This window comes from Phasianus colchicus, chromosome 4, assembly GCF_987193195.1.
Source record: "Phasianus colchicus chromosome 4, bPhaCol1.hap1.1, whole genome shotgun sequence".
Lineage (NCBI taxonomy): Eukaryota > Metazoa > Chordata > Aves > Galliformes > Phasianidae > Phasianus > Phasianus colchicus.
In genome coordinates this window covers 12676950-12783164 of record NC_143439.1, presented here as the reverse complement: position 1 = coordinate 12783164, position 106215 = coordinate 12676950, and the positions used below count along the sequence as shown (strand labels likewise).

At 35.0% G+C, this 106215-nt stretch overlaps 2 long non-coding RNA genes across 5 annotated transcripts; both read right to left on the bottom strand.

Moving 5' to 3' along the window:
- Window positions 1-24351: 24351 nt before the first annotated feature.
- On the bottom strand, window positions 24352-62646 carry LOC149918061 (uncharacterized). 3 transcript variants are annotated; one of them, XR_016466338.1, is made up of 6 exons: window positions 62601-62646; window positions 44129-44179; window positions 42510-42644; window positions 39627-39703; window positions 28733-28878; window positions 24352-24791 (listed from the first exon to the last, which is right to left on the bottom strand). It is a non-coding gene; the product is annotated as an uncharacterized LOC149918061 (long non-coding RNA). The 3 variants fall into 3 exon arrangements; XR_016466339.1 differs by lacking the exons at window positions 24352-24791; window positions 28733-28878 and adding an exon at window positions 33275-33316; XR_016466337.1 differs by lacking the exons at window positions 24352-24791; window positions 28733-28878 and adding an exon at window positions 38989-39338.
- A 1970-nt stretch (window positions 62647-64616) lies between these two features.
- LOC116226163 (uncharacterized) lies at window positions 64617-83705 on the bottom strand. Of its 2 annotated transcripts, none has more exons than XR_016466336.1 (5): window positions 83633-83705; window positions 70408-70540; window positions 69779-69946; window positions 69587-69627; window positions 64617-65561 (listed from the first exon to the last, which is right to left on the bottom strand). It is a non-coding gene; the product is annotated as an uncharacterized LOC116226163 (long non-coding RNA). The 2 variants fall into 2 exon arrangements; XR_004166262.2 differs by having other exon boundaries at window positions 69779-69943.
- Between the last annotated feature and the right edge of the window lie 22510 nt (window positions 83706-106215).

Here is a 106215-nt window from a genome sequence, read left to right as displayed (position 1 = left end):
AGATGATGTAGTAATGGTAAAACAGCAATGTGAAAACATAAAAGCAGAATGGACTATGAAAAAAAAAAAAAAACTTTATCAAATATCCAGTAATGATAAGGTGAAACTCAAACCATGTTATCAAGAAACCCTGAGAGTGCACTTGGTATCAGAGGAAATGAAACTCTTTACTGCAGCTGGAGACTCTAGTTATTAGCATCTGCAGGATGCCTTACGTAAATTAAGTCCACTGGAAGCAGCAATCAATTCATTAAACACCTTCATCACAATCAGTCTTCTAAAATAACAGTAAAAATCCAAAATACAAGAGATTTCTCCACAAAAGGGCACTTACTCAAATTGTCCATTTGACTCTCTTTGAAGTCTTAACAAGCATGAAATATGCCCTCTGCATTTCAGAATGGAACATGAGAAAATATTCAGCACTGCAGAAATAAATGTAGAAAAAATCTCCTTTACATATTTAGTAGAAATAAAAGTTTGAAACTATGGACAATTGTTTCATTTTAGTGAAAACTTTATATCAAAGACATCAAGGTTACTTTATCCTATATGAAACTAACATGACTAAAATAAAAATAAAGACTTTTTTAATGTAGAAGATAAGGAGTAGCTCAGAGAAAAAGAAATTTTGAAAAAGCAAAAAGCTGTTATTTAAAGTAGTACATTTTTTCTTTAAAAAAAGAAAAACAACACAAAAAAGCATATTAATTCAATCGCAGGGAATTTCTGTGATGCAGCATGTAAGCTATGAATTTTACTTGATACAGCTCTGCATTTTATTTTGAAGCTTCTGGTTTCTTATTAAAGAAAATGTAAATTGGTCTAAGAACTCTCAGTGTACAGGAACAGACAAATCTCCCAGGGAACAACCTATACTTCCCACACTGTGACCAATCTTTCAGTTGTTGAAATTAAGTTAAAAAAGATACTACAAAGCCTCAAAGTTTTAGAAATTACAAGCTCAACTTTAGAAATATATATTTCCAAATACTTAGGTATTTTGTTTTCTTTTTGTTGTTGTTTTTGTTTTGCTTTTTTAAAAAATTATTTATTTACCATGGAGGAAAACAGATTCTTTCCTACTTTTTATTCACTTCATACCCAAATGATCTCTAGCTTTTCTAGATGTACTGTATGTGATTCCCTGAGGGTACTTCTATTTTTGTTATTATAGGTGGCTTCAAGAGCACAAGGGGAAGCTGAGCAGTTTTACCCTGTGAACTGTGAGTGAAGAGCTCTGTAATACAAACAGAGGCACCCTGGGGGTACCACTGAATTTGTGTATGGATGCATATCTCCACATGTGCACATTCTAAAACATAACCAGTGCAGAGCTCTTTCAGATGAACTCATCTCTAAAGACTGAAGCTTTAAAATTACTTTTTTTCCCTGTGATAACAAAACTACTTTTTTTTTTTTTTTAATGTATTCAAGGACTTATGTTTTGAGAAATCTTCCTTTAAAATAACTGTCAAACTTGTCAGAAAATACAACCTTAAGAAAAAGGATTACATTTAAATGAAATTAAAAATATAGATCTTCCATTTAAATTCAGAAATTTCTCTAAAATATTCATATTGCAAGTAAGCATCTGTATTTCATCTTAACTCTTTCCTTTCAAAAATAAGAACCAATATTTATATTGAGATTGTTGGATACATAGACAAATTTTTCCAGTTGAAAAATTTCTACATCTGTTGCAAGCATTATTTAAATAGTAAATAGCAAAATAGAAAACAAATGCTGCTATGTGAAGTTTTTTTGTTGTTTAGAATAAAAGAACAAGAGCATGATTAAAAAAGTGATGAGTATGATCTTGTACATGTCCACAGTTACTAAGGGCATAATTCTTGCAATTAGTTAAGTAGGAGTGGAACGAATCATTCCCTGTAGAATATACAGCATCAGATCCCAGGTCCCATAGGTCCTCTTTTGATATTTGATCTAGTCTACGAACACAGACTAGAATTTATTCCAAGATTAAAGACTGTTTTTTTTCCTATTACAGAAGACAAACAGTAAATCTGAAAGAATCACATGTTTTTCTTAGCTGTCATGACCTATGCTTCTTTTGGCTTCTAGAGCTCCCACATGATTTTGATAAACAGTTCATATAATCACATCATAGAATGGCTGAGTTGGAGAGGATCTTAAAGACCAATAAGTAAGTTTCACCTCCCTTGCCATGGGCAGGTCTGCCACCCACCAGTTCAGGTTGCCCAGGATCCCAACTTGCACTTTAATGTCTCCAGAGTTGGGGCTACTTTTGTCAGCCTGTGCCAGAGCCTCACCACTCTGAGTAGAAAATTTCTTCCTAGCATCTAACATAAACCTCCTTTTTTTTTTATTTTTTTTTATTTTTTTTTTAATTATTATTTTTTTATTTTTAGCTTAAAGCCATTCTCCCTCATCCTGACAATTCCGGACACTTGTTTGTTTTCTGTTAAAGAAAAATTTTCAAGCCTTAGGTAATGATAATCTGGTTTTCTTAATCAACAAATATGAGTTCATGTCAAACTAGCATTTTACATATGCCTAGAGCACCCAGTAATGCATCTTCTAACTTGAAGAAGCCCTTCATGGCCTGAGATAGGCAAAGGAAATGGAAAGCACAGCTATTGCTATTAAGAGTAGTTAATGGTGGCACACTATTCATAAAGGTGAAAAGACAAGATATGAATATCTCCAATATTAACATTATTCATTTAAAATGGTGCCATATGCATTCAGATATTACATACAAAGGCTCAGAAAAAAGGAAGATCTTACTCTCCCTTTCATTTTTCTGATCCTTTGTTGAACTGCTTCATTTTTTTGAGTTTCAAAGGGTATGAAATGTTGATTATACATCTATTAATATGGGTGGACTTCAGTAACATAAGAAAATCAGTATGCAGTACAGCTTAAGGAGAGTCAGATTTGACAGAGAGCATATGGGAACTGTTGAATCACGGCCTGAACCTCTGATTGACCACCTGAGGAAAGCAATGAGTCAGCCACAGGAGCACAGGTGAAGGTAATACACCTGTGCTACCAGAAGAGGTAGAGCCTTGCTCCACCTCTCCTAGATCCCATTTAAGTGCTGATTGCCGCTGCGGAAGGTTCTCTTCCTGGAGATCACTGCTTATGGAGAATATTGTGTGCCCACAACATCAGTATTTTCCATTTATTATCTTCCTGCTGTGATAATCTTACTCAACTTTCCTGTATGTTTCTTAATTATGGCATCTGTATATTCATTGATTATACAGACAAATATGCTTTTTTTATTTCTTGTAGGAAACTCTTTCTAAAAGGTTATAGAATTTATTAGTTACCCTTAATCCTGCAGTAGTATTGTTAGCACTTAATTTAACTGACACTCGGAACCAACGTTTAGAATATTTTCCTAAATACATAAAACTCCCAGCAACTTTCATTTGAAATATACCTTTTTTAAAATATAGACTAAGATTTTGCTCATTCATGTTGAAATTCATTCTGTGCAGAGTGGTCATTTATATCTTTCCTGAATTTTAAACTAAGCATCTCTCTCTTCCCTTAAGGAATGAAATTCCTATCCTTCATTTCTAGTAGCTCTCATAATGTCTCCATCTTCCAAACAGAGAATAATGCATTATCTTTTCCCCAAGGAATTTGTATTAGAAGATAAATCATATCATTGTCCGTAATATGAATTATTTTACATAAAAAAGATGCAAGGATGCAATTACTATGTTCAAGAGGACACATTTAGTTCTCTTTAAATTGATGCTGAAAAATGCTGCATTCTTAATACTACATTTCAGCTAATAACATGCTACAACAGGAACTGTACTCATAAAGTCAAATGTAATTTGCATACAGATAAAGTATCTATTTAATCCACTATCCATATTCTAAAATAGAAATTATAGATTGATATTTGCTTCCAGTATGACATAACTATGGATAAAGACTTAAACAGTTTATTGTTACTTTCTACCCTTTTTAAAAAATTACCAATACTATCACATGTGACTGGGGAAAAAACATAAAAAATAAAATAAAATCCAACCATCCCCAAAACATATGCAGTTATATTATATATATGTATATAAGTTTTAAATCTCAATTACAGTAATTTAAGTACATAACTGCAATAATAAGCCATTTTTACAATAGAGTAGAAATAGCAGAAACTGTAGTAGATTAGCAAAGATACATATGTAGATTTGTACAATCTTTCTGGATAAGATTTTATATATAAGACCATAAAACTTTATATTTAAGCCTTCATAACATATTCATTTTACACATTTTTAATGCTTCTGGCTATGTGTATCTATTAGATAAAGCATTATATTTTTTCATTCTCTTCCTAACAGTCTTTGACTTCTTACAAAATGATTAATAAAAAAGAAGTAGGTAGATTACAATGCTTGTTGACCAAAGGTGAAGAATAAAGCATTTAATAGCAGGATGGAAGACACAAGTGAGATAGGAGAAAGGAATGCAAGAAGTATAATAATAATAAATCTATTTAGGAGATGTTTAAATTGGCCATCAGTATATGCTATTGAAGAACTTACTGATGTCAAGTAGATCTAGTTGCAGCCAATCCTGTTCTGGGATAGACAGATGAAATGGTTGATTTTTTGAGGCCATTTTTGACCATTTTTTCATTAACATAATTTTTAGGATAGATTTTTACCTTCTTAATTACAGCAATGTATATTTTCTAGTAAATTAATATTGCAAAATGCTAGGATGCACTGGATAAGGAAATAAGACTAAATATCGTTGAAAATATAACCTCTTTACTGGAAGAACATGCATAACCATTAGCAGTGTGAAACTTTAGAGATCTTACTTCCAACTTTTCATTTGCTTTGTTTAGACTGCATTACATATCATAGCTATAAATATTTGATCACTCATGTGAACTGTAGACTTGAAATTCTTCATTCTTAAGAAGCATGAATGCAGTGAAAGCGTTGATGTGCTGTTTTTTCCTCATACACTAGGGAAAAAAAAAAAAAAGTTAAATGAATTGACCTGTACAGGTTTCATTTGAGTGGGCCTATGACAGCTACAAGTGCAATTCAGTTTTCAGTCTGACAATGCATCCATATATTTTGAAGTATTGTAGTCTGAGGAGCATCAGCATACTTTGCTTACTTTCATATTCTGATTGCCATTTACCTTTATTTTTTCCTTTGTTACTTTAGTATATTTCAACTAGAATTAGCAAAATATCTTCACAATAAATGCTCAACTTTATTCACCTTGATTATTGAATGCTTTAGTTAATTACAATGGATAAAACCTTTAAGTTTAATTGTGTGCCTTTCCTTTTTGCACATAAAATACTGTCACATTTCATGACTTTCATTAACTTTGTGCATTGTTAATTGTATTTATATTTCATATTAATTGTAGAGGCAACTCCTAGAAACAGCTGCTGATGGATGGTTTTAAGAGATGCACTTTTAAATCATCGTGTCTCCCTTTATTTATCCCATGCATAGGAGAGACAAGTTTTGGCCATGTTCTCTGAGTGGCAAAAATTAAGTTTTGCCTACACTGTTAGAAAGTATAGTTGTTTAAACATATACCCATTAATATGAAACCAAGTGGACAGCAGCACGCAAACTTTGTAGATAGAAAACTGAAGTAAATATCAGTTGCCTTTGACTAGATGAAACAAGTTATTTGCCAAGCTCTAAGGCATATGTTGTATGACACTCAACTCCTTAGATCATAGCAAAAGCTTGTTGAGTTCCCTATTTGATCAGTACAGAGTTTAAAAGCATTTGAAATACAATCTTAGCCATTTAATCTCCGTTTCAATTTAATCCATCTTCTCAGTTTCAAAGTCAGAGGTGCTTATGATCTATTATCAGAACAGCAAAGTCATGAACAGACTGCTTCTAAGATTTTTTTTTAATTAAATAACAATAACAAGTTAATGCTAAAGTACAGTTTTTCCAAGTCTTAAGGAAAATTTCCAAAGCACAAATATTATCCGTATATTCATGTAAATATATACATAAACATGTACTTATATTTATAGTAACCACTGGTTCTTTATGTTCATTTTACTATAAAACATTAGTACAGCATCTTTTCCAAAAGTAATGCCTTGCTTTTTATTATGTTGGCTCATGACATCAGAGGCAGATGTTGGTGGTAAGACAATGGAGGCTGAACCTTCCCTCCAACATTTCACTACATTTTGTTTCTGTGTGACAGATGACAGTAGAGGGACAATCTGACAATAGGGCATCTGACATAGAAGCGTATATTAAGCAAAGGTGTGTCATTGAGTTCCTCCATGCGGAAAATTTGTAACCACTGAAATTCATCAACGCTTTCCTAAGATTTCTGGAGACAAATTAATAAATGTTAGCACAGTGAAAACTGTACTCTGTGGGCAACGTTTTCCTAGTGAAAATGTTTTCACCTTAGTGAAAGTGAAACAACGGGTCACCTCAATTTACGTGTTTTTTTAATCAGTGCTGACAGCATGCTGGTTTTTGTTCATCACTGGTGAAAATAAATAGATAATGGCAGTGACTATGTTGAAAAGAGTGTTTTGTAGCAGAGAGTGTGCTGTAACAAAATTTTATTATGCTCTCTGTATATGTGCTCACTTCCATAGAAATGAACAGGAGGCATTATTTTCAGAGCAAATGATGTATGTATATCCTTCAAAGGCTTACCAGTTTCTAATGTCTTTTTAACATAGGAAAGTCCAATACTTCTATAAAAATGAAAATATTGAACAAACAGTTATAGTAAGGTTATTTGACAAAACTGGTAGCAGAAAAATTATTTAAGAATACACATTTTATCCTTATTTCTATTACTTCATATTCTGAAGAATAATTATTTCTGGACAAGAATTTCTTCTGACAATATTTGGACAAGTGGAAGTGAACTTCAAGAACAGACCAAGTCCAAGGATTTTTTATAAGAGTGACTGAATTAAAAACACTTAAGAGAATAGAGGCTTTAATACGGGACTAAGAACCATTGGAAAATGGCAGAAAAATAAGGATATAATTTGTGTGTTATGTGAGCTTTAGGTTCCACCCACAATATCCCACATGGCAGCAGTTCAACGCTGAGACTAGGCAAAATCTTACTCCATCTTCCGGGGCCACAATGAAGTAAATATTCAAAAAAAAACCAAAACACCATACTTTCAGTCAGCTAGTTTGCTACTGCATCCTTACAGTAGATTCACTACTGCACAACTACATTTTCTCACAGATGTTTTTCAATACCTTTATCACAGAATGGCCAGGATTGTAAGGAACATCAAGGATCATGGATCTCCAACCTGCCTGCCACATGCAGGGCTGCCAACCATTTAATACTAGACCTGGCTGGTCTGGGGCCCCATCCAATCAATATATTAATGGTATTAAAATATTCACATTATCTTAATGAGGCTAGCAAGGAAGCCAGAGCCAGCATGACCTTTCTGGTCCAGAATTGGTGCTATTTAGTTCTGTAAGGCTTGGGAAGTCAATCACAGAAGCTGTAGCAAATATAAGGTGAAACCCTAGATGTCTGAGAAAATGCGTGAGAAGTGAGACAGGGAAAAAAAAAAAAAAAAAAGAACAAACAAAACCCACAGTAGATGAAAAATCAATGGCTGCTTCATGGGACTGAGACAAGCTAGAAATAGTAAAACTATTTTAACAGATACATCTCAAACATGGTGAGAGAAAGACACAGATGATCACAAACATGAATCTTCTATGCAGTAACAGCCACTATTAGTTATTTATCCAATCCTGATTATGCTTACTACACTGCATCTCTTCCATCCCTGGGGCACCATCACTTCATTCAGATGCAATAATTTCAGGTCTATTTAAAAATCAGAGTATTAAAAAAAAAAAAAAAAAGTCAGGAAGAGAATGGAAAGAAGGTTCTTGAGCTTTCTAAAATCTCTCTCTAGTTGCTGCAATCCCACCAGTCACAAGGCTATATTCATGCTGCTTGTTTCCAGCACCCAGAGGATCACAACAGATTGTAGGTGGATATATTTAATTCATTTCTACTATCCAAGTAACAATATTATTATTTAATCACACCAGAAATAAGGTATTAAATCAAGAAAAAAAAAAAAGTTATTTTCTATTCTACTATTTTTCTTGTTTGAATTTATTAATAGCTGTAGAAAGACAGCTCCCTTTCCTCCAAAAGAGAATTACCAAAAGAGGTCCTGTCTTATATTCTGGTAATCAAATGAGCTGATGCAGATGACCAGAAGTCACTCAGAAGATTAACATCTATGGCTTAAAAGTAAAATTAATTCTACTATTCTTTAAATATGTAAACATGTCAGTCTTCATCACTACAAAAAGAAAGAAACAGCTAATTTAATTCCTCCATGAACCAAAATACTGGAATATCTCTTCCTTATCTGATAAGTACTGACAACATTTTTAGTGTACTCTGTGTCATTCCATGTCCTTTTCCAGAAGAGTAACAAGTCAATAGTGAAAACCTGGGAGGGAACAGTCAGTTAAAAATCATTAGATGACTTAAATCAAATATTGGTTAAGAAAAATCTGAGATTAAAATTGCATTTGCATTTTTTTGAGCTACTGGCTGTGAAGTACATGTCCTTCAATTGATAACACAGTATTATTTCATGTTCTTTATGGATACCATTCATACTTCTATTAAAGCATTTTAAGGACCTTGAGAATTGCTTTCAATAAATGCTTGAAAAGTATCTGTACTTGAATGTTATAATTTGTTTTGGAGTAATCACTAATTCCTTTCTATAGGCAAAGGTAAAAACTTCACAATCAGACTGTTGTGGGTCTACTGCATATAACTGTTGAACATCAATAATATGGTTTGTGTGCTTTCAAAGAAGAACAAAAGAAAAATTCTATTTCCAAAGGAGAAAAGCCCATTAAACTATATCCACAAGGAATTTCATTTCTTATCTTCCTTGGAAGTTCACATTTTTTTTTTTTTTCTTCTTAATTTTAAACAAATTTTTAGCTAGAGATAATAAAGACCCTCTGGTTGAACTTGAATATTCTTTTCATTAGACAAAAAGGAAAGTAAGAAAAATAACAAAGCACCATTCAATAAGATTACAGCATGATGTTCACCAGATAAATGAACTCTAGTAAGCAATTGTCTCTAAGATGGTGAGATCCCAGCTGTTTGCCCATTTGGATCAGGAGAAAAAGAATCACGCAATTGAGCTGCCAAAACATTTCCCATTGCTCCAAGCACGGAGCCAACAGAGCTGCTGAAACCATAAGCTAATGTTCAAAATGAGCTCATTCACAATGTGCTTCACTCTTCTTGGAGTGTGTGTGAGAGCATATATATCAGCATTGAGAGACTTTGAGACGTACCAAAACAGAGATAAAGAAAAACTAATTAAGCTCTCTGTAGGCTTACAAGCATTGCTAGTCATTGTAAACAGCAAAATATCTTGCTAGCCAGTCATTTCAAAAAATCCCAGATGGCTACCACTATATTGAGGCAGAAGAAAGAAAGATTGGAAGTGTGTCCAGCTGCATTCCTTATTTGCAGTGGAGAGACAGCATGCAAGGAGGAAGGAGATGAAGTGAAATGTTGCATTAGATTTCACAGTAGGACTGCTAGAACAAACTGTTGAAGGGAGCTGTTTGTTTAGCACAGTAAACAGAAATGACACTAACAGACATCAATTTTCATAATGCTTCTGCGATCTTTTCCAATTTTATTCCCTTTAGTTCTACTTGAAACAGTTTTTCCTAACATCTTTTTCCAAATTTCTGGTTTTGATTGCATGCATTTCCCTCAGCCTCAACAGAAAATGTCATCACTTCAGTTGACTCCAAGCATTGTTTCCCTTACTTTTGAATTCTTTCCTTCAAGTAGATTTCAGAGAAGCTGGTTAGAATAATGACTAAGCAAAACCACCTCCAGACAACAGCTGAAACTCACAATTTAATTGAGATAAGCCCCTACATATTTTATCTTTTCATTATTAACAGCATTTCTTTTGGTCTGAATCTTAAGTAATGACAAACAGACCACTTAGGGGAAAATGTTGATGTTTCAAAACCTGTCATTAATTTACATTAAGAGATTTCACTCCACTGAAGTCTGCTGTATTCATTTAGAGAAACATTTATGGGAGCTGTTGAGACACAGTGCCAATTCTCTTTGAAGCCAGACCCAAGTGAAATTTCATAGGATAGTGAGATGACCTCTTATTTCAATTTTTCATCATTGTAGTACAATTTTCACAGAAGTAACTCCTCAGACTCCACAGAAGTGCTCTACAGAGATGGTCTGAAAATCAGAGTCCTAGATTACTGGCAAATGACAAATCCATATAATTCGGAAATTCTATTTCCTTAGAGAACCTTCAGGTTTCTCTTCATTTATTTTTATCTTTGTATGTGTGTGTTTTTACCCCTATTAAGGTTTCTTTTTAAAAATAGAGTTCATCGTATTAATGTTTTTGCTTCCAGTTCTAGGGCTCGCTGTTCCCTTCCCCAGTAGAGCCTGTATAAAGTAAGGGACATGCCAGAAAATTTCAGACCTGATCTGTGACATATAGTAGAGTTAGAAATCAAAGCTGACCATTTATAATTTTTGTCCTTTTAAGTGTTGATCAAGTTTGATGAAGAGTAATGATCTAACAGGAATATTTGCATACGGCAGAACACAAGTAGAGCCAGGCAAAGAATACAGTAGATGACTATTAGAATGATGCAGCAGCATTTGTAATACAGTGGCATCAAAGTGAAGAGAATTCAAAAACAGAAACAAAACAATAAAACAACAAATACATATTAAACAAAATAGTTATATCAAAACTATGTCAGTAGATTTAGGAACATCAGTATAGCATTTGTTGTTGTCCTAAAACCCTACCTCCCAACAAGAACAACAAATAAAACAAAAATCTGAACATGGGGCCATGTGCCTCCTACCATGCATCCCCCAGTCTTGGGCAAGCAGTGAAGCACATAACAGCCTCACTGGATATAATTTTTTTCTGGCCTCTGCAAAGTTCCCTTTACAAAGAAGCTTTTAAAAAGATAAGAGGAATGTAGAGATACAGGTTGAGTGGGAACTTCTCAAAAAGAGGAAAACAAACAAAAGGGCCCACCCAAACAAACAAAAAATATTAGGAAAATGCCTTCATTGAATCTATAATTCAAATAAGGCAGTTTTGCATCTATCAGTTCAAGAATGGTCAAAGACAGTCTAAGTAAGATTAATTAGTCCCTGCAAGCAGTCCTAATTCGGGTTTTAGGGCTCTTCATTCATTTGAAAAATCAAGTTTTCTTCTCTTTCATACAAGGTGAAAAATCATGGCCTTTGGCAAATCCAAGATGCTGCTGAATTATGTCATCCTTCTCAGGGAGCTTCAGTGACACTCTCTCTCCCATTTATATAGTGATCAGGCCAAGGTGGTCCAGATACTTCCAGCATGTCAGCTGTCACTCAGCTAAATCTGGTAATTGAGAACAGAACTGGCACCAAAGTTAGTTAATTTCTGCTTGGACAAGAATTAAGAAACAAAATAGTGACAGACATAACTTTGGAGAGAAGGATGCAGCTATGTCGGACAGCAGTATTAGACGAAAAAAATAGAAGTTCTCAATTCCAGCTTAAATCTAGCTCCAGAGAGCAATGAAAATAAGTTTCTATGCTTTCCAAAAGAATGTTCACCTAATTATTATTCTGGAAAGAAGGATTAGAGCTGTTTCTTCTAAGTTCAGAGAAATTTGATCTAAGCTCTTCTTCCCAGATCCATCTCTGCCAGAAGATGATGGAGAAAGGATGAAAAACTGAAGGCTTAGAGGAGAAAAAGGAAATCAAGCTGCCTAATGACTACATCTCCACAAAGTTTTACTAAGTACGGCTGAAAACTACTTAATCTGTACACTTACACATGGAATCCTATATAATTTTAAAAATATTTTATATGGGAAGAAAATGTAATTTTTTTATATGGTCTTGTCCTCATCTTCATGGCTCTCTGTTATTATCTGGCACTGTGAAACTATTACATGGATATTAAATATTATGCATTTCACTAAACCAGTGTAGAAAAGAACAAATACATGTAATCCATTGCTCCTCTGTGAATTGTTTAAGCATGCTAAACAAACAATAGATTTAATTATTTGCTGGTTAGATTGCGCTCTGTTATGCAGTATCCAAAGGCAAACTTTTTTCCCTGTGCAAATAACCAGTGAACAATATGAGGCCACTGTGAAATAGGTGATACTGTGATACTCAGTGTATCCAGAGAATCTCCAAAACATCACTGAATATTCTCTGCCTTCTTTCGTTCATCTCACCCTTCTGATTTCATATACGTTAGAGTCTGGGGATGAAGCAAGTATTACTCCCTCCTTTCAATTCAGCCATCTCCTCTAGCAATGCACAGATTTCCACACTCTCTCTCCATAGTTTTGCAGTGACACCACTTTCTGTCCAGTCTGTGGTAGATAAGTTTATTCATATCTTCATTCAATAAATGCCCAAATTCTTCCTCCTTCCTTTATTATCATCCCACCCGCAACTCCATGGTTACTTTCTGCGCTGGGGTGAATGTTCTGCTGTATCCTAACCCTTCAAAACTCTTAGATTTAGTTGTCTTCATCTATTTCTGATAATTCCAGAAGGAACAACTTTAATGTATTTTATAGATTACACTCTTCCTAAATTCCCTTATGAAAATGAAATAACCCTTATTTCACTATTACTTTCTAAGGACTTTCTGAGACCTGAGATTACATAAAATTGCAGCTTCTGGATAAATTCCAATACTGAGTAGAAGAAAAGGGTTTTACTTCATGTATCACAACCATATCTCATTCACACGTGTACTTCAACTAGATGTAGCATGGCAATGATTATCTATATTCTAATAATGCTAACAATTTATATTTAAGTGAGGTTCTATAAGACTACAAAAAAAAAAAAAAAAAAAATTCCACACCATTTTAGATAAATACTTATGTACATCTGATACTCAGTGCAATTTTTCAACAAACCTTTACAAGCCTTTCCTACATAAACTAAAGGACATCTTTTCAATTTTAATCCAGAACAGGGCACAGAGCTAACATTATGCATAGTATTTGCTTACAGAGAAAAATATTTCAGTGTGACCAAAATAGTTCTAAGTGTCTATGTCAGTGTCAAGGCTCCTTTAATCTCATTCCAAAACAGTTTTGAAAAAAATCAGTGCATCTCTAAAAAAAGGTATGTTTGAACTTTCTGTGAAGGTCAGATTTTTCTCCTTGTGTTTACTCAACAGCTGTGATATTCTCAACTGGTAATTGATAACAGAAGACTGTAGTATTTCACCATGATACTAGTTAGCTTATCAGTTAGCCTCATGCTTTGCTTTTAGATGTGTTAAAATTTTAAACAACCATCTAGTTTCTAAAAATTGTCATAATAAAATCTGGTACTCCAAAACATATTTATATACCTAAATTTTATTTGTTCTTCTGGATTGATACCAATTAAAAATAGTAGACAATCATATCTTTTATTGGAAGACATAATTTTCAGTATATTTAGAAGTATATAGCCTTAGCCTTATGCCTTAAAAAGAATAAGAAAATAAATCTTAGGTCTTTTAAGAAGCAATCTTACTACAAAGTATCACCCTGAGATGTTTTGTAGGGCAGTATAGCCTTTAATAATTCTTTGCTCTTTTATATATGATGTATGCTTAACTCTAATGACTTTTTTTTTTTTTTTTTTTTTTTTTTTTTACTATGAGCAAATTAGCTTTGTTTTCCTGGCACAATTAGTTGCAAGTCCTTCATTTCCATTCTACTGAAAACTGAAGGACAAATCAGTGATAACAGAATCAAGCACTTGGGTAGTCAGCTAAGATTCTTGTCTAGGAGCAATTTATCATGTAAATGGTGTATGCTTTGTTTTATGGAAATCTGAAAACAGCTTTCTGCATGATTGAAGCCTTTGTCAATGAAAACCCCTTCAAAATGTGACAAATGTTTCTTATCTCTGGGAGGTGCTGAAAGGACTTAAGTGATAAAAACTATATATATACTCACTATTTTTATCCAGGTCATACATATATATAGCATGTGAGAATTTAGCAGGCATAAAAGAAATAAGATTTTTCCATATATTTAATCTACTCTTTGAGTGAAAAATCAACTTAATTTCAGAGTACAACAAATAAAAAAAAAGGATCTTAGCTTTACTAAGGTTATGTATAGATATTAATTACCATCATTGTAAATAAAATATCATGTGGTTTCCCAGAGAAAAACGACAAACATTACAGAGGATTTCCAAGCTCTTTCAGAACACAAACTGTATGCTTATTAATTGTCACATTTGTCATACACAAATGTATGTCAAAGAAGTCACTTACAGGGTATCGTTATCTCAGACGTCTTCCTTCCCAGTCAGCAGCCATTTTCCATAGCATGTCACAGCTACAGCTCAGCTTTCAGAGGTAAATTACAGCTGATATATATTCTACTGTGAATAAACAAGAACGAGAGAGGATTTTACATCTCTTGTAATTCAGACTTGGGCTTTTTAAGTGTAATTGAGAAAGTCTGCTTTAGAACATCTCCAAATACATTTAGCTGATTGCTCTATCATGGAAATATTCTTAAACCAACTGGGATTAAACTGAGTTACCAACAAGGAAGGCTTGAGAGTAATGTGAAAATTTTTTTAAAAGTAGTTCCATTCAACAGAAGTCTAAAGTTGGTTTACTGCAACTTGTATTTTTTTATCCTTTTTTTTTTTTTTTTGTGCAAGTTTGTGTGTGTGTGCCTTCTATAAAACAAATTATAAAGCATTGTTCTTCAACCAACAGGGACTATAATATTTTTTGTTTTGTGGTGGGTCCAAAGAGGTTTTAGTAATACCAATTATGTCCCTTCTAAGGTCTCAGAAACATTAGGTGTTTCATTTAATCATAGACATTAGCAGCATAAACATCTATCTACCTCTCAGCAAGTTTTCCAGACCTAACTTATCGGAGGCAGTGAAATAAAGAGATGCTTTTTCTCATTTCCTGTTTTCACCAACACATTTAAGGGTGAGATGAAACACATATCAAGTACCAGTAAAAATTCCCTTTTAGATACAACACACATTATTCTCATAGTATCTTTCAATTATTTATCTTTCTGAAATTGTAATAGGAAAATAACATCCATAAACAATTTGCACAGAGAATTTGTTTTCCTATTTCTTCATCAGCTTCATGCAGAAGTCCAGTAAACCACCGCATTTTCACTTGGAAGCAATGGAGGTAATTCTTCCATTACTGATGTTTCAATTTCAGTGGGAAGCAGAGTACAAAGCGATTAAGTGAAACAGAAAGACAAAAGTAAAAGGCAGGAAAAAAAAGTATAAACCAATAATTTCATAATTATAATATAAACCATATTTTCATAATTCATTGCAACTATTCTTTAGCATTGGTAAAATCCAACATATATTAAAATCTGTGCTGCCTAACCAGATCAAGTGGTATCTTTGGAGGGGAAGATTGCTGTAATCTCATTCACTTATGAAATTCTATTTATTTGGTATATCTTGACTTTCCTAACCAAAAACCAGATTTTTCAGTTATGACGTTTAATAACCTCAATTTCCTAACCACTCTTAGCAGCAATTTGCATCATCACTGTTAGTGGTCTGCAACCACATGGCCCTTTCTGTACAGCTATTAGAATCATAGAATGGTTTGGGCCTGAAGGGACCTTTAAGGTCATCTACTTACAAAGCCCTGCTGTAGGTAGAGACACCTCCCACTAGACCAGATTCCTCAAAGCCCCATCCAGCCTGGCCTTGAATGTTTCCAAGGAGAGGGCATCCACAACTGCTCTGGGAAACCTATTCCAGTGTCTCACCTCTCTCACAGCAAAGAATATCTACTTCATATCTAGCCTAGATCTACCCTCTTCCAGTTTAAAGCCATTTCAGAAGTCCCTGCCCAGTTTCCCTGTAGGCCCCCTTCAGGTACCGGAAGGCCACTGTGAAGTTTCCTCTGAGCCTTCCCTTCTCCAGGCTGAAGAGCCCCAACTCTCTCAGCCTGTCCTCATAGGGGAGGTGCTCCAGCCCACTGATCATCTTTGTGGCTCACTAATATTGGTAAGTATGAAATCTATGTAACAAACAGAAGTATTTGTTTGTTTGACAACTTAGAGTTAACTGAGTAAGTCAAACTGCATTAATCTTTGCATATTCACATTTACACACAAATGAACTCCTTGAATCTATCCTTACATACCATCTTTGTATTTTATACATTGAGTACTACCAGCCAAAGGAAAAATGAAACAAACAACATCAAGAATTAAAGAACAGTTGGAGATCATTTTAATCAAATATATTAATTTTAATTTGTCCTTCAAATAACTTGAAACTTTTTTTTTGTTTCAAGAACACATAACTTTCATGATGACTCATTCTTGCTACCATTTTCTTCTTCCAAAGTACCTCAGTGTTAGACTTTAAGTTCACTTCTTTCCCCTTAGCTTCTCACTTATTTTAGGTTGATAAAACCTAATGAGCTCGAAGGCTGTCTGATTATAGAATGCATTTTTGACATAAGCAATCTTCTTTAATAAAAGGCACTTTTATTACCAACTCTGCATTCACTTCTTTTCAAGTTGAGAAAGTAATTTTCATTTAAATGGGTACATATTTTAATGGCAATCTCTAAAGCTTTACTAAATCTCCATCAACCTGATAATTCTGGTCAAAAGTATCATAGCAATGAAGTCCTAGAAGAGTGAGGAAATTAGCCTGAATTACAGATGAAGAAAAAAAAGAATTTTTTTTCTATACATATTCTTAAACTTTCTATCTGAAATTTGATTTCTCCCCTCAGGTTAGTACAACTTAAGAAACTGGGTGATGGGTTATGGGTTGTCAGAAACAAGGTTTTTGGCTCAAATTGTAAATAATGGTGGACAAAAGCTGCTCAGGTAATTGAATGTTTATGCCTGCAGCTGTATTTTGCTCATCCTTCATCAGACCAATAGCATCTGAAGATAAAACCTCTTAGCGAACCATTTTCATAATTTGGAATCCATCTGCACTAAGAAGAAATGGGTATGTAATTGAAATATTTGTCATTAACCTGAATGCTCTTTTTCTGATAAAATTTGAAGATATTAGAGAAGGGAAAATGCCTCACAATTATTCAGTTATAAAATACCTCTTAGTATTTGTAAAGAATAGAGTTAATACATGACATTAAGTCACTGTCTGGAGGATATTACCACAGGGTAACTTGTTTTTAATATCAATGAAAATCAGAGCTAATTAAACCTTTAAGGAGCAAAATACAATGGGTTTTGATCAAAAAGGTAAATTATATTTTCAGTTTTACTTATTCTTCCACCTAGCTCTAACCCAAACATTATTTATCTGATAGAAGCTCCAGGGGAAAATGAAGATATATATGGCTGAAATCTTTTTGTATCACACATTACAGCAACACTGATTGTTTAAAATGCTCTGCTGTTCTTTACATGAGCAGATAAACTCACTAAAGCTGCCTAAAGTAAATTTTAAATGAACATTAAATACTTCCATGCTTAGAAGTAGTGAAAATAGCCAACAAAGTCTGACTTACTAAAAGGAAGACACTAGTTTGTGGTTCTAGGGGTTCTAGCATAGAAATAAAACCCAAAACAGTAATCATAAAAACATCTCACAAAGCAGTAGCCTGTTTAAAATTGTTATATTTCACCACTTAATGACAGTTCAAATAATTATGTAAATAGTAGTACTATTAGAAGAGAAAAAACATTAAAATTAAAAAAATAATCTTATATATAAACATACACATGTTGCTCTGAAAGTAATTTATTCTATTTTATTATGTTGGCCCACAACATCAGAGACAGATGTTGGTGGTATGGCAGTAGAGGTTGTAGCCTTACCATCAGTATTACATTTTGTTTGCCACATGATAGATGGCAGTAGAGTGGCAGTCTGACAAAATGATGTCTGACATGGAAGTGCACATGAAGCAAGGTTCAACCACTGAATTCCTCCGTGCAAAAAATGGATGGAGATCAAACAGTGGATGTGAGCACAGTGAGGTTGTGGGTGGTACATTTTATCAGTACAGGTTCCTTCTAGTGGTAAAAATTTGTATTAGTGCAGCATGCTGACTCTTGTTCATCACTGGCAGAAATGCATACCTCATAGTGGTGACTGTTGAACAACAGTGTTTTGTAGCTGAGAATTTGTTCTATCAAATAGTGATACTGGGCTCTTCATATCTCGTTGGTAGTTTCCATGGGAATAAATAGGAGTTATTAATTTTGAAGCAACAAACATGTGTTTGCATGGTGATATAGTGGATAACATTGTTTTGTTTTTATATTTTTCTTAGGGAAACTTTACAACTGTCAGCAAAAATAAATCTGCAGTGTATTTCCCTTCTCCTCCTCTTTTTTTATTTTTATTTTTTTTTTTAAAATGGCAATTGTTGTAAAACATTTGAACTGCCAAATAGAGTCCTTAAGGAAAAATTAATGAAAGATGAAAAAAATCACGAGTACATGGTGAGCTAATAACTGTATCATATTCACCTAAACGTGTTTCTATTTGTACATAATTATTTTCTCCATTTTCTTAAAAGATGCTACGATCAGGTCTTTAGTTTTGTTGTAGTCATACGAACACATTGCAAAGGACAAAAATCAACCCCAGATCTCACTCAAACTAAATCAAAGTAAAAGAAAATGAAGGTTAGAAAATTATGTAAAACATGTTAGGTACAAGTTTAAAGGTGGCAGAAACTCAACTCTGATATTCCAGGCTACAGTCCAATGCCTATTCATTGAGCCTGTTTAAATCTAAAGCAATTAGTCTTTCCTAATTTCAAAGAATCCTTCAGCTGCTTAAAACACACAGAAATGAAGAGAACTGAACAGCATTATGCTGCTCTGAACACATTAAAATTAAAATATTAGGCTTTAGTCTTATTTCTGTGACAATTAATGCTTTCCAGCCTTAGGATTTCATCACAGTATATTAATCAAGCCACAAAAATACAAATTAACTCCCTAGTATAGAAAAATGCTTTCTAAAATGATTTTAATAGTGCTAAGTTTGCCATCTATGGAGTTTTAATTATATGAAACACTCTCAAACTGCATGAATCTGTTTTATTCAACATCCATACTTGTGTTTATTTTTATTTAATTCTTAAGTAAAAACCTTACATACATAGAAATGGAATACATGGAACAACATTCTCTTCATTGTACACATACTGCCCTATCAGCAAGTCAGGGCAATGTCTCTATTTTCATTGTGAGGAACAGGACAACATATTTGTCAATATAAAGGTCATAGCTTTTGCTAAGCCATCTTTATTCCTCCACCTGACAGATTGGTTGGTGAAGACTATAACTTTAGACAGCACTGCACCTTCCAAACGATGCTCAATACTGAGATAATAAAGTGATATGTGAGCAGAGCACAGGCAGATCTGTGACATGGCAGCAGCAGCAGAGCAAGAAGTGGCCCAGGAAAAAAAAAATCCAGCAGAATGCATTCAGAAAAGGTGATAGAATTGGAGGAGATGCAAAAGGTAAAGAGATTATAGCTAATGTTTATAACAAAAAAACAAAAAACAGACACCTGAGGTGATGCACAAAAGGAGAGAGAAGCCAAGTGAAGCAGGCTAAGCTCTCTCTACAGCAAGTCTCTACACCACAAATGTAGGTTGGAGTGCAGAATTAGGAAACACAGTTACAGAAAATACCTTATTTGATGGAAGAAGTCATGGGCAGTGTTCACGAAGCTTTTGTTTATGTGAGGCTTGGAGGAAGAAAGATTTATCTTGCTCCTGAGGAAAAGCATTAGGAAAGACCTGAAATGACAGATTACTGCTGTATCATAGAATCAGAAAATTGCTCAGGTTGGAAAAGACCTTAAAGATCATCTAGTCCAACCAAAAACTACCATACTACTCTAGCAGCCCTCTTCTGAATCATGACCCTGGGCACCACATCCAAACAATTTTTGAACACTTTCAAGACTGGTGACTCGACCACCTCCCTGGGGAGCCTATTTCAGTGCTTAACCACCTATTCTGTAAAGAAGTTTTTCCTGATATCCACACTAAACCTGTCCTGGCACAACTTGAGGCCATTTCCCCTTGTCCTGTCACCTGTCACCGGTAAGACCAGCCCCTCTCTCGTTGTAATCACATTTCATTTATCTGATAAGAGCAATAAGGTTTCCCATCAGCCTCTTCTTCCCCAGGCTATACAGCCTTAGTTCCTTTAGTTTCTTCTCACAAGTCATATTCTCCATGCCCTTCGCAGTCCTTGTTGCCCTTCTTTGGATAGAGGTGCCCAAAACTGAACCCAGTACTCGAGATGCGGCCTCACCAGTGCCTAGTACAGGGGCAGGATTACTCCACTAGTGCTCACCACAACATTCATCAAATAGTGTCTTTGTGCTCTTTTATCTGCAATAGTTTCTATGGAAATAAGGTTGCTTCAGAATTAATGTCTACTACTAACTGCTTAACTGTACTGTGCATACAATACACAAAGAAAGTAGTGAATTAGAGAATGGAGCTGAGAAAATATTAGTCTGTTGAAATAAAATAGCCCATCAGACATATGTGCAATTACAACGTAGTTAAGAGACATTTTGAAATACCTATCCTGACACAGAAGGCAACAGCAACCAGTCTTAACACACTAGAGAAAGTAAAATGTCATTTTTATCAACATGCCAGTCTTGGGTTTACAGTTCTCACCCAGTTATCATGTTTCAATAAAGGAACTATTTCATATTGCTCTTACTAAGAAGGTGTTCTTCAGTCCATTTCTTTGCTCTACTGCTGCTTTAAGGTTACTAACAGCTTTGGACAACAGTTTTCAATAGCAGGTATCCTAATCACCTTAATGGCGCAGGATAAGCCTGAAATACCATCATGCGGTATGTACAAGAGGAAAGGGATTTTTGGAATTAGCTATAGGATATTCCACACTGCCAGGAGAAATCCACTATTTCCTAACACAGACAAGCTGCTCAAACTGTGCTCATTCAGCACTTCAGTAATTGTCTGCAAACTAATGGATGCACCTGGTGAAATTCCTGAAAACTGAGACACGGACACATGCACACAACATTAAGAATACCAAGAACTGTAACATAGAATTGCCTCATTTTCTAGCAAAGGGAAGTGATTATAAGTACAGCAAAGAAGGGTCCTTGTTTTTATGAACACCATTTGGTCAGGTTAAGTGTTAAAGAAGTGAATAGCTATCAGCTCTTCGTACATCAAGGTCTCAACATTCAATACTTCAGTGTTCAATATGCACACATCATGTTCTGCAGTCTCAGTTCAGCTGTAAATACACCATTTACATATCAACTTAAAAATGTTTATTCATAGGCACACAATAAGTAATACAGACATGGACAATTCCCTGGTTAAATAAATCTTCATAGCTTGCTGAGCCTGCCACTGCATTAGTCATGCGTATCTGTGTCAATCAAACAGGTCAAGGACCTGAGTTCATTCAGAGGATCTGCCTTACCACTTCACTTTGACTGACATCTGATTTGCAAGACATTTTTCACCTTGCCAACATATCGAGATTACAAGTTACATTAGAGAACGAGCAGAACAGGCTTACAATTTGGATGCTAAAAATTAAGAAAATAGAAGCTGATAGAGTGGGAGAAATTGGTGAGAAAGATGAATACACTTAACACTTTCCTCTCATTTCCTTCTACTGCAGTGAAACGTTCGTTTTCCTAGGGTTTTTAAAAGAAAACCTCTATGAGAAATAAAAATAATCATGGGAAATATCAATAGAATTAACTTAATAAATGTATTCAGAGTATCTTCTGTGTAGTATCAAAATGACAAAAATCGGATATTAAAAGTAGGCTTTGACGAGTTAATTTGTCAGGTTTGTTTGTAGAGTTTAGTAATATACTATTTTTCCCTATGAAAAGGGCTTGTCTACATAACAAAAAGAACTTTAACCATGGCTATACTGAAGACATCAGCTCAAGTCTGGCTTAAACAAAGACTTGACAAAGCATCAGAAGACAGCCCTTGATGCTTTTCCTGTAATCCACAAGAAAAGCCCTCTTCTGCCTGAAGAGAAACACCTTCCATTTTTAAATTTGTTTACTTTCACCTGCCAGCATGATTCAAGCAGACTTTTGCAGGTATTAGCACTTCAGTGTTCGTGTTTGTTCCATAAAACCTAAACTTTTATAGAAGGGAACAAGGAAAGGCACTCTAGTTTGCAACAGATGCTTCACTAGTTGCTTCACTAGTTTCTATCACCACGATAAAAAATAAAAAAATAATTTTAAAAAAAATCTCACTTTATTCGGTAGCCATTTATGCCGTCATATCTTGGATGTGAAACAAGACAATTCTTATCTGATAGAATTTAATCTCTCTTCTCACTCATTTTGTACCAGCTAAGTGACTGCAGAAGGTCCAGGGCAATGACAGCCAGGCTCAGTGGGCACTGATGCATTTCTGTAATCTCAGAAAGAGGATTAACCGTTGACCTTGCTGAGAAAAAGATGCTCGTTCTGGTTTATTAACTCATTTTTTAAAAAAATACTTCTGATTTAAGCATAAAATCTGGTCAATCTAAAAGCTTTCTTTTCAGGATTGAATGGCAGGCAAGAGAGTTGTTAACAGCCCGCCTGGATACTTTATCAGTAACCACAGTACATACTCAATCATAAATGTGGGAAATTTTTATTATTTATTTTTATTCATTCTAGCAACTCTCAGAATGCAAGTTATTTCTAAAGCAACACAAGAAAACAAGTGAAATAAATTGTTTATTTGTTCAGAAAGCAAAGTTATTTAAGGGATTCTATCTGCATTTATTTTTGCTCCTCTGTGGCAAGATTGCATCTTCCTGGTAGAGTTATTCTTGCACAAAAAAAAAAAAAAAAAAAGGAATATGGAATATTGAAATCTGAAAACACAGTATATTTACATAAATGCACCAAAAAAATGTGTGAACAAATCAACTCACAGTTTTCCCACAAGAAGAATCAGTGTGGACATCTTCAGAAGAAAACATTGAATTTCACAAGAAGTTATTATTTTTGTCTTTCCCTTTGCAGTCTGTGATTAAAGTACATTCACAGAAACATTTCATCTACTGCATAAACAAAATGACTCGGAACTCTGCATACCACGCTTTTGACCAATTTCACAAAACTGAAGACTAGGTTCAGAGGAATTTAATTAATTATCAGCAGACAACTTCTATAGGCAGTCATTAAACAGAGAGAATTTTTAGGATACTACTTTCTTGTCTGCCAAGTCCCTGTCCTCCTCCCCTCCAAGTCTAGTTAAAAAGAAATGAAATTAATAAATCCAATAAAATGTTTTAAAATAAAAATCAAAGATTAGGAGAAGAAAAAAAGAGGAAAGAAAACCTTACTCAGTATATGGTACGGTGCCAGAAGACAAAATGCACTTCATGTTTTCCAGTAACCCACAATTTGAAGACAGGCATGACTACAAGACACACAAGTTACTGGCCTCCTATAGACATTAGAGCATGCAAACCACTTTTATCTCAATCCCACTGTTATAGTTCTGGTCTTCTAATTACTTAAGTAGTAGCAACTCACTTAATCAAATCACCTAATGTAACACTGCTTTAATTGTAGTTTTCTGCACACTTAAGTAAATAGGAAGGGGGAAGTGTAAAGACAGAAGAAAGTAAGCAGCAGAATACTAAGTTGTTTAAAATATAATCCTGACACAACAACAGTTTTTTTTTGTTTTTCATTATCTATGATTTTGCAACCAAGCCATTAATCCTAGAACAACAACTTTCCGAAACACTTTCCCTTATCCTGAGGAATTTATTCTATTTATCAGCCATGATAAGATAGAGAAAACTATGGCATTTCAGGATGATTATTGTACCTAACCGTATGCTCTATATAAGGTACGTTCCTTTTAATAATTGCTTAAAACACCTTTATGGACCAAAAAACAAAACAAATCAACAAAAAGCATCAGTTAGATGAAATAAATGACTGGAAATAACTTTGTGGAATTCCCAATAATCAGAAAATAATCTTGTAAATATTCACTCATCCAAATTATTTCTACTATTTCATCTGTCTTCTTCATCTTTCTCAAAAAAATATATGGACATATACGAAGAATGGTATGGAGAAGAATGTAAAAGCATACATATTCATCACATCCTGGCTATGAAAGAATATTAAGAACAAGAATGTTTTAAAAAAAAAAAATTATATCTTTTTCTATACTTGTTAAGTATTACAATTTTAAATGATATTGAATTGACTCCACAGTTCAGAAACCTGGGCAAGGAGAAGTAAAACAACAGCAACCAAACTTGCAAGAAAACAGAATTAGAACGCCAGAAAACATCAATCATGTACTTGATCATCAGCCAAAAATAGTTTATCTTGTTACTCTGCCCCTCTGGCATTTATCTTATATCTTTATCTCAAGTGATTCTCAGGTCCTGCAGACAAACAAGGTAGACAACAAATAGCAGCCAATAAACACATCCATTAGTTAAAAAAAACTCGTACTCCAGTGATTCATTGCAAAAGTCCTGGTAGTAGCTGCATCACATTTTCACCAATTTACTCTGTCCATCTTTCACAATGGGGCTTCAGATGTCTTGTTATTACTATCTTGCATGCGCATGAAGGTTCCCAGGTGCTACGTTTTCAGATTTTTGAACTTTCTCCTTTGCCCACAGTGACAACCCAATTAGAAGTTGGTGTCTAATCTTTAAGAAATACAGAAAATAAACCCAGTTATCACCTATCACTGAGGTACCAAGAATTAAACTTTATGACCTATTCCATCCTCTACACTCATTGTTCTGCTGCCAGGAAAGAAGGCCTTGCAGCATTTGATGCATAAAGGCTAAGCTGTCTCTTCTTGCCTACTTACTATCTGAAAAAATACTGATGACTCTAGTATCAATATTGACTGCCTGTTGCTCTTCGTAGCTGCTGTTAACAGAGACAATCTTGTGGAGGATGTAAGGGTTGGAGGCTGTCTGTGGCATAGTGATCACAAGATGCTAGATTTCTCAACCCTTGTCAAACTATGGAGGGGAGACAGCAGAGCTGCCACCTTGGACTTCCGGATGGCAGACTCTAACCTCTTTAGGACCATGGTTGAGAGGGTCCCTTAGGAGGTAGTTTTGGAGAGTGTGGAAGCCCAGGAAGGCTGGGAATACTTTAAGGAAATAATTTTAAAGGTGCAGGAGCTGACCATCCCCAAGTCACAGAAGATGAGCCAATGGGCAAGGAGGCTGGTCTTTGACAGAGATCTTTGGCTGGAACTCAAGAGCAAAAGGAAAATTTATGGTCTCTGGAAGAGTGGGCAAGTTACTTATGATGATTACAGATATGTAGCGAGGGAGATAAGTGGAAAGGCCAAAGCCCATCTAAAACTGAACTTGGCCACTAAGGTAAAGGACAACAAATATTTCTATAAATACATCAACAGCAAGAGGAGGGCTAGGGAGAATCTCCATCCCCTGTTGGATGCTGAGAACTTACCATCAGCCTGATTTTGTAAATCTTGATAGTATCCACTCTCACTATTCTTTTCCTCAGCTAAGAAGTTCCTCAAAATGTTTCAAGCAATACAGTTCAGATGAGAGTGTTAAACTAGAGTATTTCTTACAAAAATAAATTCCTACAAACAGAAGCTATTTTTTTTTCCTTTTAAAGCAAAGAAAAATTTTGCTAATACAGCTAAGTGGAGATTCTAGCAATTATTTAAAGAGTCAATTTAATTCAACATATCAAAACAGGTACCTATCGTTTGATAGGGAAATAAAAATATAGGTTTTTTTTAAGGTTTGTTCTGTTTGCAGTAATTTGATTTTTATTTTTATTTTTTCATGAAGGTTGAACATTTCTTCTGTCTACTATACCTGAGTAAACTTCCAAAAGAGTTAATTTTCTACAACAGGACCTCCTTCCCAAAGTCCGTTCAGAAGGATACTTTTTGGGTGTGGGGCTGTTTTGTATATCATCATTATTTTAGACCTTTAATTTTAGCTCTATCTTTGATTTGCCTACTGCATTTTCTTTGATTAAATTTCCTCTGTTTGATTCTGTTTTTTTCTTCCTTCATTTCCTTCAAAATTAGTAATGCACAAGAAGTTTAATGACAACTCTATGAGTAAACAATTGTATGTTCTTTTATGCCATTTGGACAGCTAGTATTTTGGTATATTCGGTTTGAAAGAAAAAAAAAAAGAAAAAAAAAAGTGAAATCACAGAGGTCTAATCCAGTTAAGACAAAATGTTTCTGAGACATTGAGATGGAACAGCTCAGTTTGTGCTTGGAGAAGGAAGTATGCTGTGCCTTAGTGAGATTGATCCCTATCTGTCCTGGTTTCAGATGGAACAGAGTTGATTTTTCCTTCATAGTAGCTGATATGATGCTATGCTTTGGATTTAGGAGAAAAGCAACATTGGTAATGTACTGATGGTTTAGTTCTTGCTGAGCAGTGCTGTACATAGACAAGGATTTTTCAGTTTCTCAGCTTCTCATACTGTCCTGCCAGTGAGGGGACCTAAAGGCACAATACACTGTGAGGGAACAGAACCGGGACAGCTAACCTAAACTGGCCAAAGGCTTATTCCATGCTATATAACACTGTAGTCACAGCTAAGTTACAGCTTGAAACAGGGATTGAGCATCTGGTGGGAAGGTAGGGCCAGCCCAGGGGAGCTCAGGAGCACCCAATGCACCTGAGCGCTGGGAAGGGGTGGAGCGAGGATCCACCTCTTCCCAGACCTCATTTAAGTGTTGACAGTAGAAGCAGAAGTTTCTTGCTGGGCATCTCTGTCTACTTGAGGCTTTCCAAGGGTAAGGAGATTCTTTTTCTTTGTTTCTATGGCTACAGCTGCTGCATTTACGTTTATCCTTTTTGCTGTAGCCTTGGACTTTGCTATCCTACTATCATTGCTGTGTTTTCTACTCCCTTGCAGCATTACAGACATTGTGCAAAAACATGAGTATGGGGGAGGGGAGAGTTGACAGAATGGGCAGTTACTGTGTGAGGACTAGCTGAGCGTTGGTCAGAGGGTGGGGAGTAATTGTTTGGACGTCACTTGTTATGTGTATATTTTATAATATTGTCATGGCTATTATCCTTTTTTCCTCTTCTGTACTCTGTCTCAGTAAACAATTTTTAACTCAACCCTCCAGTTCAACTTTGTTGGTTTTTTTCTGTTCTCTTCCCTATTCCACTGGGAGGTGGGAAATAAGCAAACAACCGTGTGGTACCTAGTCACCTGCCAGATTAAATCACAACACAGTTAGTTCTGTAAGGCCTCCTTCTAGTTACAATATTCTTTTTTCTTGTGAGAGATGTTACAATGCTTATGAGAAAGTAATCAAGACTCAAGAGAAAATTCCAACAATACACAGTTTCTAGAAATTAAAATAAGATTAAAACAATCCTTGGAAAAGAAAGGAAGATTAACAAAGAAGGGCAAGGAAAGATCAATAGTAAGATTACTTATCCACCACTTGTACATGCTATTACAATCTTACTGTTAGAAGGTCAATAACACAGTGGCTGAAATCATCCTTCAGGGTTATTTCTCAGCCATGGACTAAAATGCAGATTATATATGTCTGGCAGCTTTTAGCATCCATTTCTTTAACATATATAAAATCACGTTTTCTTCTCAGACTGAACGCTTTTGCCTTGGATTCATATTTTTTCATCACCAATCCAAAAATTAGTTAATTGCAAATGCTCTAATGGTCATTCATGCAAACTGTTTCACTTAAGCTGAGCTAGAATTTCCATTACTGGATTTCTTAAAAACATTTTGAAATTGTATTTTTTGATTCTGAAAGTTCTACTTAAAATGTATGGAGGAATCCAATGTTCAGTGATATTCAGGAGCTCTAATTTGATTATCATGGCTACTTCAATCTCATAAGTTATGACTATGTTTTATGTTAAGCCTTCACTATAGTGTTTGCTGCTAATCAACAAGAAAATCTTTAAAACTTAATATTTTCATATCTCTTATATATGAACAGTTTTTTCTACTTCTGAATAGGAGGAATATGTATTATGATGAGGAAATGGCGAATTGTCCTCTGTTCAAGAAATGAAAAGCTAAGAAAAACTGAAACCAAGTTTTCAGTTATTTTATTACATAATTATTTTTGTAGAACTAGATATATCTTATCTCGCACTTATTAAATACTTGATTTTGGTCCTAACACTTCATTTTAATCTATATGTCAGAATGGTGACTTCCCTGCTACCTCATTTTCAGATTACATTTATGGCTTCAATTTACACCCCACAGACATCACTTCAAGCAGGCACCCATTTTTTTCTGTTTTTATGTAAAGATAGCTTTTCTGTTCTTACTATCTCAGATATTTTGCAGCAGAGTCAATACAGATTATACCTAAGATACCATATTAATGTTAAATAGTGTAGTTAAACCATCTTTTGGATAAACTTTATCCAAAAGTCTCCAGTCAACTTATGTAGAAAACCAGTAGTGGAAATAACAAAGCTATGGAAGTTACAAAATCATCTGGGAGAATATGAAGAATTTTAGGCTAGTTATTTCAGCTACTGTTTAGACTGAAAAGACTAAAAACATTGTTTAATTTCCTCTTCATGGATGAAAATAGTGACTACTGAGTGCCTTTAAACTTGCATACCTGAACCAGAAATACTTGTTTTCTTCTTCCGTGTTGATAGAAGCAGAGGTGATAGACAACAGGCAGCCACCAGACTTTCTGAACTCTGCCTTTAAGGTAACTTCTTTCTGGATGGGGTCTTCTTACCAATCATCTTCTCCTCTGATCTGACAAAAAAATGTACCAGTTAGCACCAGCTATAATGATACTTCTGATATGGACACTTTTCCTCTGGGAGTTGGATTGAATCCATTATACTCATATGAAGAAAAATGAGCAGGTGGTAGAATATTTTTAGTCATGCCAACTTGTGTTGGTCTTTAACCAAAAACTTAATTGTCATTTTAAGCTGTCCTTTGGGAGAAGACGTTTTCATAATACACATTGCTGCCCCAGTAGTGAAGAAGTATCTTCCAAGAACATGGAAAATATTTTCCTAAAAATATAAATGTATGTATAATTTCTGAAACTTAAATTTCATCATTTCTGTTCATTTCTATTCACATTTGCCATTTACTTTATTTAACCTGTGAATTTATAATATATAGTGTGATGTGGTGCAAGCAGCTGTCATAAAATAAGAGTAATCATGCATAACATAAGAAGTAAGAATACTAAAAAGAAAAAAGGAGAATAAGAAACAAGCTTGTTGTTTTGTAGCTACTATTTCACCTAAATACTTGTTATTTCTTTTAATTCATAATATCATCATTTCTTTGTCACTTTATAAGTTTACATTTACTACATCTTCAATAAAGCCTTTTTAGTCTTGTTTAGTTAGAGAAGAATTAAAAAAAAAAAAACTCATTTGGCATTTTTAAGTGATATTACCATTTTTATTTCTGTTTATATGTATTGTATGGCACATATTATTGCATCAGCTTCACCAGTAAAATAGAATGTCTTTTATGTGGTCATCCTTTCAGTTTATTAAACTTACATTCACGATCTAAAGCTCTGTTGAATCATTGATACGCTCATACATATTTCAAACACTCAAAAAAAAAATCTTTTTACTAAATCTCAATCAGTCTTCCACACTAACATTACTATAAACTGTTTGCTTATGTGTCTCCTAAGTAGCGCTTCACATGAAAAGAGAAAAAAAATTAGACACTACGTGGAAGCCCTCTTAGCTTAAAATACCAATATGCAACAAAAGAATATTCATGTATAAATTCTTCCTGCCACTGTGCAGCAAAGGTCTGATATTTATTCATCCTTCTACTGCTTTAAGGGTTTTATGAGTTTTCTTAAATCGTTGAAACTTGAACTCTTTTCAGAATACTTAAATATTGAAGAATACTTAAGTATTGAAATATTGAAAATACTTAAAGGACAAGTTATGTGTCATCTGTTGTACATTTACTAATTTACAGTTGAATACACTTTTTTTCTGTACCATGTAGTAGTTATGATTTAGAATTTAATAATTCCTTCATTTTTTTTATACTTTATCATAGTAGGTTTTTCAGATCTAAAGAAACAGAAATCAACACTTAGAAATAAGCTGCTAGTTCTCACACAATTAAGTTTTGAAGAGGTTTCTGTTATTTAAGGAGGTGGTACAAAATAGTTAAACAATCTAAAATGTATATATTTCACTCATTAAACCGTGGAGTGTAACACCTAGAAAAAAACTAGGATGAAAAATATATCTCAAAAATGAGTAGGACAGAATAGGAAAGGTTTTTGTTCTGGGAGCTTGTTCATCACAAGTCAAAAAGGTGGGAAGAGTGATGGCCTTGCAGGTTAACAAAGTTAATGCCCTTACATTCATAAACTTTATTTTTCATATTTCAGGCACATTAAGTCAAATTCTGCTCTCACATGCATCGCTGAGCTCAACAGGATATGCCCTTATGATTCCAAGGGCAAAATGTGTCCTTTTGGAACTTTTATTTAATATCATATTCATATTTCTTCACTTTCTTTAAAACAGACTTGTTCACTTGTTTTGGAATACTTTTTTCTATCATCAATAATTCATAATTTAATTCCTTAAATTTACTTTCATATCAGTTTTATTAAAGATGTACAATTAACAGTACTTATTTAGCAAAAAGAGTACAAATAAAACTGTAATAATGTACTTCCATATGTTTTCTAAATGATTACATTGTTCTTTTTAATCTCATTTCCTCCTCAGAAAAACATCATCTTGTGAAAAACTTACCTTAATTCCAGTACTTGAATGATCTCACACATGACTGTTTTGAAAGGACCACTTAAAGTGTTTCATATGACCATAAAGAGACTTATACAAGCTGTCTTCATAGAATCACAAGGTTGGAAAGGACCTACAAGATCATCTAGTCCAACCATCCTCCTATTACCATTGCTACCACAAGCCACTAAACCATATCTTGTAGCTTCTCATTTGGATGCCTCTTGAACACTGCCTGGGATGGCAACTCCACCATCTCATCAAATGTTTGACTTGGTAGGAAAAACAACTATTCTGACTCCAGACAGAAAAACATAGAACTCTTCTTTGAACTGAAAAGGATTCTCAAAGACATTTTTGAGGGAGAAAGTGTAATAAATAGAAAACTTATTTGTTTCTAAACAAATAGTAATGTTCTCTTTGGAACAACAGTATAGGGAAACAGATTTAAAATGCAACTAGTATTTCTATATTTATATGCCTTAGTGAACTCACTTTATACAGGGAGTTTTACTACAGTAAATCAGATTAGCAGTCACAGATGCTTAGACTTAATTTGTACTGTATGAACTGCTGAGATGACGTTTTCTGTTTGTAGTTTCTGAAATTTTACATTAAATAATTTAGTTTTGATAAACTTATACTGACATTTTTAAATAACAAATACACTCTTTCTCCTGACAACTTTCAAAAAAATTAACGATATTTAATATATAGGAAGATGCATATATTTTTAAAACCTTTGCTGTGCTTTGTCATACTGTTTAGCTGGATGTCTAGCTCTAGTCATATAAGTAAAAATAACTCTCAATATTTTTGCCAATAAATAAAAGATTCCACTCATCATCGCTTAAAGCACACAGTGGAGAAGGGATGTGGAAGGTTTGGTTTGTAACACTACAGTAATTTAAGCAATTTGAATCTGCATATTTGACCTATAAGAGTAACTCAGCAAAAGCAGTTTAGCTTGAAAATACCTGTGCTGTTCCCCAGCTGTTTCGTATAGTCAGTATGTTATATACTTGGTCAGGTCTGTGTCATGATCATGGTTAAAGACTAGTCAATAAGAAAGTAAAATCTTGTTCCATGTTTTTATAAGATCAAATCATGCAGTAAGTAGTGCACATGAGATGTGCAGAAAGCTTTTGGTAAACAATTCTAGTAGTAAAAAAAAAAAAATCTTTTTTTATTTATAGTATTTTCATGCCTTTGTAGAGAAAATGACAAAGAATTTAATTCCTTGTAAAGAAGTATATTTTGTAAGCATTCCCAGAGGCTTTGATACAAGGACTATTGAAACAAATACTGTAAATATTTCTCAGGCATATTATGTCATCAGCTGTGTGGCTAAGTTTTGAATAATGAAGCTTTTCTTCCCCTCAAAAAAAAAAAATTTTTTTTTTTTATCAGCATATTTAAGTATTTTATGAGCATTGAACTGAAATAAATTCTCAGTATAATGCAAAAAAATAAAAAAATAATAATAAAAAAAAAAATCCCACCTCAAATTTAGCCAAAAGACTTGATATAAAAATACTGTAATCAGAAAGTCTCTGGTGACAACAGAAAAATGACTTCCATTTCCACGTATTCAGTGTTTGTGGATTTTCAATTGCAAGTAACTTTGAGATATCACTAGCAACTCCAAATTTGGACAATTGGATATATAAAAAAAACTTCATGTCTGAGTAAAGGGAGTATTTTTCTGGAATGTTTCACAAAGCCTTTCACAAGAATCTGAATGAATAGGTAAAAAAAAGAAAAAAGAAAAAAAAAAAGCAAAAATCAACAGACAAACAGGTAAATAAAAGAAAAAATATACAATATTCTTAGTTGGAAGTGACCCACACAGATCATTGCACCCAACTTAGTTTCACACAGGAACACCAAAAAAAAAAAATCAAACTCTATGTTCTAAAGTGTTATCTAAGTGCTTCTTGAACTCCGGGAGTGTGAGGGGCGTGGTGGGTGGAGAGGGCAAATATCATCAAATGCTCTATCAGAAATAATGCAAATACTGCATTTGACTTGTAGAGTAACACTACTAAGAGCCCTTAATCTTTTCAATTAGAAGTATATTTACATAGGAGCTTATTGGTGACTTGGTTCTGATCCCATGGAAGTCAGTACTAAATCTCACCTCTGTTAAATCAACAGGAATTGTTTGAAAGCCCTCTCTTAATTAGTATTTTATCATTCCATAACAAGACTTTAAGAGATAAATCTTCACTCTAATGAAATGAGTCTCTGTTTTAGTAGGCCATTACTTACTGGGATTAGGAAGACGTTTTCTTTCTTTTCCCTTCTTTTTCTTTTCCTTTTCCCTCTCCACCTCCTGCTTTCTTTTCACCTTTCTCCTTTTATTTTTCCCAGCATTTAACTCTTCCACTGTCGAAACAGAATGCTTGCCAGTTGAAGGATAGCAGAGATCAAACATACTGAAAAACATTTAATATTTTTCATATAAATTAACATTTTTCTGAGGCATGCAAGCAGTGAAAAATATTTTCTGAAATGATGCTTTCACAGAAATATAATTCTGCAGCAAATATTAGTGATAAATATCATTTTACTTACTACTTTCATAACAATGTTTTAATGAAAAAAACATGAGCTGCAAGACTGAGTTTGTAGTACCATTTAAAAATGTTTGTTTTATACATTTTGTGGCAGCACAAACCATTTAATCATTCTTTTGATCAAAGAAAACATGAGTAGGCTGTGAGACAGAAAGGAATTATTCCCACTGTTCCTAAATCAGGATGTATCACATTCTACCTGTGTAGAAAGAGCAAAATGAAAACAACAATCAAATATCAGCAAATTCAGGGCACATGCTAAACCATGCAACTGAAACTGAATGTCAAGCAAATTATTTTTGCATTACAAAAGAAATCTATGATATTTGTATGTAAATTCTATTTGTACAACTATTAACTAAAGATAGTAAAAAAAAAAAAAAAAAAAAAAAAGGTCAGAAACACAATTTGAAAATAATGGTTTATTATGAGAGATGTTTGTCAAAGAGTATACAATTGTTAAATTAGTGGTCAAATATTAAACCAGTTAATAACTTATTTTCAGCAACTGGTGGCTGATGAACTAAAATTTCATTAAAAAAGAAACTCTTTTCAGGAAGAGTTTTTAGCAACAAACAATTGGCACATTAATGTTAACTGTGTATCTCATATAAGTCAAAATTTACAACCCTACTTTCAGTAGATGTTTTAATTACAAGCTTCAGGCATGCAGATATTTTTTGTGAAGCCAGGGAGAAAATTCTCCACGATATCATGGAATCACAGAAGTACGGCTGGAACTGACCTGGAGGCTCATTTAGTCCACCTTTCTGCACTGAAACAAGGCTAGAAAGACTCAGACTAAATCCAACAGGTATTTACTTCTAAAGGTTTCTCTTAAAAGAAATATCTTGCAATTCACTAAGGACTCTATATCTTTTTGCTTAATTGTGCTTTTTTTTTTCTTTTCCCTAAGATTTTCCCTTATACGTAACATAATTCATCTTTCCTACAAATCAAATTAATTTTGTCTTTTCCTAAGTCATACAGAGACCACAGTAAACTTTTTCATATTTGAAAATTTGACCCCTCTTTCTCTTTTAAAGTATGTTAAGAATTCTAAACAATGCATGTTTTCTGCAGTGAGCTTTTCTGTGTGCTAGGAAGCTGTCCGCAGCACTGATAACATATTTCCCCTAGCTGCTAAAGGGAAATATTTATCCTGATGTTAAGTCTCACCAACACTCTGATACAACCTAACATAGAGGAAACCAAACCCTTCCAGAAGAAAAGACCAGCTAAAGACAGATAGTATGCTTATCTTTGATCATTCCTTTCTTAAAAGTGAGATGCTGTCCTTATCCCTTCATATCTCCTAGATGCTTATAAATATATTCATAATTTGTCCAGATAGTTTTCTGTGTATCTCAGTTAGCCTAACTGGTCTCTATTTTCTGAGAAATAACCTTTTCTTGTTTAAAGTTAAGTCCATACGTTTGCCCTTTTTGTTCTCTGGGACTGCTCCCACTCTTGATTAATTCAAGAGGATAATTACTCAAGTTCAGAGAGTTCTTAGGTTACTTCCTTAGATGTGCTGCAAAGAATTTCATCAGGAACTGACTACTCTAATTCATCTAGTATGCACAAACATTCTCTCATCAGCCTTTCATCTACTCTCTTGTTAAGTATACTGTTTACTATAAAGCAGTAGAACTGTACATCCCTGTGGCTTTATCTAATTTCATTTCCTGTGCATCTAGCTTGTCCTTATGCTTTTTTTTTTTTTTTCCTAGTTTCTTCTTGTATGGTTTCTTAGGCTTTCTGGTTATCCCCACAAGGTTAAGCTAGACTTGCTTTTTAAACTTGATCATATTGTCTTCAGTTCTCCTCTTACTCAATTCTTTATGAACAGATTCTGAGATTTCAGTGCTTTTCTTTTGCCCTCTGGACAAAGCACCTCTTCCTACAGGTTTTCCATGCCAAGTGTTATCAGAGGCCACACACGTTACTAATGGGTACTCAGTTAAAAATAAATAAATACAGAATAGACTAAGAAAATACTTAAGACAGCATTGAGCAAGGATTAAGGAGTTGCCTCCATCCTGCTGCTCTTGCTTCTTTGTCATTCCTTAGAATTATGAACTGCATCATGTGATCATTACTTCTCTTCAATTACCTTTCAGTCTTCACATGCTCAATCTGTTCTCCCTTATGTTCACTGTGAATATTACATCTAAGTTGCCTCCTTCAACCTCTGAGATAATAAACTGACCTCCACATGTCCAAGAACTTGTTAATGTCTTCTACATTAACAGTAAATATCCTAAAATTAGAATTAGACTAGGACTCATTCTTTGAATACTTCCTGCAGTTTCTCCAAACCCTCATGCATCACTATTTAATTTGTTGAACTGTAGCTAGTGCAGGATTCTGATTCTTTTTCCTTCTGTCGTCTTAATCCAGACTCTCTATACTTTCTGAATGTTAGGTAAGTAACCTACCTTTGACAATTTATCTCAGGTTTCTGACCAGCATTAAAGAAAAAGTTTTCATAATCTTACTCGGTATACTTCACAGAGATTACAGTTCAGAGGAGTGAGTGTTTCAGAACCTTTCTGCAGAGGCTGCCAGTGACCTATTGGATAAAGGTTACATTGTTCCAGCCTCAGAGTAAGTAATTGTCGTGCCCTCATTAACAGCAACAAAATATCAAGTAGGCTACCAGGCCTAAGAATAGCCAGATGCCAAGGAACTCTGAAACAAGTGTCTCAAAATCTAACCAACACAATAATAGTAATAATTAGAATTTATTTTTCCCTCAGTTTACCCTCAAGAATAATTAGTTATTGAATTTGAATTCATTTCCTAACACACAAAAGTTTATTTATTTGAAATGAAAACTTAATTCCCATTCATTCCCATCTGGTCCCTACTGTCGTCATATCCATGTATGTTCACAAATCCCTGTGTCTACCCCTCAGCCTTTCTGCACTGTGCTCTCTAAATAGGTCACACAGAGAATTAATTTTCACTTCTTGTAAAAAAAGAGTCATCTATTCATATCTTTTCTACTAAGTGTATCACCATATTTCACTTCAGATGACTTAAAACAGCGACCACCAGAAGCATTTTCTTTTCTGGCTGTGCTCAGAATCTTAATCAGACCTTACAAAGAAGTTAAAAAAAAAAAAAAAAAAAGGAAGAAGAAGTATTTCTCACATTATTAGTAGTAGTACATTTATCTGGAAGACAGATTTAATCCTCCCAAGTGTTAAGAGGCTCAATAAAGAGCCTGTCAAGTATTTTCACATGCTCTGATAAATGTCATTATGTGCATGCCAAATGAATACTATTAATATGGATGATTAAAAAATTAAGAACTTATTTGCTCATTCTTCATCACTTACAATTTGATCTTTTTCATTTTGGAAAGCAGTTTTTCTAGCTAGAAAGCCTTTAAAGCAAAATAAAATTCAAGTACTACCTTCAGATAGGAAAACCCTGGAAAGCCTTTTGATGCTTGTAGGGCTTCCAGCTTAGCATCAGACAATTTAAATTTCAGTGATAAAAATCTACAGAGAGATATATTTCTAAGAAAACAGCAAAAGCAAGCCTTCCTTTATTTTTATAAGAACATGAGTAATCTTGATTGTAGATCTTTCTTAATTGAAAATGCACATGCACACTGTATACAAGCTGTTAGGTCAGGGCTTGAATAGGTGATTGAGAACCTGGTTAAGGAGCGTGCCCAGCCCACAGAGCTCAGGCAAATTGTTTTCACCTGTGTTTCCCATGTGAACAGAAGAGATAGACTGAGTGTAGAGCTGCCCTGGGTTCATGTAAGAGACACTTATTGATGGGAGAGTCTCTCTTGGATCTAGGCTGTTTACTGAGAAGGTATTCTGCATAGCCATAGCCAGAGAGCCTCTTCACCAGCTGAGTCTTTTTTTTTTTTTTTCTCCCTCTCTTTATATGACTATTAACCTACCTGCAAATGCTTTTAGGTGGTATTACCAAGTGCTGGTCAGAAGCAATTTTGCCTTTTTGTAAGCAGAATCCATACACCCATGCAATTCTATCACTAAATCTGTGGTAAAAACCCAATGCAAAATTAAGACAAGAATAAATTGGTTATTTCAGAAGGAAACATTTTTAAAAAGTAGGAAAATTCCTGGAATGAGATGAAGTATTAACCAGCAAGCTATGGACTTAGGATTTAAAGAGACAATCCCCTAGTGAAAAGTGAACAGTTTTCAGGCCACTTTAAAATGAACAGATCATTGATTTTTCGAGATAATTTTTTTTCTTATTTTCATTTTGATTTGCTGTTGTATTACAAGTATTACAATACAGCTGTGTTGTTATATTTTTATATTTGTTATTGTACTGGAATTCAATTGTATTATTAATATTGCATAATATATTAGTAAAAAAGAAATCAGGAAGAACTGATAAACTTAAAAAAAGTTCTAAGACAAAGTTTTTGGAAATATTATAGCTTCTAACAGCTGATATTAACGTAAACCATATCGGAGCAAAGCATTCTGTGAAATAAATAATGAAAGAGTGACAAACAGACTGACAAAAGGTAGTTTTCCTGTGTGATGGCTATTCAGTAAACAGTTTCTGGAAGATAACTTGCTTATAAATAACCAGCTGAACATATATTACAGATGTTGAACACAAGTTAATGTAGTCTTTACAGATAAAGGAAAAAAATTGTTGATCTGAATTTTAAATGTATTTCTTGGCAGACAAAGAAAGATGTATTCTTCTCAGCCAGAATAACTGAGAACAGTAGTGATAGCTCAGTTATTACTGGGAGATTTCTAATTTGTTCTTTTCATAAAAGTTTAATGTTAACTTTAATTTTACACATTCTAAATTCACAAGGAGACAGAATTTTAAAAATGATTTACATTTCTTAGAAGTAGAAATGAATCTGTTTGTCTTTCCTACTTCTGCATAAATGGTTTTTCTAAAGACTTTCAAAGTTAACTGCATCTTATTTGAAATATGAACTGCATTTTACACTGCTGATGTTCCTTGGCATTCTGCCAAGTAAAACTGTTCTGTAATACTCAATTATTGTGTATTCCCTTAAAGAAAATTACCATAACCTGTAAAATACATTCACATCTCTCTGATACGTGAATTGTCAAATCCATAGGAAAAACAAACTGTTCTTAGGCAGGACGGTAAGAGATTTACAATGGCATTTCTTTTTAAGGAACTTTCTCTGAACTTGATGGTTCATTGTCCCAGTACTTTTGGGTAAAGACCAGAACAGTGTAATCCAAGTAACTATGACTCTAAATTCACATACTAGCCTTTGTCAGCATTTGTTTTCAGGTGCATAGTTTATAATTTGTTGCTAATATAGGGGTAGAGAAAAATATTTTTCATGTGTGTATCCAAATGTTAGAAACAAACGACACTGAGTTGGAGTGCTAAAGAATAAACCAGAATAGTACTTAAAGAGGAAAAGACCTCTTTAAGATCACACTTTAAGTCAAATAGAAACTAAATATTTTTCCTGTTATTAAAAAATAAAAAATAAAAAAATCAGAAGAAGCATCTCCAGTTGTGAAATGCTTGTTACACCCGGTTAAGTAGAACAAAAAAGCATCTGTGATCATTTAATTAATTCCTAGGATGAAAAGAACAAATCCCAGAACAGCCAATTAGACATCATGGTACTTATCCTAAATTGAAAATGTCCTCTTGCTTGGACAGTAGCAGACACCTGCATATGGACCACCCTGCTAAGCATTTAGTGATGCTGCAGTTAGGGCATACAACGCACCATCATCTGTTCTTTTCTGGTTGTATCCACAAGATCTCTTCCATAATCACTGGCTTTATCAGTGCTTTGATCACCAGTTTTTTTCCAAACAAGTAATATAATTCTGACACATCCATAATTTGCTCTTCAGAGTAACTGCAATGAAGAGTATAGAAGGATAATATGGAATAATACTGCATAACTCTACCTACAACTATGGAATCCATAAAATATATACAAAACCAAATTAAAGAGGATATTGTTAACAGAAAGAATGTGACACTGTCATTACACTTCTAAAAGTACATGTGTCACAGTATGGTTGAGGTGGGAAGGGACCTCTGAGGTGACCAGGTTCAGCCTCTGCTTAAGGGGGACCACTCAAAGCAGGTTGCCCAGGCAACTTTTGAACTAAAACAATCAAGACATAGTAGATATTCTTACCTTGGATACCAATTTGAAGAGACTGTCTCTCATAAGGGCCGTTTCTGCTGTATCTTAGCTTGTTTACACAACTGCATCTACGATAAGAAAGAGTGAAAGGTGTGTAGTAAATTCAGAGCTGACCTTCAAACATGACTCAGTAGTTATATATCCTAGGCAAGTTTCCAAAAATTTTCCTCAGGCAATGATAATGGTTTAAAATTACAGTATTCTTTAAGTTAAAGAATTTTTTGCGGTAATGTCTAATTTTTCTTACTCCCTATTTTAACACGTACAAGTTCTCATATATATGTATGCATCACAGTTTGAAGAGTATTAAAAAAGGGTCTGCATATGTGACCTGACACAGTTTTGTTTTTTTAGCATTAAAAAGTAGTATCTTTGGAGTATATCCAACTCCATGCATTTTTGTCAGACTTTTCTCTTGACAGCTCTTCTGAGCAGTTCACCATTCGTTTCCATACGGTGCTTTTCTAGTGAGTTTCAGAGTAGAACAGTTGTTGTGGGAAGAAACACAAGATGACACTATTTAGAGATTAGGTCTGCTTCTTCAGGCTCATCTTTTTGTCTTCATTGATAAAAAAATACTTGCAGACTTGATAGCAGTTAAATGAACTCTTTATTTATTTAATAAAGAGGTATTGTGAATATAAAGAATTAAAGAAAAAAATCTTTCAAACTCATGGGATAATTAGATATTATGGAAAATACTTCTTTTTTCTCTTTCCTATTTCATTGTTCTTTGGCACTTTTTTTGGATGGCTCATCCATTCATTAAACAATACATAATGGCAGAAAACTCCCACACCTGAATAATAAAATAGATAAAAAGTTCTATTCAGAAAGTGATAAAAAATGTTTGAGCCTTAGTCTAATACCTTTCTCTAATTCAAAAAACAGTGGAAGATCACAGCTCTCCAAGATGTTTTAGCCATTGTTTAGTCCTGCTTCTGGGGACAACTTTACTGCTAAACTTACCTAAAGCAAATGAGAAGTTCAAAAGCACGAACAAAAAATTTGCAGTAACGTAATTTATTCTTCCTTTCTGCCTTACTACATTTTCAGTAACCCACTGAACTGCAGCTGGAGAGGAAGTATAATACTTCTGCTCTTCTATACTACTTCACTACAAGATGACACAGAGAACTAGATTTTGAGGGTAAATAAGTTCAACTGTTACAGATCCACAGAAATATATATATATATATATATATATATATATATATATATTTTCTGTACTGGTCAGTTGACAGAACAAATTTTGTTACCTTCTTTACCCAGGCTGTCAAATAATAGAATTATAGAACAATAATGTGTACCATTCCCACAAAGAATTACCTGGCATTCCAGAAGTAGATACAGATCAAACCTGCATTTCTTAAACATGGATTTCCTCTTACAGTGTAGTACGGTATCTAAAATATATTTGGCATAATTGTTCCTCTTACTTATTCCACCTAATTGACATGCTTATTCATGAGATGGGTTGTTTTTGTTTTTTTTTTACTTTATAACGTTATTTAAAATCCCTGCTCTCTATGCATGTAAAGTCTTTCTTTCAATCTCTTTGAAGAAAGCCCTTAAGAAGTACTGTATTTTAATACTGTTCCTTGCTAATAATTATTTTATAGACTGCTACATCATTCTAGTAGAATTTAGTTGAAATTTCTTTTCAGTGACAGAGCTGCAAACAAAGTTCTCACTTTCAGCAGAATCAAACATATTTCTTACTAACATGTTCTGTAAGTGTCCATCCTGAATAATGTGTTACTGTTTGGTTTAGCTTTTTTTATTTTTTTTTTTATTTTTTTATTTTATTTTTTCCTTTAAACAATCTACCCCTCTCTATATCTTTAAATGCACATGATCCTCAGAAGTCAATTAGGATACTGGGCTAAGGTTAATTGGAATTATATTGAATTCCAACAGGGAAAAATATACTTCTGCTAAAGCACTTACACTGTGGGGCTTTTGTTGGTGTTTTTCTTCACAATAACATTAATAGAGATCTCATCTGAAAGCAAAGGACATCAGAGCACTAAATGAGAGAGAGGATAATTTGAAACTGATGCTTCATTGAGATCTTCCTAAATTACTATCAGCTTCCCTTGTAAAATTTATCTTCAAAGAACATCTGATTTTTTAGTCCATAGTAACAACATATAGAACCATACTGTTTAACTGCATAATTTGTATTATTACTGATTTGTAATGCTATTGATTCATTCTTGGTTTCTGTCAAGCTATATTTTATGTCACCAATAAGCAAGTCAGAATGAGTTTTGTTGAACAGAAATGGATTTCCTGAGTAATTCTGTCACATCACGTGCACATCTCAAAACTACTTTCATGAGACTATTGACCTTTGTATTAGAAACCTCTTATTATTTGAATTTTGCTACATTAATTTCCAATTCATGGTGGAAAGATGGTTTTGGCTTGTTAAGAAATTTTAAGAAGACATTAAGGAACTTCTAATCTACACCTAATTTTTATTTGATTTTTATTTTATTTATTTAGTTAGTTAGTTCTTTTCTAGATAAGTAACCTCCCTTTGTTCTGGTAGAAAGAAATCATTCAATAATCTTTATGCTATGTCAGTCATGGCCAGTTATTACTGTATATTAAAGGCTTTTATTCCTTTGATGCTTTTGTCAGCAGCTTTCCCTTTGCTATGATGCTGAGATGCTGCACATAAATGCTCTACTACAGCTTGCTGTTAGCATAGGAATATAGGACAATTCAACAACAAGGTGTTTAGACACTCTCTCTATCATTAGAGCTACAGCCAAACTGCTTACCCATGTGAGTGACAAATGACATAAAGATGGTAAAGGTGGGAATCAAGGAGGGAGATGCTGTGAGAGAAGATGGTGAACGTACCATAGGCACTGCAGATTCCTTGAATCTACCTCATCAAAGGGAGGAAACTACCTTCAGTCACTGCAAAAGGAAGGAAGCTCCTCTGAGGGTTGTCCTCCATAAACAGTCTCTCATAACCAGTCAAAGGAGTCAGCACTGGGGAACAGTGACGGCAAAAGTAACTAAAACAGCTCAGAAATAAAAAATATATACCCAGTTATTTCATTCTGATAATCACAGCTCTTTATCCAAAAACATTTTTTGTTACACTGGAGGTTCACAGGTGCCAAATAGCCTTGGAAAATCTACTTAGTAATTAATATTCAAAGAAGTTAGGCTTTCTTCTTGGTAACAAGCAGTGTTGATAAACTTGATCTCATAAAACTATGTTGATAGAGATTCCAGTTGCAATGCATTTCATTATTATATCTTTAGGTAATCTACACACAATTAAAACAAACAAATAGAAATACATATTCTTCCATTATCAGGGAAGTAGAACACTACAGATATTTGTATTGAAAGCAGAGAAAATTAATTTTAATAGCTTCAGCCAGAAGTAGGTTATGATTTGTACTGCATATTGTCATAATCCTTAGTTTTTTTCACTGGAATTTCTTACCACGAACATTCACTTTATAGGAATAATTTTCAATTATTTTCAAAATTATGATGATTGACTATTTTTTACCTTTTGAGATTATAAATCAACAATCAACAAGTTTTGATGTTTTTCATCTCTTCAGTAGCACATTGCTCTGCTGCTACAATATGAATAATTCATCATAATTAATATCTTTTCATCTTTATTTTCCACAATGCCTCATGTCTCGGGAACCTAATTTTCAGAAAATCTGTATTTCTTTTGTACTTTCCCTTACTCTTTGTAATGTCTATCTCTAAATACTGTAAGTAGTATTGACATTACATTTGATAATAAGGTAACTATTTTAGTAACTGTACTCAGAACCTGTATGTTTATCAATAATTAACATTATCAGCTGAGTAGTACAATGTTTATTTACAGGGCCACTGTGTTTTGTACTTTTTCTTTACTGATACCATCCCTGAAAGACAAAAGTAAAAGGTAAAAAGAAATCAATTTATTCATCATCCGATTTGTATGCTACCTAATAGTGAAATGGATGTCATTTAGTCTAACAGAAGTTTGTTAATATTGTGACAAAGGAAAATAGAGAATTAAGTGGCATTTTTTTAAATTCTAAACAGATTTTTGAAAAAATCACTTATTGCCTTTTCCTAGCAAGAGATTTATCAGTTTTGATTTGTTCACTCTCCAAGTCAAGAATGTTTTTTAGCACTAGTGAGATTTGTATTTGTATTATTTACTTTGAAGACAAAGTTCTCTCATAGTCTGGGTTTGACCAGACTTCTATTACTAAAACATGTTTTTGCTTCACAGAAAATATTTTCAGCAATATTTAAAGACAGAGCTACCTCACTATAAAAACAATTGTTCTGAATCTAAAGTGTTTCCTTTTTCTTCTTTTTTTTTTTTTTTTAATTTAACAAACACTGACATTTTATGTGTTGCATTAAGACAATCCATTTTCTTATGAAGAGAGAAAGAAAACTTTGCTGACAATTTAAAAAACACTTTCAACTCCAATATTGGGTACCTTCTCATGAGCAGGCTTATCAAATGTTCACAGCATTTCTGCATTTCTTTTCTTCAGATTCAGTGATTCATTGGGGAAAAAAAAAAAAAAAAAAAAGGAAAGAAAAGGAACACATTAGTGGTAATTTTTCAATAACGTTCTGTATTTTTAGGCTGTGTATAGTTTAGCTTATGTTAAAATATTAGCTAAATGTGGAGAAAATGTTATTGTAGACTTCAATACATGACAATGTTCTGAATGTTTATACCCATTAGAAAATATTGCTTGCAAATTCCTTTCCTTCTGTTTTGTATACAGGGACACATACATATTCCATATTTAACTGATTTCAATTTAGCAATCTGGAATATCCTAGGATAAAATACTAATTTGAGTTAACGAGCCAATAAACTGTTCATCTCTTCACAATTAAAAAGTGTGAGTTGTATAATTTTCTCTGTAGATGAAGATGTTTTCTTAGCTGAATAACCTCAGAGGGAACATAGCTGTATTCTTCTGACTTTTCACATTTGACTTTTTGGAAAATTGATAGACTCATGTATAAGTTCAAATGGCCTATTCTTAATCCTTTTCTTGCCTAACACGTATAGAAGCTACAATACAGAATGATAATGTTAGTAATTTAATAAAACCAATGTTAAAGACCAATTTTACATAGAAACAAGGGCTTCACTAAGCAGGGAAGCATAGAATTAATGAAGAAAATATAAGGGATACCTCAAAATACTTCATTTTCCTACCTCTTGTACATTTATCAAGAATGAACAATGAACTTCTATAAAGGAAAACGAAGTGTAGATGAGAGTCCCTAAAAAATGAATACTGGATTTTTTTACTTCTAATTAAAATGATTCTTTGATTCTCGTGGATATCTTGATGCAACCATTCCTGTCCAGCTGGATGCCCTTAAGAATCGCAATGAGATAGCCACAGGGCATCCTGGCAGTCGTATTTAAAAACCCATTAAGACAAACCTTTAGCAATTGAGTGTTTATGGAATCAAAAAGGAAAAAGACCTACTTCCAAATTAAAATAAAAGAGCTTATTTTAACATTGTTCCTAAGAAGCTTACATGAGGCCATTTGACCATTCTGCTCTGATTATTGAATTTTTACAACTATGGTCATCTAAGGGGGGAGGGGGAAAGACAATTATTAAGATGATAATGTAAAATGAATGCTCTGGTTATAAGATAAAACTAACATTAGAATTCTAAGAAAATATGCTCAGTGTGTTACTTCATATTAATGAGGACTTATATACTAAACTTCATGTTAATTGCAAAAATACTGAGAAAGCTAGACTTAGTAAGAATTGATTTCAGTTCAGAAGAGGATTACTCGATAATTTCTTTTGTTGAACTATTTCAGAACCTGTATTCATATATTGGTGTTACAAGGTTCTCCATAGGCAAGCTATATTACACAATCATTAGAGATAACACAAGTCACTAAAGCAAGGAAAGATGCAGTGGAATTCCAAGTCTGAATATTATCTTAATTTCTAGTACTGGTAATTTGAGGTACAAGGACAGAAACTTTTAATTTGGACCATATCTATTCTCTTTCTGTGCTCTTCCAAATTTATTTTTCTGATCAGGCTGAGATTACTTTTTCTCTTATAATGCTGCTAGATTAATTGGAAAAAAGGGCATACTAGATGTTCTTCTCTAAAACATAGGCAACACAAGCAAAATTACACATACAAAGTAAGCAGAGAAGCTCTATTTCATACATAGCTTTTGGATTTACAAAGCTGCCATCACTGCATTTCTTTCTGTTAGAAGTTTTCCCTGAATAACATTAAAATTGTAGAAAGAAGGAAATCTCTTTGGAGCTCCTTCTTCATCATCTTCAATTTGTATTGCATATTAATAATATACACTGGAGAGGCTTCTACCGATTAACAAGTAGTCAACAACTTCTGTTTTTAATTAAAAAATAAATAAAATCATAGGAATATATTAGCTAGACAGACTTTTGACTCCTTTAACTGTCAAATGTAGAAATAGATTAATTGGAGATGTAGGTAAGTGTGAGATATAGTTTGTGTTATTACAATGAAGCAATGGGGAAAAAGAATTGTATTCAATTTATGCTGTAAAACCTTGAAAAGAATCTAGTATGTGGTAAGGCAAGTTAAATAACCTAGTAAATGGAAAATCAAGAAAATACTAAAAACATAAGGGTTGCATATTAAGCAAGCACATAATCAAATACAGTTCTACCTATATATTTTGTCCTGACACATAGTATTTAACAGTAAGTCCTCTGCCATAATTTGGAAATTAAATATTCATTGTAAAATGTGTGTGTGTGTGTATATATATATATCCATCATCATTTCTTTAATAAACTACATTAAATTGTGATTAAGATAAACAATAGGCAATAAATAGAAAACTAATTTGACTCTATTTGATATTATCAATTTGATATTAATGAAATATAACTTAATTAAACATTTAAATTTTCAACAGATTTTTGGATATTCTGTTTCAATATTTTGAAAATGAGACTTCAGTTAGAAGAATGGCACTATATTTTAACAAACCTACTTTGAATTCCTAGTAAAATATCATTCGTCAGTATCTTCTCTTTCCCCTCATCTTTTTCTTTTTCTTTCCCTTCTTTTCCCAGTTGTTCTCCCTTCTAGAATACCCCATCAAAAAATATTTGCTAACTTTCATCTTACCTATTTTTACTATTTCCACTGATCCAAAGGATTCCTTATCTACTAAAATCTCCATAGTGAAGTAGCAAATACAATTTTGAGATTATAGACAAAGAAATAGAGAAAAGATTATCTCTGTGTGGCTTTTTTTTTTTTTAATTTTCAGTGGCTCACAGATTAGTTTACATTGTGCCTTACAGAGTTCTAAAATACGTCTCATTCTGATACCTTGTATGCTGTTTCCATGTTAAAATAAATAAATAGTAAGTTAAAAACATAGAGAGCGGCAACATTAAGTTAAAATCATAGAGAGTGGCAACAGACAGTATTTGCCTGTATGTTAGAATTAAAATCATAATTAATCCAGTATATCCCATTAAAACATTTAATTTATGAAAATTAGACTTCATATTTAGTAGCTGTTTCCATATTTACACTCATTAAGAGTATATATTTTTTTATTATTTGAGCACTTCATTCTGGGTGTTCAAAGGCTATGTATAGCTTTCACAGATGGAGACAGGAAGCAACGAAGCATAGAGAGAAGGCAGGCAGGAGAGATTCTCACATGACTAACTCTGCTCTGCTTCTCATTTCATGTGAAACATCCCATGATAAGCAAGAGCTGCAAAATGTGCACATCTATATTCCACTTTTGACAACAGCAGTATTTTGATCAACCAACAGGAAATTCAAATATCTTCAAGAAACTGGATCCCCAGTGACCTGTGCTAAAGTGTCAGCACGCCTGCTGTTTATTGGCATAAGATACTCAGATAAGTAAATACAATCTGATGTCTTCAATGAAAGAAAAAAATAAGGTGAACAAAGTAGTGAAGGGACAGACACTGGGCAAATATATTAGGTATAAATGAGGAGGACGTTTCCCAGACATTTATGGAGTATACCCTAGGTCAATATTAATGATGTCAGAGACACAGGACAAAGGAACAAAGAGATTTTGTGCTTTTGTATGTCCACTTACAAAGAAATTCCCTTTGCTTTTGTTTTGATCAGTTTCCTAATACCACCATTCTTTACACAGAAAATAGTAAGTAAATTAATGAAGTGAAACCTTGGCCTTAAACACAGAGTGAGTTCTGTCAGTACAGCCTTTACTCAGGGCAAAATTTGTACTGAAGTTAGTTATTTTCAGTTGCAAATCTTTAGCCAAATCCAAAGCATGGCTTATTTCATACCAGAAAGCATACAGCAAAATACAGCTACTGCCCCAAAGAGGCTGTCGTCTGATTTATCAAAAGATATGGCAAATGAAAACAGTACAAGCAACAACGTAAATGAAGATAAAAACTAATGATAAAAATAGGTTAAAGTTAGCATCACTGACAATATTATAAATTATATCTCAGAAGGCAATAATTTGCTACGTACTAGGATACGCTTCAGCTATAAATAGGAAAATATTGAATGTCAACTACTGTTTTTCATCTGTGTAGCTTCATTGTACATCTCTTCCTCTTTCTATAGACCACAGGTTAAGCACTGAAGCAGCAACCTCATCTTCCACCAAAATGATTTACACAGACTAGTAAAAAAACAAATTTTCAGGGATTGTGAAGTAATAATGCAAGTCTTCCTACATTCTTATAATCAAATATGACAAAGTCCACTCTGTATGGTGGAATTTCACTTATCATCCTTTGCCAGCCTCCTAGAAAGGAGGCTTTATATATGGAACAACATATTGTGTCTAATGTGAAAGAACACTCAAACATTTCCTCAGCTCTGATATCAGTCTTTCTAGCTATCTGCACCCAAAGATCATTGATAACATAACAGGAATTTCCTGAATTCAAATAAACGTATAATTCTTACAATTCATGCCTATATTATTATCTCATTATTTTCTAGGTGTAGAGAATTAAGAGATACAGCTACGCAACAAATTCCAGAAAAGTTAAACATGAGACTTAGAGAAATTAGTCTGGACGTTTGAGAAGCTTACCAAATGGAAGTCTACCAGTTTTAGCAGACGGATTAGATACTATAAAATCTTTATAACTGTTTGCACATATGTACAAATATCAGTAGTTCAATATCAGTAGTTCAATCACTACCTTATGCAGATTTGGGTATGTAGTGTGTATGTAGGAAGGACTAGAACTGAACTTTTGAATATCATCTTGTACTATTAAGTCAGATCCTAAGTAACATGCAGCAAAGTAACTCCCATGATGGCTACAACATAAAGTCATTCTGTTCTAATTAATGTTCTAGATTCGAAACCATAATTCCTTCCACTTTCTGGTTGATAGGAGATTCTGACCTTTATCTGGAAGTCATAGGTTAGTTACTCAGACTGAAACTGGAGGAGCGCTGCATTTAGCATTACCAAGTAGATGTCTGATCCTGATGCTTCAGTAGTTTCTTCAGGAAAGGTAGTGGGAGACAAATATCCATGACAATAATCACCACTTTTCAAATTATATATATTTTTAGGATGCAAATCAGGCACAAGTTTTATGTTTTTTAAATGGAAAAATGACTCACCGTAAGTGTAGGGTTATTAAAAAAACAGAAAAATACTTAAGCTGACAAAGTCCTGCACTTCACCCAGTAAAATTCAGAGGTGGCAAGAATTCTGAAATAATTTTATGGATACTTCCTTACATAATATGAAATTGACTATTTACATTAACGTAATAGTAATATTATATTTCAGTTATAGATGGTGATTGAGTTCAGAATGATGATCAGAATGGATAACTTTTCGTAACTCATTCATGGACTATGGCTCCTAGTACTACCACACTTTCAGAGGCTTCAATAATTAATATTTCCTGCAGTTTGGTTGATTTTATACTAAAAAAATACCCTGACAATTAAAATTTATTATAATCATGTTTTAGAAAATCAGTTTTTAAATATTTTTCATATCTTAGAGCAAAGGAAAGTGAGATGAACAATAAATTACAGCAGATATTCAACAGCAATTTAAGCTAGTTCTATGGCTAAGCCATGTATTAAATTATTGCAGTCTAAATTAGTGCCAATTATAACAAATATTTTCTAGAATACTCTCTTATCTTCCTAACATGCAGTTCGCATCTGTAAAGATTTCTGGTAAAAATATGTAAACCTAAAGTCAACAAGGATGCTTAAAATTGTGCATCTTCAGAAGACTGAAGTATACTCTGCCTGAAAATTTCAGTTCAACAGCATACAGAGAAAGTCTTCCTCTTACTTCATGAGAAAAACATTTACGTTTTACTAAATGGTGATTACACGATGTCTCCTTGTTTCTTGATGAATAACACTTTTTTTTTTTTTTTTTAAAGGAAAATGATGTCTCTTCCAGAGTTGTTTTTATTTTCCAAATAAAATTTTTATAAGTCATGACCTAGGGATAAACTTATTTTGGCAAAGATAATCCTTCCTAGTCGGCCAGAGATAGAGAGACTGTGAAATTACTAGATCCATACCATTCTTCTGATTAAAAGATTAGCCTTAGGAGAATAGCCTTTTCCCTAATGTTCATCTGTATCATTTAGTACAACACTGACCTCATAGAATCACAACATGTCTTTCTAAAGCTTGCTTGTTAATTATGAATCATTCAAACTGTCAAATGTCCCTTCTTCCTTCAGGTATTCCACATGCATGAGCACGCACACACACACACACCCCAACATTTCTGTTCCAGTTTTGTTTCAGTCTCTACATTTTGCTGGCTTTTTTGCATTTCTGACTACTTACTCTTATCTTTGGTACAGCCCTAGTTGCTTGCCGAATCACATTGACTTTCTGGAATTAACTCAGGCTATCAGCTTGAAACCTCTCCCCCTCTGAATGGATTTCAAAGAGTTTTCTTCCGCTTGGCCTATAGTCTTAATTTTTTTCAAGTCTGATTTCAACTTTAATATTACTGTCTGAGCATAAACGACTAAATGTTGTTGAAAGGGAATAAGAAGCAAATCTGTAGAAATAGTGAAAGGCAGAGAATACTTTTGTACCTAAGAATTATTTTTGTTTGTTTTTTCGTAACATGGCTCTGCTGGAAACGTGAGAAAATAGCCTACCTTATCCAGAGTTAATAACTTTCATTAGATTTTTTCTTTTTTCTTTTTCTATTTTTTTTCTGCTTTGTTCTTGTTGTCATTGTTTTTCAGCAGGGTTTCTGTTTTTCTGTCTACCTGACAAAATGAGAAAAGGTAGCTACAGGATGGAAGTGAACATATAGTTTAATATAGTAATAAATGCAATGGGTTATTACTCCAGCAAAAGAACAAAAGATCACACGGCTAATATAGACATTAAATGTTACTGTTATGTTGTCGACTGAGAGTATTACCCTCTTTGAAAACCACTGACTACCGAGATAAAAGAAATAAAATTACTTTGGGCTACTTGCTGTTCTGATGTTTTGTGGTGTCTTTTTCCAATTAGTTCACAAGTAAGCCCTAGACTTTTCTAATCTGGAAGGACTGTGCATCTCCTATACTTGCTTCTCTGAGCAATTGACCTTGGAGTTCACTAGCATATCCTGAAGCACAGTAACACAGAAGCTTTGCTCTGCACATTCACACCATAAGGTTTTGTGGGTTCATTCCTCTACTGGGTGGAAAGAAGAATGAGTAAAGAGGAAGAACGAACACATAAATAATGATGAAATAAGAATTTGTCAGGATTACAGATAGGTTGAGGCTTTTCAGGATCAGCAGAACAAAAGGTATGCCTTAAAAAATCGCTAAAAAAAAAAAAGACAGAACTGCTAAATTATTGGGGTTGAGATGGGAAAACTACAGATTAAGCAAAGAGTAAGGCTGCATTTTGTCCTCTGGATAGACTGAATAAATTGTCAGCAAAAGATCTGCATGGGAAAAGCTGCAGGGACTCCCCCAAAAGAAGGGGGCAGGAAGACTGCACGCAAGAGATCTGAAGGTGAGGAGGGAGAAGTACAGGAAATCGCTGGTGTACAGCTTGCCTGATATTAGGAAGCAAAAAGCCTGTATGTTTCGAAACAACATGTGTGTTTACTAAAAAGCTGGAACCTTTAATTACATTCTACGTGAATATAGGTGACATAATTGGTTTACTTTTGCAAAATGTGGATGCAGTTATGCATGAAGTTTAGAGGTTCTGGTGTCCACAGAAGTGGTTTTATTTGATTCTATGATGTAATTAGATCAGTCCAAAAGCACATATAAATTCCTTTTCCCCTTTTAATACTCGTACGTTCCTTTGTGGAGTCAGTACATGTAGCAGACTGTTTTCCAAAGGCAAAGTAAGATTGTTAAAAAAAATCTAAGCTATTGTTGCCTGGAAGAACCATTGGAAACCACAGAAACTGGAACAAAAAGCATGGTTTATTTATTTGGGTCAAACTTGCAGGTATGAAAACTGTGTTAAAGTGTATTCATAATTTTTAATGTCCTGATTATCTGTCAATACATTAAAAATCACAATATAAAGCTGAGCTTTTTCCAAGAGAGCAAATATATAGAGATGAATACCATGGTAGGGTATACCAGTTAATGTATAATTTCTTTTAAATATTAGCCAGGAAAAAACAACGTTGGAAAACAAGATTTCTGTGACAAAACAAAATCTGCAAAAAACAATTTTGTTTTGCATCTCTTAAAGAGTTTCATATGCCTTCAAGTTAAAAAAAAAAAAAAAGCAATCAAAGCAACAAATGCCAGTTCTGAGAAACGTCCATTCTTTCTGATTTGCTTCAACAGTAAAAGAAATACCCTTCTTTTTACTTTTGTGACAGCTTTGTCCTCCATTCTCCACCCTGTGTCAGGAAGAGAAACTGAGTAGGGTGCGGCAAGAAGGATAGCAATACCTTGTATGTTTTCAGTGCAGCATACTGTAGATAATTTCTGGGGTCTCTTTCATCACCAAATGGATTTTACTTAGGGATTCTGTAGAGACCACAGACTTTTTTTCTTCTGTCAAGCACATTTGAGTTCTCAAAATAAAAAAATAAATAAATAGATTTGTGATTATAACTGTCTGAAAAATAAAATGAAAGCCTTATAGAGAAGCAGATGCTACGGCATAATAAATTCCAACTCTACTCTGTGCTATGCATGGCCAGCTGTAGCAGAGAAAGTGCTTATTTTAATGTAACACATTGGTCTTCTATGTAGTGTCACAGCATTGCAACATCTGGTTATCCTCCGTCTGCCCTATTTGCTATAGCCACCTTGTACACCTATTTATTGACATTTTCTGCTCTCTGAAAGTAGCTTTTGCTGAGGGAATATACATTTTTTTTTTTTTCCTGTTTGTTTACAGGCACTATACACTTCATAAATGCAGTATCCCCCCAGCACAATTCAATTTTCTCAAATAACCTTAGTGCTTGAGCTATCGGTTACTGTAGAGATCATTTTTACTGTTTATTGGAAAACAGCAACAACAAAAGCACCCCACAACATTCACATTATACCAGAATATTTTGAGCTACGTCAGGATAAAACTCTGTACATGAAAGCGTGTAGAAAATTGTTTCCCTATTGTTTTCAATAGTCCTGCCTTTTTCTGCAGCAGCTGCATACAATAAAGAATATTATGCATAACCCTCCACAACCTCGAGACAACTGATACTTAAAAACGTGAATTCCAGCCACGCCTGGATAAGGCATTTTCCTCAGGCATATTATCTTAAATAGAAATTCAAACCAAGCAATATTTAAATAAGATAAAGAATATCACATATTCATTTGTCTTGACATTTCTCATAATTTTGTTTGTAATCACAAAATATTTCTACAGACTATCATGTATAGGCAATGTAACCTAGACAAATAGTACAATAGCTTTGCTATTAATAAATGGAATCATTAGCCCTGCACAAGTAACAAAATCTTTTCATCATATTTGATCCAAGCAGCAAGTTGAGCTACTGTTTGTTTTAATGCTTGAAAATTATATCTTTCTGTCCAATCAAAAGAACTTCAGTCAAAAAATAAATCAAGAATGATAAAGGAAGTGAGCAGGGATCTGGCAACAAGTAAGGTAGGCTGCAGTGGAATGAAGCTGATACTCAGAGAAAGGAGAAGCAAGACAATGGCAAGGCCAGTACATGGTACCTTTAACCTTCTGATAATCTCTTATATACTAATATTGTTTAGTCATATATATGCTCCTTATTTTATTTGTTTACTTTTCATTTAATATGCAGTGAATGGAAGAAGGAGCTTCAGAAACAAAAATATGGCATCTCTGTCTGTACTACAATCTGCATTAACTTCTTCTTTATAGGCCCTGTGGAAATGTTTCATTTCAAACTTTATGACAACTTTTTAAAGGCTTTCTCTAGCTAGTTCTTAAATCTTTGTTTTCTGATTTGAGTATTTAAAAGAAACAGAGAATTTAGTAGAGCCTATGGCCTGAACACGTATAGATTTAAACGCTGCCAGACACACTGAAGAATGAGAGGTTACAAACACTCAAAACTGGGCACCCAAAGCTAGTGAGTACATTTAAGCCTAATTTCTCTGCATGGTCATTATCCATCTGTAAAATGGAGATAATAAAATCCCTTAACCTAATGAGGATTTTGTGAATATAAAGTAAAGCCTGACACTATATTAATGAGTTCCATTTAAAAAACGGCATAGAAAAATCAATAATTTCTGCTTAAAGAGTGTGATCTGAATAGCTCAAAGTCAATAAGGCAAGTCCATACGCTGAACAAGGGCAAGAGAACGAAAGACTGAATATTCCTAATTAAGGAAGTAATGTCCCTGACTGAAGGAGTCAGGGATCCCATGTAAGAAAATCTGTGGTGATGTAATTGAAGGCCATTATAATGTGTATGCCCAAGGGAGCTAAATGGAGATTGCACGGATAACTTTAATTCTAATGTTTTTTAATTTGAGTGCTTGACTTAGTCACCTTAGTAATTTTTTAATATAATTTTCCGGATATAGTAATAATTGCTTGAGTAGGAAGAGAGAAATTGAAGTTACGCAAGATTTTCAGATGTGACTGGAAAAGTAATGAGCCCTAGACAACAATGAAGAGAAACCTGAAGCAGGCAGACGCTGAGGAGACATGGAGGAGACACAGAGGAGACAGTGCTGTTCCAGAGAGAAGATAAGCACAGAAGCAAGTGTAACACTAAGAGCTTTTCAGTTATCTGACTTTTAAGCATTTATGACAATGACAAATATTCAGTAATATTTATCTCATAAATACATCACATTCAGACTCCCAAAGCTCCATCAAAAAGTAGACTTCAAGTTCATGCATATCCCATAATTTTCTGTAAACAAGATATTTTTAAACAAGGCTTTTTCTGAAGAGAAAACTATTAGAGTTCATCAACAGTTTTTGTTGCCTTGTCAATAACAGGATGTTGACAAAGATTTTGCAGAGTGCTACAGAACAATCTAACTGATGATTGGTTCTTATATCAGAGCTTTCCTAAGTTCACAAATATACAGATATTTTGTTTTGATAAACTGCAGACTTTAATGACTCAACACCAAAAGAAAAAAAGGTAAAAAGCCACTACTTTTACTGGCTGCTATTTTTCTACTAACATGAACAGACAAAATACTTTATTTCTAAAAAGCATCTTGCCATATTTTTACACGGTAGCAAACTATTCATTTGAAGGACAGTAAATGAAAAACAGTTACATGAGGAGAAGCCTGCACTCCATTTTGTTTGGAGTTGTATAATAAATATTTAAACCATCTCTCTTTCCCTTTTATTTCCTTATCCCCTCACCTCAAAAAAGCAACCCAGAAGAGGATTGATTTTTCTGGCTATAACATCTGCTTATTCCACCTTGGAAGAGTCACAAAAGTATAATCAGGGAATTACGGTACCATTAAAGTACAGTACAAAAAAGCCATTGCATTAATTAACATGATTCATTCTTAATTAATTCTTGTGCTGAAGTAAACAAGGGTTCTTGTACTGTAAATAGTATCCTCAGCAGGAAAACAGCAGGTTTACTGGAAATGTTTTAAAACAAATGTGATGAACCAATTGGGCCTGGCAGAAAGAGAATCCAGTTTTGAAAATGGGTGCCCTCAGTTGGCCAGGTGAAATCCAACCTGAAAAATTACTAAAAACACGATGTTCACCTTTGAATTTACTTTAGCTCAAAATATGTCCCCTAACCAGTTCATACCCAAGATTAGATCCTGCGATAGTAGATAATTCTGAGATGGGAGGATGCCCTAAACAAACTAACAGTATCCACTGAAGATAATTTTACTTTAGTTATGCCTTTTATAACACTGATTGTTATTTTTCTTAAGTACGATACACAAGTAATTCTTACCAGTAACACAAATCATTTGATTATGCTTAAGGTCCAGTTTCATTGACAAGCATAATCTTAGCATGATTATAACACTCGAGCTTAATTTTGTACTTGTTAGCCAAAATTAATTATAGCATGCAAAATATATACGACCGTATGAAAAGTATAATTCATCATTTTTCCCCATAAAAGAAATAAAGGCACTACTCATCCTTTCAAAATGTAGGTATTATTCAACTCACTTATGTCAAGCAAAAACTTGGACCTCTCTATTCTTTGCTAAAACATGAAGAAAATTATACAGGGCCACTAAGTAGTAAAAGCAATCTCTGAAAATAAAAATGATATTCAAATTAGGAATGAAAATAAGCCAAATGAGTTAAATGATGGTGTGACTACTTTACAATATCCTGTGTACGTAACAAAATACAATTATGTAATTTGGATAGCTCAAATAGAGACACTTAGGACCTAGGTCTAGATGTGGCTTTTCTATCATCTGGCTGCGTATACAGCTTAAACAAAGGTATTATTACTGGTACAAACAGTACAGATAAATCTTGCCAAGACAGGCCAAGCCTCTCCTTTTTAGGGTAGCTAGTAGGAACTAGATGTTTGGATTACAGAAGAGTCTCAAGAATGATCTCAATTTTTGTATTTCTGTCCACTTCTGATCCTTACAAATATTCTATCTTAAGAGCCACGCTCTCTTTTCAATTTGTTTTCTGTGCTTGGATAGGAAAGAGGATACCAGTTCAACTAGCATGTGATATTTTTTTTATTTCTAATTTCCTGTGTTTTATATATGGTTATAATCAGTAATGTATATATTTTAGGACACAGACTACCAGGAACTTTGTGAAAAGAGCTGGGACAACAGTTAAGAATGAGAGTATAAAACAAAAAACAAGTAAATGTATGCACCATTTCAAGACTAGTCTAAGGACACATAGCTAAGTAATAGCATGTGCTGTGTTGGCCCATCCACTCAATTCTATGATTTAATTTTTGCTTCCATTCTGAAGGCCATTTAAAGACCATTTCATTTTCAATGGTAGCTAGTCAACAATCAGTTACATATTCTTTGCTTTGCCTTTTAACAGAGTTTTGGACTATTTATTTTTCTCTGTGGCAGAGCAGGTAATCAATTAAAGCAATTGTTTCATCCATGCTTAACAGCAACAAAAAGATTGTTTTCCAGCTTAATTTTAAAAATGTCAAAGAAAGACATTAGAAAAACATTATCTGATGTATTGTTATACAGGTTGCTAAGAGATTAATATATTGTCAAGGCAATAGGCTACGTGTTGACTGTTGTTTTTTTTTTTTTTTTTTCCAAAACCTTAAGAAAGTTTGATGGTATATTATTTTTAAATCAATTTATTAAATTTAGGAAAGATAATTTCTTATCAGGTATGGTGATCCTTGGTATAACAAACACCAAAAAAATGGGGCAAAATTAACATCATTGTCATGCAACTTTAGTTCTGCCATCTGCATATTATTTCTCTAAGGTCTTTTTGGAAGATCTGTCAGTTTGTTTCAAAAATGTGCTTGTTTAGCAAAAGGCCAGTTCAAAGTTCATTGTCCTTTTTCTTCTTCCTTTTTCATAATATCTCTAGTAACATAAATACATTTCTCAAACTACGATTTAATTCATTATCATAAAATTAGCTCATGCGATTTCATCCTATGTTATTTATCTCAAGAGAGAGAATTCAGAAAAGCGTAGTCAGGAACAGAATATTCCTACCACTGCACAGTTTTGTGGCTCCAGCCGAAGACCTATACACGTTATCATGACAGCAGTCTAGCAGGAAAAATTAACAACAATAATAATAAAAAAATGCAATCTTTAATTGTGTCTCCGCTTTTTAATATATGTTGTTGTCAATAGTTTAGGGGTTGGTTCAGCCCGGTTCCGTGACTAGTGAGGTGGGGGTAACCATAGACCCATGAGCTGAGAAAGGGAAAAAGGAAAAAAGGAGAAAGGGTAGGGAGATGGGCCTAACAACATAATCTGAGGAGAAATAAATTAATTTACTAAATAAGATATCAGAATGCAAGATAACATTCTATAATACAATATGATCAGAATTGAAGTTAATAAAGATAATAAAATGACAGTGTCCCAGAACCAAAGGCCTTACTTTAGTGCTGAGGCAGGTGAGACACCCAGCTGGGCTGAGAAGAAGAGAAAAGAGGGACGTCTCCTGATATAGGAGCAGTTTTATCTTTCCCTCTGAACAGAAAACAGAAGCAGAACAGCACACAGTCCTCTGGGGTATCAAGTATGTAGTTGTTCTTATCTTCTGAGAACCAGGTATCTGGAAGTATCCACAATCCACAGAACTGGAGCATTAACTCTTTAACTCCCAGTGCACTACATGATGTTATAATGTGGAATATCAAGAACCAAAAATCATAAAACCATGACAGTTCTAAATATTTTTAAGTCTATATTTAGAATGTTAGTTCATGGTAACCTCTAGAAAAAAACAGGATTTATACAAGTGTAATCTGTTGCAAGTATAATAGACTGGACATTTCGGGCTCTTCAGATCATCTGCCTGAAATCTGTCTGTGAATTGATATTCATATGCTGTGTGTGATAGTATCATTATTAAGAACAGAAACTGTGAAAATACCTTTCACTTATAAGAACCCTAATATATTTGTGCTGAGATTAGATACTAATTTTCCAAAAGATCAGATGAACGCTTAGTAGTGAAAAAATGTCCTTAAATTTTTAGGTGTAAATATAATACTCAAATAAAGGATTAATTGACATAGTATGAAATTTTTTCATCTGAAATGACACAAGTACAATAAAAATGTGAGTGATAGGATTATTTCCTAAAATATATTTAAAATATGTATTTGAGATATAGCGTATTACTGTTATGCACACATTTAAATCAAAATACATATGCATCTACCAACGTGATCCTTCAAAGAAACAAGGCTTGAGTATTTTTCTTTACTAGTTTAAGAAGATACTAAGGAAAAGCTGACTCCTCATATTCTGAAGCATTCCAGTAGCTGATTTTTAAGAATTCTGGCAACTAATATACTAAGATTAATTTTCAGTATAGATTGAAAGAAAATACAGAAATTCTTTTCGGTTCTCATTCTAAACAAGATGATTTCTAAAATTTTTAGACCCAGTAATCCAAAATCAGATGCAACTCAGTATCACAAAAAAGACTGAAATGTAGCTCCTAGTCTTTAAGATCATAATATAAGAGACTCCCACCATATAAGGAAATTATCTCCTTTACTATAACAGGAAATCTATTTTTCAGATCACCAGCATTTTACAGGATTTAGAGTTTTCATAACCAAGGTGGCTGGTTAAGTAATGTAAATACTGTTCCCTTGTCTAAAAATACAGTAGTTCAGTCTTCTGCTAATGCATGGACGGGAAAGGCCACTGTGATCTTCAGGATTACAGCGTAATTTAAAATCTCTGTTCTGAAACTTTTCATCAGAAATTATGTAACCATCTTTCATATACATATTTTTTTCTCATATGATTATTATTTTACCAAAAGGGCTTCTTTGTGAATAACTACCAGTACTACAGATCCACTTCCAAACTTGCCTTCTTGTGAAAATTCACATCAACTTTTGGATAAATTTCTTCAACCATTTTCTATTATTACTAAGTAAATATCTTGCAAATAATGTCTTTGCCTAAAACTTGTCAGTTAGGATTAATAAAATTAATAAAATCTCCAGTAGACAAAACTTTGAAGAAATAGGTAAATATATTTCACAAATTAATCTTACACATTTCTTATACACCATTAGAAACCAAGTTAATAAACTTAGGTGCCTAGAATCGTGATTAGTTTTCAATATCTCTTTTGAGCAATACGCTGCATGAATTATCTAAAAAAATAAAACACCAGCAAGCAAGCAAACAAAGACAGAACTCAAAACCACCACCAACAACAATCAACCAACCAAATAACAACAACAAAAGATATCAGACAAAAAAAAAAAAAGCGTGAAAGGAGACATTTTCTGGATGAAGCAGAGTGGGATGGCTTTAAACAGGAGAGTAATTTCAGTGCTTGGTCAAGAAATTCTTGACATATCTTTTCTCAGGAGAGGCCTTTATGAAGACATGCTTAAAATAGACATATAAAACAAAAATAAAACAACAACCAAAACCATGATTCCCTCCTAAAGCATATATTCATATGACCTGGTATCTTCTCTTAAAATAATGTGGTGAACTTAACTCAATTTTGTTGTTGTCAGTTTTTTTGTTAGCTCTTACTTATAACCCTGTGGTTGTGTTCCTTTGCTGGCAAAGAGTTTAATTCCTCTCATAAATTAAGTTTCATTGACAGGACTATAATTTTCTTGCTGTTCCTTTTTAAAGTAAAAGATTTGCTTAAAGGAAGAAAGATTTCCCCCCCCCCAGTTTTCTAGAGCTTCTCCTGTTATCACTGAGTGATAAACAGCCTCCGGGACAATTTCAGTGTTGACATGAAAACCCTTGAATGATGCTTATTTGATTTGATTCAGCACATCATTTTTTTCTGATCCCATTTCTCTTTAGTCTGATACAAAATATTTGTTGTCAATAATAATTGCTACTCATATTGCAAATGTCCAGCAGTGTTATTTGGAGAAGACTGAATGAGAAAATACGCACTGGTTTTATTGGTCTTACCATTCAAAGAGCTTTCCTGGACCACTAAACAGCAGACCAACACTTTCTCTAGTTTTCCTCTTAATGCTACCACACTCATAGAATTATTTATTATCTTCTATGTGCCCTGGTAGCTGTATTTCATCTTGTGCTTTGGCCATACTTTGTTTTTGTCCATGCATGCATGCTCTTAATACAGAGAGAATTATAATGTGGAACTTTTATTATCTCTGTCTGGTCTGCTTGCATTTAGGCGGTGGCCGTAAATATCTGTAAATGAGCTAGGACAGGAAACAGGTAAATTGTCTCTATCCATCACATTAACTTATTCTCTGAAACAAAATTACCGCATCCAGGCACCTGACCGTTAACAGTCTTTGGCCCATTCAACATCTGATCTCTGCAACAGCCATATTTTGTGATATTGCTAAGTGGCCCTGGCTAAAACTATGGCAGAAACTGTGATTTAACCAATGTAGGTTTACGCAGGTCACCATATGTGAGTGTTGTGGATGGTGCATCTTCTTGGTTTGTGAGGGTAGAAATAAGTAAATACTTCCTTAAAAGGATGCCTATCGTTACAGTATCATAGATGAAGAAAGTCAGAATCTTGAGAATCTTGAGACTGAGGTCAGATTTTCTCATTATTTTAACTCACTAGACTTTGTAAGAAGAAAAAAAAAAAAAAGAAAAAAAAAGAAAAAAAGAAAAAAAGAAAAAAGTACTGTTCTGTTTATCCCAAAGGTCTCTGATTGTGCACTGCATTAACAGATCTATACTGGTAGATTATAGGATTTCTGAGACTTATTCTTCAAAAGCAAGTGCAAATAGCACTAAACAACATTATTTCCGGGTTCAATTTATAAAATCATTTATTCTGCTAATTGAGAACAGTACACGCCATTTTACCTCCCATGTTTTAAATCAAATTCTAGATCCTTAATAAACACTTACAGAACAGGAAAAAAAAAATAATATATATATATATATATATACATTTAACTTCAGACAATTTATAAGTATCTAGAAATGAGAGTATGGTGGCAAAATTCATATTTGCTTAACTAAAGGGAATGCATAGAAATGTGAGTTTTTACGACCATACATAGTAACCTCATAATTTTCATGAGATTTCCACCAGAAACGGTTAAGATGTAGTTTGGTTAATGCAGGATAATGCAGTCTGTAAGAAGTCTGGCTTCCATCATTATTCAACTAGTAGGCCAATATGAAACTTGCCTTTGACTTCAGATTTAGGGGAATGCAAGCAAACAACTGAAAAATGAAACAAAACAAATACAATAGGAGCTAACAAACAAACAAAAAAAAGGAACCCAAAAAACAAAACCTACCACCACCACAAAACTAATCTGAAAGTTACATTGAAGAAAATGGATTAAGATATGCTCCCTCATGTCTGTGATATCAACCATCACTGAACCCACTACTATATCAGTACGTATAACTGAAGTTCATTAGTTGTCTATCTTTCAGCTAAGAAAGCCTTTTTGATGTCACATTTCTGCCACTGACCATACACATAACACAGATTTATAGTGCTGATATTGCTGAACAGCTTAATATCCACATCACTTCTATGACTTCATGGTAAAAAAAATAAAAAATAAATAAAAAATAAAAAACCTTCACGTAAAATATAAACCATTAAACATGCAGAGAGCATATTTAACCTCTCCTATCCCAGCCTTCTTCTATAAGCTCCCTTCTCCGGAAAGCCAGAATTTCAAAGTGTATTTGTATAATCAATGAAAATTATATAAAGGAATATTATATAATTTAATATTATTAAGATGTTATAATAATGAAATATGCAAGAGAGTTAGGCACAGCGAGACAAAGAGAATAAATAGGAGACTTACCCGTGTCGTGGGCTCGCCCAGGAAACTCCAGTAGAGTGGATCTTCCGAAGAGAGAGAGATCCTTACCCACTGGTAGTCAGCTCTTAAATGGGTCTAGGAGAGGTGGAGCCAGGCTCCACCCCTTCCTGCAGCACAGGTGAATTGCTTTCACCTGTGCTCCCAGGGCTGACTCATTGCTCGCTTCAGGTGACTAATCAGAGGTTCAGGCCGTGACTCAGCAGTTCCCATACAGTATTCAAAATCAGTCTCAGGGCAATGACCAATCCTAGTGGCATGCAGATCTTAATTATTATTATTCCAAAGAGAAAACCAACCAACCAACCAAATACATACTCCTTTTATTAGGCCAAAAAAATTTCAGTCTAATACAGTGATGAATTCTGAAGCATCATAAACATCTCTGGATTTTCAAGAATGAATGTAGTCTTTTGAGAGGTCTTTGTAGTCTTCTCATAATTATCTCTAAAGGCTGTTTGATTTCTGTGAACTCTACTAAAGTTTCCTATGTAGTGGATAGAGGAATGTGGACACCAAAACTATATATTTTATGAAATGCTTATGTACTTAAAATTATGTTTTTTAATGCATAGTGCTTCATTACTCTTGTCCTTTGTGTGAACTTAGTCCACAGCACCTAAATACTTGATTTGCATAGATAAAGGTTTATAAATGGAAAAAGCAAATGCACACATAGAGACACACTTGTAATCATCTCAAAATTGCTCTGTATACACAGAAGTCAGTCTCAGGCAAAGAAAGCGGCTGCAGAAAAGAATGAAAGCATATGCTCTGAGTGCATCAAGAAAGGCAGACATAAAGATGCTAAAGGAAGAGAACTCAGTTAAAAAGAAAAAGTGATAGAAAAAAAAAAAAAAAGCCAAAATTGAAAGGGAAGAAAAAGTTTTAATAAGTTGGGCAAACTAGATTGAAAACGTTGTTAATTATGCCTAGCATCATAAATGGCAATTAAAAAAGCAGAAACAGTGGATGCAATATAGTTGTTTTATGTTGTTAGTGTAGCAGAAACTGCAGCACATCATCATCTAGGAACAATTACCAGCTGTTGCCATCAGGGAAATAATCCTTTCTTCACTATTCTACTGTACAAATCCTATGTCCAAAGCAACCAGTCGCAATTAAGAGGGTAAGTGGAAACTAAGAATACATAAGTTCTAATTTTGCAGTCAGAATCCTATCCTTTCTTTTTCTTTCTCTGATAACTTTTTCAGCCATTTCTTTCCTAAAATACCTGTACATCCCATTTATCTTGCTGCTGGGATTAAATCTTATTCTAAAATGCTTTAGATTAGTTTAGTATACATGAGAAATTTAAACAAAATAGATAATTATCTTTTGAAAATTGGTGAAAACTGTATTTTCTACTAGTTTTAGACATAAAAGTCTTTTTGAGGACTATTATCTACGATGGTATTTTAACCTGTTACTCAGCAAGATATAGAATATCTAAACAACGTAGGGCAGGAAGTCACTGATATAATCAGGTCCATTATTACCTTGATGATTTCACACTAAATGCAATTAAGAGGAGACATGTTTACAGTGTTTCTCTTTTGTTGCTATTGTTAGTTTAATAATTTCATCTTTGATAGGCGTGTTTACTCATACAGACTGTCTGTCTCCATCCTACTGAATAGGAAACTGACATTCAGACACAGATCCAGCCTTCTGCATTTTGATTTAATGGAGACAACCTAATACAGACAAACAGAAGGCTGCCAGCAGACATTTCAGATCAATTTCTGATATCGCATGGTATTATCTTAAAGAAAACACATCTGCACCCCTTTATAAAATTTACCTTTCTGCAAGCAGTGTTTATGTTTATGTATGTTTACATGTGCATATGTATATCCATGTAGATATATTTGTGGCTAGACAGAGAGTGGCTGTAAGCAAGTTGATTACGTTGAGGGGGCTGCGAAGATTTAAACAAATGCTTATATGAGATTCAGTGCTGAATGATGGAAACTTTCCCAACATAATCACTCACAAAAATAAAGACTGCTGTTGAACTAAGACATACATGTGTGTATTATTACTTTTTAATAAGTAAAGGAAATATTGGCCAGAAATCATATCTGATTCTTGTTTGCATTTCATTCAAATGAGATGTTAAAAACTTTCATGGGAAGTAACGCATATAAAAAAAATATCAGCTACAGCACATAATAGAAAATAATAGAAGAGAAACACATATGTACATATTGGTAAAGAAGAAAAAAAAAAAAAAAAAGTGCATTGGATTGGACATTATGGAAAGAAAATTATTTGAAATAAAGAATAAGCCCAGGAGACAGAAGAAATAGGTCAACTACCTGGGGACCTGAAAGTACAACAAAACTCATCTAGAAATTAAACTCTGAATCTGAGACCGGTGAGAATCAGTACGTTTCTTAAAAGAAACAATTTAGAGTATTCTGTTTGCTCTGAGAGGAATGAGGCAGGCAGACAGGGATTTTCAGAGCACAGCTATGGGCTTGAGCAGTGGTGTAAAGCTGGCTATATTGCCTTTGATACACCTCCTTTCTGCAGCAGAATTTCTCAACCAATAACAGACCGTTCACCTGAAAAACTTGCAATATATTCCTGTTCCTATCACAGATTTCCTCTAGGACTGTGCACAGTCTGGTATGTGTAAATGCTGGAAAATGGGAGCATTTCACAGCAGCTGGGTTCAGAAGCATTCCGAATGGCAAAGTGGGATAGTTTGTACAAAGTTGTCTCTGTGACTGTATCCCTTGGCCTGGCTTTTGAGAAGGAAACAAAGTATGTAGCCCAGCAGACGCCCAGGATCAGCAATGACAGCTGGGAAACCTGACTTGTTGGCTCCACTGTATTGCCTCAAGGCCACAGTTTGGTGCACACTTTTGGGATAATTCTCAGCCCTGAGGCAATCTGAGTCACTTCCTCTTCATGGTGAATTGTTTGCATTGCAGTGACCTGAAGACAATATAAATGGGATTGGTGAAGTTGTCTGACAGAAAAACACTCATTTTCTCTAATCTGTTTTAAAATCAGTGCACGTCCGTGACCAACTGCACAAAGGAATGTGCCAGCTTAGCTGGACGTGGGGCTTATGGGCCAGAATTGGAAAAAGAGCAAAGCTAGGAGAGCTTAACCTATCTGAAAAACCCGTTACCACAAAAAACTCAAGTACATCTCCAGAGCTTATTATATGCAGGCATAGCACTGATATAGTTTTTAGATTTTACTCTGTAGGTAAAATTTCACTTTAATAAGTAGGAAATAGAGGAGAAATGCAGATAATAAACCACAACAAAATAGGACAGATTGTTTGTTCCATGAGTTGTGATTTCCTTTTTAACACAAGACATCTATTTTGTTTGATATTTTCACAATCCCTACATAGAATATACATTCTATGAATATTTTAAATGTAAGTATGAAGCAAAGAATGGACTAAGACCTACACAGACCTACAAACACAATGACCATCCACTGCAACCATCGGGCTAAGGCCAAAACGCAGACGGAGAGACTACAAACTTTCTGGGCAAATGGGTGCAGTCAGGTGGAACTTCTGAGGAGTGACAGTGTTGTCCAGACCTTTAGTCATTGGAAACTCTGGAATCTGGAAGTCCCTCAAGGGCCTGAATGAAAAGGGGGTTATCATGGGAGCAGGGCCCTCCCTGCTTACTGTACTTCTTGAGCAGACGACCAGGATGAAATTACCATGCTGAGAGGCATCTGGGAATCAGAGAGGGAGACAGACTGGAGGAAGCCTGAACCAACCATCCCTGGAGGCACTCAAGACCAGGCTGGATGTGGCTCTGGGCAGCCTGGTCTGGTGGTTGGCGACCCTGCACATAGTAGGGGGGTTGAAACTAAATGATCATTATGCTCCTTTCCAACCCAGGCTATTCTATGATTCTATGAACACACGCTGACTGAAAGCCTCATCCTAAGCCTCTGAGGGGGAAGATGCTAAGCCAGCCTCCCACCTTAAGGAAGAAAGTCACAATAACTAGCAAGGGGAAGGGCGATGGACCCTCACCTCTGCTTCTTGGGCCCTTCATTGTGAATGATCTATATACAAGACTGTTTAGCATACAACTATAAACACTGGTGTGCTATCAACATTGTTTTTCTTTTAGAAACAAAGCATGGCCTCATAACGGGCACTCTGAAGAAAACAATTCCATCCCAGCTGAAACTAAGACAACAGGCCTTTGAGAGTCTGGCTGTATGTTTGGCATCAGATGGAATGCAACTGAGCAGTTGGGGCAAAAGCGCACTGGGAAGCAAGCTGGCTGGATCGATTACCAGGACTCTAGACAAGATTTGAAGGGGGAAGGAGTTGGAATTTTTTGTGACAAAGAAGGGTTGGGGAACACTGTCTCTTTGGGAAACAGGGCAAAAAAAAAAATCTGAATAGTCCCAAGACAGCTGGCAAGGACTCCTCAGAGAAGGTAACATTGCCAGTAATCTGGCTGAAACGCTTCTGTGCCAATGCGTGCAGCCTGGATTATAAACGGGAAGAGCTAGAAGCCATGGAGTACTTAGAAAAATATAACCTAAATGAGATTACAGAGAGTTGGTGGGATGATTTCCATGACTTCTCTGCCTATATCTTCTGAAAATTTTGTAGCACCCAATCATCTTGATCCAGTCATGGAAATGGAGCAAGACAATGGGCGTCTACAAAATTTTCAGAAGACATAGGCAGAGAAGAAGGGTCTGTCACTGAGAATCAGGGATTGGACCAAAAATATGCAACAGGTTTTTGGGATCTACTACAGGAGAACTGAGTGGGAGGAACCCGTAGACAAAGCCTTCTTGCTTCATCTGCGGCAACTGTCATGTTTGCAGGCTTTCATCTTGGTGGGGGATTTCAACCACCTGGACATCTGCTGGGAAATCAGCAAAACAGGCTGCAAGCAATTCCGAAGATGCCTAGAGCACATAGAGGAGAGCTTCCTGGTCCAGGTATTAGACAAACCAATCAGAGAAGAGTTTCTGGACCTGGTGCTCAGCAACACAGAGTAGATCATTAAAGACGTGAAGACTGGAGGCACCCAGGGCTGTAGCGACCATGCCTTGGTGGAGAATCATAGAATGGCCGGGGTTGAAAAGGACCACAATGATCATCTAGTTTCAACCTCCTGCTATGTGCAAGGTCATCAACCACCAGACCAGGCTGCCCAGAGCCACATCCAGCCTGGCCTTGAATGCCTCTAGGGCTGAGGCATCCACAACCTCCTTGGGCAACCTGCTCCAGTGCCTCACCACACTTTGAGTGAAAAACTTCCTCCTAATATCTAACCTAAACCCATCCTGTCTTCGTATGAAACCATTCCATCTTGTCTTATCACTATCCATCCCCATGAACAGTTGTACCCTCTCCTGTTTATGCACTCCCTTCAAATATATGAAGACTCCAGTGAAGTCTCTCCATAGCCTTCTCTTCTCCAAGCTAAACAAGCTCAGTTCTCTCAACCTTTCTTCGTAGGAGAGGTGGTCCAGCCCTCTGATCATCTTAGTGGCCCTCATCTGGACCCACTCCACCCTGCGCTTCGCCTTGTTGAACCTCATTAGGTTCTTGTGGGCACACTTCTCCAGCCTGTCCAGGTCCCTCTGAATGGCTTCTCTTCCTTCCAATGTATTGACTGCACCACTCAGCTTGGTGTCATCTGCAAACTTGCTGAGGATGCACTCGATGCCATTGTCTATGTTGTTGATGAAGATGTTGAAGAGCACTGGTTCCAAGACCAACCCCTGAGGGACACCAAGGCATTTATATAGACTAGAAGGTGGAGTCCTTGAGAGTAGCCCTGCAAAGAAGGAGCTGGGGGTCCTGATTGATGAAAAACTTAACATGAGCCAGCAGTGTGCTTTTGCAGCTCGGAAAGCAAATGGCATCCTGGGCTCCATCAAAAGAGGGGGGGGGGGGGGGCAAGCAAGGAATGGGAAGTGATTGTCCCCCTCTATACTGCTCTTGTGAGGGCTTTTCTGGAGTACTGTGTCCAGGTCTGGGGTCCCCAGTCCAAGAAAGACAGAGAGCTGCTAGAGAGGGTCCAGAGAAGAGCCACAAAGATCTTATTTTATATTGGCCTGTGATTTCAGAGGTGGGTGGTAGTGATTCTACAGTAGACATTAATCCCACCCCTGCTCTTTTGCACAAGGGTGGTGCATGGCAGATGGCAATACAGCAGCAGTCTGATCAAATGGCATCAGATATAAGTGCACATGAAATGAAGGAATTTAAATTACTTGGAACAGGACAGAGCCTTGTACCTTCTTGAACACTGCAACAGCAATCTGTTACTCTACTCATTCACGTACAGGCTCATACAAGCAATTGCTCAATTGCTCTCAGTGCATTTTATACAGCTTGGAATAAATAACTTGCTTTAGTTGATTACTATTTTTAGCAACTTCCAGAACACTATGGAAGTAAAATGAAATTTAAGAACTAGAAGAGCACACATATGAAATACAGATAGATAGCAAAGTTTGATTCTGAAAAAGAAATTAACATCTTTTGCAGGCTAAAACTTTTTTATGATATATAGCAGTAACTGAACACCAGTGCCTCAGGTGATTTAGATCAATCAGGAGCATTGAAGTAACATTGTAGAATATTCATATTTACAAATGCATTATTAAAAAAGTGTTAATGAAAGTAATTTTTTCTACAATATTAACATTATGAATCACTACTGGTCTTACAGTATTTATCAACAGCTAGAAATAAGTTAGAATTTGGAGTTCTACAGCCCTATATTAAACAAAGGCCTTTCCTAGAGCTTTTTTTCTAAAAAAAAACAACAACAAAAAAACCACACACACACACACACAACCTGTGCTTCTCATAGCATAAGAATGTAAGAAGGGGTCACATGCTTTCAGCTAATGAAATGATTTAAAAAAGCTAAGGAAGCTATGAACTTGTATTTCCATCCTGCTAGAAATTTATGTAATAAAGGTTGATTCAGTGCTCTTACCAGGTAAATCTCAAGAAGTTTGTTACCCCTAGTAAGTCATTCTGCAAGGAAAGAAAAAGTTCTGTTGATAACAAACATTAGCCACTTAAGGTTACTGTATCTGTTTTCATACTAGTTCCAGTTATGCATTTAGACCTAGAGATAGGTCTTTTTATGGAAGTGGAAAATAGTTTACCTACATTCTATACTTACATTCTTGGAGCAAGAAAAGCAGTTCATTCTGACTCAGTGTTTCATGAATTCAGTTATACCAGCAGATTTATTCAAGAAAACCCTGTACAGTTAACTTTCCCAGCAGATGGCAAGACTGAAGTTGACGGATGCCTCAAGTGCATTTTCCAGATCAGTCTTTCTAAACTGCTGAAAATAACAAAGACTTGTCTCCAAAGGGCTCAGAATCTTCATTTCCCCCAAGATTTTCAGTTAATACCATTAACTAGCATTAACATATTAAAATATTGAACTTGCCTACTAGTATCAAACACATTCAAAATGAATGAGAGTGTAATGAGGACTTCTGTTTTCTCTTCTAGCAAATAGTGTAACCATAATTATTTGGAAACTTATTTTCTAGATGTGTAGTATGAAGTCAGATGAAAAGCTCCAGTAAATAAGCCCAGAGATACATATTCTGTCCATGACTTATCACCTACAAGAGATTCAATGGCACATGTATGAGCATCTTTCCATTACTCTGTTCAAGTCTTTAAAAGACAAAATGACATCTCAAGCTCCTTGGATGTTAAAAAGAGAACATTAACTGCTCTATAGTTGTCAACAAGTTTCTCATTCTACAGCTAAACACCAATGTAAAGCCATACCTTGCAAAGGGTCTCTTGAAGTCTCATAAACTAGATGGCTCTTGTTTAGAAATAGCTTGAGCCCCATTGCAGTTGCGTAACATAAGACTTGAAGAACCTCAATGTTCAGTCCAGACATCCAAGTCCCTTAACTCTTCAATACAGAGACAAAAATGTTGAAAGTAAGTTGTTAAACAGTTTTTTTTTTTTTTTTTTTGCAAATTCTATTCTGTCATTTACTATATTCTAGTTTCACAATGATAACACTCATAAATAATTGTTTTCTTAAAAACAAAAAAACATTGCCAACAACAAAACAGAAAGGAGTCGTATTTTTCCTTCTTATACTGCTAATAGACTTTTTTCCTAAAATTTTAGGAGAAGTGCATCACACAATGTATTTAGCCAGATAGACTAGCATCATTATTGATATAGAAATTATACACAAACATCTTGCTGACCAATCTACAGTACATTAGCTTGCATAAATTTATAGTACCCTGAACAAACTTCCAGCTATTTGCAACCATTTACCTTTCCAAATAAGAAAATGTCTAAGAAAGAATTCTAATGAATGACTCTAGACAGCAGTTCAACTATATTTAAACTCCAGAATCTGAAAGAAACTTCACTTCAGCTATAATAAACACTTTCAGTTTAGAAGTCTTACGCGTTTATTAACAAAGTACTGTACTTCAGGTGAAAGAGACATAAGAACCTGTAACTTATAATGCGATGGAAAGTACAGAGATAATAGCAGTGTGGCACAATCCTAGACTGCAGCAAATGAAAATGAAAACAAGCCCAAATGCAACAGTCATGGACACAGAAACAAAAGAGAAACTGCAGGGAACTCCAGCAAGATACGCTCTCCTCCATTGCCAACTCTTAAATGAGGTCTGGGAAGGGGTGAATCCTGGCTCCACTTCTTCCAGTCACTCAGGTACATTGCATGCACCTGAGCTTCCTTGGGTTGACCCTGCCTTCCCACCAGGTGCTCAATCACTGGTTCAGGCCATGACTTTGCATTTTCTTTACAGAACCCTTAGAGATTTTAAATGACACAAGATTGTAAGTAATGTGACAATACAGGATATAATCTCTAATAAAGCATTATTATAAACATAAAGAAATATACGGACTGAGAAGAAATATGTTTTCACTTCTATGCTTTGATTCGCTTCTTTGATTAGTGCAAACAAAGGAAGAAGACGACAGGTATTCTGAGAAAGTTCAGCTTTCTTTGGTATGAGGCAGCTGTTCATATAACCTGTTAGTACTTCATAAATAAAACTTACTCCTGTGTAGCTCATCTTACTATGATGTGTAACACAACAGCTATTAGAAGTGGTCACCTTACCTTAACAACTTCACATCAATCAGAGTTAATAGATCAACTACATATTAAGCTTATATAATGGGAGGCTTGCATTAAATCTTTTCAACACTTTCACTTAAAATACAGATACGCTGGCACCTTTGTTCACGTTAACTGTATCTTGACTTGTAAACCACATGTAAAATGAGGTAAAAATTAACTCCGCTTATGTTTTTCGGCTCCCACTGTTGCAGCCACCAGGGCGTCCCCAGCATTAAACATCTATTCATTTGACTTTTGTAAGGATCCAGCTCCTATAGGGGATGCGAACTGTAAACAAATTCACAGAACAATCAACCACTTATTTACAAATGTGAAGATATTAAAAGCCTTAATATGTTATAGTGACATAAAATCTATACAGTGAAGAGCAAAAGGAGCATGTGCCAGCTGGAATAACAGTCCAGTGGTAACACAGAGCAGAATATAATGGGGAGCTGCAAACAGAGACTAGGAGTGTCAAGGAGGCCGTATATCTCTACAGAAAGAAACATCACTACTGGCAAGCAGCTACCTGCTGACCAAAGCACTGTTTTTGACTTGTCGGGGGAAAGAATACTCTGTGCTTTAAACCAGCAGTATGCAAAAAGACTGTGGTACAGGGCCTCTGAGGTAAAAATGATTTGGGAAAAAAAACAAAAAACAAAGGTTCAAGTAGAATGACTGCTACATTTCTAATTAAATATATAGTTCAATGTGGGCGAAGGAAGAATTTTTAGAATATTTGTATATTCATATTGACCCTTAGAATTGAAGTAGTTTTCTTTTAGGTGGTGTGGCATGTGATCTGTACTGCAGAGCTTTTGAAGGGGATATAACACAATAAGAACTGATAGCTGTCACCATCCTTTCTTCTGCCTTTTCTAATTTCACCCACCAATGGAACAAGCGGGGCTTTATTCATAAAACAAGGCCGCAGGAAGCATTTTCACAGTTTAATCTTGTGTAACATTTTAAGAAGCGAGATCACCCTTTAGCCCTGTTCTGTCTCTGTTATATTTTACCTCAGAAATAGCAGCTGCAGAATGTCTGGAAAGGAATTTAAGTTTAGCAGTTGTTCTTTGTTTCACAAAGTACAACAAACCTATGCAGGCTGAGAAACAACTGTCATGGCATGAGTACATAAAATCCATTGCTTGTTTTCATTAATCTATAGGTGTTTTTTTCACAGAAGCAAATATAGCAGCATTCACATCCTTAACGTACATAAATACTGAACAGTATAAAAATCACATTCCATTTGAAACACTGAAATCATATTTTCAGTCCCTTCTAAAGCAGAACAGGCTGTTCAAGGCATTTTAGTGGAATGTTCTTCAGATGAAGACTGTGACTCTTGCACTTAATAACGGTGATGCCAAGGACATTTTTGTCTTCCCATAATTACTTAAGTATTTCATAACTTCACAAGTACCATTTGGTAATTATCTGTACCTGCAGAGGTAACATTTACATGGCTCATATTTTCTCTTCCTCTAAAAGTGCCTGACATAAACTTAAAAAAACAAACAAACAAACAAACAAACAAACAAACTCTGACCAAAACATTACCCCTGTTTCTCTGGAAGCAGAAAGGTTCCTGTACCCAAAGGAAAGCATTTTCCAGGAGTCTGAGATTCAAGTTGCCTACAGGGGCTCCAGCCTTATTTCCACTTCAAAGCAGATGTGGAAATCTTTCTCAGACCTTTCTCAGAGCTGCGAAAACAATATTTTACTCAAATGACCCTTACCTGAGCTCAGGTAAAAGAGTTGTATGGAAGAGTCAGCAGAAAAGACTGTACTAACCTTTTCACCTACAGTCTGATATTGAGGAACAGTGATGATTTCTCCTTCTAGTATCACCCTATTATTCTTTCCATTTGTTTCTTGCTCTTTTCTAGAGATCTGAACTGTGGAAAAGTAGGTAAATAGAACTAACAGAACATGGTTTTATTCTGGACAAAAATTACCCATGCTAATTGCACCATAATAATTATTGTTGGGAAAACAAATGTGTAGATTGCCAGGGGTATAGAATCATAGAGTCATTTAAGTTGGAAGGAACCTTTGAAGGTCATCTAGTTCAGCTCCCCTGCAATGAACAGGGATACCTACAGCTAGATTATGTTGCTCAGAGCCTCGTCCAGCCTGACCTTGAAAGTGTCCAGGCTCGGGGCATCTACCACCTTCCTGTCCAACTTGTGCTAGTGCCTCACCACTCTTATTGTGAAATACCTTTTCCTTATATCCAGTCTGAATCTTCCCTCTGTTAGTTTGAAACCATTTCCCCTTATCCATCCACAAAAGACCCTCCACTAAGGAGTCTGTCCCTTTCTATTTCACTACTCCACTTTAGATGCTGAAATGTCACTATCAGACCACCTCTGAGCCTTCTCTTCTCCAGCCTTAATAGGCCCAGCTCTTTCAGCCCATCCTCATAGGAGAGGTGCTCAGATCCCTTGGATTGTTTCTGTGGCCCTCCTCTGGAGGCACTTCAAGAGTGCATCCTCTGAATGCATCTCCCATACTTACAACTCTGCCTCTGGACACACAACTCCAAGTGAGGCCTCACTAGCACAAAGCGGAGGGTTGGGATCACCTTCCTTGATCTGCTGGCCATGCTTATTCCAATGCGGCCCAGGATACAGTTGCCTTTCTGGTCTGTGAAGGCGCACTGCTGGCTCACATCCAGCTTGCCATGCAGAGGTACCTGCAAAGCCTTTTCTATGGGGCTGTGCTCAATCCTTTTTTTCCCCCCCCAGCATGCAACGATAGCGAGGGTTGACACGACCATGGTGCAAAATCTCGTGCTTGACTTTGTTGAACCTCATGAGGCTCACTGGGTCCCACTGCTCAAGCCCATTTATGCTCTGAGATACAGTAGCTGGTCTACTCACCTTTAAAGAGGTTTTCAATAAATACAAAATTTCAGTTTGTGCTCTTCTTAAGACCACTTAAATTACAGGCAAGAAGAAAAGGCATCTCAAAACCCCAGTGCTATTATCTGCTGTGCAACACAAGAACGTCTTCAGCTGAATCTCCAGGGAATTATGTCAAGTCAGTTGCTTAAGATAGGATATATTCCCTTAAGCATAGCAAAGAGTGATTTAGAAAAATGATATAATCCTTTTAGATCTCTTCTTCGTCCCTTTCCTGTGAACTGTCTGGCATGCAAGACTCATGAGTAACAAGGGGAATACACATTGCAGTGGGATTTCCCATTGGAATCAATAGAGTTTAAAGAGTCTGTCTTAAGAAGGACAATCTTAAGACAGACAATCCGCAGCTTGTGACATTAAAGACTGTGTGTTTGGTAGGAAAAATCTGCTGATGTTTTTTTAACATCTGGAGTCAAAACACCACATCAGAGTGGCAGTTTTTTTGTCCCTACAGATAAATGAATATATAAAGAAAATGACTAACTGTTAGATTGAAGGCAAACAAATGATATTTTGCTGTCCTCCAATAAAGTTCCAAATTACGTATTTTAAAACGCCATCAAATAAGGTACATAAAATTAAAAGACAGATCCAGGATGACGCATACAGCTTTCTTCTCTTGCAGTGTTAAGTGGCATTTTGTATATGCTCATATTCAAAAAAAAATTCTATTCACGTAATGATTTGCTTGTCTGAAGACAGTAAGTGATAATATAATAAACAGATTAATGATTGTGTCCATGGTACTTAACAATGCCAAGCACTTTGAAAGTGCTTATATTTTGAATAGATTGATGGGGAGAAAAAGTCATTATGTGGAAAAATCCATTACGTGGATCACATGTTCGTGAGTAGAATTGTTTGTCATAATGTGAAACTACATATGTGAAGTGCTTAGCTATCATTCCAGATAAGTTGATCGCAGATAGTGGCTGAAGGTCACTTTCACTTGATTATTCCCAAGAACTGACTAACAGTAATTTGATATTACTTTGATTTTTTTTTTTTTTTTTTATTTAATATTTTTAAATAAAGAATAACATCTTAGTGAATATCGCACTAGAGTTCAGGCAATATCTTTTGGACAATATCTGTTTCCAGTCATATGGGTGTCTTTTTGTTGTTGTTTGGTTTTGTGTGTTTATTTTCCAATTCTCCTGTGCTCCTTTCTAATTAAAATTAGAAACTAAAAATGTAACATTTGTTGTTATTATTTTTCCCCCCAAAGTAAACTGGTTCATACACTGATGAGACCCCCAGAGTTCGTCTTCTAGTCTAATTGCATCCTAAAGAATTCAATTCCTGTCATATTGACCAAAGCACGACAACTAGGATAAATCAGGAATTTTCTTCAAAAGTGCACTCCCGCACAAATCCTACATAGGATCCTACTAATATGGTTGCAGTAATACCAGCAAAGCAACTCTCAATTCAGTGATAAACTTTATTCAAAGCATCTTTCTCTTAAAACCTAAGAGTGAATGGATCTTACCTATCACTGTAGTAACATCTGAGATGCTACTTCCTGTGGGAGCTCTGCTTGTGGCAGGCTTTAATTTAGCCAGTCCTACTAGCTTGTGGAAATGAAGCCCATTTGAACTGGGGCCTCATTGCACTAAATTATGTAATTTGCAACTTTTAGTTTGTCCTGGGTACAACTTTAGTTGGAAGCTGATGAATGTGAATTAATTCTCCACATACAAATTCACTACCTCGAATGGGAAATCCTTTTAAGCGTACTCAAGGAACTTCTATTCAGTTTTGAATAGATGGTAAATTTATAATGATGCAAAATTATGTAACAAATTTCATACATAGAACATTCACCTTCTAATGTGTCTTTTTTTCTTGAGTGACATTGTTCTGTAAATGCAGAAATGTGGAATAAAATGACTGCTTATTATGCCTAATAAATACTATAAAAATCATCTTAACTTTCTAGTGTCCTGCCTGCATTTTTTCTCCAGCAACAAAACTACTCTAATGTTTAACTACACAAGGAAACTTCAATTTCTAAGATGTTAATTTCTTCACATACAACTTAACATCACATAACTTTTAATACCGTTCTCAGCATCTGCAAACACAACATAATAAAAAATAATCTCATTGATTTTTATTATTAATCACATAAGTCTAAAGGAATTCATGAAGTAATTTAGCTTTGGCCACATAGTGATTTAATAAAGGAACTATACATGTAACCACAGCAGTAACTCATTGGTTGCTCTTCAATAGCATAGCGAGGCACTGAGATCAAAATCCCTACATTAAAAAAAAAAACAAACTGTCTGAGAATTCTTTGGCAGACAACCAAATTGTCAACAATATATACAAAACCAATATACTCTCTTAAAATTACTGTGTTAAGGGCATTCCTCTCTGAGGTGATCTGAATGATTCTTAGAATACAAGGATATAAAGATATATTCGGCACAAGGTCAAATTTGTCAAGACAAATGCTACGGTATCCAGCATGTCTCAATCTTACATATTTCAGTAGTGGCTATTTCTGCATTACCTTGGCAAGTGGTGGTGCGTGCTACTGACAGATATCCATGAGGTACTGGTTCCCAACCAATGAACTAATTTGTAATGATGCATATTGTTTGGTAAGGACTGCAATGCAAAAAAATCTTCTAAGCTTCAGCAATAATACTTCAAGCTGATATTGATTGATTATGAGTATTGGAGTCCACATGATTATTGAAACTAATGAAGACTTTATTAACAGACTCATACAGACACAGAATGCAAAATACTTAATATACAGATTCTATGTCTAAATCCAAAACTATCTCAATTTGGTCTCAGAAACTTTAAACATACCCTGAGAAGAAGCCTTATACATCATGCAGTTCACACATGTCACTCCATCTCACCCAATGCCTAGAAGTAACACTACAATTTTAAAAACCACATGTTAAGCTTTTCTATCTTAGTAGTCTGCAGAGAGTTGTAAGCATTCAGTCTGGATACGGGACAGCCAAATACTAGTTTTCATCTTATAAAGTCAGCCAACTTTTCATACAGTTTCCAAAGGTAGCTCAGCCATTCCCTTCACACTATTTCCAAACAACACCTTCAGTCAGCTCTCACTCCTTACAGAAAGAACATGTCCTCAAGATGACTTCTGAAATTTGAATTTGGGAGTTTCTGCATATAATTTTTCTTGTACCTCCAGACTGATGATATTTTCACTTCTAAACGTGTATTACAAGTAAATATAGGATATTTGAACATGAAATACTTTTAAGAATTGCTACTGTTACAGAACATATGTCTGCTCTAACCTACCATAAATCATTTGCCTGTATGTAGATTTAGTAGCTTGGTTTGTTCCTAGGTTTTAATTCAGAACCTTTTTTGGCTCAGCCTAGTGCACGAAGCAGACTTGCATGCCAAAGCCGTGATTAACTTTATAGATGCAGTGGAATTATGGAAATGCTTCGTGCAAAAGTGCGTACTTGCCAAAATTATTCTGTGACCTTGCGCTTATGCGGAGTTTTAAATAATTCAGTGATGTATCGAATGAATAAATTTGTGCTGCTTGTTACTCTAAACAGTCATGCTTTCACTTTCCTTGCCATTTTTAATAAAGCCTCACTTTCTAATATTCATGAAATATTGCATTTCAATTAAATTACATACATACCGAGAAAATAGTTTGCCCTAAGCTGTTTAGTGTTGACACCAACTGTCATTTACCTTTTCTTTTAGTACAATAACCATGGAGGATTTATGTACAAGCAATACAAAGCACTGTCACAGCTTAATGAGAAATTTTTTTTGATCGTGTACAGCACAACAGAGAATAAATCTAAGATATTTTGTTATTTTTAAAGGTTATTAATGCAGTTAAAATAATAGGTATTCAATCCTACCTTAGCTTTCCATTCCTTGTTTCTCAATAAAAACAACACTCACATTTTCCCAGTGTTTTGGTTGCACAACAGAAGCTGCAGAATTTAGAGTTTTGAGTAAGTCTGACAAACTCTTTTTAAAATGAAAAAAGAAAATTTACAGTGTAAGAAGTTTTTCTTTTAAACAACATAAAAAGTTAAAAAGGTACAACATAAACACAGAATTCTACTTCCACTGGAGCAGCAAAATATTGCTTTCAAATTTGCCATTAATTAATTGTAGGTAAATAGATAAAAATTCCTGTGGCCTGATCTATTTTCTTTTAAAAATAGAAATCTTGTCAATACTTTATAAATAAGAAAATAGACTAGAATTAAAGGTTCAGTTCAAGGGATATTTTCAAATTAAATGCTTCCTAGTGGTGGAAAGTCATCTCACCATATCACTTCAGATAATAAAACTAGTAACATAGACCTAAATCTAGGTTACATTTCCTCAAATTTGGCCACAATAAATAGCAAGTTTTTATCCAGATCAGAAAGACCTCATCAAGCACATACTGCATACTGCCTATCACCCTTCCTCCATGCCTGATGCGGAGAAAAAAAGCTGTTACAGAGCTCAACCCGAGTTTGTTTTCAAGCTGAAGCTTTAAAGGCTTTTGTGTTTTGTCTGGAGACCTGAACTACAGCTACAGTGTTGCTACAATGCCTTAGATGCTGCAGTTAGCAGCTACACGGAGGTTTATTCCCAGACAGATAGTGAATACATGTCATGAAGAGAAAGGAAATACAAAATAAATATACCTACAAGCTCAAAAGCCCATAAAAATCCTGAGTGCACCCTTTAATTTCAAAGCATTATTTCCCAAAGAGTAGGCAGAAGAAAAAATAAACAAAGACACAAAAACACTTTGTTTCCAAGCTTCACCTGCAAGATAAAGATTTCTCATTAATGCCCGTAAACTGATCTGGATACCCTACTGCATCTCTAGTCATCTTAATAACTTTAAATTGGCCCTAACATATTGGTAATCTTCACTCACGGATGAAGCACCCACCAGCATCATTCATCTTTCTGTTTTCCACAGATCATTCCAAATCGTTCTGGTCACCACAGCATAACTAAGAGGCCACTCATGTTTGCCACGAAGCATTTAAAATCAGCATAAAGACAACAGTAGGAGAACTACTATAAATAGGTAAAAGTAGTTAATAGCGTCAAAAGCCTCAAGGTGATGTTTGCTTTTAACTCAGTTCTGTGTAGGCTGGAAAAATATATATATTAGTATATATTTAAAAAGTTTTGAATAAATAACAAACATTATTCATCTATTACAGTCATTCCAGAAAAGCAGACTGTCTTCTGATGTACAAGTGATGGTAACTCAGTCTTCTATTCCAGGAGAAGTTGCAAGTGAGCCAGATCACAAGCCTTCCCCTACAAACACCGCCTGTTTGAAGTTTCTGTGATAATGTGGTAAGTTCTTTGGAATATATTCTCCCAAATGGATGAGAGACTGCACAAAACTGTTTAGCATGTTCAACTCTATCTCCATCTCAACTTCCTTTAAGTAAAAAGGCACCTTTTGTTGACTTCAGCAAGTGTTCAAGGAGTGTTTGAGAAGGAAATAAGGAGTTGACATAATGACAGAGAATAAGATAATGACTCCACTGTATGTTAGCAACATACCACTTTCTTCCATTGGCTTTAAATCAAAATATGTTTTCACAAATAATGCAGTCTTAGTATGGGTAACACTCTTGAAAATAAGACAAATATATATATATATATAAAATAGAATCACTACTTTATTGCAAAGTAACAGGATATCTATCAAAATTTAAAAATTAAAACCATACAAAGAGGAATATCTCTAAGAGCATTAATTAAATTCAAAGTGAAGGTCAGCTCAGCCTTCAAATACTGTTTTCTTTCACTGGAATCAGAAAATTGAAGAATTTTAGAATATACCTTAGTCAGACTAGAAATTTAAGCCTACACAATGTTTTCAATCTGCTACGGTTTTAACTGAAATTTTTAGTTTCCCTGCAGGTTTTTAAATAACCCCTGAATGAATTCCCTATTACTGAAATCTAACAGCTATCTCATATCATGCATTTTTCCACATCAGATTAATATCTCCAGTCTTATGACCCAGAAAAACTGGAGAAGAGTAAAGAAAGCACCAGGAAAAGTGATAGAAACTGCTAATGAAATGTTATCTGCGTACATATATTCTCTCTCTTTCCATAATAATGGAATCCGGACTAATCATGATTCTAGGATGGAACCATTAAGATTTCATTTAGATTATTATGTTCAATAAACTTTGGACTTGTGTCACATGCATTTCTTATTTGTCTACAAGCAGTATTTTCAGCAAAATAAGCCAATTTAATGAAGGATATCATTCCGTTTTCCTGCTGTATGGTTTTTTTTTCTCCAGAAAATGATGGATGGCAAGCTGGATATGAGCTAGCAATGTGCTCTTGCAGCCCAATCATGTCCTGGGCTGCATCAAAAGAGATGTGGCCAGCAGGGTGACAGAGGTGATCATGGCCCTCTGCTCTGCACCTGTGAGAGCTCACTGGGAGAACTGCATCTAGGGGTAGGGTCCTCTGTACAGGAGAGATGTGAATCTGTTGGAGCACATCCAGAGGAGGGCCAGAGAAATGATCTGAGGGATGGAACATCTTCCCTACAAGGCCAGATTTAGAGAGCAGGTGCTGTTCATCCTGGAGAAGATGAGGCTCTGGGAAGAACTGACAGAATCCTAAGATCACCAAGGCAGGAAAAAACCTCCAAGAATACCCAGTCCAATCATCCCACTACCATCCATATTTCCCCATTCAACCACGTCAGCAGCCTTTTAGTATCTAAAGGGGGTCTGAGAAGGAGGGGGACAGAGGGGGACAGACACTTCAGCAGGGTCTGTACTGATAAGACAAGGGAAAATGGTTTCAAAGTAAAATAGATTGGACATAATAAAAAGGTTTTTTACTATAAGGGTGGTGTAACACTGAAACAGCTTGCCCAGAGAGGCAATGGATACCCCATTCTTGGAGACATTCAAGGTCATGCAACCTTATCTAGCTGAAGGTACCCCTGTACATTGCAAGGGAGCTGGACTGTATGACCATTAAATTCCTGCTCCATCTCAAATGGTTCTATGATTCCATGGAATGAAATTTTAGGAAAGGTATAACAAAAATGAAAATACAACAACTTGTGTAAATCCTTTGAAAAGTACACTAAAACAAGACTCCACAGAGAAATCAGAAGAAGAGCTGCACATGTCAAGAAAGCTGGCACTGCAGCAGAAGTTCAAGTCTGACATATGTGTCATGATCATGTAGGATTTGTAGAACACATAAGCCTCAAGGTGATGCTTGCTTGTAACTCAGTTCTGTGTAGGCTGAATATTGTGGCATGGTAGCACTTGTTAAGTCACGTTCAATATGCTCACTTTCATGATGCTCGAATAAGACATTTGAAAGTACTCAGCATGGATCATAGGCATACATCAAAAAATCTACTGTGTTTTTTCAACATGTTAAAAAAGAGAAAACTGTTCGTATTTATGATTTAAAGTCTTCAACATATACTCCCAGTATTTGTTCAATTATTTATCTTAATTACTTATATCAGAATGGTTAGAACAAGCTATGACAGCCAATTGTCCTAAAGTATGAAGAAATTAAAGCATGACACAGAATGCAGAGTCTGGAGAGCTGTACACTCTTTGGGAATGTCTCTTCTGTACAAAAGACTCAACAAATGACAAAAGCAGTATTTGAGAATTGTCTCTCTTTTTTTTTTTTTTTTGGTAACACTACAGTGTGAAGTCTTACGGACTTGTCTTTCAATTACGAATAATAAAGCAGGCCAGAAGTCCAACTAATCCTTTACCCAACAGTTACCATCAGTGGAGTATAAGAGCAGGATACGAGTACAGAGAAACCCATCCCAGGTACTATTTTCATAATTTCTAACATTGCCAGATGCAACATACAATCAGTCATAGGTTGGATTACGTAAAACTAAAAGTGTCTTTAATGAGGTAGAGAAAATTATGTCCATTTTTATATTTCTTAGTATTTCTCTGATCCAATTTTACTTCTGTGGCTTAAGTTGAAATATGACAAAGACTACATACTCATAAAAGATTTATTTTTCCGATGATGATGACCGAAGATAAAAGTTTGGTTTTTTTTTTTTTTTTTTTTTTAAATCTGCACTACAGTAAATTTTGATTTTCATTATGGAAGATACTTCAAAGTTGATGGGCATTTTGTCTTGTTTTACAGTATATGAAGTGCAATATGCATATTTCATGAGAATTATTCACATGTTACCCTAACACTTGTCACTCCCTAAAAACTAAGGTTCAACTTAAATGAAATTATTGATTTGTGATCCCGAAATTTAATTTTCCTCAGAATTCATTTTCAAGATATTCCACAATGCCAATCATAGAATCTAGAGTATTTGAGCTTTAATTGGAAGCTAGTACACCCTTGATCTTCATCATTCTATCAGATACATAAAAATTATACATAAGATACAAAAGACACAAAAAAATGAAGATACTGATTTTTTCTCAAGAAGAACATGACTATGATTCTTACGTTTCCTCCTCAGAGCATAGCAGCTTTTAGGTGAATGAAACATTATGTACATCCCAGGGCTGGTTGGGCAGTTTCAGCAAAACATACAGTAACAGTCCAGTTCCATAAATCACCAAGAAAAAAAAAAATCATTAAAAAAAAATCAAGTTTAGATTGAAGTCTGCATTTGGTATAATATCATCGGTATACTTTTTTTATGAAGGTAAACTTATTTTTATATGAGGATAAATAGCTTTTTGAACTAGAGTCCCTGGAGTCTAGACAGACCATTGAATATATTGAACAATAAAATTTTTACCAATGCCAAGACTTTATCTTGTTGTTAGCATGCGTAATGATATAACGTGATAGAAAGTGCAGGATAACAGCAGGGTGGTGAAGTCTTCAGCAACAGCAAATGAGTACAAGCCCAAAAGCAGCAGTGGATGCAGAAATGAAGGAAAGGAGCCACTCACCTTCAGAAGGCCTCAAGTAGGCAGGAACCTTCAGGCAAGACACCCTCACCTTCACTGCCAACCCTTAAATGAGGTCAAGGAAGAGGTGGATCCTGGCTGCACCCATTCTGGTCATTCAGCCACACTGCATGCACCTGAGCTCCCCTGGATTGGCCCTGCCTTCCCACCAGGTGCTCAATCACTGGTTCAGGCTGTGACTTGGCATTTCTGCTACAGTGATTTACTAGGCATTGAAAGAAACTAATAACTTAGAATCATCAGACCAAAACACGCACATTTAATTTACTGTATACTGTATGGGAAGCCTAGATAACTAACCTTGGGCTTTGTCAAAATTTTGCATTGATACTGTTTGTAGCGTTCTCTTATAAACCCTGTTCTTGTATCCATCAAAACCTTCTGGAGAGGTACACGGTATATAGTGAGAATACAGCAGTACTCACTGAACACACTCATCTAGTGCATATATGTCATTACAGCTTCAAAGAATAATCCTTTCATACTTACATAAACTATTTCCTTCCTATGAATGTTTGCTTCATGGCAATGCTTATTCCAGTTGTTCCCTTCTAAATGCTGTATCCTTTACCACATTACTAAAAGTAAAGGCTATTGCTATTCGTCTAAAAATTTCCTTTCAGTATAATTGAAATCCAAGTGATAGCTTGTTTAATCAGGTAATAAAATGAATTTCCTGATTAATTCTCAGTTTTTACATGGGAACTCTGTAGGACAAAATCATAAATTAAAATCATACTAATAAACTTACCGAACACTAGTATACTTCCTTAATACATCTTCATCTGTTCCTAGACAGGCTTTCATGTACTCAGCTTATTATGACAGTAAGAGGCTGGTGTGGAAATCTCTTCAGTTTCTCTTTCTGATTTTGAGAAGGTACATTAACAAAGTATGATGATCTATGAAATCTGTTTCCAGTTTATGTATTGAAAATGATGAATGAGTGCCAGAAATATCTCTTAAAAAATTAAAAAACAAAAGTCAATCTTCACAGGATGTATGCATAGCTTCCACTAAGCGAGTACATGACACTGGGCTTTATACTATCCCCATCCTTAGTCTGGTGCATAGGACTTCTGATTCTTGGTTTCAAAGTCAGCCACTAGTCACTCAGAGCAATAGTAGCAACACAAGTCAAAAGCATGACAATTAAGAGCAGCTACTGGAGAAATTACACCTTGGTGCCTCTCATGTTAGTTACTTCCCACCTACATGTACTGAGAACCACAACTTCACCATCAGTTCCACAAACCCAAATATCAGCAGAGTCCTCTATGTATTACTTGCAGGCAATTTGAACTAGGATATCTTCAACATATCACCAGCTTTAATTTCATAATAATAGCATGATAGCAGTAGGCCATCAGGCTTGGAGATTAAAACTCAGTACTTAAATATCTAATACATATAAATATACAATATAGATGCAAAGAAAAAAGATGAAATAAAAATGCTAAGTCAGAGACTGAACTAGTGATCGAGCACTTGCTGGGAAGGCAGGGCCAATTGAAGGGAGCTCAGGTGCACACAATGCATCTGAGTGACTGGAAGTCACTGGGGTGAAGACGGGATCCATACCTTCCCTGACTGCATTTAAGTGTTTGCAGTAGGGGTGAGGGTATCTCTTGTAGGAGATCCCTATCTACTTAAGACCTTCTCAATGTTATAGTTCTTTGGCTTTATTTCTGAGTGTAGCTGCTGCACTTGGGCTGGTTCTAATTTGCTGCTGTACTTTCCATCCCATTTTAGCATTACAGACGTGAATACAGTTGCATCGCTCATCTTTCTATGTGCCCTGGAAAGTTTTTCAAAAGCAGTACAAGCAAACAAAACAAGGAGACAGAAACAAGGGTACCACAGAAGTGTGATTATATATGTATGGCATAAAATTACATCAAGACCCTGTTTTAATGTGTTGTGTTTTTTTTTTTTTTTTTTTTTTTTTTTTTTTTTTTGTCATTTGTTTTTCACTTTAGCAGATGAGTGCTTTAATGGATTTCCACATACAAACTAAATGCTTGGTTATTAACACACCTGTACTTAATCTGAAAGTTTGGCTTGCAAAGGAGGAAACTGAAGGAAGAATTTCTGATGTAGGCTAACATGAAATCCTTTATCACTTACTTCAAATTTTCAATTTACCTGAAGAAAATGAACACTGGCTCATTATTTCTGATGATGAATTATTCTGTAACAGTGAAAGAATAATGTAAATCCACAAGTAGGTAATTATTCCCTAAAACCAATTCAGGTTTACATTTAAAATGACAGCATTAATCACACCTATTCTCTACCAGTGAAAATATCATGGTGATCTAGGGCAAATAACAGAATCAGCAAGAAATAGAGAAATTTTCAGAGCTCAACTTCTTATTTAGAATTGTATAACTATCTATTTGCGTTAGCTCTAAATGCTTTCAAATTGTCTTTTGAATTTCTGTGTCTGAGTGCCACTTTAAGGAGATTACACAACATTCTGCTACTGAAGATTTAAAACTTAATGTGATTTGCAATGCATGCTTTCAGAAATTGACTTGTTTCCAGATATTTACATTTTTTAGCTAAACACTATCATATAACGGATTAAATAAATGTTAGCCTATACACAATAGGAAATAAATTTTTATACGAACATATTTTCCCCTGCTATTCACATCAAACCAATTCTAATGTTAAAATCCATTGTACACCATGCAAGTAAGGTTGAGTAAGCAACTAATTGTGGCCCAGAAATATCTTTCGTAAAGAAGCAAGTTTTCACTTATGTTATTTTCATAATATCTGCATTTTGGCAGACAAGTTAATTTCAAAGGTGATAGTTTTACAGCTAGAAAACAAGTTTTACAGCAAGAAACAAATTCCAGGAATTTCAAGTATGAATAGCAAAGATGAATAGCATCACCAGCAATCTAAAACTTTTCAAAATCATTGAATTATAGACCTGGAAGATCAGGCAAAATTGTTACAGATTATCTTGTTCGAAAAATGTCTCTCTGAAGATTTTCTTCCCTTGTAATTTATTTTTGCTCCTCAAAAAAACTTTAGGTAACGAAATAATTGTGTACATAAGAGCTAACAATATAGGCTGAAGACAAAACCAAAGTTTAAAACTGAGAGCTCTCATTTACTGCTTCATCACTGGATAAATATAATCATAGAGGATTTTCATTTCATATAATTAGAAAATACATACATCATAATGAAAATATATTTACAGACATAAATTTTGTGGACAAACAGCTCAATTCTTGTTGTAAATATCTTTGCTATCAATACTTAACAATACAGCCCTATGACCTTTTGAGACTCAGAGCAGGTTAGTAAATGGCCTAGGCCAATTTAGACACAGCTTCTCTATAAACTACAGAAGCAGATTTCGGAAAGAAGAGTATGAATTCCATGCCCCGAGGAAGACAAAAGGGCAGTGTTTTCCACGTTCATTGCATGACAAGTGACATAGCTGGAACTACTGCATTTGCAGGGAATAAAGAACAACTCCAGAGAAACGATATTGGCTTCATATATATTCATATGCCTTTAGGGATATAAAATTCTGAAATTTTAAAAAGAACTGACAAAGTGTCAGCAAGTGTCTCCAGGTCTATTTTGCCTGAGCTGTTATCCAGTCAAGAAATATGCAATATAAGTAAATTTGAAGCAGAAGCTTTGAAGCTGCCATTGTTTTGAGAAAGGTGTTAAATGTGTCCAAAAAGCTACTGCAGTACAATCAGCTCACATGCAGAAACCTTGCATGGATTCCTAGGTCCTATAATCTTACAAATGTTTGCATCACACATGACATGAGTGAGTTTGTTTCATCACACTCTACTTTATACATCTTCCATCTCTCTAAGTGATACAAGCATGACAAGACTCCAGGCAATATAACTTTCTATTTACATTAGATGAGTTGCAGAACTGATCCTAAAAAATTTAGCTTGGTATAAGATCCGCATCCCATGTGGGTTAAGAAAAAAAATATGGGTAAGAAAACTACAGAAAGACCAGTCCTGTAAAGGGAAAGACAACAGAGAGTTTGTCTAAGAGAAATAACCAGATTGCACTTCCACAACAAATTATAGCTATGTGCTGCCATTGATCTGTCTGGCAAAAAAACATAAGAGAATGAATACTCTTTCAGATAAAGTTTCTAAATGTAGAAAGCAACCATTTTGAAGAATTTATCATAGTAACAAAAAACAGTTTAAAATAAATAAATAAAAAAAAACTATTGAAAGATAGCAGCATATAATTGGCAAATTTTTCCTGTTTCAATTTCAGTTTCTGACATTAAAAAAAAAAAAAAAGAATGTATCTTCCTTGATCTTGGCTAATAATATTTAAATTGGGTTAGAAGTCTATACAAATTAATAACTTTTTATTAAGGTTCATGATATACCAAATAACTGAACATTGCCATATTTTTCATTACAGGTCCTGGGAAGGGAATTACTTTATTTAATACAAAAAAAAAAAAAAAAAAAAAAAAAAAAAAAATCAACCAAGTTAATGTGTAAGGAAAATACAACACTGATATTATCATTTTATTGTATAAGTTTTATTTTACAATACCAATGCAAAAAGTACCATATATAGGTAAACCAAACCAGCTCTTCACTGAAGCCACATGTAGAAAATTATTTCATTATTTTAGTATATATTGTGCTACAATATCTGTAATTACTTTGTGCCACAAAGACACAAATGCACGTAACAGTCGCATACTAATGATAATGACTTTAAAAAAAAGAAACCCTCATATTTTTTTCTTATCTCTACAGAGCTACTTTCTTCAGCACAACTGAAAACTTTTGATCAAGTTCGCATGCAGAAATCTACAGAAGGAAATCAGGCCTATGATGGCTGCCAATTCTAGGACATAAAAGTCTTTTTGGCAGTAAGATCACTAGCTATTTCTTGTATTCTGAGTTAACTTGCTCATGATTAGATTAAAAAAAAAAAAAAAAAAAGTAGATCTTTCTAACTAAAACAGACTTCAAACAGATTTCAAATTGACTTACTAAACTTTGTTCTCATAGTCAATATTCAATGTAGAAGAGCACCTGACTAGTAACCTGATTTATTTGATGCTGGACTGCCAGCGGATATAGGAATTTAACACTAAAATTTATACATTTATTTATTTTTGACATTCACACTGCATATTTTCCAGGTAGGTGTTCATTTAAATGTGATGCTATCTGCTTATTATTTCAAAGATGCATTTGAGTTCAGTATTTATTCATTTTGGGTAATAACATCCACCCCAAATGGAAGGTGCTTTTAACCTCATACTTGGTACCAGCTTTGAATTTTTAGCCAAGTAAAGAGGAAGGGGACTTGTTTGCTATCTTCTTAAATATGTACAAGAAAGTAGTAAAGAAGTTCATCGCCAGCTGACAACAGTAATGTCTGCTGATTAAAGAAACATATAACAATCATTTTAAATCATCACAGTACTCTTTCAATAGGTTAGGAGGCAACAAATACTCTCATAAAGAATTTGTCTGCCATGGTAATAGCTCTGTTAGGTCAAATATTGTAATGCAAAAAAATCCTCCTCAGCAGTGCCACAGACTGTGAAAGGAAAATACAATAGAAGATATCCAGTACTGTCTCCACCTTATCAAATTCTAGGTCAGTTGTTCTTCCTTTAGAAATGTCAAAGCAAGACATATGTTCGTAACATCAGTCTTTCAAAATAATATGCTACATTCAGAATCTATAATATGCCTTATTCTAGATTTCCAGATTAATTTGAAGAACACTTTTTTTTTTTTTTTTTTTTTTTTTTTTCTAGTGTGAGGAAAGAAATTGAAAATAAAAATTCAGAGACCTCAGGTACTTTGTATCTAATACACATTTCATACAGATCTGTGGCTATCTCACATTTTCACGGCAAATGATTAAGAGACCTGCTCCTTTAAACTATGATTCTGCTGCTCATTCTGTGCACTACTGCACAGAATCCAACTCCGTTTGGGATCACTTACAAAATTGGCGATTTGAACTTTATTAATTCTTTGCAGGAATTTCCTTCACTTGCATGGGAGCTAAGTCCTGAAACAATCTGCAGCAAAACACAGAAGTTTCTCACTGAGGCAGAAGAGCATTTACTTTCACCCATACTAAGTGCTCCATGAGGTCAAACAAGGTTAGGCTGCCACTAAAGGCAGCAGGTTCTGCTTTGAAAAACCTAGACACAAAGTTCTGAAAAATGAATATATTTTGAGTGTGGTAATTCAAGCCAGTCGGAAGAAAACAGGTGCTACACAGTGATAGTTTTCTAGTCATGGTATTAGCACATGCCTAGTCCCTTAAGGATTAATGAGACCCTTGAGAATTAATAAGTCTTTCCATGCAGTATTAAGCAACCTTACTCTCACAGATGCTGAATGTTCTATTGACCTTACAAAAATGCTCAGCTTCTTTCAGCATTTCATATTATTCATTTTAACTGCCTTCATACAGAGATGTTTCATATTTTTAATAATAAAAAAATGTATTCATAGCCACTTTTTCAGCCTTGTGACCTTTTTCTCTATTTCCTTTCACAGTGATCAGCAGATTTAGCTGGATTTTCCTGGGAAGGAGTTAACACTCAGGGTAAATTTTACTCCAACTACCATCATTTTCATGCAAGGCTGGTAGATGCATCCAGTTTAACTGTTCCTTAAAGATTATCCAAACACAAGGTATCACAAAGTACATACAAAATTTCTTTTACTTCACTTATTAGGAAGCAATAGCTCCATGCAGTGACAAAATCTCACTAGCTGACCTGAGCTGATTTTCAAGGACAAGAACAAAAATTTAATTGCAGAGTAAGTTAAGCCAGATGATGCAAAAAGCACATTTAAATCTCTTCAGACATTTCTGCAGTAAGATAGCTTTGGACAGAGCCAGCTGTTAGGATTTTCAATGTTGGACAGAAAGAGGGCAAAAATAAATACTATTTTACATTACTTTATGTTACTTTTCATACTGACCAATCCATTATGCATTAATTTAAACATTGAACTTATAACAAAACACTAGAATCAATATTACCTTGGAGAAAGGAAATATCATGCCTACATGTATGATAGCAAACACCTGGATCTCTTAACTGGCATGTTTATCCACCCCAAATATGAATGACAAGTAGGATGATAACTAAATAACCGATAATGTAGCATGATGTTACTCTGTCATAAAACAGTATTAAAGCTACAGAGAAAATTGTCAAGATAATCATTAGCATTATATGAGGAAGTAGATTACATGTGTAAAGTTTGGAAATAATTATGCTTTTGTATGTTAAAAAATGTCTTCTTTATTTAGTTATTCATGTAGGAAAAAAAAAGAAAAACAAAACAAAAAAGCACAAACATTTCAATCAGCTATAAAGATCAGCACATTACAAAAAAACAATGTGATAAATTGAAAGCTTAATTTTTTTTTTTTTTTTAATAAACACAACAGAGCTAGAAACATTCTTTTGCCTATTCTGACTTCTGATAATAAATGGAGCACCAGAGATATGAAAGTCGGTAGAAGATACCCTAACAAGAACTGTGAAAAGGTCAAAACTGACCTACCTGTCTTAATGGAAAATGAAAAGGACATTTGATTAAAGCTGCTAACGCCGACATATAAGAGTCTTTTATGCACTGAAAGAAAAGAATAAATAAAGCTATATTTAAATTTTCAGTTTAAGCAGAATTCTACGTATATGCTTTATTACAGTTTTCCATTGGGTTTTTGGTTAGCATCTCCATTTAAGTAAGAATTGCATTCACTTCTCAAAATCTGCTAGGCTGGGCAGTTCATGCTAAACTGAAGTGTTTTTTTTTTTTGTTTTTTTTTTTAATAACATATTGCTAATAACTAGAATTAGTAACTTTCAAACAGGAATCACTGTACATCAGTGAAAATAAACTTTTAAAATCTTGCTAAACAGTATGCAACATGAATTTGCCAGCCATTTTGAGCAGTCAACAAAATTATTAGTATATATTTATCCTTTCATGTTATTTCAATGTATATCTCCCTCTAATGTCCTTAAAGAAAAAGAAATCACCTTGGCAAACAAGTGGAATTTGAACTAAAAATACACCAGCTGGAGGAGAAACAAATTGGATTTCAGTTATCTCTGGATCCAAACAAGAGAGAATATTTTTCCATGCCATTCATGAAATTTAACAGCCTGGGACTCCGGAAACCTGTTCCTGCAGAAAAGGGTGCAGTGGCAGCCATTGGTATATGCAGGGAGAGAGTTATGGGGCATGGTAAGACACAGAAGGACAGTTCTCTCTCTTAAGACTCTTTCCCAGAAATAGAATGTTTGTGATTTAAATCCTAAGAAGACCAGAATAAACATCTCATCCTGCTCTAGGTCAGGGGGTGTGCTAGATCTCAGTGCCATGGGTCTTGTTTCCTGAACTATTACCCACAGAAGTTTCTCCCATTCTACCACTGAACATAATGGTAATGCTCTGCAAGTGAAGTCAAAATAAGTTGTTTTGTCTTTGAGATGGCAAGGAACAATCTGTCAACTGTTTTCTGGCATCCTGGCCTCTGTATCATCATCAATACATTATCCCACAAAAGCATTTCTCTAGTGTCAATTAATTAACCATAGCTTTGCTTTGGTTTGGGTTTCTGAACTAATTGCTATTAAATTCTATGACACTTTCTCCTAAGGACAGTAGTTTTAAAAAGCAAAATCCCATAAAAACAAAGCTAAAGAGGAAATATTTGGTGGACTTTTGTCCTGACATGTTTGTGCAGCAAATAAACTGGAACCTTATCTTGCCAGTTATGATGGGACAATGGTTTCAATGAAAAAAGTCCCCTTTCAGCCTTTTCAAAATTCAGTACTCTTCAACAAGGCTTTTTTGGATATTCCACGTGTGTAGGGTATAAATTTTAATATTAAAGTTTTTTTAAAATTGATTTTAATGTTACACGAGATTTCTGACTTAACATAGTGATGCAAAGTATACTGAAATCACAATAAAAAAAAAGTTGCTACACTTCTTTTGCATTAGCTGTGGTCAGTCACACCCTGAACTTGATGGGGATATCAATGTGGTCCATCTCCACTGAAATTTCTTTAATTTTAGGAACTCTTAAGTCACAAGTTGTACAAAACAAACAAACAAACAAACAAACAAACAAACAAGTCTACAGAGTAGGATTGTGGCTGCTGACAGATCTCATCTTTCCTTGAGAAGGATGTAGAAAACAGCTAAGAATTAGAACTAACTGAATGGTCCACTGTTTTTGAGGCCACCGCTATGGCCACAAAAAAATTATAGAATACTATTACAGAAAAAAAATAAAAAATAATAAAAAAAAAATGCTAACCATTAATAAATGTGATTATTTCTCATTTAAATACAGATTTTAAAACACTCAACATTACCACTTACAATCAACCACTGTGAGGACAGTGGCTGTAACACAAGAAATCTCAAAAAAATAAAGTACCTTTTCTCAGAAAATAGAAGCTCTTCGTTTTAGTTATCTTCATTAGTTTTTACCACCTAAAAAAAAAAAAGCATTTATTGAGATCACCCTTTTAACACTGACAGTAATAATCACAGCTAGAACTAATCATGTTTTTCAAAGTACTAGAGTAGGAGCTATGGTAGTTCTCAGAACCAGCCTTTTCAACTGGATTGCTATCCCAGGAAAATGGGGTGTTCTAGCTCTCTAATACATGAGCAGCAGTTCAAAAATCAGTAGAACAACTTCTATATTTAAAATTCTTCTTTTCAATAGTGGCTTCTCTGAATGACTCGAGGAACTAAATTATTTTTCTCATATGCACCACACTTGGCAGAAATGAAAAGGGCATTGTGAACTGGAAAAGAGCAACATCAGATTTTTATTCTGTGTGTCCAATAGCTAGTTAAAACAAGCAAGACTGAATGAAATAACCAAGAGAATCTAAATCAAAAATATCCTGAAGATTCAAAACAGAATGCTTCAGGAAAGACTTTTCTCATGTATGTTCATTTACTTAAGCAATTACTCAAAAAAGTAATCCAAAATATTCTTCATTTTATGCTTTTAAAGTTTCTCTATTTGTGTCACTGTACGTGAGGACTTAACCTGCTGAGCTGGATGGAATGTTTTTCCTATATTAGAAAAACAACTTGTATTGGTGAAGAAAATATATATATATATATATAAATTACTCTAGGTTTCCCAATTCTGCTTTTCCTGATTTTTCTATGGAGGGCTCTCCTTGCTTTTCTAAGTCATTGCTATACAGTAAAGAATTTGACAAAATGTTCTTTAATTTACTGAATAATTTATGCTATTTAGAAGGTTAAGTATATCCAACACCAGTAAACAATGAATTACATGCATCAGAAAGTAGATTGCAAAGCATTTGTCATTTGTCCACCAAAATCTACAGACTTTTGTTTAACCAGTTTTGAATTTTGTCATAAACTGTCTCTCTTAATCTGGCCACAAAAATAATTTCCATAGTTAAACAAGGAAGAAATTAACATGGGAAAAAGTGACAAGCAATAATGGCGCCACATTTTAGGCATCGGTATTTAAGCACAGAAATTTCTGAGATCCTCAGTTAGAATTAGAGTCACAACTTTCTTACCCGCTCCCACGTCCAAGGAGCCTACAACATTCCAAGCAGAACTGAAGGAAGAAAAGTTACTGGAAGCAGGAAGACAGAAGCAGCCTTGCAGGAAACAGCGTCTGACCAAAATTTGTTGCAGCTGTTGTTTTTAATAAAAGAAATAACAGCAAAATAGCAGACAAATGTACATTACTGGAAAAAATAAAAAATCAGAATTGGTTAAAAAATCCTGCAGGACTCATTAAATCTTGTACCCTCCTGCAGATCTGAGACAGCACAAATCAGTCCAATACTGACAATTATTTATATGTAACTATACATATTTTCCCACAGATGAAATTGTGAGACAAGTACAAGTACTTAAAATATGCATTAAGCTGATTAAAATATGTATTTTATGCAACACCCACACAAAGAGAAAACTGCTTCGGTAGAAGAAGCAATTCAGCTGTAGGCTGTTTCTTGTGTGTGTAGTTTGAGTTGGCAACAATCTTTGATCCATATCCTTAGGGCAAATTTGACATCTATTTCACCCGAGGCAGGCACAGATCTTTTGAAGGATATTTCTATATAACGAATGAATGACTGCTAGAAGTCATGTCACTGTCCTCCTCCGCCTCTTCAGATCTGATTTGCAGGCCAGGTGAATCTCATGACAGGTCTCTGAGTCAATCAAGTGGTGAGATGAGATGCCTGAAATAGTCCCCATCATGCTGACAACATAAAGTCACAATGGCTGATTTTGAGAATCTCAGGAGAAACTCAGATTACCCTTACACTCATTTCAGAATAGGCAGCATTTCTGAAGAAAACTTTTTCAAATTGCACATTTAGATTCTGTGAAGAAAAATATCCTTCACAATTCCTTTAAATAAGACCTATTTTTTCTTCTTATCTCTGCTTGTGTTCACACATTTTATTCCCCTTCAATAAAGCTTTTTCTTAATGTCATAACAAGTTCTTTTAATTACAAAATCCTTAGTTCAATTGTCAATAATTAAATAATAGATCTCTTATCATGCATCCAAGTTAACTTCAGATGAGTCTGAAGATTGTGTAAAATGAAGTACACTTTATAAGTTCCCTGGTAGACAGTGAAAGTAAATCACGGTCCTAAAAACAGGACCAATATCAGAACACCAGTGAGCTAACTGTTCCTAATTTCTACCTTTGCAAAGTTCACACTGCATAAGTCTCTTCTGGTCATTACAGGATAAACTTTCTAAACTATTTATTCTTTCTTTCCATGCATTATACAGTAGCAAAAACAAACAAAAAAACCCTCTACCTGTGAGGAAGAGCTAATCAATTAAGAATAAGCAAATGGTGTAATATTTCTGGAGGCAAGAAATCCACAGCAAATAAAACCTGCCCTTTCCCCATGTGATTTGATTTGCTGAACATCTGAAAATATTTCCACTCAGAAGTCTGCTACAGCAATTTGAATCCTTTTTATCTTCCAAAGAGCAGCTGTGCAAGGCTTTGTTTTGTGTGAAATCAGCATAAAAATAAGAAATGAGTTATCCACCTATAAATAATTCCTTTGCTTTTGATGAACGTGAGATGAATTTTCCTAGTTGTCATAAAGAGGTAGGACTATGGTGATACACTCTTTTTTTTTAAAAAAAAAAAAACTTCTCTTCTGGAGGGGTAAGGAGAGCTTCTTGTTCCCAGCTTAATTTTACTGATTTACTTAATGTTTTGTCAAATATGTTCAGATTACTTAGTTTACAGTGAAGATTTATCATTCAGTGCCTATTCCTAAATACATGACTGTATATTAAATATAAAGCAGGGTAGCTGATCACACTAAAGAATACCTAAGACAGTGGAATTCTGCAGAATGTGGAGCTCTTCTGGAAGTTGTTTTTTTTTTTTTTTTTTTTTTTCCTAATATACAAAAACACTTCCTTCAAGAGGACTACATCACACACATACATGCAGAGGCATATAGAGATAGAAAGAGAATCTCACATGCAGATATATACATATCTGTATCTATCTATCTATATGTATCTATGTTAAGAAGATCCAGGTCAAGTTTACACATACAATTAGAGTCATTGAATAGTCTTCAATATGTATTAAAAGAGATTTTATAAAAATAAAATGTACTTATCACTGAAAATATAATGTTCACCCTTATAGCCAACCTTATGGCCATGAATATATACCCTCTTGTTAGCACACCAATGCATCAGAACATATTAAAAGCATTATTAGATATTAGGTATGAGAAGAACATATCTGCAACATCTTCCTCAACACCTATCAGGAGAACATCCAAGACTCTGCATACTTGCACATTCTGCATACTCTGCAAAAACAAAGGTAGTAGGTGTCCAAACTAGAAACTTATTTGGTAACAACAAAATAGCTTAAAGAAATACTTTGTCTCAACACATACCATACATCTTATATGAAAGAGGAGATTTGAAAACATTGTAGTAAATTGATTTTAATGATTAAAAAAATAATAATAATTACCTTTTCTGTGAATTTTATATATAAAAAAATGTTTAATAGAACACAAAGGCAATATTAAAAACCCATATGTAAAAGCATTCAAATATATTAACTGCATTTTTTCTACTTCTAAAAGATGACAACTCATTGACTTGCAACAGAATTTCTCTCTTCTTCAACTGTAGTAGAAAAAAAAAACACCTCTGCCTTACAGAAAGAAAAAATTCTGCTCAGTCTCTATTGCTTTGATTAGTATTTTCTGTACCTGGTAGCACTTTAGATGATGTTCTTAACCATCAAAAAATATAAACCAAAGGCAAAACAGAAAAACCCACTCTGAAGTGAAATCTAAAGAGTTGTTTTTTATTGGTTTGTTTGTTTTTAAATAACCATATGTGTATCTTTTCTCACTCTGTGTTCTGAGTAGAAGTGTATTCTCCTCTGGAACCACTGATTAGCAAATCCAATGAAATGACACTGAATACATCTTACAAAATTACAGAAGTTAAATAAAACAAAATTCAAGCTTAAAAAAAAACCTGCGTGTGTGGTGAGTGAACTCTTGCTAATGAACACAATCTCAACCAGCCACTTTCTCAATCCCTCTTCTCAATAAGGACAGGGGAGAAAATAAGTCGGAAAAGAGTTAAGGACAAAGAACAAGATGTAACTTAACAACCACCATAAGGGATAGAACATGAGTTAGGAAAAATTAATTTCATCTACTACCAATTAAAATAGAGTTGAATGGTTATAAACCAAACCAAAAACATCTTTCTCCCTCCACAGCACTCCTTCTTCCTGGGATTAGTTTCCCTCCTTCAGTCCAGAGCACACAAGTAGATGGGCAGCAGGTGTTTCAGTCAGCTGTAACAGTTACTCTCTGCTGCTCCTTCATCCCCACAGTTCTACATTGTTTCAGTGTGGATCCTCCCCATGGGCTGCAGTCCTTCAGGTTAAACATTCATGGACTGTGGTTCTTTCAGGAAATACCAAACCTGCTCCAGCATGAGGTCCTCCACAGCTGCAGCATGGATATATGCTATGGCATAGTCCTCTCTAGTCTGTAAGGAATTAATTACCTACTCTGGCTCCTGGAGAACCTCCTTCTTTTGACTTAGGCATTTGCCATCTGCTTCTCACTCTTCTCCCTCTCTGACTTTCTGGATATATTTTTAAATTACTTTTTATTTTGAACTTTCTTAAATATATTTTCACAGAGATGTCAAGCCGTCTGTGCTGATGGGCTCAGCTATGGCAGCGGATTCATTTTGAAGCTGGCCAGTGCTAGCTGTGTCCAGCCTGAGCCAGCCCCTGGTTTCTTCTTCCAAAGGCCACTCCTGCAAACCTCTGTCAGCAAAATCCCGACACCTGCATCCACTACAGATATTGTTTGAATTGGAAAGATGCCATTATTATTTAAGAGTTAGCTTGTTGCTTTTTTTTCACTTGTGAGAATCCTTCTTTGCTTTTTTTGTCTCAAAGCTTGCTTCCTGAAGTATTTCTTGTGATAAGACTGACTTGTCTAGGAGATGAGTGATGGGTGTTGCTGTGTGGCAATCAGCATCACTGTGTGGACAATTTTAGCTGTTTGCCTCCGGAAGAGTGTGCTCAGGAGTGTTTACTGGTGGAAGATCTGGCCTGTGATTGAAGAACTCCAGCTTGCTATGGGAAACTGGGGAATGATGCCATTGTATCCTGTGAAGGCAAGATACAAGTTGGCGCCTTCCTGCTCCCTCTTATCTGCTGGCAAGGCCAGGAAGATAGGAACAAAGGAGTTTCTGCTGAGATCCCAAAGTCAGAAGCTGCCACTCCAAGGAGAGCTGACTCAACCACTTTGGATTTGAGCTGTCACTCCAAAGACAGTTGACTCGACCACTTTGAAAGCATTGAAAAGGAGCCATGATCGCCATGGTCACCATCGTAGTTGTCAACAGAACAACAATGCCCGATGACCCACCACTACTGAAGATCAAAGACTGAACTACAAACCACGATGGATCCATGGTGGTGACTATCTCCCTCTTGCTGCCTATAAAGACTCCTTGCTTCTTCTTTCCTATCTTTTCTATTGTCCTCCTTCCCTTCCCCATTACCCTAATTCATAATAGTGTCTGTCCTTTCCTTCCCCATCTCCCTAATTAAGATCTGAAATAAACTGGTCAGACCAACATTTGAACCATTGTTTCTTAATCTCACGCCGGATATACAGATGTTAAAAGAACCTCCTTTCCCTCCTATAAATCGGAGCGAGACATCACTCAATTAAAAAACTGTGTTTTCTGCTTTTCATTTTGACAACCAACGCTAAATGATTATGAGTGGATATTAAAAATCAACCGTGATGGCAGAGAAGAATATCTATGTAATGCCTACTGAAATCAATGATAGTCATAACTCTTGCTATTTTTGACTACAGTCCTAGCTTAACGACAAGCTCAAAGCCAACGCAATCAGCTTATAAAATTACTATAATTTTCTCTTAACAAAGGTTAAAACTTCAGTGCCTTGAAAAATACTTAACATCGTATCCAATTATCCAGCTATCCATCAAGTCTTTGTTTAGCTTTATTGCTATTTTTTTGTTTGTTTGTTTTCTTTCTCATTTCTAAACTCTGCTTCTCACTACTGCTTTTGGTAGTCTCAAAACCTTCACGAAGCTCATGTAGTTGTTAATAGCTTTATAAGAAATGAACTTTTCTTGTCTCCTTTCTTTTTTTGGACTACTGAAAAATAATTCACAGACCATCAGGAGTCTGCAGTCTACAAATCAAAAACATGGAAATACATGTACAAAAACGTGGAAATACATCAGAGACAGTGTCTTATTTTGTTCTGTTTTTCTCCAGACCATATACATTTGATGTTTTGAACTGTCAACAGTGCTCATAAAGTAGGAAAGAAAATATGGAAAAAGTGCTGTGATCAGTATGCTTAGAAGCATGTTTCTGAAGAATTCATGAAATAACATGATTTCTTTATACCTCAGTTAAAAAATATCACCAAATCATCTGTGAAAAAAAAAAAAAAAAAAAAGTATTTAGAAATTTGTTTGACATGCATAGATACAGATAGCACTAATGTTAGAACATCAGTGGCTCCACTTACCTTTGGTTGTGTCAAAAATGGTCATGTCTAATAAATAAGTGTACAGTAATTTTTTTTCTCCATCAGCATGATTGCAGGATATTCATTTTGAATTTGTCATCCTAGCTGCCATGAAATAATTGATGCCTTTGAAAACATTGAGATGTTCAAAATTGCTTGGAACCTGTTCAGGAGTTTGGTAAACAGATCTCACTGAAGGTAGCACATCCCTCCTATGGAATTCAAAGTCTTAGCCTCTGCATTTTGTTGGTTACGTATTTCATAATAAAATTAAAATTCACTGAGATGCTGAGATTAAATAACCTTTCCTGTGTCTGTACACACTTATCTCTGTGGGTTACTCACCACAATTAGAACAGATGATGACTAGTGGATCTGACTCAGTATCATACCTCTGATGTTTATTCACATGTAAGGCAGTGAACAACGTAGTCTCATAGTACCCTGAGAACAGTCGTAGAACAAGCCTAACTACAAGCTTGAAAATTAGAGAACAGTCATTGCATCATTTTACCAATAGAAATGCAAAGTCAAGTATTCAGCATACACTCAGTGTAACATGAACTACTTAGCTAAGTCACTTGAGAAATATGGGTTATGACTGACATGAGTGTGTAAAGTAAGTAATCAGGAGAAAAAAAAAATAACTTTCAAGGTATTAGAGGAAACTACCTCTTGGAGCATGATTAGGACATTGTCAGAGCTCACACTGATATACATGTACATACACAAAGCACTGAGGTAGCTGAAATAACACAGCTCACACAGTTCACCTTTACAAGACAAATGCTTCTGAACCACAAGAGGTCCCCATGGGATCTGCAAAGCAACTCCATGGCTAGTCAATGCATAAATGATCATGAGTGCACTAAGGAAGAGGTGCGAAAAAGCGGAAGAAGAAACTGCATTACTTACCATACATGTCCTAACTAGAGCCCTGTCAGGACAACACAGAACAGTAGGGTGCCAAGAACTGTGTTGCAGGACATAAAGTGGCTTCCAAACTTCAGCAACTCTCAGATTCAGGAACTGCCTCCTATAAGAACCTGCACCATGCAGAGGGTCTTTAAGAGTCAGCCACTGCATTTATTTTGCCTTTATCAAATACTTTTACATTTTAAATAATTAATTCTTATATTAGCTGTTATCAAGAAACTTCCAGTTACTTAACTCTTCCATCCAGAGATGAAGTACACTCCATGAATTTAATTCTCTGATCAAAATCCCCCCATGTCTCCACAAGAGTGCCTTCACTGTGCAACTACTGGCTTTCAGAGGACCATCCTTTTCTTATTTTTCAGAACGCACCAGAAGACAGAGCATTGTCTGAGTTATATAACAAGATAGATGAAAATCTCAGCTTGAAAAAAAATATATAAATCTATGCTTAATAGGCTCATTAGACAATTAAATACTGCATTTTTCTCTGATTTTCACTAATTTAAGTAAATCCCTTCCAGTCAGTTTCCAAAGATCACTTCACATAGTACACACTTTTTTTCAGATTTTGCCAGATCTCAAGAAATATAGATTCATTGAGAAATCAATTACTTTACAGAGACAAAGAATCTATCACAATGGTCAAATGTTATTGCTTGATTGCTATATATATTTTTTAAAAAAGACTAACGAAGAAAAACACTTCTGTATGGATATTTGTTTGTAGCATTTTCATGAAAGAGATAAAATGAAAATCCAAATACCAGATTCTTCCAACAAACAAAAAAACCTTTAAAAAAATTTGTCAGATCAACAAGTCTACGCTCTTTCATCCTTTTCTGAGTATCTAGCTGAAATCTTGAAAGCCCTTTTGAACACTACCTTCCTGTCACCTCTTCTATGTCTGTCTCTCGCTGTCTACTTATCTGTTATTTTTTGCTGTTTATTTTCCCCCTACCAATGGTTTGTTTTTTTTTTTTTTTTTTTTTGGGGGGGGGGGGGGGGGAGCGGTTGTTTGTTTTTTGAAAAAAAAAAAGAGTTAAACACCAGAAGAGAAAAAACAGCTTGAGAGTTTCTTAGATATTAAGTTTGAGAACAGCTCAGGAGATGACAGAACGTACAGTATACAGTGTACTTTAGTACAAAGAAAGTGAGAAAAAGCAGAAAGGATATTGAAATATAAAGCATATAAACAACACGGAATCATATGCTTTGTATAGAGAAAACAAACAAGCATAACCCACAAAAAGAAAAAAAAAAGAAAAAAAAAAAACACACAAAACAACCACACAAATTATCTTCTGTCTCTGTGAACTCAAAGCCAAGGCAACACCTGTTTGACTGTAACAGTAAAGTAAGCACAGTCACCTTCAATTCATCTTTCCACTTTCAACTCTAATTGCTCTCTTGCAACACATGGTAGCCGAAGGACAGGTAAGCATTTGTATTGTGTATATGGAATATACATTAGGGTAATGGCAGCTGCTCTGCTGTCGTAGTGGCTTCCAAGCTGACTCTTGAATCTTTAACCTCTTTTTAGTCCAGAAGAAATTAGTGGATTTGGGGGGAGAGGGAGGGGGAGGGGGGTTGTTGTTTTCTTTTAGTCTTTTTTTTAGTCTGATGTTTTTATTTTTTTTCTTTCCCTAAAAATCACTAGCCTAAGGACATGTAAAGAATTAAAGTAAACTATTTAAATTTATTTATTTATTTTTAAGCCCAGAACTGACATGAAAGCAGAATTTCAGCTCAATGAAGAAAAGATCTCTGAATGAAAAAAAAGCTGTAATCTGAAATAGTGCAAAATTGTTAAAAAGATGTTATTTCTTAGGGGATTCAAACTCTTAAGCAGCTAAATAAACTTAAACAAGTTCGTCAAAATCATGAGTCAGATAAACAAGTACTGTGAGAGAGTGTTGAGAAGAAAGCAAGATACTGGAGAGTTTTATAGCATGCTAAATAAGCTACTGAGGAAACCAGGGAACAAGGTAAGATGGTAGTAAACTGCACAGTAAGAAGTGTTGTTCACTTAGCAGACTAATCTGTTTTTTGTCAAGAGTATGACAAACCTTCAAAATAAATCTGTTTGCTTCAGAATAATAAATTATTTTATAGTTCTAACTTTACCTAAGTATACATTTAATTTGTAAAGCCTCTGATGTGTATAACCATACAGATAAGAACACAGTTTCCTAGAACAATTATAATCAAATACACAAAAAACAGATTTCTTATGTGAGAACTAATGTCTTCCTAAAGCCTGGAATTAAGAATTTTTTTTAATTTATATTTGATACTGTCAAATATAGAAAAAAAAAAGATCTCCTTAGCAATGACCCTAGAAGAAAAAAGAATTTTTGGCCAATAGATGCATTTTTTGTTGTGCATTAAAAAAGAAATACTTACGTCTTTAAATAAAAGGCGTTGGCTGTGGAAACACATTGACTTGTGTGACTTTCAATGCTTATTATTTTAATGTCCTTTTGTTAACCTAATTGTACAGTGTGAATTCTTCCAGAATTATTCACACAAAACTGGAGATGTCAATGAAGATTTGGGAAAGCAGGGTCAGGCTGTTAGATCCTGACTGACCTAGACGAAGGAGAATTTCATTATATAAATGAAATTAAAATGAAAACAGACAAGAACTCACACTATCTTTAAAAAATATATGATGTTTATGTTCTTCATTGATGACTGTGAGCCACAATAAACACTCTATGAATTTGTTGACAAATTTACCCAAATTTTCTGTTAATATCAAGAAATCACAGAGATAAAATAGCCACCGCATTGCTTTAAGTATTAGATCTGTTCAATATGAGCTACATCAGTGCTTAGCTATAGCAAAATATGAAAACATTTTGTTCCATTAAATAACAGACCTACAAAATGTGTTAAGTAAATACAATTAAAACAGAAAATTATTTCCTTTTGTTCCTAACATGATGTATGTTTCTCACAAGATAAGAGTAATAGAAAAGACATCATTTGAGTAAATACAAACATTTTGTTGCCCTGAAACCATGTTGTGGTAGACATAAAAGTACAGTGGTGAGGTGAATATGTGTACCTCTTCACTTTGCTATATATTCCAACACAGAGCTTTCACAAATAAAAGGCCTTTTACATGACAAAAAAACAGAACAATGAATTGTCGCTGACATTTTTTTAAAGAACCTGGTTAAGTACCTGCAAAAGATCAAATTCAAAAGCACACACAACTAAGAACAGCAAGAAGCCATGGAACAGATCATCCTGGAAGACATGCTTGATCACATGAAGAATGAGCATGTGATCCGAGACAGCCAGCACAGCTTCACCAGAGGAAGGTCATGCTTGACCAATCTGGTGGCCTTCTGTGATGGAGTGATGACATCGGTGGACAAGGGAAAGGTGACCAATGTCATTTACCTGGACTTGAGCAAGGCCTTTGACATGGTCCCCCACCACATGCTTGTCTCTAAACTGGAGGAATGTGGATTTGATGGGTGGACCACTCAATGGATAAGAAACTGGTTGAAAGGCTGCAGACAGAAGGTGGTCATCAATGGCTCCATGTCCAGGTGGAGGCCGGTAACGAGTGGCGTCCCCCAGGGATCTGTCTTGGGACTGGTGCTCTTTAACATCTTTATCAATGACATTGATGACGGAATCAAGTGCACTCTCAGCAAGTTTGCTGATGACACCAAGCTGAGTGGTGCAGTCAACACGGTGGAAGGAAGGGATGCCATTCAGAGGGACCTCGAGAGGCTAGAAAGGTGGGCCCGGGTGAACCTGATGAGGTTTAACACGGCAAAGTACAGAGTTTTACACTTGGGCTGAAGAAATCCCAGGCATCCATACAAACTGTAAGGAGTGGTCCTTGAGAGCAGCCCTGTGGAGAAGAACCTGGGGGTCTTGATAGATGAAAAACTTAACATGAGCCAGCAATATGCCCTTGCAGCTCGGAAGGCAAATGCTATCCTGGGCTCCATCAGAAGAGGGATGGCCAGCAGGGACTGGGAGGTGATTGTTCCCCTCTATTCTGCTCTCGTGAGGCCCCATCTTGAGTACTGTGTCCAGGTTTGGAGTCCCCAGTTCAAGAAAGACAGGGAGCTGTTGGAAAGGATCCAGAGCAGAGCCATGAAGATGATCAGGGGACTGGAGTATCTCCCCTATTAAGACAGGCTGAGGGAGCTGGGCTTGTTCAGCCTGGAGAAAAGAAGGCTGCGGGGTGACCTCATTGCAGCCTTTCTGTACCTAAAGGGAGCCTACAAACAGGAGGGGAATCAACTCTTTGAAAGGGTTGATAACTGCAGGACAAGGGGAAATGGCTTTAAGCTGAGGGAAGGGAGATTTAGGTTGGACGTCAGGGGGAAATTCTTTACAGAGAGAGTGGTGAGGTACTGGAACAGCTGCCCAGAGAGGCTGTGGATGCCCCATCCCTGGAGGTGTTCAAGGCCAGATTGGATGGGGCCCTGGGCAGCGTGGTCTAGTATTGAATGTGGATGGCCCTGCATGTGGCAGAGGGTTTGGAACTTGATGATCCTTGGGTCTCTTCCAACCCTAGCCATTCTGTGGTTCTGTGACATCATACCATTCAATTTGGCTAAATTTATAGCTCTGTAACACATATTGCAGACATTAAGTTAGTCCTTGGTTTTTTTTTTTTTTTTTTTTTTTCTCACAGCCAAATGGCAAGAAACAGATACTTTGAAGATACAATTAATTTGGTTTCCTTTAGATATCTACTTCAGGATGCAAATAATTACCCCAGATGATACTGATTAGAACTCTACTGATTACAACAGACACTTGGAATGATTAGCTTAGAGATAGATACTATCCAAAATCGAGACATACAAGAAATCATATGAGGAGGCAAAGGAAGCATTTTGAATCTAAAACAGAGTGAATTTCAACTATTAAAATTTTATGTGTGGAATGAAAAAAGACTCTTAGCAAGCCAAATCTTTCTGTGGCTTCACGTGCTGCTTTCAGAGAAAGGTCCTTGGGTAGTATAGAGACAGGCTGCTGCAGGATGGGCTGTGGTGGCTGATGCAGGTTTGAGCTGCCATTCTTCTGACAAAATAAATAATATAAATAAGATAAATCCAGGATGGTTTATCTCTGCCCCAAAAAGCTTTTTGGACCACTACACTTTTGGTTAAAAGAGAGCAGCTACTGTCATTAATTTCACATTTTTAAATCTCACAAGATACCAAATTCCCTTTTTTACCTGAGCTTAAGTCTGGAAGGAAGCCAAATGCACGTGCATATCTATACTGCAAATATTTGACACCATGTAAATTTACAGATAAATCAGGTGACATTTACTGACTTCAGAAATTATAAGTTTTAGTAACAGTTTATTGTATAAATAGAATATTGAAACATCTGAGTTATTTTATCAAATTTCTCTATCAATATCATCCAGATGATACTGTGTCATTCGTCACAAATGTGGAATCTTTAG